We start from the raw sequence: 144,179 nt of genomic DNA on the forward strand, positions 1-144,179 counted from the left end.
TCAAACTTCATAAGTAAGATATTATTTTGAAGATTTTTTTCACCGCTTTTGGAAAAAATAAATACAGAATTACAATTGTTTTTTTTTTTTGCAAAAAAAAAAAAAAAAACAACAAAAAAATCTGTTTTTCATTACGCATTGTTTCAATCCATTGCATCCCGAGATGCAGACCCATTGCTTCAGTTGTGTAGAGCGTCGCGCTACTAATGCAAATATAGTGAGTTCAGATCCCGAAAGTCCGAAAAATGTTGTTTTAACGACTTATTTTCTCCAGAATTCTGATCTGGGGGCTAGTTATTACTAGTGATGTTCCGGATATCCGTATCCGTATCGGAGGGAAAATAAAGATCCGTATCCGTTACTTTTTTGACGGATCTTAAACGGATCATTCTATTCTAAAATTTTTTAAATATTTGAATTAAAAACACTTCCAATTCCGTTTAAATTAGGTTTTATTCCTATTTAAAATATAAGGTATCATTTCAGAAGCCAATTTGTACTCCCCCCCCCCCCCGGTTGCAAAAAGGAAGGGGAAATAAGTTTTAAAAGTGTGTATCAGTGTGTCTTTTTGTGGCATCGTAGCTCCTAAACAGATGATTACCGGAGATATTAATTAAAAACCGACATAACGTTTTTCAATAATGGTAGTAAAAATTTACCCGTACGTTAAAAATGTTGGCCCTAATTGAAAGAACGAAGTTTTCTGCGTTTGATATTTATTTGAAACTTCCAACTTATATATACAGTAGGAGCTATAATCATGTTGAATAAATTTTAAATGCAATCCTTAGCCTTTATGCGCGTGATTGGTAGCGATTTCATAGTCGGAAGATAAGGAGAAAAAGCTCATTGATTTAAAATTTTTACCTGCTGTCAGTTCATATTTGTTAACAAATGTGTGTTCTGACTCGCGAAAATCATCTTAATATGAGGTCGGCTCTCTGGGACATGTTTTGTTTTTTTAATTTTTAATTTAATATTAGTTTTCGTTATTGATTTGGGGTTTCTATTATTCTTCATTTTTGTTTCTCTCGGCATGCTTCAAAAAAAAGTGAGATTAAATTCTCTATTTACTGTTTGTAAAGGTGTTCCCGGCTCTATATTTTGTCGGTCGGAGTAAGTTCGGTGGAATGGGTCAGCGCTGCATTTATGCAGAAATAAAATGCGAGAAATTATTTCTAGCCTGTCCAGTAGCAGCTTTCTCTTGCTCCTGTATCCTACATCTACCGAGTAAGCTAGAAATAATTTTTTCACACTCCATCTAAGCTTTAATGCAGCGCTGGCCCATTCCTTCCAACTCTCCCTCAATTTTAACGGAGATTTCTTTAAAGAGTAAATGATCGTCTTGATTATATTTTTGCCGCAGTTGACATTTTTTGAAGAAATTGCCATTATTCTGACGGGAATACCTTTCGTAACAAATTTTACACTTGGATAGTTGAATTGGCTAAAAAAATTTTTTTTTTTGAGATCCGTATCCGTATTCGTGGATCTTGACACTAATGATCCGGATCCGTATCCGGATCCGCAGATCTACATTTTTAACGATCCGGCACATCACTAGTTATTACCAATTTACAGTTTTTATTTTCAAGATGTTTCGCGTTACTCGATAGATGGCAGCACAAGTAATCAGAAGAATTTTGAGGTCATCTGCAGAGCAGTAACTTGTTTTTCAGTTTTCTCCGCACTGCTTGTTTTTCAATATAAGCTTATTCTCAGCTGTTTTTAAAGGATAATAATAATAATAAAGAAAGTTTCATTTCTATTGAAAAAAATAATTTCTTTCTTCTTTAATCTTTATTTATCCTTCGTGCTAAAATTCTTATTTATTGTGCACGGTCCTCCCCAACCCATCACCCTCCCCCTCCCACAAGAAAGAGAACCCCCGAAAAAAGAAAACTAAAAAAAAAGATCGCCAAAATATTTGAATAGGTAAAAAGTTCGTGACGCAAACTAATCCAGGAACCCACTTCACTCTCCCCATGGACATCCCCCCCCCCCTTATACTACGCACTCAAAAGGTGTTGCTGGCACGTAAAACGAATTTAAGTAAACTATTCGAACTATTATTAAGAACTTATTATTAAGAATGTACTATTAAGTATAACGAAGTAAACTATATAGTGATTGAGAAATGGTGTCGGAATAATTTGTAAAATGAAAGAGAGAAATTGGAAAAGAGAAACTTTTACACTCTGTAAAATAATAATACGAGCGCAGGAAAACTACTTGTAACCTTAAAAATGTCAGCACACGAGACAAGCTTGTGAGTAAGAGCATGAAAAGCCTATAAAACCTGCCTAGTAAGCAAAATCTAAAGCATTAATCATCTGCGATGGTGATTTTTTTTTATTTGTCGTTAAAATAAATATTTTTCTCTCGAACTAACGACAATATCATTTGTTCTTGCTTATTTAGGTGTTAAAAATTGTTTTTAATGCATATTTATTTTAAAACACACATACTATTAATATGCACACGTATTTTATTAGGTAACTGTTATCTATTTTCGTCCTAAATATTCTTTAATTATTTTACTTAGCATATAAACTAAATTACTAGAAAAGCAGAAACGACCAACACCCAGCCATTGGAAAAAGAACGCCAAGCGTGCAAAACATACTAATTTCTTTGTGTGCCAAAAAAGTCTCCGGGAAACGAGATGACAGATTAGGTCAATGTAAACTCCTAACTCAGCGTGCCATAATATGTATTATCGTCAGGACCGATCCTAGGGTGTCGGCCGCCCGTGTGCAAAGACCTAATGTGCCGCCCCTCAAGAGTAATTTGCATATTTTGACTAATGTTTAACGTCTGTATAAATCTTTCTTTAAATTTCTATGTCAAGTTCGAATTTTTAAAAAGGGGGGGGGGGACAGAAGAATGATCGTATAAAAAGGAAGAAATTTTTTATAAAAGGGTGTCCCAAAATTAACGCAAGATTTGAATTTGCCACCATTTTTTCCATAAATTGTTGGCAGCCATAAAAAAAGAACAATTTGACAATTGAGAGTTTAGGGTTAGTAAAAATGGGGTGTTATTGTACCATACAGCTAGAGAGAGCGAAACATTTCAATTACTGCATAAGGCATTTCCTGGCCGCGTACTCTCACATTTCGGTGATCAGAATTGGCACCCTAGATCGTGAGATTTAACATTTTTAAATTTCTTCTTATGGGGTTATTTGAATTCAAAGGTCTATGTCAACAAGCCCACAACCACCCGTGCATTACCGTGTTGCGATACCGAGCGCCAATAACAGTAACTGCTTGACCAACCTCAACTTTCATTATTTTTGAAACAATTGTTCAATAATGAAAGCGCGTTATTGTATCGTATAACGCTCCATTTTTGATTACTCTAAACTCTGAGCTGTCAAATTGTTCTTTTTTCATTGTTGCCAAACATTTATTGCAAAAATGGCGGCAAATTCTAATCTTGCATTAATTTTGGGACACCCTTTAGTAAGAAACTCCTTAGGTGCAATTCATATCTTTGAAGAAATTAATAGATACCAAAATTTACTAGTCGTAAAAACGCATTTTATGGTCTTTCTTCGGTGACATCAGAGAAGGGACGGAGGAAGGGGAAGCGTGGTGGGGAGGTGTCAGGAGTTCAGGGGAGGAGGCTTGCTCCAAGAAAATTATCGAAATTGGCGTATGAAAAATATTTTTAGTTAATCTTTAGTTGGTTTGGTTGCAAGGACAAAAGAGTCAAGTATGTTCAAGGTGCATGGAGAAATTTTCGATATTGACGTCAAATATCGCAATTTTAGGAACTTTTTCGAGACTTGAGGTGAGTAATGTTGCAGTTCTTTCCTAAAATTCTTTCAAAATTGAAATCAATTTGAAGCTATTTTTTTAAGACCGTAGCTTAGGAAGGATCGGCGTTTTCCCCGTAAAATCTCCGAAACTGAAATTTTAAACCCGCAATTTTGGGTTACCTTTGTTGACGTTGCAAGTGGGAGGGAGATTCAATCGTCTCCCATCGAAAGATTTCGAGATATAAGTTTAAAACGCAAATTTAGGCCGTCTTTGGTGACGGTAGGGGATCTGGCGGCTATCCTCCGGTAATTTCTTGGCATTTTTTTTTTCAAAAACCCGTTTTTGGCTAGGTTTGAAAAAAATAAGGGAAACGTGAAAATATTCCGAACCAAAATATTTTTCGAACTGAAATCCATTATAGGCTATTTTTGGAAAAGAAGGGTTTTGGGGCTCTTAAGCGGATATTTCTAAAATCGCAATTTTATATTATCTTTCGTGACGTTAACAAAACTGGGAAGCTTCTACGAATCTTTCGGATATTTTTCAACATTAATATCTGAAAAATATATCTATAGACTTTTGTCCACCTCACCTCGACGACTGATGGATATGCCCTAGTACCGTAAAAAGTTACATAAGCCTGGCAGTTCTCCTCCGGAATTCTTCAGAAATATAAATCCCAAAATCGTATTTTAAGCATTGTTTTATAAGAGCGGGTGGGGGTTCAGTGTGCCCTCACGAACTGTGTTTTTGAAACTGAAGTCAATTTTCAGGCTAGTTTAGGCAAGAAGCTGTGGCTCCACGGAACCGTCTAAAAACGAAATTTTCAGGTATAGTGTATTGCGTTGGAGAAAAGGGAGATCCGGGGTCTTTCCTCAAAAGTTCTTGAAACTGATGTTTGAAAAACGCAATTTTAGTTTGTTTTTCAATACGTTAAGTGAGAGGGGGTGGAATTAGGGGCTTCTCTAAAGACGCTAATTGAGACTGTCTTTGGTAGTAATGTTTGCGAATGGATTTCGTAACTCAAAAACCGTTGATAAAAAAGCGTAGGACTTTTGTGCTTAGCACGGCAGTATAGAGCCTGTCCTCCTACCTGATCTGAAACCGGGCAGTTCATTCAAGATTTTAATCAGAAAAATTGTCGTAAAGGGGAAAAGTACAACATTTTAGTTCGTCATTCATATATGTTACTCTCAAGGGAGTCGCAATTTTCCATTTTATCTCCACGCATCCACGATTGTTAAACACAGAGTTAGTTACATAGTTTGTTGTTTGAAATGCTTGCGAGAGTATCTAATCAGTATAGCTTTTTTTTTAAATAAATAAAATATGTCTTCATTGTTTAGGTCCTATAAAAGCTTGGGGAGGGGGGTAAACATTTAGTGGTCGCCCTCGGTGCTCCTTCTAGACGGCACCATTTCAATGCTTCAGAAGGGGGCCTTTCCCCTCCCCTGTATCCATGCCTGATTACCGGTTCTGTTACAAAACTTTGCAACCAAATGAAGCATGTGTGTTAAGAGCAGATATTAATGGACAATAAACCACCAACCACAATGTTCCTTGACATTCTATTTTTCTTAAACTATGCAATGCTGTCGGGAAATCGACACATACTTTGACAATTGAACATTTAAAAATCAGCATATTTATTCTACTTATTATAAGTTATCTTGTGAAAAATTCTTGAGGAATTTTGTTTGATTATAAGAACTATATGATGCGGCCTGCGGCCGCCCTTTGCTTTGGTCGCCCTTGTGCGGCGCACACTCTGCACACCTGCTAGGATCGGCCCTGATTATCGTATTTCTTCAAGAATAACATCAGGTGTTTCGATAAATTTCTCTCTCCAAAAGAAGCATTAATGCTTAGCTATTTCGAATTATTAGCCTGCGATATGATCGAAATACAATGTTAAGCTTTCAAAAAATTTAAAATACTTATAAATACAGTCGACTCCCAACAGCTCGAAGGCTTATAACTCGAATATTCTGTTATCTCGAAGTTTTTGTTCGGTCCCGGAAATAATTTAGTGTTTTCAGTACAATTAGTTTGTCCCTATATCTCGAATTTACTTCTTTTAAGTCGAAGTTTTTATGAGTTTCTTTTCCATTTTATGCATATAAAAATGCAGCGAAAATAAGAAAAAAAAGTTTTTTCCTTTATCGAAAATCGATCGCATTTGCTTTGCTCATCAGCTTGTGTGAGGGGGGGAAAATTCATTTACAATAGTGATCAAATGCACACAATGTAGCAAAATTAGGTGAAGAAGTAGCCGATTTGAGCACAATTGTAGTGCTCTAGTGGCTGTCGACCTAAAATTTTATTGGCGAATCTTTTAGATTTGGATTTAGGTTTTGGGTAGCTCAAATAATCTGCTTTCAGGACAAAAAAACATTTAAAAGCAATACGAACTGAAAACATCAAGAAATTAAGCCTATGACATACAAACTCAATGATGTTTTAAGACGCGATAAAAAATGTAAGCTGTCAAAAATCACTTCCTTTTTAGAAGTATCTTAATAAAGTTTATTCCCTATGAGGACATTTTTACGTAGTTTTAAAAATTAATTTATTTGTTTTACTACCGCCAAAAATGAAGGTTATATAGCCTTAAAAACATAAAGCATCATTTTCTGCATTTTTGTACTCTACAGGCTAGTGGCGACGATTGGGGCTTATAAGTGGGGGGGGGGGGGCAAAAAAAAGGACAAACTAAAAATCGTGAGACTTTTCGCGGCAGCCAAAAAGAAAAAAAAAGAAACGAGCGTCCATCACATGACTTCTTTTACGCCAATTTAATGATAATAGCGCCTTTGAGTAAGCAAGGGAAACACTACATATTTTCATCCCTAGTTTCTTGCAAACCGAAGCAAAAAAATAAAAAAAAACGTTTTACACATATTTATTTCCCCATTATTGGCAATTTTAATGTGATTCAGTGGTTAACTCTTTAAATATCAGATTTAAAAACCAGATACAAAAATTAAAAAAAAAAAAAAAAAAAAAATCGCCCAAAATTTTCGCCAAGTTGGCGACAAAACTTGGCGGCCAAAAGCTTGGCAATACATCGCCAAGTGTTTGATAAATTATAACACCCTCGTGAGTTAGCATTGAAATTAACAATGATTTCCCCCCAAAAAGGTGTAAAAGGACCCCCTTAGGAACATCCAAAAGCAACCAGAAGGGAAAAGGTGCACAACTATAAACCTACTGGGAGTCTACGTACCAAATATCAACTTTCTAGGACATACCGTTTTTGAGTTATGCGAGATACACACGTACATACACACATACGCACATACATACGTACATACGGACGTCACGAGAAAACTCGTTGTAATTACCTCGGAAAATGGGTATTTCGGGTGTCTGCACGTTCCTAGGCAAATATCAACGTGTGGTCAAGTCGAAAAAAAACTCAACATTCATTCGGGGGTAAGCAAAATGGAAATTAAGGCCGATTTTTGAGTGAAAATTTTTTCGCGATATACAATACTTCCTTTTTTTAAAGTAAGTAAAAAAGAGAAAAAGAGAGAGAGAAAAAATGCCAAAACTTTGTTAGGGCTGGTTTTGAGAGCAGATAAGTAGAATTTGATGTAAAATCCAACAACTTAACTCACGCTTTTCTTGAGATTTTGATGACTTATGTACACAATAACTTAGCCCGAAGAAACACTTAGACATGAATTAGACTTATATTATTTACTCCAAAGTTATTTTGTGATGTCACCAAACAATTGGTAAATAATTTCATTTAACGAGTATGGCTTGTTTAAGTAAAACAATTGATTTACTAATATCTAACCAATGAAGACACAAACTAGAAGTTTGCTATTTAAGCTAAAAAATGTTTCGTAAACAGGTATACGAAGTAAAACAAATAATTATGTTCTGAAATTTTTGACAGTTTTGTTGTTTAATATTTTCTAGTTTTGGTACCTGAATTGAAAAAATAAAATTAGTTAACTATAAAAAAGTGGGGAGTTCCCCCCCCCCCCCCCCCCCCGGCCTCCACCCCGAATCGCCGCCACCTGCTCCACAGTAAATTTTTTGAAGCTCTTGAAGTTGGTAGCCACGCTTGACGCAAATACCAAATGAAATGTTCAGTCAAAGATATAATTAAATGAATCGAAAATTGAATTCAATTGCTCCATATTAATTTGGTTACTTTTCAGTTAAACATTTTAATTCGTTTCTTTGTAACAATAACTTGAAAACACGAAAATTCTAACTCTTTTTTGCATTTATTAGTGTCAGTGACTCAGTGGATTGGAATAGGATTAAAAACAAATCAATCATTTTACTAACTTCTTGAATTTGTCATCGCAAGAATGATCTCGGTTTATGTTTCCTAAAAGAAATAGCATTAATTCAAGTGTATATAAATATTATTTGTTTGTCTATATCTATAAAAAGGTCATTCGCATTTACAGGTAATTTTTTCTTGAAGAAAAATAATAGTTTCACTGCTTTAATATTTACGTGATAAATAATAATGTATGAAGATAGTTATGCATGAAGTCTCCACATTTAATGCAAATAAGAATAGAAGTGTAATTGTATCACAAAATTTATTGAATGCCCATAGTAAATAAAACATGAAAGCAATTTGCACCCGCAACAAAACTTATCCATAACAAACACAAACAATGAATCAACTGCATCAGTTGAAAGATCGTTGAAAGATAGTCGAACTCGTTTATAACCAGATCTAAATTAAACGAGAACTCGGATTTAGCGAGGGAATCATAAGTACTTGTAATACACCACCAGCTCAGGTCATTCCCAACCAAAGACTGCAGTTTCGTGCTTATTAGCACTCATCAGCCCGGCATAGGAATTGACTGAGCTGGAGGTGCAAAAACCTCTTGACTTTCAACGAAGGTCAAGTGGAAGCAGTTGGCACTCGGAATTGCGATACATAAAAAAAAAGTATTTTTGTATTAGATGAAAAATACATTTTATATCGTTTACAAATATTTTTCTTTTGTAAATACCTCTTTTTCTCATTCTATTTTTATTGCTTCGCCTAAGTAACAAATGTTTTCAATAAGTTACCGCCCTATAGCAAGGACTTAGGCAGAAATACATGAAATACACCGCCAGCTTAATCATTTCAGCCGACTGCAGTTTCGTGCTATTAGCACTCATCAGCCCGGCATAGAAAGTGACTGATCTGGAGGTTGAAAACCTCTTAAGGAAGCCAAGAGTGCCAATCGAACTGGTAGCTAATATAGAATTAGCACTGACCAGACGCGTGACCGAAGTAATGGTTCAGGTACCAGTTTGATTGGTACTCTTGGCTTCTTTAAGAGGTTTTCCACCTCCAGCTCAGTCACTTCCTATGCCGGGCTGATGAGTGCTAATAAGCACGAAACTGCAGTCCTCGGCTGGAATGACTGAGCTGGCGGTGTATTTTATGTATTTCTGCCTTAGCCGTGGCTAAAAGGCGGTAACTTACTAAAAATAAGTACTTGGTTGGTGCAATGTTAAGATTATGGGATCATAATTCGCTTTCAACGAGAAAACTCCGCTTAAAGTGAGCCATACTTAATATTTCATAAAATTTGCATTGACTTAAAGTTCAGTTTATCCTTTCTTGGAAAAATTCCTATAACTTTCCGAAGTGAATCGAAAGATAGGGTTGAGCCATCACTACTCCTTAGAAGACGTGTTGAGGGCTCTTTTTTTTTTTTTTTTTCACTTCCTTTTACAAAAAAGGAAGTATTGTATTCGCGAAAATTTTTTTCACTAAAAATAGACCTTAATTTCCATTTTACTCACCCCCGAATGAATGTTGAGTTTTTTTCGACTCGATCACACGTGGATAAGTGCCTAAGAACGTATAGATACACGAAATATCCATTTTAACGATTCCCGAGTTAATTACAACAAGTTTTCTCGTGACGTCTGTATGTACGTATGTGCGTATGTATGTCGCATAACTCAAGAACGGTATGTTCTAGAAAGTTGAAATTTGGTACGTAGACTCCTAGTGGGGTCTAGTTGTGCACCTCCTTTTTTGGTTGCATTCGGGTGTTTCTAAAGGGGTCTTTTGCCCTTTTTTGGGGGGAAATCATTGTTAATTTCGATGTAAACACAAGTGGTGTTATCATTTGGCGGACACTTGGCGATATATCGCCAGTATTTCAGTCGCCAAGTTTTGTCGCCAGCTTGGCGACAAATTTGGCGGTTTTTTTTTTTTTTTTGAGCAATCACGATTGCTTATTGTCCTCACTTGACCGTCTTTGATGTCCGGTTCCTTTTTCAGCTTGGATCAGGGGTCTCTGCCGCATCACCGCCCGCCGGCCTCTGCAGGCGCGGCTCCTCCGGTCCTGAGCTATTCGCGTCTCCTAGTCGAAGGCGTCCATGTCCTACACTCACGCACGCTCACACACTCACGTCTTCACACACATACACTCACACACGCCTACGCGCATACACACAGGTCTACGCAACTATGCACATGTAACCGCCCAGGAGGAGGGGCAGGCTTGGGAGGACAGGAGCCGCTTCTAGAAACAATAACTTCAATGAGTAGGGGTCCTGTCGCAGTTCGGGATTGCGAAAAATATAATTCGAATTCAAAATTTAAGAACTGAATTTTTTTTTTTTTTTTTTTTTTTAAAATCTGGTTTCAATTTGGCCACTGTTGCTGATATTTAGAGAGTAAACTATTGAATCACATTAAAAATGACAATAATGGGGAAATTACATTAAATTGGAGCAAAAGGAAGTCATGTGATGCACAAATCAGCTCGTTTTAATTTGTGGAGTAGAGAAGCGTTTGTAACATAGGGTAACGGCACCAGTTACAGGCATATACTTAAGACATCGCTCTCAGGTTAACTCATTTCTCTGAGCTTTTCAATGTATTTAGACTTTTGAAACTATTTTTTTTTCTCATGCAACTACACCTCATCTAACGTTTGGCTGCTTCTGAATCCTTTGAACTAGTTAATTCTGTTTTTATTTGCTCAATTTCGAAAAAAGATGCTACCTCCAAATGCTACCTCCCAGATGCTAAAAATCCGGTGGAGATCAGACACCGATCTGATGATACTCAGCAACAGAAGAAGGGATAAAGGATGAGTATCAGAGACAAAATCCCCCATTTCTCTTCAAAATGTACAAATGATCTTAATTTTTAGAACTAAAGCCTTAATAAATTCAAATGAACATGAAACACCAGCTGACCTCGTGGTAGCTGTTACCTTACGCCACTGGCTTGTAAGTACCAACTGGCTCATAAAATTCAATCTGATAACACTAGACGCTAGATGGTTGCACCGTATTCATGGATCACAGCAACATCAGTTTTACCCGCCTTAAAGGCTTATAATTTAAATCCAAACTTATGGCTGTCTGTTACTGGACCCTTGTCTGTTGCTGGTGACCTTACCCTATTTGTTGACTAAACATTATCACTTCCGAGGAAAATGCAACTCTAATTCAAACTGACGCAGATGAAAACGAGCTGATGTGTGTGCATCACATGACTTCCTTTTACTCCAATTTAAAGGTAATAGTGCCTCGGAGTGAGCAAAAAAAAAAAAAAAAAACACTTTAAATACTTTCATTCCAAGTCTGTTGCGAACCGAAGCAAAGAAAACATTTTATACACATATATTTTCCTAATATTGGCAGTTTTAATGTGGTTCAATGGTTAACTCTCTAAATATGGCCAAATTGAAACCAGATTAAAAAAAAAAAAAATAAATAAATAAAATAAAACCGCAAATTCGTCGCCAAGTTGGCGACAAAACTGGGCGATTAAAAGCTTGGCGACATATTGCCAAGTGTTTGCCAAATTATAGCACCGATTCAGTTTACATTGAAATTAACATTGATTTTACCCCAAAAAAGTGTAAAAGACCTCCTTTGGAATATCCGAATGCAACCAAAAGAGAAGGTGCACAACTAGACCCTACTTGGAGTCTATGTGCCAAATTTCAACTTTCTAGGACATACCGTTCTTGAGTTATGCGACATACATACACACATAACACATACGCACATACATACGTACATACAGACGTCACGAGAAAACTCGTTGTAATTAACTCCTGGAGCGTCAAAATAGATATTTCGGGTGTCTGTACGTTCCTAGGCACATATCCACGTGTGGTCGGGTTGAAAAAAAAACTCAACATTCATTTGGGGGTGAGAAAATTGGAAATTAAGGCCGATTTTTGGGAGAAAATATTTTCGCGAATACAATACTTCCTTTTTTGTAAAAGGAAGTAAAAATATGAAAGTGACAACGATAACAACGAATTTGAAGAATTTCAAGCTGAACCACACTTAACACAGTCAATGGTTTTCGATATACAGAAAAGCTTCAAAATATTTTCGACGCCAGGGGTGCCAATGACGACGTATTTTTCGAGGCATGAGTATTTTTTGAGAAACACAGCTCAGGAAAGATACAATAGAACAGTTCAAAGAAAATTAACCAACTTCTTAGTTTTTGCGCAGAATAATAAGTACAACTAAGCAAGTGTGTTTAAATTTCATGATATTTACCACCAACCCGTTCTTTACGAGCACTCGGTTATAACGAACAAATATCGTGGTCCCTTCGCGCTCATTATAAGCGAATTCGACTACATGAACATTTGCTTTTTAATTTCAAGTCATTCAGGTGTGGAAAAACGGACATAACTAACGTTCTACAAAGCAGCGATGATCAACCTGCGACACACGGGCTGCCGACTTCATGCGGCCCGCCAAATTTTTTTCGATCCGGTCGATATAACGGAACATTATTAGCTTGAAATTGCTTGATATCAAAAGGCTTTTAAAGATTTCTTTGATATTATTGGGGGGGGGGGGGGGGGGGGGGGAGTCATATGCTGGAACTGCAATGCGCCCACCAGATTGAGAAATTCGTTTACATTAACATTACACGCTCACTCACAAATTCAAATGTTTTATTGATTTATTTCTTTATTTTTTGACCACATTTTTGTTCACGTGTTAAATTTTTCTTTTTTCATTTTTTAACCTTCATCACCCGAAGAAGGGCAATGCCATTTGCTGGATTGAAAGAGTGAGAGAGGAAAAAATGTGTGGTCTGGTCAATAACTCACGCGCTCTGAATAATACTGGCACAAGACAATCGAGTAGATTTATGCGTGATACAGTTCAAACTGCAATTTAGAGAAAATATAAAATAATGAATATGTAAGCTCAAAAAATGTCGTTTTTGTTAACGAATGGATCAATAGAAAATATTTTGGAAAATTCCTTTTTGAGATATTTATAGTAATTTACTGCGTTGGAATAACGATCAACCATTGGAAACATTTCTTTTGATAGCTTATTTCCTAGACTATGTTTCAACTACTTCTACATGCAATTCAGGGTTAAGAAAAGAACTGAAGTTATAGTAAGAGAAACAAAAGCCTACATAAAAGGTAGATAAATAGATAAGTTAAACACAAAAGAAAAAACATACACAACAAATGAAGGACTACTCTCAAAACACTTCTGCGTTTCAATTCTTAAAACGGGATAGATTCCATATTAAAACGTACATACATGGTTAATAACATTCAAAAGCTTGTTTTTCTAGCTAAGACTTTTTTTCTTATTGGACAGTTACTTGCATTATTAATATTTCAATAGTTCCAATATGTATGTCAGGACTTAATGTCTAACGGAAGAAGAGCAGGAGATATGTACTGCCGTGATTAAATTTTCAGGTGGTTTGATACACAGTTTGCAGAAATTTGTGCACCGAACTACAAAAGTTCGCAAAGAAAGCTGCAGATTTGAAGCAATAACAGCTGCAATTCGTCTAACCAACAGTAGTTGCGTCTCTCAGCAAACCATAACTAAATTTTTTTTATGGGTTGCAGACCGTTTACACAGACAATATGGTAGATAGAAAAAAAACCTTTTTTTTTTTTAATTTTTGAGTCGCTATAGCGCGGAAAAGTTGCAATTGGTAAAAAAACTATCGTTTATTTGTGATTTTTTTAAAAAAAATTCTTCAGAGTTTTTTTTTTTTTTTTTTGATGCTGTAAAAAGGCGAAGTTGGAATTGGAAAAGACCTTAACAAATTTGAAGTCGGATAGTATCTTTTGATGACGAAAAAAAGCCGGAAAATTTATAAAAAAAAAAAAAAAAAAAATGGAGAACTTCAAAGTACATGCTAAGTGATTTTTTTTAAAAAAAACTTTTCCTCAATGTTTCTTTTCTTTCTTTTTTTTTAATACTATAAGACAAAAAAAAGTTACAACGGGTACTGCAATATAAGAAAAATAATAAATTTCCTGGTTTACAGATGACCTTTAGATTGCCATCACCCATTAAAGCAAACGAAAGTAATATTTTTTTTTATATTTTTCGTGAATTTAGCACACTAGTATTAACTTTCAATGAATAGCTACGATGTCAGTAAAACAATTGTTCTGGATAGGCCGTAATTGATGCATGGGCCGACTAGATCCCGGCCAAAGAACCTCCGATGTTAGCCCCCTCCCCCCGTCACATTGAGTTCTTTTTTCTAAAAATATTGATCGGACTATTCTTTTAAATTCTTATTTTAAGTCTTTTGATCATTTTCAAACAATATTTCATTATAAGGGTACATAAAGAAAAATAATCTTTTATTTTCAAATTAAATGGCACTTTCTTCTTCATTTACTTTTATTTTCATTTACTTTCATTTTCATTTACTTTCCTTTCATTACTTTCCTTTTTATTTTGCAACAGTTTTTTTGTGATATGAAAACGGAAGTTATTTAACTGTCACAGAAATACCTAGACCTCACCACAGCTTGATCTGGTTCTGGGAACTAATTTAGCAGAGTGTATATAACTCAGCTTTTGCTTTTTTTTTTTTGCCAAATTTTTATTTTCGAGTTGCTATAGGGCAGAAAAATTGTGCTGGGTAAATTACAAAATTAATAAAAATAATTATTAAAACGAAATAATATTTTCAGATCTCGTAACGAGCGCATGTCAGAAAAAAAATGGAATACTAAAAAAAAAAAAAACGAGCTGATGTGTGCATCACATGACTTCCTTCTACTCCAATTTAATGTCATTTCAACATTATTGGCATTTTTAATGTGATTCAATAGTTTACTCTCTAAATATCACCAACAGTGGCCAAATTGAAACCAGATTTTAAAAAAAAAATCGCCAAATTTGTCGCCAAATTGGGACAAAACTTGACGACCAAAATAGTGACGATATATCGCCAAGTGTCCACCAAATTATAACACCACTTGAGTTTAAATCGAAATTAACAATGAATTCCCTCCGAAAAGGTGCAAAAGACCCCTTTAGAAACACCCGAATGCAACCAAAAAGGGAGGTGCACAACTAGACCCCACTAGGATTCTACGTACCACATTTCAACTTTCTAGGACATACCGTTCTTGAGTTATGTGACTTACATACGCACATCCGCATATACGCACATTCATACATACGTACATACAGACGTCACGAGAAAACTCGTTGTAATTAACTCGGGAATCGTCAAAATGGATATTTTGCGTGTCTATACGTTCTTAGGCACTTATTCACGTGTGGTCGAGTGGAAAAAAAAAAACTCAATATTCATTCGGGAGTGAGTAAAATGGAAATTAAGGTCGATTTTTGAGTGAAATTTCTTTCGCGAATACAATACTTCCTTTTTTGTAAAAGGAAGTAAAAAAAGAACAACTTCAACTTTTTTGTCCCCCCAAAGTTTTGCTGTGCTTTTATTTATTTATTTATTGTTTTAAAGCTATACGGCAAATGCGCTGCAAAAAGAACGTTACAAAAATAATAATTTAGAGGGTTTAATCAGAGGGCAATATTGACAAGGAATCTTACATTCGCACTAAAGTTTTCATTTCTTACAAACAAGAACCGTTTTCAGACAACTTATAAAAATTTTGAAAGTCAAACAAGTTGTGAATCATCAGTTGCTTACTAAACAAGTTCTTCTCCAGAATTATAGGCATATTAACGCCACTGTGGATCTTTAGCAATTGGCAAAATTTGTTTTAAATTCACGAAAAATAAAAAAAATGCATTTTTTTTAAATTAATTTTTATGGATTTGGGGCATCGAAAGGCGATTGGTAAGCAAGAAAAATAACTAATTTTTTTACATAGTAGTTCCCGTTATAACTCTTGTCCTATAGCATTAAAAAAACATTTAAGTAAAAAAAAAAAGATTGGCTTTCCATTTTTTCTAAATTTTTGGCTAGTTTTGCAAGATATTTTCCGATTTATATATATATATATATATATATATATATATATATATATATATATATATATATATATATTTATATATATATATATATATATATATATATATATATATATATATATATATATATATATATATATATATATATATATATATATATATATATATATATATATATATATATATATATATATATATATATATATATATATATATATTTTTTTTTTTTTTTTTTTTTGCTTTTCCCTAAAGTACAACCGTCTTCAAATTTAAAGGAGTATATGAACATTTTGTATTTTTTTTTCTCCATTACATTTCAGTAGATCTCAAAACCGGCCCTCCAGACTGACGCCTAGGGCCTTTTCTCACCCCCCCCCCCACACACAATATTTGGCTCTGCTCACGGATTCCGCATCTTATCCGAGATGGAATCGAATAATCCATCTTGCAGAGACCATTAAGGAGGCCCAGACGACTGCAGTGAAAGTGCCTCGCCAGGTGAAGGTGGGATGGGGGAGGGGGAAGCACTCTTCCCAGTGCCCACCCCAGCTTCGGTTCGATGAAGAGCTCGACGAGAAATTCGTTCCCTCGGGCAGACTGCCGCCCTTTAAGCCTGACGTCCTTCACAAACTCTAGGCGATGGACAGGAGCCCAATCAATGTTTGGTTCTGTGCCCAAATGAATTTTTGTTCTTTCTTTGGTGCAGTGTGATTTCATTCTGAGGAAGAAAAATGAGCTGGGATACCTGATGTGAATGTATTTTAGAATCTATCCAAATTAAGGAAATTCTGCGTACATGATAAATAATCAGCAAACTACTGTACTTAAAGATGCACTGTGCTTGCGAAGTAAAATATACCACTCAATTTATGTCATGACCACTGATTATGGCAGTGCATAAACTGTAGCATGTTATCGAGATAATTTATTCATATCATATTTTCAAAAAGTATAGGCAACTATAACATTTAATGCGCATTTATCGATCTTCATTTTTGTTTACACATACTTAAGCACACCCAGTTATTTAGTTAAAGGTGAAAATTTTTATTTTATTCTACGTCTAGTGTGAATTTAATTCAATTCTTCTTCTTCTTTTTTTTTTTTTTTTTGGAGGAGGTAGAATTTTTGTTTTTTTCTAATTGTAATGCGTATTTAAATTACGTTGGGTTTTCTCCGGGAAGAGGAGCTTTTAGTTACAGTTTTTGCTGTTATAATAGGACCTTTTTATTGCTGTACGAAATACGCTTGAAGATTTGGTTAAACTAGTATACGTATTTTAGTTTAAAAAATTAATATTTTTGCTTTGAAGAGAAAGGGGGCAGAGAGATTTTATTAACTCTAGAACTTCTTTTAAGCTCTTAACACGGGCACCGCAGTGCAGATACAGATAGCTCTTCATAAAAGGGAAAAACAAAATAAAACGAGCTGATGTGGGCATCACATGACTTCCTTTTATTCCAACTTAATGTCGGTTTTTGAGTGAAATTTTTTTCGCGAATACAATACTTCCTTTTTTGTAAAAAGAAGTAAAAATGTAACCTATTTATTAGTTGTGAGCAAATAGCATTTTAGTATGATATTTTATCATAGAACGCTAAAAAGTCATAAAAATGCTATTCAACAACAGTTCAAACGGCTTATCCTTTTCAAAATTAAATGAGACGTCAAATTGGAGAGAGTAAGTTTGTTTTACATTATCCTTGCAATTTCTATGAAGAAAAAAATAATTGCATTCTCTTTTTCAAAATTACATCTTTTAGATATTAATGGACATCTGAAATTTAAAATTTACAATGTTATACTTCAAATTCAAAATCTTTACTAATAATAAAGCTGAAAGTCTGGATCTGTGGATCTCTGTTGGGAAGTCCGTTACGCGCATAGCGCCAAGACCGTTCGGCCGATTTTCATGAAATTTGGCACAAAATTAATTCGTAGCATACTAAAGAGCACCTCTAAGCGATTTTTCGAAAATTCGATTTTGTTCTTTTTCTATGATTTTATTTGTACCACCATTGGTCTATTTAATTTCTCTGCACAGATCAAGTCATCGTAACATGGGCGAGTAATCGTGGACGAGCAAATTATCATAACATGGGCGAGAAAATTAACATAGCATATTGGCGAGAAATTCCTCATCCATTATTTGTAAATATACAGGCTAACGAAACCAAATGACCTTTTAATTTTCTACTATGGGCAAAACCATGCGGGTACCGCTAGGAAATAAATAAATTAATAATGAATAGTGTTGTTGAAGTGTTCAAAGGGGTTTTAAAATTGAACTAAGTATTTCATTAATTAATCGAAAAGAGCTTGGGTTTTATTGAAATGCTATAAGGGTTTTTTGAATGCTTTTCTTCTTCCAAAAAACATGGTACATATAGGGTGAGGCAAAAACAAATTCAGGAGCAGCACAAATGTCATTATTTGAAATATTTTTGATCAGTAGAATTGGTCATTGGTTTTCCGATACTGAATTATTCGGGGTTCGGGGATGAAATCCTCAAGAAATTTTAAAGGATAAATTAAGAAAATAAGCACGATTTCTTTTCCGCGAAAATAGTACCTTCGTAAGAAAACCTAATTTACAGTAAGTCTTTCGACTCTTTCAACTCCTACTAGCCCAGTCAATGAAGGTAAAAAAATAGGCTTTGTCGCAACTAATTTAGGGAAAGCTGAATTTTTGCAGGATGTTAGCAAATAAAGTATACACTAAAAAAATACAAAGTCCCGACCCCCACCCCTCTTGCTTTCTCCCCCACCCCCCTCCGAAACATTGCAAGAGCAGTACTATGATTATACGTTTTTCGTGTCGCAACTAATTAGGGGAAAGCTAAATTTTGGCAGGATGTTAATACATAAAGTATACACTAAAAAGCCACAAAGTGCCGACCCCCCCTCTTGCTTTCCCCCCGCCCCCTCCGAAACATTGCAATAGCAGTACTATGATTATACGCTTTTTGTGTCGCAACTAATTAGGGGAAAGCTGAATTTTGGCAGAACGTTAGTAAATAAAGAAAACACTAAAAAAACACAAAGTCCCGACCCCCTACCCCTCTTGCTCCCCCCCCCACCCACTCCGAAACACTTAGACTATCAAGAGCAGCACTATGACTACTCGCTTTTCTTTTCACAACTAATTAAAAGAAAGCTAAATTTTCGCACGATGTTAATACATAAAGTGTTCACTAAAACCTAGACAGTCCCGACCCCAACCCCTCTTGCTATTCCCCCCATCTCCTTCCGAAACATTGCACACTGATCAGTTCAGTACTATGATTATACGCGTACAGCTTGAAAATTAATGATGTTATCGAGGTGTTCCTTTTTTTATTTCACTTCTAACAATATTATAAACCAGTGGTGCCCAACCTAAGACCCTGGTGCCGTATCCGGCCCGCGAAGCTGATCCGTGTTGCCCGTTGTTTTGTGAAATGTTACAACTCGAAGAGCACGATTAATGACAATGTTACAAATTGTTAGCCAAATATTTAGAAATTGGTTTCTGAAAACATTGTTGGGGACCACTGTTATACACAAATTATGAAACATACACGTTTTATGTAGATAGCTCAGTTTCACCATTTTACCAACTTAATCATATGCAGAAATCTCACAACAAAAAACCAAAAAGTAACTTCAACAAATTAATAGCTTTTTATCATTACGTCTTGGAAAGAAATGTTTGAACAAAATTTATAGATAATAATATGATAATAGTCATTTTCTTGAAATGGATCAACAATGTAATGACGTTCACTTAAAGTTTTTACTACCATAATGGAATTATTTGTTACAAAAGTTTATAATTCGTTTGTGTCGGCGATAGTCTACAAAATACTGTTCATGCTTGGCTAACTATTTAAGCTTTAAATAAATCAGGAATAGTATATTTGAACTGATTATTTTCTCGCAGCGGATATTATTAACGTTTAATATTACTTTTGGTTTTTATTTTTAAGTCTTATATAAGGGGCCATCTTCTAATATTTCGTTGGTTTGGTCTGAAATATTGTTGCAGTGCATTCCACTACAGTGTCCGCACATAGACGAGTAATCGAACCTAGGTTTACGACAGATACAGTTTGAAACACATAATCTTTTCAATTGCAAGATACTAATTGGAGAAGTTCACTTGAAGCAGAGGTAATCTTCATGAACTTAGGAATCAGTCTGTTGCATGAAGTATAATGCCAACCCAACTCTTCTGGGAGAAGTTTAAAACCTAACCAAGTTTGAATCTGGTGTTGACCCTAAAACCTCTGGTGGAAGCCTTAAAAAGATGTTGACGAGTGACGTTGAAGTTGGTGGAAGTTTTGCTAAATCAAAAGGGGACTTAAGGGACATTTTTGTGATTACTTGCTTTTCACAAACCTTTATTCAAACTTGGTTAGATTTTAAACTTCCAGCAGAAGAATGGGTTTGGAAATATATTTCAAGCAACAGACTGATTCCTAAGAACATGACAATAACCTCTCTGCTCCAAGTGAAATTTTCCTGCTAATATCTAGCAACTGTAAAACATTGTGTTACAAACTGTAGCTGTCGTAAAACTGGGTTCGATTGTACGTCTATGTGTGGACACTGTAGTGGAATGCATTGTAACAATATTTCAGACGAAGCCAACAAACTTAAATGAACCCTTATAAAAGAAAAATTGTAGTTATAATAACTTGATGCCTTTTTTTTTGTTGAATACAACCTGTTTTTTAGAAACCAGTTGCTACATAGTCCTCGAGTTGTAACATTTCGCAAAACAACGGTTCACACTGATCAGTTTCATGGGTCGGATGTGACCCGTGGGACGTAGGTTGGGCACCACTGGTTTATAATATTGTAAGAAGTGAAATAAAAAAAAGGAATACTTCGGTATCATCATTAGTTTTCGAGCTGTAAGCGTATAATCATAATACTGCTATTGCAATGCTTCGGACGGGGCGGGGGGGGGGCAATACGGGTAGGCACTTTGTTTTTTAAGTGTATACTTAGTATACCAACATTTTGCAAAAAAAAAAATCAGCTTTCCCCTATTTAGTTGGGACACGAAAAGCGTATAATCATAGTACTGCTCTTGCAATGTTTCGGAGGGGGGTGGGGGAGAAAGCAAGAGGGGTGGGGGTCGGGACTTTGTATTTTTTTAATGTATACTTTATGTACTAACAACCTGCAAAAATTTAGCTTTCCCTAAATTAGTTGCGACACGAAACCTTTATTGACTGGGCTATACAGGAAATTTCTTTCTTATTTTCCCCTCCGTGTTGTACTTTTCTCTTTCTTAGTCTCTCTCTTTTTCTTTATAATAAGCTGCTTGTTTCAGATTTTAAAATCGTGCTATGTTGAACATTACCTGAATAAATTATGTCTGAATAAAAATAAAGTTTCGCTTCGCACTGGATGCGCCTATTGATTAACTTATGAGGTTATATTACGATAAGTGAGCACCTTTTTAGCGATTAACTCTATTGATACAAATTAGTTTTTTTCCTTTGACAGTCCAGTATTAATTGTTCTGAAGTTTTTGGGCTGTTTTAAGCTTTAAAAGGGCTTTAAAGCAATAGAAAACTTGTATTTTCTGTATAAAAAACTTTATTATTTTATTTCAAAGCAACAAAAAACACCCTTCTAATTTTTTCTACATAGCAAGAGAATGATTTAAATATGCTACAGTAAAAATTTGATGCAGATCATAGTTGGTACTCCGAAGATGTGACTTATTTAATCTCCCAATTGAAAAAAGCATAAAAACTGATTTTAGATACGGAGTGGCAACTCCCAACTATTTACAGCATATTTTCTGTTATTTACACTGAAAGAGAAAAGTATTAGCTTGAAATTGATATTGAATTCAGCTTAATTGGTTGAAAAATAAAGAACTAGAGAGATTTTTCTAAATTCATGCCACTACGGTGACTCAGAAAAATGATCAAAAATCGAATTTTTGAAAAAATTCTCCAAAGCGTAGTTTTTATTCAATTGAACTAAAAAAAAAATAATTTGGGCTTATCTCAGAGATAACTTTTTGCAAAAAAATAATGGACAAAATCGGTGACATGACGGCACATATCATTAGGCGAGTTGACGTGAAATGACTCTAGTCTTAATTTTTCACAAATAATTCTTTCGCTGTTCATTTCAGACCGAATAATCTTTATTACTAATAATAAAGCTGAAGGTCTCTCTGTCTGGATGTCCAGAGGATGTCTGGATGTCTGGATCTCTGTGACGCGCATAGCCCCTAGACCATTCGGCCGATTTTCATGAAATTTGGCACAAAGTTAGTTTGTAGCATGGGAGTGTGCACCTCAAAGCGATTTTTCGAAAATTCGATGTGGTTCCTTTTCTATTCCAATTTTAAGAACAAAATTATCATAAGATGGACGAGTAAATTACGAAATTATCATAACGTGGAACCGTAACATGGGTACAAGCCAATTGGCGAGGAAATTCACCATACATTATTTGCAAATATACAGGCGGACCAAAAGACCTTTTAATTTTTCTATTACGGACAAAACCGTGCGGGTACCACTAGTTTCAAATAAAGTAAGAAATTAATGATCCCTGACGTTTTTACATCTTGCCGTATTTAAAAGTTATCAATTTTTACGCTCGCGAATTTTTCTTTCTTCGGTAAAGGGTTCATTTTTGCTTTTTTCGACCTTTTACAATTCCAAATTCTTAGAAAAGTAATCGTGTCAGGTAACAGAAAATTTGTAACTAATAAACCAAAGAATGTATGAGCTCTCCTCTTTGCTTTTATTTATTTGTATATTTCTTGTATTTGTATTACATTTAAAAATTTGTAAAACAATTATTTTTGTTGTATGCCTGTATCTTTATATTAAAAAATATTTTCGAGTGAATTTTTTTTCCTCTGTTTTTGTAGAGTGCCAATATCTTTTAATTTGTTATTAATATTAGCAATTGCGAATAGGTTTTTTACTTTTTACACTTTTTCTAAAAATGGTTTCCATAAGTGCTAAGGAGGCTACCATTTTTTTGTGATTTTGGTAAACAGTGGCTAGTTCAAAATTCTTTGTCTAGAAGATTACTATCGGAGGATTATACTCTTTTTTTTAAAATATTTTGAACCAGAGAAAGTTACAACCTCACTTTAAGATGACTTTGATTTAAAAGAAGAAATAGGATTTAAACTTTAAAAAACTATTATTTATGAATGAATTTTTAAAGATATTTTTTGAAAGCAATTTTTGCATATAAAATTTATTCCGCCTTCTTTATTTGATCAAAAGCAATTTATTTTCGAATCTCTGTAAGGAGAAGGAGAGTTAGTTTTACATAACTTATCTCTTTAATTTACTGTTCCTTCGTCCCATACCATTACCATCAACAAGACTGGCTGAAGTCAAAAACCCTTATTTAAAAACGCAGTGAGGAATTCCGCAAAAAAAACAATTCCAACAGCGCTTGATTCCTGAAACCCATCAGACAACCACGAAAAATCACGCAACTGGGAATAAAATTGCGGTTGGAAGGAGGGAGGGGATATTTTTTGGCAAAAGTCTGCTCTGGAGGGAGGGGACTGGGGCTAGAAATGGCGTCGATATGTCTATGTTGGCCACAAATGCCGGGGCGTTGGACGAACTGTGCTGCCCTCTGTCGAACCCGCCGTTATACGGATTCTCGTTTTCTACTGCAGCAGCTTTAACTACTTGGTCCATAGGTAACCATAAGAGTTAGCGTTCGTTACTACTAGAAGAAAAAAAGAGATGTGCGATTGTAAGTACTGGTTAAATTTGTTCAATATTCATTTTTTGCGACACGTTGGTTTGTTGTTAAAACGTGTTGATATCTTAAATTTTGGTCGTGGAGTTTGCTCTAAATTTATCGATTTTTCGGAGGGTGTATAAATTTTTACAGCAGCTTGTTTAGGCGTGGTCATGCAAAAATATTGAATTGTTTTTCCGTATTTTTTTGTGCGCATTGCAAATCTTTAATTGTCTTTAGCTGTAAGAATGTATTGTTTTGATACGTGTTCCTAAAAATGCGCTTTATTCGCAACTGTACTAGACTTTATGATATTTATGCAAAATAAAAAGCAATATTATGTTTTTTTTTGACGCATGATTTGAGTTAAATTCAGTAAACATAACTGTTATATGTTTCGAATAAAGTAAAACTACTAAAAACGCTCATGACATATTTTTGACATGTGTTTTCCGTTAAACAGATAACTACTAAAAATGTAACAGTTGCGGAATATTTCACTTAATGTACTTTTTTATGCGCATATTTTATTTGCATAGTGATTTTACAGTGATAGAGATATGAATTTAAAAAAAAGTTTTAAATTAATGTTTTCATACTAAATATTAGTCATTTTACTTTCTTCTGAAGTGTATGTTAGTTTCACAAGTTGTTACACCAGTATGCTCATTTCGTTTGTTATTGTTTTCAATTATTGTTATTGTTTTCATTTTATTTGTATTTGTATTCAAAATGTATTGCTAAAACAGATAGTATTTTAGAGTAAACTCTGCAAGTTCTGTTTAGAAAATTGCTTTATATAATTATTTCGAGAATTCAACGTAAAAATTTGAATTTACTAATTGACATTTTTCTAAAAGTATTTCAAACGAATAAATGTTTTTAATATCGTGTTAGATTTATAGAGAAAAAAAGTTTTATTTTTCAAGCATGTGAATAATTTTTTTTATTTGTGTGAAAAATTAAGCGCAAATTAATCTTTCAGTTTAAATAAAAATACCTATTTAATGCAAATTTTATGATCCGCATATGGTATTAAATTAAAAGAGTTCAATGAGTAGCTAGGTTTTTAAAATTAACAAGCCGTGATGCATGCAAAAATGTTTACCTCGACATATTAGGAAAATTTAAAACTTCTTGTCTAATGTTTTCTGAAATAAATTTTCTCATTTAAAATGTTTTGTGCATGAAATAGTTACTTGAGAATCATATTTTTACTAAGAATTATTTTTCAAAAATTTGATTTTCTTTTCTTGGTAAAATTGCTTTCCCTCCTCTAAAATCGAAAATAATTTCTGTGTCGTGCAAAGGAAGCTTAATGCTATTCCTCATAATCTGAAAATAAAATCACAGAATTTCGAACTTCTTTCGGATCCCCTCTTTCTCCTGAAACCCATTGGTTGCGAATGCGCTCGACTTTCTTTTTTTTGTTTATTTGAACCTTAAAAAAATTTAATCTTAAGTAGAAATGTTTCATTCATTGCCTTTTGTGTTTAAGGAAAAGGAAGTTAAAAATTAAAAAATATTTCTAGTGGTTATTGATTATTTCTTGTAATTTTTGCCTTAAATATGCATAGGATATAGTCTGATTTTCACTATAGTGCTGTCACTGGGTGATCAATACTGCCGGGGGATGGTAAATAGCAGTATCTTTAGAAATGATTTTCTGAGATATTTGAAGAAACGCGCTTTGGATGCCTGAGTAACAATAGGGAAAGGTTGGGATTTGGCGGTTTTTTTTTCATGCTTTACTTTCACTCGCAACCAAACGAGTAAGCTTCTTTATCTTTACTAATAATAAAGCTGAAAGTCTCTCTGTCTCGATGTCTGTAGGATGTTTGGATGTCTGGATTTCTGTGACGCGCATAGCGCCTGGACCGTTCGACCGATTTTCATGAAATTTGGCACAAAGTTAGTTTGTAGCATGGGGGTGTGCACCTCGAAGCGATTTTTCGAAAATTCGATGTGGTTCTTTTTCTGTTCCAATTTTAAGAACAAAACTATCATAAGATGGACGAGTAAATTACGAAATTATCACAACGTGGAACCGTAAGATGGGCACAAGCCAATTGGCGAGATACGAAATTATCATAACGTGGAACCGTAACATGGGTACAAGCCAATTGGCGAGAAAATTCACTATACATTATTTGTAAATATACAGCCGAACCAAAAGACCTTTTAATTTTTCTATTACGGGCAAAGCCGTACGGGTACCACTAGTGAACAATAAAGTTAAAGTAGAGTAGATGACAAAAAAAAAAAAAAAAGAAGAAGAAGAAGAAGAAAGCAAGAAACATTTGCAGATACTGCGTTTTGCCTACCCACGCGGCAGAGCGATGCTTAAAAGGTTTGTGTTTGTGATAATTTCTGACTTAAGCAATTATCATTCATTTTGTATTAGTAAATTTCCTAAAAACAGCAAATTGTGTTAACTGCAGCCTGCGTAGGAGGTAAAAGCAGCGATAGTAAAAGTCTCTTAAAAAGGGCTATTTTTTAGTGATTTTTATAAATGTTTAATAAATAAATTTCATGTATTCTGCACACTTTATTTAAATCTTTGTTAAGTAGAAATTTCTCTGAACTCTTCTCTGTTTTAGAGTAAGAGATTGTTCTAATAATTAATAGCCCTTAATCCTTCTCTAGTTCTACTGTTAGTCTATGGTCTCAAGTATCGTCGTTTCGACAGTTGGTACCGACTCCATGTTATTAATAGCTAAATAAAATCGAATGAAAAGTATCTATATGGTATCCAATGAGAAAAGTATTGACTCAAGCTTTCATTAGTTTGTTAGTTAAAATAAAGATTATTAACAATTACAAATACTGATAAAAATAACTAATTATTTTCAATAAGTTATTGTTTTGACAACTAGCCTAGAAATTTCTGAAGCGTAAGAGCTACTGCGAAAGAAAAAAAAAAAAAAAAAACTTTAAAAGCAAAAAAAAAAAAGGATTTTTTGGAAATTTCATGAAAGAAAACCATTTTTCAGAAAATGAAAGAGTTAGACAGCATGAACTCATTTTGATTAATAAAAGGCTATCGTAAAGTAAAAAAATAAGTAATTTATATGCTGCAGCGTTTTTGCAAAAGTTATTAACTGAGACTGAATTTAGCATTATTTCAATTAATTCAGTTGTCTTTTAATCTTTTAAAACTCGATTCCAAATTGACGAATAGATGTTCATAACCAAAAATACTTAACACTCTTAAATGCAACCTAAATTTGAAAAACTGTTATCAAATAATATCCTGTTGCAACTGCTCTGCTCTGGAGACTGGTCAACCGTGCCTTATGAGTCATTTTTTAAAAGAATAAAAAACCTTTTCAGGGAAAACTACAATAAGATTCTAGTTAAAGCAGGTAAAAAAAGAAAGATACGCTTCTTTGAGTTTTCCAGTTACGGTTTTCAGATGCGAGATTTGGTCGAACCAGTCGGTGAATCATTTGATGACATCACATTAGAGGTCATGTGATTCACTTGGAGGAAAACTTAATGGGTAAACGGTAGCAAACAAATATTTTCTTCAACGGTTTGCTTCAATCTCCTCATTGTCACGGGAACGCCTTCCACGTGCTTGTTTTTTTTTTTTTTTTTTTTTCTTACTATTTTTTACTTCCTTAAAAGGAAGTATTGTATTCACAAAAAAATTTACCCTCAAAAATCGGCCTTAATTTACATTTTTCTCACCCCCGAATGAATGTTAAGTTTTTTTTTTCGACCCGACCACACGTGGATATATATGCCTAGGAACCTACAGACACCCGAAAAATATCCATTTTGACGACCCTCGAGTTAATTATAACGAATTTTCTCGTGACGTCCGTATGTACGTATGTATGTGCGTATGTGTGTATGTATCTCGCATAACTCAAAAACGGTATGTCCTAGAAAGTTGAAAATTGGTACGTAGACTCCTAGTGGGGCCTAGTTGTGCACCTTCCCTTTTGGTTGCATTCGGATGTTCCTAAGGGGGTCTTTTGCTCCTTTTTTGGGGGAAATCATTGTTAATTTCGATGCAAACTCAAACAGTAATATAATTTGTTGGACACTTGGCGATATATTGCCAGTTTTTTGGTCGCCAAGTTTTGTCGCAAATTTTGCGACAAATTTGGCGATGTTTTTTTATTTTATTTTTTTTTTAATTTTAAATTTGGTTTCAATTTGGCCCCTGTTGGTGCTATTTAGAGAGTAAACAATTGAATCACATTAAAATTACCAAAAATGGGGAAATGACATTAAATTGGAGTAAAAGGAAGTCATGTGATGCACACATCAGCTCGTTTTTTAAGTGGTGTTCATTCAAATGGGAAAAACTTTATATTAGATCGCTGTCTCCTCAGGCTTGGCAAAAATGTTGACTGTCAGGATTTTCATCTGGCACATTGTTTCTCTGATTTGTTTATTATTTTTATGCTCGCGTTCGCATTGCAGTTTGTATTCTGGCTTTCCTATCGGAAAAGTTGTTTACCAAAACAGGAGAATAACCAGGCCCGTATCTGCGTACCCGCAAACCCTGCAGTGCGGGGGAGGGGGAGGGGCATGTCGTTAAGAAGCCCAACAGCCCAATAAATGGAAAAACTAGGACTAAGACTTATTAACGTTGCAAATAAGACTTTTTAACGTTGCTGGCCTCTGGGGAAAAGCCCAACAGATTTTGTTGTAGGAAGATCCGAAATTTAAAGATCCGAGCTTGAGAATGACTGTTTGGATCAGGAACCTCAAAAATAGTGTGGTTTACGTTGAACAGCATAAGTTGCTTCTGCACATTTTTAGCGGAACACATAAAAAGTAAAGAAAAGAAAAGAAAAGAAAAGGAAAGAAACACAGTAAAATAAAATCTTTAAGAACGTTTTGAAGTTTTCTTTCAGTCCCTTTTGAGGCTTTAATACACATTGCCGCTGTGTTATAATAAATTATACAGTTAGAGGAAGTGGATCCATCAAGGGGGAGAATATTTTAAAACATCCATTTTTTCCCTTTTGAAAAAGATAATTAGTTTTTTTAGAGACACAGATAAAGCTAAACGGCAATATTTTTTTTTTTTTTAAGAATCGAAAACCAAGTTAAATGTTTAAAAACTATGTTTGTGCCGATTGCATATGTTGAGTAAGAGCAAGCGTTGGTGAACCTTTCTCTAACATCTTTATTAACTAACAATTAACTAAACTTAATTTTAGTATAGAATTGTAGCAGAACATCTGTACATTAACAGATGTATATATATAAAAGTAAGAATTATGTTTATTATTATTTGTTTTCAGAGATGGTGTAATTTGGGGGTCTGGTGAGGTTTAATTAAACGTTGCATGTTACAATTATAAATTTTAAAAATAAATGTTATTTTACGCTTTTATGCCCATAATTTGTGGTTATCTGGCTACGTTTGGTGTTTCTTCTGCTAATTTTCATTAAAAATTATCTTAGTTTTTGAAGCACCACTTTCCTGGTGTGTTTCCTGCTTAGCATCATCTGACAAGATAGTATATTGGTTTGACGGGAAATTGACGATATATCGCCTTGTTGCCCTCATGGCAACTTATTATGATACTGAATAATATAAACAAAATATTAACAAATCAGAGAAGTCACTAAATGTTCCCAAAATTAAGGATGTTTGACAATTTTAGCAATTTTCTCGGCATACTAATTGAACCCAATTTCGAAAATCGGTGACATTATTCCTTGAATTGAGTAATACGTTTTTTACATGCATCTGCACCTTAATATAAAACCAAGATCTATTTATTTGACTTTATTCTTATTTTAAAGACAATATTTACGTATTTTGTCCGAACATATATTACTTTTTGTACTACCCCTATTTTACCCTACCATGGGGTGAAGTCGGGGTATCAAAACATGCTTTTTTAAATGTTTTTCTAAATGTAATCAATCCAACCAAATTTAATGTTTTTGCTTTGTGTGTAATCAATGAGAATCTACTATGAACTGAATACATAAATTGTTTCATTAACACTGGTCTTCTCAATAAAAAGCTGGATTTTAACCTCATTTCCCCTATACAACTGTGTTTAATACTAATGCGCTTTTCAAGAGACCAAAATCTCCCACTTGGACTTACTGAACTAAATTACTGCCCTTTTTAGAGACACTAAATTAAGTAGAACCAGGTACTGTCTCTGAGGACTGTCTGTCGTAATTTTATAAACGTTCAAAAATAGTTGTCAAAGATGTGACAACCATTTTATATCGTTTATGAAATGCTTAAACTTTGCGTGTGCTACCTGGGTAACTACTTTATCGCCCTGACTGATGTATTAAAGCGCAGTATAATAAGGTGTCGTCCTTTTAAAATGATACTAATTGCATTATTGCTCTCTTTGAAATCTTTACTAATAATAAAGCAGAAAGTCTCTCTATCGGGATCTCTGTCTGTCAGGATCTCTGTGACGCGCATATCGGCTAGACCGTTCGGCCGATTTTCATGAAATTTGGCACAAAGTTAGTTTGTAGCATGGAGGTGTACACCTCGAAGCGATTTTTCGAAAATTCGATTTTGTTCTTTTTCTATTTCAATTTTAAGAACAATTTCCGGCGCAAAATTATCATAAGATGGACGAGTAAATTACGAAAGTATCATGACGTGGAATGGGAGAGAGAATGAACGTAGCCAATTGGCGAGAAATTCATCATCCATTATTTGTAAATATACAGGCTTTTTTTTTTCTTTTTTTGATTAATCATTTTCTCTAACATTTTCAATTTCAGCTCCGCTTTTCTTCAAAGGAAAAAAAAACATTGCTGTTGCTCTGATTTTGTAACTTTCTTCATTATAACCCCGTTCTCAAAATAAAACAGCACGTGTCTGATTTTATTAAATAAACTTCATTACCTCTCTCTCAAAGATTGATAAACACAGGTCAACAAAAAAATTTCTTTCATTGCTGCTCAGAGTTCCAGAACTGATTTTAACTATATTTGGGGCTCTGAGTCTAAACATGAGAGTTCAGTTTTTCTCTATCAGCTTCACTTTTTTCAATCAGTACTCCTGTTATAAACACATATGCAGTTTTAACTACATTTTGTGCCCTTCTAAACCAACTACAGGATTTTATGTCTGTCACGTTTACTAACAACGCTTCAGTGAATTAAGGTCAATTGTTGAGTTCTTACCTTACATAATGTTCGCTTCATGCGACGTGTGATGAGTCAGATCTTTGTATATAATATCTGCAAGGCCCAATTAAGGTCTCGGTTGATGATCCTAGGTCAGACATTTTTTCGGGGCCCTCTGTAGTCAGATCATACAAACACAGGGTATTTGAGGAATCCGTCCACTACCAGTTCAAAATATTTGCTGGAGTACAGATCATCCCACACCATAAATGCACACAAGGAAATGTAAATAAATAAATGAAAACATTAATTTTCTTTCCTTCTCTTAAATAATAGACTAGAGAAATTTTAGACATTTAGTTGCCGAAGACTGCGTTCCAGTTGGCCCTGCTTGGTAATCAGGCTCTGATACTTGTATGATATAATAGCAATGAAAATAACACGCTTTGTATTTTGTTTGATTTGGGGTTTTAACTTAAACTCGTGTCAAGTATATATTTCACAAAAAAGTTATATCTGAGAAATTTGAGCTCTTATAGGCAAAAACTTGTGTCATATTTGAATTCAGAGCACCAATAATACACGAAATAAGTTTCAAACATTCAGGCACTAAAATAACCGTTGCCCTGTGTAATTGATAGTCTTAAAGTTTAGTAACAAATTAGTGTTATGCTCAGTAAAATATTGGCGATCTTCTTTACTAATAATAAAGCTCAAAGTCTCTCTGTCTGGATGTCTGTAGGATGTTTGTGACGCGCATAGACCGTTCGGCCAATTTTCATAAAATTTGGCACAGAGTTAGTTTGTAGCATGGGGGTGCGCACCTCGAAGCGATTTTTCGAAAATTCGATTTTGTTCTGTTTCTATTTCAATTTTAAGAAAGTTTACCGGAGCAAAATTACCATAAGATGGACAAGTAAACTACGAAATTATCATGACGTGGAATGGGAGAGCGAATGAACATAGCCAATTGGCGAGAAATTCGTCATCCATTATTTGTAAATATACAGGCGAACCGAATGACCTTTTAATTTTCAACTACGGTCAAAGCCGTGCGGTACCACTAGTTTCAAATAATTTTGCGTTATATTTGCCTTTAGAATGTCAAAATTAAATCATTGCTAGTTTTAAAAAGCCCTTTTCCTTCGTTGTGGCTTATTTGTTTCTGGTTTTCTCTTTCACTTGACCTTATATTGCGACCTTTGCTCTATAAATCAAATTGCTCTCATTAAAAATGAAATGAGTCTGATCAACGTTCTCCTCCTCATCACTTTTCAGAATAGATAAATTAATTTCGTGTGATTAACTTGGAGGTCACTGACTAGATTAACAAAGAAAGTGATTTCAATTAATCTTGTTTATTTATTGTTATTTTTTAACTACTCAATCTAACTTAAGGAAAGTGAAACAACTTGAAATTGTAAGTGTCCTAATTCAAAAAAAGCTTTCTGGTGTGATATTTCTTGAAAATTAACACCACTGATTCAGATTGTGTGGACTATTTTGACATTTTAACGAAAGAAAATCACGTTTCTTCAAACTTATTTATTGCACTATTTTTATATGTGCAGCTGTCAGTTAATCGTGTATTAGCTTTACCTGGATCAAATCTGCAAAAGATAAGGTTTCAACTAACTCCTATCTTACAAAGAAACCACACCTGAAACTTAGTGTTACAAAAAAAAAAAAAAATCAAGCAAGCAGCAGTTAAAAGAGTTGTGTGTAATGACAAAACACGGAACGAGAAAGAAAATTGCAAACCAAGAATAGTTGTTATCATTACTGCATCATACAAAGTTTTCGTCTGTTTTCCAAGAAACGAATTTTTGACTATTTGTCTGTAAATTTTCAACATTCGTTCTCAAATGAAGATGATCGATTGTTTTGGAAAGTTCGAGAACATATTCTTTTATTCGCAATATTGAACATAACAACGGGCACATTGATCAGCATTGCGGTCCTCTTTTGGCCAGCGGGTCATATATTGGGCACCGCAAACTTATGGTAACGTGTGTACAGACTCTTCATTTCAAATTTTTCCAGGAGGGACAAAGGGCATGTGCTTGATGCATAGTATTATACCCTCCCCCCCCCCCAAAAAAAAGAAACAACAAGCATAATCACGTCCACGTATATGGAAATACATTGATTTTTCAAAGTCGGAGGGGGGGGGGTAATTGTCCTCTCCTCCAGACCCCCTCTAAATGACGGACCTGTGTGTGTAGTAGTTTCGAAAATATGATTTTTTCAAATCGGGTCCACCATTTCTTATCACCCTATATGAATGAAATTTTTTTGTGCTTATGAAACTCTGAGCTGCTAAAATGGCTCTGCTTAAAACACTACAATTCATACGTATACAATGTAGTTTCAATTCCTTTATTGATCATGGAATACAATGCAGATAAATATAACGCATTGGAGCAAAGTCCTATTTATTGGCAGCTATACAAACTAGCAAAGAATACCAGTAGCCATGACACTAACTTAATAAACAGCACCCTACGAAAACAAAAGATTCGCCCATCTGTACACAAAATACGAAACTGTACCGAGAGGAGAGCAAACAATGTTCAGACGACTATTTGCCATTCCCGGTTATTGACCGTCTGCCTGCAATGGCGAAGGGTTGTCATGACAACGTAGAGGAATGAAAGGAGAGGTGACTTTAGGAGAAACAAAGGAATATCTTCCCGCAACCGAGACCGTTTCTCCTGACAAGGCTGAAAACCTTTTCTGTTGAGCCAGTGAATTATGCCATAAGGGCTGGGAATGTTTATCTGAGGATGCGAAGGGGGGGGGATGGGATCTTTATTGTGTCGAAACTTTGGGAGAGACTTGTTGGAGAGAGTTACCCCAAGACGTTCGGAATTTTGTTCCATCCTGTTTTTCTTTTTCTGAATGATGCATCTATGAAGCAAAATATGTACACTAGAACCTTGTTTGTCCAGTCCCCGTTTATCAGGACCCCTTTGGTTAATTCAGATCAAATTTGAAGAGATTAAACTTGTAGGGTTTTTAAAAAGTTGTAGGAGTTGTAGTAGGAGAAAGTTGTAGGAGAGACTTGTTGGAGAGGATTTTCCTAAAGCGTTCAAAATTTTGTTTCATCCTATTTTTACTTCCTTTTACAAAAAAAGGAAGTATTGTATTCGCGAAAAAATTTTCACTCAAAATTCGGCCTTAATTTCCATTTTGCTCACCCCCGAATTAATGTTGAGTTTTTTTTTCGACTCGACCACACGCGGATAAGTGCCTAAGAACGTATAAACACTCGAAATATCCATTTTGACACTCCCCGAGTTAATTACAAAGACTTTTCTCGTGACGTCCGTATGTACGTATGTATGTGCGTATGTGCGGATGTGCGCTTATGTACATCGCATAAATCAAGAACGGTATGTCCTAGAAAGTTGAAATTTGGTACGTAGACTCCTAGTGGGGTCTAGTTGTGCACCTCCCCTTTTGGTTGCATTCGGGTGTTTTTAAAGGGGTCTTTCGTCCCTTTTTGTGGGGAAATCATTGTTAATTTCGATGCATACTCAAGTGGTGTTATAATTTGGCGGATACTTGGTGATATACAGCCAGTTTTTTGGTCGCCAAGTTTTGTCGCCAACGATAAATTGGCGAAAATTTTGGCGATTTTTTTTTTAAAATCTTGTTTTAATTTGGCCACTGGTGGTGATATTTAGAGAATAAACTATTGAATCACATTAATATTGCCAATAATGGGAAAATGACATTAAAATTGGAGTAAAAGGAAGTCATGTGATGCACACAATCAGCTCGTTCTTTTTTCAAATGATGCATCTATGAAGTAAAATATGTACTGTAGAACCTCATTTGTCCGCCGCCGTTTATCGGGATCTCCGGTTAATTCGGATACAATTTGTAGAGATAGAATTTGTAGGGTTTTTAAACAGTTGTAGGAGTTGTAGTAGGAGAAAGTTGTAGGAGAGACTTGTTGGAGAGGGTTTTCCTAAAGCGTTCGAAATTTTGTTTCATCCTATTTTCCTTTTTTCAAATGATGCATCTATGAAGCAAAATATGAACAGTAGAACCTCATTTGTCCGCCACCGTTTACCGGGATCTCCGGTTAATTCGGATCAAATTTGTAGAGATAGAATTTGTAGGGTTTTTAAACAGTTGTAGGAGTTGTAGTAGGAGAAAGTTGTAGGAGAGACTTGTTGGAGAGGGTTTTCCTAAAGCGTTCGAAATTTTGTTTCATCCTATTTTCCTTTTTTCAAATGATGCATCTATGAAGCAAAATATGAACAGTAGAACCTCATTTGTCCGCCACCGTTTACCGGGATCTCCGGTTAATTCGGATCAAATTTGTAGAGATAGAATTTGTAGGGTTTTTAAACAGTTGTATGAGTTGTAGTAGGAGAAAGTTGTAGGACAGACTTGTTGGAGAGGGTTTTCCTAAAGCGTTCGAAATTTTGTTTCATCCTATTTTTCTTTTTTCAAATGATGCATCTATGAAGCAAAATATGAACAGTAGAACCTCATTTGTCCGCCGCCGTTTACCGGGATCTCCGGTTAATTCGGATCAAATTTGTAGAGATAGAATTTGTAGGGTTTTTAAACAGTTGTAGGAGTTGTAGTAGGAGAAAGTTGTAGGAAAGACTTGTTGGAGAGGGTTTTCCTAAAGCGTTCGAAATTTTGTTTCATCCTATTTTTCTTTTTTCAAATGATGCATCTATGAAGCAAAATATGAACAGTAGAACCTCATTTGTCCGCCACCGTTTACCGGGATCTCCGGTTAATTCGGATCAAATTTGTAGAGATAGAATTTGTAGGGTTTTTAAACAGTTGTAGGAGTTGTAGTAGGAGAAAGTTGTAGGAGAGACTTGTTGGAGAGGGTTTTCCTAAAGCGTTCGAAATTTTGTTTCATCCTATTTTTCTTTTTTCAAATGATGCATCTATGAAGCAAAATATGAACAGTAGAACCTCATTTGTCCGCCACAGTTTACCGGGATCTCCGGTTAATTCGGATCAAATTTGTAGAGATAGAATTTGTAGGGTTTTTAAACAGTTGTAGGAGTTGTAGTAGGAGAAAGTTGTAGGAGAGACTTGTTGGAGAGGGTTTTCCTAAAGCGTTCGAAATTTTGTTTCATCCTATTTTTCTTTTTTCAAATGATGCATCTATGAAGCAAAATATGAACAGTAGAACCTCATTTGTCCGCCGCCGTTTACCGGGATCTCCGGTTAATTCGGATCAAATTTGTAGAGATAGAATTTGTAGGGTTTTTAAACAGTTGTAGGAGTTGTAGTAGGAGAAAGTTGTAGGAGAGACTTGTTGGAGAGGGTTTTCCTAAAGCGTTCGAAATTTTGTTTCATCCTATTTTTCTTTTTTCAAATGATGCATCTATGAAGCAAAATATAAACAGTAGAACCTCATTTGTCCGCCGCCGTTTACCGCGATCTCCAGTTAATTCGGTTGAAATTTGTAGAGATAGAATTTGTAGGGTTTTTAAACAGTTGTAGGAGTTGTAGTAGGAGAAAGTTGTAGGAGTTGTAGTAGGAGAAAGTTGTAGGAGAGACTTGTTGGAATGAGTGTTCCTAAAACGTTTGAAATTTTGTTCCATCTTGTTTTTCTTTTTCTGAATGATGCATCTATGAAGCAAAATATGTACAATAGAACAATGTCTGTCCAGTCCCCGTTTATCAGGACCTTTGGTTAATTCAGATCAAATTCATAAAGATTAAATTTGTATGTTTTTTTTTAAAAGTTGTAGGAGCTGTAGTAGGAGAAAGTTGTAGGGGAGACTTGTTGGAGAGAGTTTTCCTAAAGCGTTCGAAATTTTGTTTCATCCTATTTTTCGTTTTTCAAATAATGCATCTATGAAGCAAAATATGTACAGTAGAACCTCATTTGTCCGCCGCCGTTTATAGGGAGCTCCGGTTAATTCGGATTAAATTCGTAAAGATAGAATTTGTTGGGTTTTTAAACAGTTGTAGGAGTTGTAGTAGGAGAAATTAGTAGGAGAGACTTGTTGGAGAGAGTGTTCCTAAAACGTTCGAAAATTTTGTTATATCCTATTTTTCTTTTTTCGAATAATGTATCTCTGATGAGAAATATGTACAGTAGAACCTCGTTTGTCTGGCGGACGTTTATCGGTATCTCCGGTTAATTCGGATCAAATTTGTAGAGTTTAAAAAGATGCAAGTGTGACAGTTTGTAGCAGCTGTTGTAGGAATAGTTGTAGGAGAGATTTTCTAAAAACGTTCGAAATCATATTTTATCCTATTTTTCTTAACTCTAATAATGCATCATCGAAGGAAAATATGTACAGTAGAACCTCTTTTCTTTGGCCATCGTTTATCGGGATCTCCGGTTAATTCAGATCAAATTTGTAGAGTTTTTAAAAAGTTGTAAGAGTTGTAGTCATAGGAGAAAGTTGTACGAGAGACTTGTTGGGGAGAGTTTTCCCAAAGTGTTCAAAATTTTGATTCATGCTATTTTTCTTTTTTCGAATTATGCATTTCTGAAGCAAAATAAGTACAGCAGAGCCCCTTTTCTCCGGCCGCCGTTTATCGGGATCTCCGATTAATTCGGATCAAATTTGTAGAGTTTTTAAAAAGTTGCACGAGACAGTTGTAGGAGCTGTTGTAGGAAAAAGCTGTAGGAGAGACTTGTTGGAGAGAGTTTTCCTAAAAAGGCTCGAAATTGTGTTTCATCCTATTTTTCTTCATTCAAATAATGCATCTATTAAGCAAAATATGTACAACAGAACCTCTTTTCTCCGGCCACCGTTTATTGATATCTCCAGTTAATTCGGATCAAATTTGTAGAGTTTTTAAAAAGTTGCATATTCACATAATAAAAAATTCAAATTGTGATATTTGAACCATAATACCCCAAACATTCCTTTTTTATTATCCTAGAAGTTAGAAGTTATTTTATTCAAATTTATCCTGTAAGATATGCCTGCCATTTAAATTTTCAAACTTCAGCTCAGTTTTCTTTTTTTTTTTTTCAAATAATCATGGGAAAGAATTCAATGATAAACATAATACTAGTTCGATTAGTATGTGAAATAGAATATTTCTCTAAAAACAATATATTTCTTTCACGAAAAAGAATATATTTCTTTTTCGTGTAAAGATTTGGGTTAAAAATTTAACATTGAATATTGTGAAAACCCAATTTTGAACTTAGTTTAGGAAATACATTTCAAATGAGAACGTTTTGAATGTCAGAAAATTAAGAGAGCGAAAACTTATCGAAAAGGTTAAACAATTTTTTTTTTAACATTTCCAAAGCTACCAAAATTTTTTTGTATTTATTATTTCTTTTTGGGAGTAAGAAATCAGCGGTTAGATGAGCACTTAAATTCGACAAAGTGAATGACATCGTTGGCTAACGTGATATTCGTCATTGGACGAGCACTTGAATTTGACAATTTGAATGACATCTTTGGTATCGTGATATTTCATCATCCGATAAACAATTGAGACAGTGAGAAGCAAAGGGATGTAAGTGGACATTTTCAAGTTTTGAGTAAAATGCGTTTAAAGATAACATCCTAGGTAGGCTTTCATTGAATTTTTTTTCTAAATCATGCTGCATTGCAGCAACTACCAGGGCTACTAGTACCATCTCCTGCCCCAACACAGAGGAAAGTTTCACCTACCATGTGTACTGGTTATCTCCAAATTTTTAATTTTGCCACATACATCCCTTTGCTTCTCTGTGCCTCAATTGAATCTGAATAAATCATCTCGGCTTTAATAATATCATTAACCTTTTTTGAGGATATATGCACAATTAGCTGCAAGAAAACTTGCATTTTTCTTTGCTGTTAGAACAGGAGAAATCTGACGATTTATAACCGTACAAATTGCTGAGGAATTTTAGCGTCAAAACACCGTAAAATAACTGTTATCGCATATTTGCCAACCGAAATACGTTTGCATAAAAATATTTCGCGATTTTTAGATTGCAGTCGCATTCCAAACTTAATAAACACTCGCCGCCAATAAAATATGAGCACATCTCATTACGTCTTATCGGGTACCAGGCAGCGTTTTGAAAAGCACATTTAGTGAGACGACAAATGCTGGGATTGGACGATCTTTATCCCCAGGGCAATCAATTTCTACGAGTGCCTTAGGCGCAGAAAATCATTAATAACCTAGCAACTGATAGCTGCTATCGATTTCTTGACTTTTGACCCCCTGGGGAGCAGAGGTGGCAAACGATGAAGATGAAGACGACACGGAGAATCGATAAGTCTCAAGGAGAGCCAAGGAGAAGGGGGAATTAATTTCCCCGGAGGATTGGGATGAATGGCTCCGTTTCCTAAGCCTATCGGTAACTTTTAAGATATTTAAAACAACCGTGGAAAATAAATGTTGATAGAGTTGTTTCAAATCTCTCTCTTTGTAAACATCACTGAAAATTTTGGAGCCGTTAGTGTAGAATCTGTACATTAAAACTTGACGTTAAATTTGATGCTCTTGGAATTGATTGTAGTCACTTTGTTCAAGGTTATTGTTTCTTTTTAGAATCTTTAAATAAGGAGCATTTTAAGAATCTTTTGAGAATCAAGGGCGATTGATAAATGTATTCAAAGTAAAACAGTCAGACCAACGTAAATAAGTTGGATTTTTGTTATTTTATTGGAAATATATCAGAAAGATCTGATTTTATAAGTAACGATGAAAAAATGCAGCTTAGAACTGATATTTTAATTATTTCTAATTCCGAAATGTTTTTGTATGATAGTTGACATAATAATCATATTAATGAAAGTTTACGTGAAAAAAATATCTTGTTTTAAAAGACTTATTCTAGAGTCAAATGAACAGATGATCTCATTAAAAATCTTATCTCTTCACTATAACCGTATTAAATATTTTCTATGATGGATTTGAAATAACCTGATAGCTACTGAAACTTTAAATAAGTGAATCAGAGATTTTAAATAATATAATAAGAGAAAAATTAAATAACGAAATCCGAAAGCCATTTATTTCGGAAATAAAAATTTAACCGTCTAACAGTGAGAATTGAAAACCATGTGATTATAATATTACCGATTTTATTTTATTAGAAACAGTATCTAACGCCACTTGACTGTGGCACAAGTTTTCCGTTAGCAAATATTTTTGTCACATGTTCTTCTGTTGAGAAAAATAGTAAGCATTTAAGTTTTAAATTATGCGTAGTCTCAGCTTCGTATTCATTTCCTTAAATCAAATCTTGGGAAGGCGATACTATGCTACAGGAATAGAAATGAACTATAGTGACAGCTCATATACAGTGGCTCCCAAAAGTGTTCGTACACCTTGAAATTTTGAAGTAAAACCAAAATAACGCAAAACTGAATTCGAATATGAAGTCCAATTTTTTTTCACATCATTCCTATGTTATTCTGAATGAAACCCAGTAGTTTTTTCAAAATATTGCCACATTTTATTTTTGAAATTTGTCAAAAAACGAAGAGACAGAGAAAAGATACACCACAAAAGTCATCGTACACTGAAATATTTTCGAATAAATTCATAATTAACATTATCATATGTGGTTTTTTTATTATTTTTGCATTGTAATGATACTATAAAGTCATTTGCCTTTCATTTTTTGTGTATTTATTCCCTAATATTCTGCTTATTATTTTAAAATGGCAGGTATGCGTAGAAAACAACAAACACGATTCGAAATTTGATTTTTTCCCCTCACAGTAGCCGTAAATTGGTTTGAAATGTCTCTAAATTGGTTAATTTATACCGTTTTATAGTGAAATGCTTGATAAAATGCTTTAAAGACAAGAATCGGATCGAAAACAAGGTAAGACAAGGTCAACTGGCAAAGTTAACAAAGCGTGATCGGAGGTTTACAGCTAAAAAAAACATGAAAAATACACATTTCAGAACTGAAAAAGTTTCTGCAGAATTGAATGAAACATTTTACGTTTAATTTTTGCCTAAAATTATTCGCCAAGGTTTCTGATTAGCTGGATTACATGGGACCTCTTCCCGCAGAAATTTTCTTGTTCGTGCGAAAAACAGTAAGCTTGCGCTTTCCGTCGTAAAATCAATGATAAATAAGCTCAAAACGTTTTGGAACAACGTCTTACTTATAGATGAAAATAAATTCAACATTTTGGGTTAAATTGTTGTATAATTGTAAATGGAAGAAAAAAAAAAGAGTAATTGAATCTTAAGAACTTAGTTGGATCAGTTAATCAGGACGGTGAAGGTGTTCTTGTGTGAGGGTACATCTCAGCATCAGGAGTTGGAAATTTGGAATTTTTTGGTGAAATAATGAATTATGCTGTTCATTTAAATATTTTAAAAAACAATTTTTAATTATTAGCCCAAAATTTGGTAATCGGAAACAACTTTGTTTTTTATCAAGATAACGATAAGAAGCACACGTTCGCGTTTGTTGCCTCAAAATTTGTCCTTAAGCTTAGAAATATGTCCTCAGTCGCCAGATTTAAACTTAATAGAACATATTTGGAGACATCTGGTGGCTAGATTTTGAAAATACACCATTGAAACGAAAAGCGAATTAGAAACAGTAAGACTAGTAGTGCGACTGAACACTCACTCAGAAATTGCACAAAAAAAGAAAGAAAAAACAATGAAATCTATTCCCAGATGCTTAAAAGCAGTTGTTGCTACTGCATGGTATTCTACTAAATAATAACTTAGTAAAAAGTTAAATTATTTACTAATTTTTTGACATTTTTTTCAAAGTGTACGAAGACTTTTATGAGATAAAATTTCCGGCACTTTTTGGTTTTTGATTTTTAAAAAACTAAGTTTTAATGTTTTATTAAAAATTTTCATGTAGTTTTGTTAAAAATAGATCATAGATCTTATAATAAAATACCTATTCCGAAATATTAATTCTAACCAATGGATAGAGGCCTATTTCATTGAAAGTCGTAGGTGTACGAACACTTTTGGGAGCCACTGTAGTTCATCTTACTACTATTATATATGTGGAAGTTTGTCTGTATGAATGTTTGTTACTCTTTCACGCAAAAACTACTGAATGGATTTTGATGAAACTTTACAATAATATAGATTATGCATCAGAATAACACATAGGGTAGTTTTCACCCCGTTATGGTGGGCAAATACCCCCTAGGGGGGCTTTAAAACCCAATTTTCGTATAAATTCTCTAATATGAGAATGAAAAAATACTTGCACATATTAACATTATATGTCCATCGAAAGCTTTGATTTTTCTGTTGAAGATGGCACCGGTTCTAAATTTCTAAGTAGAATAAAAAACGAGTTATGACCTTTTTAGTTCCATGTCCGAAGGCTTTCCTCAACACAATATAGTATTTAAGGTATCATCTCAACTCCCTGCCGATAGCGACAATTGTTGTATTGTTGACTATTTTTGCTTTTCGTCCGACTGTTTAAGGCTTTTCTCAAGCTAAATTTTAAAGTAAGATTTTTTGCACAAGATATGCAAATAATACATGGATTTAGCTGATTATTTTCCAGTTTTACGCAACTTTGTGGCAATTAATGTTTTTTTTTTTAAATTTATATGAAATGAGAAGTTTTTTGTACTATTGTCCTCATTTAAATGGGAACTTAAAAAAAAAAAAACTGTTGTGCTTATTCTGATTTTAATGGTATTTTTACTTTGAACTTTTTTGGTATTTTAATCAGGACTGTTTACGCTGTTAAGAAACAGTCGATTTCCTTCACGTGGGGGATTTTAAAGGTTTGGTGTTCTCACTCTAAAGGAACATCATTAGAATCTGGATATGTAGTGACTATTGACCCTATTTTGGGACGATTTCTCCGGTAAGAAGCTATACAATAATTTAGATAGCAGGTGTAGCGCTGGACACCATTTGATGGAGATGGGGATTATAAGGGAAATGGTTGACTTTATTTAAGAATTGTTGACCTCACTCAAATTGGAATTTTTGAGAATTACCCCAGCTAACTTCTTTACAACTCCTGAACGTTTTCCTGATTTATGTTGTGTGATTTTTTGAGTATCTTTCCAGTTTCGCCGACATTTATTTACCCCCCCCCTAATTTTCAGTTTTCATCATATTTTTTGATATATTAAAGGGGGGAGGCCATTTTAAATGTCGGTGAAACTGGGGAGAAACCATTTTTAGTAACTATTTGACCTCTCCCTGTGTTGACCATTAACTTGAATAGATTGAAGAAAACTACATCAACGTGAGCGAAGCCGCGGGTAAAAGCTAGTCAAAAATAATAATTTACAAGGGTAATGAACGAAATTTTGTTGCTTACGAAATCACAAACGTATGCTTGATTCCTTAAGTAAAAGATTTTGCTCATTAGGGGAGAGTGTTGTACCTTGGGACACTTTTCATATTTTAATTTTTAACGTCAGTTATTTGAACAAAATTTAAGCTCTAAAGGTCACATTTTAATACTCCAACATATTTCTATGGAACATAGTTTTTAAAATTCAGACAGTTTGAAAATAAAATATTGCCAGCCATTTTATTTTCAAATGAAAATATTTATTTTTTTTTGAAAATAAAATATTGCCAGCCATTTTATTTTCAAATGAAAATATTTATTTTTTTTTCTTTTGAAAGTAAAAGTTCCAAGCTGTCCCAAGGTACAACATCATATTCTACCTTGGGACACATCCTGTTGTGCTATGGGAAAGTCTTCATGATTCAGGTTCAAGTATATGGCTATTTGCCATATACTTGCTGTTTGCCATAATCATCAATTTTACTCATTTGATACTGATTTTTACTATGGCACCATTTAGTGGTGAAGGTTACTATTAGAGATAACAAAAACATGGCTGCTAAAAGTAGATTCTTAGAAATTAACAGTGTCCCTAGGTACAAACGTCCCAAGGTCCAACACTCTCCCCTACCTTTTGAAATTATTCATTTTTAATGAAATACTAGAAAATCGGCCATCAAGGCATGACGGGTGAAAATTGCTTCTACATTTGAACGAAACAATTGACTGTTTGATGGTATTTTGATAGTTGAAATTTTAACCCTAACTCCAGTGGATTAACCCTAAACTCCAGTAGAAAGCGTTAATTGTGAACCACTTTTTCGTTTCTTCATTCTCATAAAACTAGTCCTACCAGTAAAACAGTTAAGTGACCGGACGCAGTTTAGCCTCGTCAAAATGAAGCATTTCCCTGCATATCAAACATTGCCAAAAAATATCATCATATTATAAGTAACTTTCTGAATTCTTGGTGCTTCAACAATGAAATAATGCCGTCACGCATACTATGGCGCGAGTTTTGTTGTTGGTAACGTCAGAGCATTACTCGATCCGTGATTTTGGCTACTATATAAATAAGGATATGAGCTGTCACGTGCGGGACAAAGTGACGGTGATTTAAGGAAATATTCGAAAAAGTAAAACATATTGCAATTTTGAGCGAAACAAGGCAGAAGTCTCGTTGGACAGTTGTAAGTAGGTGTGTATTTGTTTGTTCTTTCCACAGCCATTGGCAGATTCTACAGCGCCCTTTATAGTTTATTTAGTTTGCAGATTGCATTTCTAAGATTTTTCAAGGCTGAAGCGATACGCTTGTATTAAAAAGGAAAAAAGTGATTTTGGTTGAAGATTAGCGGCTGAAGGAATGCAATCTACAAATTTTAAATAAGCAAACTTCTGCTTGTGAAGCTGTAAAACATTATTATTCAAACGATTTTTTTTTTGAGCAATCACGATTGCTTATTGTTCTCATTTGACTGTTTTGATGTCCTATCATTTTATCTCAGCGCCACCCTCCGCAGCGTCACCGTCGACCGGGTCCTCACGATGCTGCTCCTCTAGCGAAAGCCGTCTCCAGGTTGCGTCCATGTCCTACACACACGCGCATACATACACAACTACACACGCACGCACACACACATACACATGCACACACATACACCTACACACATACACACACGCATACATACAGACACCTACACATACACACACAAAAACATACACACATACGTACACACAACTACTCACACATTCATGCATACATACAGACACCTACCCGTACACACACACAAACAACTACCCACACATTCATGCCTGCACACAGACACAAACACATGCCTACACACACATACCCCCCACTCACACATTCATACACACTTATGCCAGCACACAGACACAAACACACATGCCTACACACACACATACACATACCCTCTACACACAAACACACATACCCCCCACACACAAACACACACGCCTACATACACACTCGTGATTGCGAAAAACATAATTTGAATTCAAGATTTCAAAATGCAAATTAATTTTTTTTTTAAGCACACAATATTTCTTATTGTTCTCACTACGCGTTCCGATCTTTTTTCCTAATAGACACTGATAGTTTGCTACAGCCCAGTAATGCATCATGAAAAATATCGTCTGAGAGTTGAAAGTAATTTTATATATTACGAAAAATTAAATAAAATTATTCTATTGGCATTTTTCTTTATTTATTTTTGTAGATGGTAAATATTTTCTTACCTAATTGATTATTATCTTTTAATATTACAATTGTACACATTTTCATTGCATATATAATTTATATTTTGATATTTTTACATGTATTATGATTTAAATGTTTCAATATTACGATTTATCAGGACTTTTTTTCTATTAATTAGTATCAGTAATCAATCTAAAAAGATATTTTGAAATTTATACAACATTTTCAGAAATACGAAACAACCAACTATCAAACGTTAAGACCAGGAAAGAAAAAGAAGAGTATCAAAAAACTAAAAAACAATGTTTCAAAACCTGTCTGCAATCTTTGATTAAAAAAATTAATATTTTTTGTTACAAATTCAATTTTTTTTATTCCTTTCTTTCTTTGTTTTTCCTTTTCTTTTTTCTTTCTTTTTTGGGTGTGTCCATAAAATAAGAATTGAAGATACACTTCTTTTATTAATTTTCAGTATTTCATTGATCCCTTATTTGCTCATTTTAATAAACTTTTTTTTATTGATTTTCAGTATTTTATTGATTCCTTATTTGCTCATTTAAATCTTTATCACTCCTGTATTACAATTACTGAAGCAAAGCTGCAACTGCATACTACTATAAGCAATGAAAGGATGCATCCAATAAAATCAATCAAATGATCTCATGCCTAACGACAGCGAATCTATTTCTGGGTCTTATAAAAACTAGTAGTGTTCTTTTACTATTCCGTAACTATATTTCACCTTGAAAAGAATGATCATTTTGCTCCTGTGACTAATAATCGTAGATCTCTGTCTGTTTTGATTAACAACACTTGATTTAACCCAGTTTCCATGATTGACGTATATCACGACAGATTATTGTATTCCCCTGATTGTCTCATAGCTTATTCCATTGATTGAAGCAGTTGACTTTCAGGATTTTGTTTCACTTCACTTGAAATTTAAGGATAAACGTTTATTTTAACACACTTTCTTTAAAATTCTTTTCGCTTGTTATTAACTAAAAACTAAAATTGGTGCTGGTCATGTAACAACCCACAGTTTAGTAATATTATTGTTAAAAATATCGGATGCTCTAACTGAAAGTAATTTTATGACATAAAGAAAAAAAAAAATACTCTATTTCTACATTTTTTATTTATTGTCTGTCATAACTTCGCTTATTTTATTTCTTAACTCGCTGTTCCAGGATTGGCAAAGTTTTGGACACTACGGTAAAAACCCTGGTTTTTACCATCCTGTCCAAAACCCTTGTGTCCAAAACTGTCCGAAATATTCCAAAACTATATTTTTAGAAAAATTGTATTCTGTGAGAAAACATCAAAAACAGAATAAAATGTATCAAAGTAATGTTTTATATTGAACATTTATTCAACGGAGAACATTCAACTTATTTATGCAGCTGATTGTAATCTAGTCACATAGAAGTTGAATTCTTGATTAAAATTTCAATTTGTATGCATTAGTTTATTATTATTATTATTATTATTTTTTGATAATGGTAACCAAATTTCCCTATGTTTATGCATGTGTGCAAATGAAAGCAGGGTTGGCAAGGTTTTTACCATTCTGTTCAAAACCGTTGTGTCCGAAAGTGTTCAAAACTATTTTTTGAGAAACTATATTTTGTAGAAAACAATCAAAAACAGAACAAAATGTGTAAATTTTTTTTTGACTATTTAATATTTATTCAATGTGAACATTCAAGTATAAATATATATGTAACTTATTTATGCAGCGGATTTTAATCCAGTTACGTAGAAATTAAATTCTTCATTAAAAATTTCATTTTGTATGCAGAAGTGTTCAAAATATAGTGCAATGATTGACTTAAATCCAATAAATTACAATTGTTTGTAGTTACAGAATGTACTATATTAAAAATAAAAACTAAACTAGTATGTTGTGGCCATCACGAAACTTTCTTCTATATTTTTCTTTTTTTTTTTTTTTCTGATCCCTCCCCATGCTTGACGAGGAAGCAATATTCCCAACAAAAACAAAATGACACTTGCAAAAACTTGACGACTATCAAAATGTCTGAATTATTGCAAAAGCAAAGCAAAGAACGAAAATTGAAAGTTATTTTAAAAGCCTTGCTTGAATGAATTACAAATATTTTATTTGTTAACAAACATAAGATGGCAACAGTTCAAAATTTTAAATCATTGAGATAATAATTATTTCCTATCATTTCCATACAATTAAAATCACGAGAAATACGCAGACGACAATCTATTACGATTTATCTTTCTTATTGTTGCATTAATAAAAATATTTTTATTCGCAAAAAAAAAAAAAAAAAAAAAAAAATCAACACCTCTTGGAGCGATCGGCGTCAAAATAGAACCAAAGCCTGTTTACATATGGATTCACATATATTCCAAATTTCAACCAGAACGTAGTATTACTTCTTGAGATAGGGCACTCAAAATGGAAAAAAAGAACGGGTGATTGCGCTACCCCCCTTTTAGCTGTTGACACAAAAATAAAATCAGTTCTTATACCCACTAAGGGCTACTTGCCGATAAATTTTTCTTTCATTCCGTTCATTATTTCTTGAGATACAGCAGTCACAATTGACGACAAAAAACGTTCTACAGCTCAACCCCCGTTTGAGTTATTGACACCAAAATTGAATCAGCACCTGTTCCTGTTAATACCAACATATGGACCAAATTTTGTTTGATTCCGCCAGTTACTTCCTGAGGAATAGCAAGCACGCGTAACTCGAAAAACGTCCCATTGCTCCACCCCCCTTGGAGGAATTCGCGCCAAAAACTAATGGGCACAAGTTCACATAGGGGCACATATGTGTACTAAATTTCGTTCGATTTCATGCGGTAGTTTTTGTTGTAGAGCGGCCACAAAAAACTGGTCACACACAGACGTGACACACATACATACACACACACACACACACACACACACACATACATACATACACACACACACACAGACAGACAGACATTTTCCAAAAATGGTCGAAATGGACTCAGCACACCTCAAAACGTTCGAATCCGTCAAAATTCGAAATTCGAAAATTTGCACGAATCCAATACTTTCTTCTATATATTAGATATAGAAGAAAGTAAAAAAGAATAGCACAAGTTTTATAATATAAGTGTTTAATCATAAATTTCTTTTTCTGTAATCTATGATTTAAAAAACAATTTTCGTTCAAACATCATGTAAAACTTATTTTCAAAAAACCATTTAAAAAATAAAGCTTGTTTTTTGAACCTAAATGTTGCACATTTAATAACATTCCTTCGAGTTATAAATGAAATTGAAATTAGGTGCATTGGTAGTGTTATGAATTTCCTTTCATAACTCTACCAACTGTTACATGAGGAAGTTTTATGTAATAGTTATTGGCAATTTTGTTAATTAAAATATTTTTTGAATGAACATTTTGGAGAAAAATATTATCAAATACTCATTAATTAAACCTCATTAATATCTATATTTATGCATTACGAATATTGCAGTAAATATGAATTGATTAGATTACACTCCTATAGCTTTAGCACAGTTTTGGACAGTTTAAGACTGTTTCGGACAGTTTTAGACAGTCTTGGACGGTAAAAACCACCTGTCCTGTCCCAAACCAGTTTTGGACAGTCCAAAACCCAAACCTGAGCAGTTCAACAGCTTGAATACTCCCCTTTGCAGTGATTTAAGAAATTAGACAAAGAGGTAAAACATTTATATTCTGCGCGGATATTTTACTCTTTCAGCAGTCAGAGACTGCAGTGCCTCCTGTAGTTTATATGAATTGCTAACTATGTATTAACAACTTTAGTTGTTTAAATAAACTGTAGAAGGCGCTACAGTCTCTGACTAATGTTTTTTTTCGGTACAAGTGCGATGTTGGTAAAGCCTCTTTGAGCAACCATTAGCCAGAGACTACACAGCCTCCTGTAGTTCATTTTAAATTGTGAACTACTTTTTGTATTAACAACTTTTGTAATTCATATAAACTATAGGAGTCGCTGCAGCCTCTGGCTAACGAGTTTTGTTTAAAATTAAGGCATAAGTGCGATGTCAGTAAAGCCTCTTTGAGCAGCCATTAGCCAGAGACTGCAGCGCCTCCTACAGTTAATTTGAATTGCGAATTCTGTATTAACATTCGTAATTCAAATGTACTGTAGGAGTTTGGAGGTGCTACAGTCTCTCGCTATTGGTGGTTGAAGGAGGTAAACCAAAAGCGACCGACTTACTTAGGATATGATTTTGTCTAATGAGATATATGCTTCGTCTACGTGAAATTGAAATGTTTTGTCTCTTTGGCTAATTTCTTAAGTTGAAAAGGTGGCGTATTAAAGCTCTGGAATGCGAATGTAGTTTTGTCTTTTATGGTTGTAAAACGGGGAGAGGAAAAATTAATGAAGTTTAAGAAAGAAAAAAAAAATCCATGTTTGTAAATGGAAAACGTCTTCTCCATATTCATTGGAATTGAAGTATGATCACCATTTCCTAAATATATGTTTGAGTATCTCTTTCCACTACTACAAGTATTGGACGAAATTTCATGTTTGAAAATTCAAGTCAATAGGTATGAAAACGGCAAGGAGCCATAACTCTGACTCATTAGAAGCAAGCAAATAAACAGCTATTAGGAATACTAATAACCATTGTCAAAAGAGTGGTTAAGCGTCAGCCGCTTTCGCTCGAAGGCGCCAGTTCAAACCTGGCTCCAGTTGGTGGATTTTCAAGGTGCAAAAAATTAACAGCTTCCATGCCGTACGAATATGTGGCATGTAAAAGATCCCTTGATTATTCTTATGTCATGAAGTACTCTCTGCAAAATAAAATTCCTGGTGCAGTTCCGCATTCAAGAGATCCCAGGTGTTTTCATCTGTTGGGGAAACTGGGTACAGAATTGTCGTGCTTATGGGCTATCGTCCGATAGAGGTTCTACTTGAAAGAATGGATGCCGTTCTTTTCACTAGGTCTGAAAATGGTAAAATACCAATGCGTAGCGCAATTATAAGAAGAAGAAAAAAAAACATATCAATAATCAACAGGTAGGTAACAATTCGTAACTAGCAATGTTTATGTCAACATCTTTTGCATTTCAGCAATCATATGGGGGAAAATAAGTTTAATGTATCAGTCTGCAAAGTTATCCAGGTAGAATGAAATCATGTCGTGGACATTCGGTTTAATTTCCCACCCTAGCTAGAGATGGATATAATATGAGGTAGTAATTATGGAAGGGAAGACAGCGTAAGGGGTTTTCCGCAAATGATGTCACACTTTGAGGGGAGAGGGTTGTTCATGAAATTGGTGAGTTTGTGACAAGGGGGAGGGAGGGGAATGCAAGAATTGTGACATCACGCATTTTAATGAGAATGTGCTCATGATAAACAACGTGACAAGTGATGAGGGAAGAGAAGGGACTGGCCCGGCTCCTGGGTTAGGCGACCTAGGCGGCCACCTAGGGCGGCAAATTTTAGGGGCAGCAAATTTCGAAGTAGAACTTTTTTTTTTAAGTATCAATATATGTTTCAGCTTCATAAGTTTCACTGCTTTATTGCTAAAAACGAAAATATTTTAGAGTGTGTACATGTGCTTGGATAGGCAAAACATAGTTCAGAATTTGACAAGAATTCAATTTAATTTTAGATGTGGCAAATTGCGTGATTTAAAAGTATTTTGAAAATATTAATATCTATTTCAGTGTCATAAGATGCACTACTTTAGTGTTAAAAAAGGTAATTTAAAGTGTGTACCATAGTGTTTGGATATGCAAAACCCAGTCTTGAATTGAACGAGAAGCTCACTTTAATTTTAAGCACTTTACTTTTATTTTTATTTTATTAATGTAGTATTGTTTTATATTATTATTATTATTATTATTATTATTATTATCGAAGGGGGGCGGCACATGTCATTATCGTCATGGGCGGCATAAATGCTAGAGCCGGCCCCTGGGAGGGAGTTAAGTGAAGTATGACATCACACATGTTTAGTGAGAATATACTCATGATAAATAGCGTTACTTGTGACAATGGAAGTGGAAGTGGTTAAAGTGAAGTGTGACACTTTGTGACAAAGGATAGGAGGGGGGGGGGGGGGGTAAAAATATTGAAAAAAAAGTGTAACATCGCTTATGATCAACTCCTAAAAAGAAATTTGTCGGTGTACTTACTTTAGTTTTCTTTTCCAGCCGCTGAAACCGTTCGCGCCACGGAGACCGCTAAAGGGGGTATTAAGTACGAGCTGGTTCTGTCGGAGCCATCTGTGAATGATCCCCCGAAGAAAGATCAGATCACCTCACCACCGAAAACCATGTCTGTGGAAGAGATTGAGCAGAAGCTCAAAGCCGCCGAGGAAAGAAGGCTTGTAAGTACCCAAAGCTATCATAAGCTCCTTCAATTTGATTTAATGGCTCATAAAAGTATAGAGGGTGTGGTTGTCCAAAAAACCTGACATCTTCTAACCACAACTTTTTTAAAAAAAAATTATTTACAATATTTTTTTCTTTTTATGTAGTATGTGTGTGTGTGTGTGTGTGTGTTTTTGAGCAATCACGATTGCTTATTGTTCTTATTTGACTGTTTTGAATTCCTATCATTTTATTTTCCCGCCAGCACCCTCTGCAGCATCACCGTCGACCGGCTCCTCACGATGCTGCTCCTATAGCGAAAACCGTCTCCAGGTCTCCAGGTTGCGTCCATATCCTACACACACACACACACGCATACACACACACGCCTACACACATACACACTCATGCCTGCGCACAGACACAAACACACACTCCAACACACACACATACACACACTCATGCCTGCACACAGACACAAACACATATGCCTACATACTCACACACACACGAACGCCTACACACACCCGCGCGTTCACACACAGCACTGCATACACAACACGCACACACATGCATACATACATACACACACACACGCACCCTCACACATGCGCCTACACAAACACACACGCGCATTCATACACACACACACACTCGTGATTGCGAAAAACATAATTTGAATTCAAGATGCCAAAAATTCAAATTAATATAATTTTTTTTTTTTTTTTGAGGAGCTAAATAGAGAGAGAGAAAACAGGGTGAGTCGTAAAGACGCACGGTAGAAATGAAACTTAAATACTGCAGGGAAACAATTTAATCCTTCATCAATAACTTTTGAATAGCATATATTGTATCCATCATCCATTTATTTCTATAAAAATATATGTACATTTGTTTCACGGAGTCATATTCTTCGTTCTTAAGAGAAATTATCGTTTTCGTACACATAGAGGAAAAGATGTAAATACGGGCATAGGTGTAAATATGGGCACCCCTCCCCAGTGGCTAAGGGAGATACGGAAGACTGGAGAACCATTTATTGATATAAGATAGAAGAGTGCAGTTGGAAACATTCTACTCAGTAGTGTGAATGCAGCGTGAGTTTCTGTGCAAATTGGTTTTTTTTTGGACTGCTAATTTCATGTTCTTACATTGAGTTAAAAACAATTTCACGGTGCTATCTAGAAAGCGGAGATCTTAAGCTACTTTCAGAAGCACACCTTTAGTCACGCACGCTTTTACGTTTCGTGTGATAGTGGCCATTTGTCTTAGGTGTAGTTGGTGTAAATAAGGGCCCCCATTTAAAGAGTGCCAATAACTACATCATCTCTTTTTTTTAAACAACAAAGTGTCTGTTAAGGTGTTCTATATCAAAACTCCTATGTCTGTTATGATGAAGTAGCCTATTTTGCTTCTTGATTGTGATTTCTCATTAACTCTATGTTAATGAACAAAGAAGAAGCACCATAACCAAGATGTAAAACATGCTACCTCATTATAGCAAACATAAGAAGAAAGCGACGTTTAGCCCCAAGATGGCGGACGTGTCGCTACTTTATGAAAGATGGCTTCCCTTCCAAAAAGCAACATCAAAATCCCTCTTCTCCACATTCCACTTACGCTCTCAGCTCATCTGAGTGCAAGCAAGATGTAGTTAAACTTTTATTTATGTTTTTCATGTTCTGTACTGTGCTTATTGCTTTTCATAGGTTTAAATACGGAATCATGTGTCTGTAATGTTTTAATTCAATTTATATTATATGTGTAGGTAAGAAATGATTTGCCATTCGTACAAATCGCCGTTTGAACTGATTTCTAAACCAATTGTGTACGAATATGGAGGTTTCACTTTGCAGTGTTTTCAAATGTTTGCACTCGTGTGAATAATTCTAATAATTATTTTTTTCATTTATAGAAGTGTTATAACAGTTCTTGCACCATGTAACCTACCATGTAACCATGTAACCTACATAAATGTAGGTTACATCCTTGTTGCAGTATTGAGTGCATCGTTATACCACAATACTGTTGTTATAACTTTTCCCATTAATTGGCTCTTGTTCTTCATATTTTAGATGTTGGAAGCTGAGAGACTGAACCAAATAAACGAAAAGAAAAACAAACTTCAAGAAGCCAGCCAGAAGCGTCAAGAATTTAACAACAATTTTATCCAATCCACGAAGGAATCTCTGGAGCAAAAGATGGAGACTTTTGAAAATAACAGGGAAGCCAAACTTAAGGCTTTGCAAGAAAAGCTTAAGGAACATGTAAGAAAACCTACGTCTTCTTCTTTCAAATCACTCGCGCAGATTCAATGGGTTTAAAAAATTTTATTCGCGTTTCCAAAATTTTAAAAGTATTTTTTTCTGAAAGAGCATGCTTAAAAACATAGGATCTGACCATTTTTTAAATAATTTGTTTAAGTTTAATATTTTTAAAAAATTACTTAAATCGGTGCGCTTTCATTGTTTATGTTTCTGCCGATGACATCACAAATGATGAAATGCCATTCAGTGTTGCCAGCCATTCACAGAGCAAAATATTTAATTCGCATCTTTACTCTCGTGCATTGGCAACGATAGGGTTGATAAGCAAGCGTTGAGCGCAATTTTAATTCGCTGCTTGATTATCATAACGTAGAAACGTAGTAGAAAGATGCGCCAAAGTGCATCATTTGTGACGTCATCAAGACCACGCCTTGTTTGAAAAATCGGACATTTAAAAAAATTAATTGAAAAATAACTGTTGGGAAAATGAAAGTATTTTCTGGGTCCATGTTTTTTTTTTTTTGCTCATTCTATCAATTTCAGTGACTAAAAGTAGTACTTTTGACTGAAGGAAACCACCCGATTATACTGTCATATGTATTGATTTTTTTTTGGTTTAAATGTGGATTTAAGAACGAATGCATTATTTATAAAGCTTTAAAAATGTACATATTTTTTGGAAGCTTGATCTTAAGTCCTCCATTACGCTAGGGTGTAGCTACAATTTGGTTCCAAATACGAGTCATTCGTGTGAAATCAATACAAATTAAACTTAATTTCAATAACTCTCACCAATTAACCACAATTTTTTATTGGTTCTTTACTTGTTTGTGTAGAATTAAGTATCAATGGTTTGAACATAAGTTATTTGATATGGATTTAAAAATATTTTGATTCCTCATGGAGTTACATATTTTTATGGAGTAACGTATTTTTATTCATATTTCTAAGCGTCAACCAACAAATTAAATTTAAAACTACCGTTCTATTCCCAAAGAAAAAGATACAGTAACACAGAACAAACACAAAATGAAATAATGATTCTAAAACTGTTATTCTGTTTTCAATTTGAAGACAAAAGACTTTTTTTCTTTCCATCATTAATAGAAATGTAACATAGTGAACATTCAGTAACCCAAATTAACTATCAGAAATAAAGAATAAGACGCACCTTGTTTGTTGACCGTAAAATTTAATGTGGCTAACTAGGAACATAAGATGTACTTCTTAGTCTTCTTAAAAATATTACCAGGTTTAATGTAATAACTTCTTATTTATTTTATTTTCAGAATAGTTTTATGGACAATATAAACTATAAAAAATGTTTTTATGTGAAATTTAATATTCAACTTTTACTTTGTCTTGTTGCTGCATTTCATCAATTTTAAACCATTTTTTAAAACTAGGAGACCTAATATTCTTCTTCTTCCTATAAAGCAAAACATTTTAGAGTCTTTGCTGAAAAATGTGTACACTCAAACCTGTTTTTGTGCGGTAGATAAGGACCGCATAAAAAAAATTCATAAAAAATAGCTCAAAATTACACTATTAAGCACTCGTTTTAAAGATAGGTAAGTCAATTAAGTCCCAAGTTGTGTGACATTTTCAAAGACCGCACAAAAAAAAAAAAAAAAAAAAAAAAGACCGCACAAAAACAGGTCTGAGTGTAGTTTCTTGATTTTTGATTATACACATCAGCTAAAATACTAATATCAATAATCAATTATGTTTACTTCGATGCAAGAATTAAAGTTAAGAACAAAGATCAAAAGTAACGGAGAATGGTTGTACGATTTTTACGAGAATGACCTATACCCATCATACAGGGTCACAATAAATAACTTGAACACACATAATACATTATAATTTTAAGGCCAATGAAAATATTACGACCCAACTTCAAAGTACAGAGCTAGCCAAATTATTAGACTAATGAGTTTTTGTTTTGTTTTTTGTACACTATTTGTACTAAAAAACTATTTATTTTACTGTTAAAGTGCAGTACATACTGTACTCTGATTATTTACGTTATTTTATCATAATTTAATGTTTGCAGGTGGCAGCACTGTCTGCTTTGTTTATGTTCTTTGTTTATCTACCTACAAGGAACAAAACCTCAATCAGCTTAAACAGTTCACTAGTTCTTTTTATTACCGTGTCCTGTTATATTTAAAGTTAGTTTTAGGTCATTAGTGGGTATATGTATGTGAGTATATATCATTGAGTATAAACATTTTTTTTACATCCTTTTTTAAAAAAAGTTAAGAAATGGTGTAAACCTTGTGAAAAGTATGCCAAAAAGACTTAAAATGCTCATCAGGAACAAGGGAATGCATACTAAATATTAGATAATTATTTCACTGTTCGTTAATGTGTCTATAGTTATGTAATCAATAAAGAATTTGCTTTTAAAACAGTCTTAGTCCAATAATTTGGCCAGCACTGTAATATGAATGCATTATTTCATCTACTGTATTTACAAATTTTCTTTCCTTTAGCCTAAATACAGAGGTTTAAATGTGTCACAAAATTTTCGGCTATTTGCCGCAACTGACTTGATAATATTTTATCCCATTCCTTGCATAAGGATTTCTTTAGGAATGCCAAAGTTTTATGCGGCTCGGTTCAGCACACATCCTTGCTTCTAAGACCTTGCATTGTTGAACGGCATCAAGGACTCCAATCTAATGGTTTGGGGTGAGATTTGTCCCAGTGGGAAAATATCACTTGTTTTTGTTGAACAAGGGATTAAGTAAATTAACGTCCAATAGGGGGCAGGGCTATAGCAGGAATACATGAAATACACCGCCAGCTCAGTCATTTCCAGCCGAGGACTGCAATTTCGTGCTTATTAGTACTCATCAGCCCGGCATAGAAAAGTGACTGAACTGGAGATGGAAACCCTTTTAAGGAAGCCAAGAGTGCCAAACAGACTGGTAGCTAATATAGAATTAGCGCAGACTAGACGAGTGACCAAAGTTTTCCATCTCCAGCTCAGTCACTTTCCTATACCGGGCTGATGAGTGCTAATAAGCACAAAATTGCAGTTCTTTGTTGGAAATGACTGAGCTGGATGGTGTATGTCATGTAAGGGATTAAGATTTATCAAGAAACATATCACAAACGCATTTTGTGAAGACGTTGTGTTACCTTGGTCGCAAAAGTTTTTTGGAAACAAAATATGGACCTTCCAACAGGATTCCTCACACTTGCACACAGAGTAAAGGCACTCAAGATTGGTGCAAAACACATATCCTTGACTTCATTGGAGCTCAAGAATTGACCCTCTATTCTCCAGATTTGAACCTAGCTTATTCTGTTTACTTAATTTGAAGCTCTAGACATTTCGCTCATGTGCTGTTTACAATATTATGTATTAAGTTTCCTCAGAAATTAAGTTCGAATTAGAAAGAAAATAAATAAGCAACACCTTGACTACAAGAAATACACCGCCAGCTCAGTCATTTCCAACCGAGGACTGCAGTTTCGTGCTGATTAGCACTCATCAGCCCGGCATAGGAAAGTGACTGAGCTGGAGATGGAAAAAACCCCAGTTTGTTTGGCACTCTTGGCTTCCTTAGAGGTTTTTCCATCTCCAACTCAGTCACTTTCCTATGCCGGGCTAATGAGTGCTAATCAACACGAAGCTGCAGTTCTCGGCTGGAAATGCCTGAGCTGGCGGTGTATTTATTGTATTTCTGCCTTAGCCCTGGCTAATGGGCGGTAACTTACTGAACACCTTGACTCTCTAAATCTTGCTCAGTGATGTTTTGACTGTGCACTAGCCGCTCTTGTGGTTAGCTGATGTACCCACTGAAATGAGAAAAAAAAAAAACCTGTTATCTGTAACTGTTAACTTGTACAATATCCCTGTTCTTGTTTTATACATAAACTAGCCACCTTCAGCTGCTAGACCTTTCACCTTTTAGCACAATTCGCTTTTTAGGCCAATCAGCATCCTAGGTCAAGAACGTCGTCTGCTCAAATTCTCTATTAGAGTGAAAATTTTAACATGTTTCAACATTGTTGCATCGTCAGATACATTGTGTGAGTCACAATGTATATTTATTTCATTGCTAGAGAATCGTAACCAGGGGCGTAGCCAAGGGGTGGGTCCACAGAGTATGGACCCAGACATTAGTCAGAAAATTTTTAAATGAAAATGTTCATGATTTCATACGTAGATTTCCTATTCTTACACATAAGAAAACTCAAATTTGAGTGCTTTCAAGCTTCATTGGATCCTCTCCGAAATGAAATTCTGGCTACGCTAATGGTCTTAACATTTAGAATACAGTCAAAACGAGTTTCGGTATTTGCAACAATACATTAACGCAACAATCAATTTCGTCTCAATGGGGTGGTTTCCTTCAGTCAAAAGTACTAGTTTTAGTCACTGAAATTGATAGAATGAACAAAAAAAAAAAACATAGACCCAGAAAATACTTTCATTTTCCTAACAGTTATTTTTTAATAAATATTTCAAAATGTCTGATTTTGAAAACAAGGCGTGGTCTTTATGACGTCACAAATGATGCAATTTCGCGCATCTTTCTACCACGTTTCCACGTTATGATAATCAAGAAGCGAATTAAATATTACGCTCTACGCTTGCTATCAACCATATCGTTGCCAATACACGTGAGTAAAGATGTGAATTAAATATTTTGCTCTGTCAACACAGCTCGGCAACACAGAATGGCATTTCATCATTTGTGATGGTCACACGACAGAAGCGTAAATAATGAAAGCGCACAGATTTAAGTATTTTTTTTAAATATTAAATTTTAACAAATTATTTAAAAAATGGTCAAATCCTATGTTTTTAAGCATGCTCTTTCAGAATAAAATACTTTTAAAATTTTGGAAACGACCCCATTGGACAAAAAGTGCTAAAATCACATAAAATATAAAGTAACTTATTCAATGATTAATGAATCAAAACACGTGAACAACGTCAGCAAAACTATTTGTGCACTAAATTTTATGTATCTATAGGCCTTATCATTTTCCGTTGAAGAGCGCTTCACACACACACACATACACAAACATCTTATTTCATTATATGTTTAGAAGTTAACCTATAGTTTAGGCAAACCGAACGTGGTTGCGACTGTTGATTCGGATCTGGGTAGCTTTAACAATGCTGCCCATTTAGGTTTGCCCCATTTGTAGATGCAAAGGAATGTAAGTGTCAAAATTCAAAATTTGGAGTTAACAAGTAGTAGGCGAAGCTCTCATCTGCTTTTATTCAAGAGATGGTAACAACAGCCCTTAACAGATGCTGATACTCAACATGATTCAAAAAACTTTTCAATGTCAACCTACCTACAGTTGGGGCTAAGGCCACTATATAAGGGGAGCTGACTTATCCAACATTTTGGTTCCAAAATTGCAGTGGCACAAAATTAGTTTTTGTAAAAAAAGCCTCGTTGCAGAAAACTGGTGCCCACGCTTCAGTTAATTGCCTGATTGATGTTTGATTATTTTATTCTGTAAATGAAAAAGATTTAATTAATACTAGTTAAAAACAAATTAGGTGAGAAAATGACGTTCATTACAGTAAAAATTTTCCGATACCTTTTTGTTGGATTTTGTGAACGAAGTTAACTTTTTAGATTTACCTTAAGTGACATTTTACTCAACTTAACATGAATTGTTTTACGACATAGCAGCCAGAAAATATTATAACGTATTTATAAATACTAGAAACATGGTTGGATCCAGCGCTGTCTTGGAACCAAAATGTCGGATAGGTCGGCCTGTCCTTTTATAGGGGTTCTAGTTGGGGCAAACCTAACGTTGCCTCGTCGCAATGCTGTGATTAGGATCTGCGTAGCCTTCACAATGTTGCCAGGTTAGGTTTGACCCAACTTTGAACTTAGCATTTGCTTTTCTTGACACTTTAATATGTGAGAAGCAAAGGGATGTAAGTGGACATTTTCAAGTTTGGAGTAAAACGCGTTTAAAGAGAACATCTTAGGTTGGCTTTCACTGAATTTGTTTTCTAAATCATACTGTACAGCAGCAACTACCAGGATTACTAGTACCATCTCTTGCCCCAAGACAGAGGAGAGGTTCACCTACCATGTGTACTGATTATCTCCAAATTTTTAATTTTGCCACTTACATCCCTTTGCTTCTCACTGCCTCATATGTTCACATACATCCTTTTACTTTTCAATGCCTCAAATGTTTTGATAATTTTAATGTTACTTTTGAAATATTATGTTCTACTTTTCGTTTTGAAATAGGAACGACATATCGAAGAAGTAAGACAAAGCAAGAACCTGAACCCACCTGAAGCGAACGAGGAGTGTCCAGTGGCATCATCTGGGTAGACCAACCACCCCACCCAGACAAAAGTCGCCAAGCACTGTTTTCCGCCAAACTCCTTTCTGTCGCTTCATATCAATGAATAGTTGATCTCAATACGAACTACAGCCAACATTATTTTTTTCTTTTTGGTTGAAAGCAATAGTAGGACCAAACTGAGATCATGCTTCCGCCAAAACAGTGTCTTCGCTACCTGTATTGTTGGTTCCATGCTTGAATTCAAGTCGAGAATGTAATTTATCCGACATTATCACCGTTTTTGTAAGCCGTTGTTCTTTTTGTAGCTCTATTTGCACGCTTTTTAAAAGATTTAAAAAGCCTGATGGGTATTTATATTTAGTGAGATCATATACTTTAGAGATTATTTTAGGTAAACTATCTATTTTAAAGTTGTTATTTCGTTGAGAAAAGTGCTCTTAATGAAGGGAAATGAACCGCACCGTATACTAAATGAAAAGTCGTTTTCTTACGATTTGAAGGTTCAGGATCAAGATTTTGTATTGTGATCGTACGTGATATTGACACCGTAAGATTATTAGGTGATTAGGAAAATTACTATTGGATATATTTATTTCAGTGCTTTTTATTGCATGCATGAAATGTAAGAATAACTGCTGATAGGAAAAAAAAGTATTAAACTTCGTACCAGAAATTTGCGTGATAGCGCTTGGAGTCTTTTTATGAAAACGTTAGGCAAAATGTAATTGATACTCGACTAGAATGTAATAATAGGTAACAGGTTTTAAGCACAAACACTCCTGCCATAGTGATTTTATGTCAAAAAATTCTTAAAATGTCCATTTAAATATTTTATGTAACTACCAGCTTACTGCAATCAAAGCAATAGTACAAATGCATTGCAGAAATGAGAAAATTTCTTGAGTAAATTCAATTTGAAAATATTTGCTAAGCATATTCTTCTAAAAATTTACCTAATCCCTGAAAAAAACTTACTCCATTTTGCTGGTAATTACATTGACAGTTATTCTATTGAATGCTATAAAAACACTTCTGGTCAATGTATATGATGTCAGTAATTCTTAGTTCTATGATTAATTAATGAACGGGAATAAATTATTCTTTCAAAAAACAAACATCACACTAGAAAACAACTCTTTTAAATTTCTTCTTGCCACATTGGATTTAACTAAAGAACACATAAATAATATAAGGTTTTATCAAAAGCTTAACAAAGGTCATTAAAAACGTTTTCATTAGATAGCGTGGTTTGTTTTCTGCATAAATAATGTTTACGTTAGCTATAACCTCAAAAGTTTAAATAATGAGCATTAAAAATTGGCATCCACAGGTATGGACTGGACATGAAGGTTCCATACCTGGTCATACAAACTTCAGCATTTTTTAAGTTTATTGATTGTTAAAAATATTGAGTAATTAATAGATATGAAGAACACTGGGGTAATGGACATGTAATAGCCATTTCGTTACATGCACGGATGAACTAGTTAGAATGAAAACTGGTTTACAAATGAAATTTTTAATAAATGGGTGTTGGAATCATTGAGCTGAAACTGATTATTTAAAATGGAGTGATTTGAGACTGAAAAACAATTGTTCCAGACACCATCAGAAACAGATTATCACAGACTGCTTATTTTAGATTACTACTAGCTAAAAAAAACATAATATTGTGAAATTAATGTTACTAAAGTGTGATATTTACATTGTTAATATTACGTCAGATTTGGAAAACATATATTTTGTTACATTACTTCAATTAATACTGCTGTATTCAACTGCATTAGCAGCTGTTTAACTTAAGGCTACTAAGACACAAAAATACACATGTACGCACGTATATGTAATAATCTATTCGATAATCTCTAATATGATGCAAAAATAATCCTGTCGGAGTAAAAGTTCAACTTTAACTTAAAATCAACGAAAGATAAATAACACGTATTTATGTTGTAATTCTTTTTTTATTTTCACTTTGAAATGAAGAGTTTAGAGGATAAATTTTATTGAACGGAAACAATTCATTAGCAATTATATATTTTTGATAATGAATAAAGGCTATACGACTGCTGCAATAATCGCAACTTTCCATGCTGGACAGCTTGGAATGGAAAAGATGGCGAGTTCGGGTTTTTAAAAGTATACTATTGGTCTGTAACCTTTATAATTCTGCTCAATAAGTGCCCATTCCTTCATTTCTTATTGAGTATTCTTTCGTGTTTTCTTGTTTGTCAGCTATATAAATACTGTAATTGTCCTTGTTTGGTTTTGTAGAAGTGTTTTGGCTGGAACTACGGTTTGTATAGCTCAATGAGGAACAAAACAGTATGATGTTGTAGCGTGCCACTTAATGTTGTACCCCACCTAAATAAGTGTTACTTTTATACTTAAATACACTTAAAAATATCGAAACCCTACGGTGTTTTTTTATGTATAATTATTAGTTAAAAACTAACACTTGCACCATTTTTTCTTATGAGACTGATGATAAAGTACGTTGCAAACGATTACAATCTAAAAATAAAAATTTTGTTTTTGGGAAAAATAAATTGCTGACGCTCAGTCATACTTTTTTTAACATTTACTAAATTCAAACAGTCAACATAAATGAACTTTCTAACTTTAATTTTTTGGGGATCTCAAATGTTGCAGGTTTCCTAGAATACTGTTTTTTGAAAAATCAAATGGAAGCTACTAAAGATAAATGCATTATCAAAACGCTTCTGACTTTTATTTACAGGTTTTAAATTGAATCTTGAGCTAAATCGTTTTCACCAAAAAACTATTTTACATTAACAAATTTGCTTTTAACAAATAATAATTAGTATTTGTTAAAAGTAAATTTGCTATGTAATTTAGATAAAGGAATGACTTTAACCATCGTTCACTATAAAAATTAAACTTTTGTTTTGTCAAAACTACAAAGTTTTGTTTTAAATCAAAGTGGTAAATACTTAAATACACTTCATTCAAGTACTTAAATATTGGTGAACGATCCTTTGAACTACCTGTTTGATCGCTTTGTAACTTTATTATTTCATTTTATTACATTTATGTTATTGTTATTCGTTACTTCATTAGAAATGTCCTTTATTTTCCCAAGAAAATAATATGAAAAGGAACCTGCAACAAAACAGTTACTGCCTGATATCTTTGTATCAAAATTAGCAAGCTCTATATGGATATTTCTTATGTGTCTTGCTTTTGTGCTGCAATTATTTCCCGACATCAATACATGAAAGCTCTCTGTGGCTAAATATGATAATAATTTTTAGATGATGTAATCTTGAATAAACCATATTCACTTGAATTGTTTCCTTTATTTTTAGAGTCATCAGTCATTCATTAAGAGAGTGGTAAAAAAATCAATAAACATATACAGGGTGGTTATAATTAAAGTTACCCTGTTTAGACCCCTCTAGTGACCGTTCTACACATCGGATTTCGATGAAACTTGGAATATATATTATATAGACCATGGGGAGCAAGATTATACAATAAAAAAATAAATAAATAAATAATTTGTATTTTGACCTCTTGAATTCAAATTATGCTTTTCGCAATCACGAGTGTGTGTATGTAGGCGTGTATGTTTGTGTGTGGGGGTACGTGTTTATGTGTAGGGGTTATGTGTATGTGTGTGTAGGCATGTGTGTTTGTGTCTGTGTGCTGGCATAAGTGTGTGGCTAGTTGTGTGTATCAATGTGTGTGTGGGGGGGGGAGTATATGTATGTGCGTGTAGGCATATGTGATTGTGTCTGTGTGCAGACATGAATGTGTGAGTAGTTGTGTGTATGTGTGTGCATGTTTTTGTGTGTGTATGTGTGGGTGTCTGTATGTATGCGTGTGTGTATGTGTTTGTGAATGTGTGTAGGCGTATGTGTGTGTGCGTGTTTGTGTGTGTGTGCGTGATTGTGTGTGTGTGTAGTTGTGTATATATGCGCGTGTGTGTAGGACATGGATGCAACCTGGAGACGGCTTTCGCTATAGGAGCAGCATCGTGAGGAGCCCGTCGACGGTGATGATGTGGAGGGTGGCGGTGGGAAAAATCAAAAGACGCCAAAAACAGTCAAATGATAACAATAAGCAATCGTGATTGCTCAAAAATAGTTCAAAAATCTACCACCAGGGTAGAAAAGGACCTATGTATCAAATAAAACGGAGACTGTGTCACAAAATCGATTTTATTTACAGGATTGGGTCAATGTGCATTCAATCTGCGTCAATCACGTGCTCAAAACGTGCTATAGCGTGAGCCATAGTTGCACGAAGGGTTGCCCAATCAATAGCATGAACGTGGCTCCTTGCTATCCTTTAATTCAGGCACCGTCCGTATGCTTCCACCATAGATCCGATCTTTTTGAAGGATTGCCTTGACATGGGCCCTTTCCGTATGCCTTTCAACCTTCGATATTCACGCAGTGCGGCAGTAAGATTACTATCCTTCTGAGAGAAGACCTTGATCAGTAAGGCTCGCTCTTTCTTTTCCAAAGTCATCGTGATGTAGATGAGTGAACTTCTGCCTTTTTATAGCTCTTTTTTTTTTTTTTGTCGTGTCCATGGACAATTAAATGGCTCCGTGTGTCTTCAAGACCGCGTCCGCTAGCTGCAACGCATCTGTGTTGTAGAGAACCTCTCGAAGTTCTGAAGCCAGTGGCACCATACCCAGCTGCAGAACATGTGGGATAAGGGTCGGGCACTCAAAAATGTGATCCGGAGTCAGTTGGGCATCGGTGCAGTTCTTGCAGGGAATAAAAGTTCTCGTTTTGTCGGGAAGAATTTTCATCCCTTTATAGTGGTTTGTTCTTAATCTTGCAATTGTAGATGTTAGGATTCTGGGGCAATCAAAGTCGGTGATGAGGGGCTTCTTAAAGGTATGTGGCAGAAGTCTATGTTTTGCGACAGCATTTGAGTCTGCAAGCGTGATGGTAGTGCAAGGTTTGCCAATGTTTCTGCCTTCTTTTGCTAGGGAATCCGCACACTCATTCCCTTCAATATTCACGTGTGCCGGTATCCATTGCAGCATGCAGGATTTTCCATTGCCGTGCAAGTCTTCGAGTAGGGCATTTATGGCAGAGGTGATGTTGGTTGCTCCGTTTTTGATTGCTTCTAAGGCCGCTTTTGAGTCAGAGAAGATTGCCAATCCATCAGTTGGGACTGAGATCTCTTGATTGGTCATGTAAAAAGTGAGTGCCTCCTTAATCGCAAGAAGCTCGCTGGTGAAGTTAGAAGCAATTATGCCTGTGTTGATTTTATGTGTATATTTATCTCCATTTGGAAGGAGGAAGAGAATGCCAGCACCTCCTTTGTTGAGGGATATGTCAGATGAGCCGTCCGTATAGACAGTCACAAAGTTACCCTGGGAGAACTTTTCAATCGTCTCAAGGCCTTTTTGTCTGAGTGTTTGTGGGTCTTCTTTTTTCGAGCATGGTAGTAGGAGGTTCAAATTAATCTTTGTTTCCTTTGGTGGCTTTCTGGGAAATAGAGGATCTTGCAAAAAGTTCAAGGTGGAATGCTCTAACTTTATTTGGCTCCTGATGTCTCCATCAAGTTGGAGCGTTGATGAACTTTTAAGCCTTTTCCTGTCTTTCCATTCGTTGAACACTCTGGTGGAGATATGGTCTTTATTGTAGCAATGTAGTTTGTTGGTGAACTTAATGGTGGCAAGATTGCGCCTACACTCCAGAGGAGGCAGACCACATTCCTGTTCAGCTTTTTCGTTATTAGTGGAAGAGACTGCGCTAATAATAATTTTTGATGCTCGGTGTTGTATTGAATCTAATTTAAGTTTGGAAGTGGCGGATGCCGGACACCAGATCGGGGCAGCATATTCAAGTTCTGATCTAATGATAGAGCAATAAACACTTTTTAGGGTTTTAGGTCTTGATCCCCATGTAGTTCCGCAGAGTTTTTTAAGTATGTTTAATTTTCCAAGCGCTTTGTTAGAAGTTTGTTCAATGTGCTTTGAAAAGCGAAGCTCAGGGTCTAGGGTTACACCGAGATAGGTAGGGAAGAAAACCCTTTCGATGTTGGAGTCTTCAATTTTAATATTTGCATTAAAAGTGCCCCTATGTCGTCTGTCAGTAGAGAAAATGCAAAAGTTTGTCTTATCAGCATTTATGGTCAACTTGAGCTCTTTTGCCCATGCGGCAATGCCCCTCAGAGATTTGTTCATCAGATTAGCTCATTTAATTTGCATAATGCATCGGTGGTTGTTGCCGGATGTTTTACGTGTGTAGAGCGCCCCTATCGTCGATTTTTGAACTATTTTTTTCATTGTATAATCCTGCTCCCCATGGTCTATATAATCTATATTCCAAGTTTCATCGAAATCCGATGTGTAGAACGGTCACTAGAGGGGTCTAAACAGGATAACTTCAATTACAACCACCCTGTACTTCTGTGGGAAGGTGAAGTGCAATAACTGCAACTTTTCCATTTTTCAATTTCTTTTGCATTTTTGTCATTTATTTCACTTTGATTTTATTGTACAAGCTTGCTTATTTGGTTTCCACCGAAAACAAAGCGCGAGAAAATGGTCAAATTCCAATATTTCCCTATTGCTAGTAAGGAATCTAAAACGCGTTTCTTTCAAATAACTCAAAAACTCATATCTGCAAATCCTGCGCTTTAACTCTCCACTGCAGTATAACATCACCATCTCCTAGAACAAACTTTTTGCTGCAAAAGGATTAAAGTACTGTAGGTATTTTAAGCATACGTATCAAATGCATTAAAGATATTAATAATCAGTTACTATATGCAATATACTGACAGCCCGGTTACCGGTATATTATATGTAGTTCTGCTTTAGTACAGGTTTAGAGGCGGTAACTTACTGCTCAAGCAGTGACTATTTCTTTTACCTAAAAAAATAGTAACATTGATGTAGTTCTGCTTCAGTACAGGCTTAGGGGCGGTAACTTACTGCTCAATCAGTGACTGCAGTTCTTTTACCTTAAAAAACAGTAACATTCATGTAGTTCTGCTTTAGTACAGGCTTAGGGGCGGTAACTTACTGCTCAATCAGTGACTGTATTTCTTTTACCTAAAAAAATAGTAACATTCATTTTTTCAACAGTCAAAAGTGATTGAAATCATACTAGTTTTTCTCTCATGAAAGCTATAAAGTTGTGTAACTTTAACTTCGAAAAATTTCCTTAGTGGATGTAGTAATACTTTATTGACAAGATTGTAGTGCAAAAAACACATACCCCGATTCACTGCATTTTATTAGTCCTCATATTTGAAAATATATATTTCTCTCACGTGACATAGTTTTAATAGGGTAAAGTAACCCTTTTAGTCCCTGTGTCCAATTTCGCCCCCCCCCCCCCTAAGTTTCTCTGATCTAACACTAGATGTCGCCATCGATGGTTATTTTTGTTGCAGTCAAGAACACTGTTTATTGTGGAAGTTTCATGAGTCTGGTTCTATGCGTTGCTGTTTAGGAGCACGTATTCTGACACACTACACACTGTATTACACACTTTTGGACATCAGCTAAAGAGTCCTTGAATCTAGCTCTATATCCATTGAATCTGTTTTACAAATTTATTAAACGTATGTTTTACTTTCCTACCAATTATATTTTAGCGCTAGTTTCAAAAGCAACACATAACAGACCATTCCACACAAAAAAAAAATAATAATAATAAAAATAAATAAATAAAATAAAAATGAAAAATAAAAATTAATAAATAAAATTGAACTTTGACATCTTGAATTCAAATTATGTTTTTCGCAATCACGAGTGTGTGTGTATGTATGCGTGCGTATTTGTGTGTGTGTGGGGGGTATGTTTGTTTATATGTGGGGGTATGTGTGTGTGGATAGTTGTGTGTATGTGTAGGTGTGTGTGTGCGCATGTGTGTATGTGCGTATGTGTGTGTGTGCGTATGTGTGTGTGTGCGTATGTGTGTGTGTAGGTGTGTGTATGCATGCGTGTGTGTGTAGGATATGAACGCAACCTGGAGACGGTTTTCGCTAGAGAGGGAGACGGGGGGAAAATAAAATTATAGGACATAAAAACAGTCAAGTGAGAACAATAAGCAATCGTGATTTCCCCCCCCCCCAAAAAAAAAAAAAATCAGACATTTAGTCTCACACGTAACAGCTCTATGTTTCGTGTCAAATATAATGTTGACTTCATGGACAAATGAAATTTTGCCTATTTCACGTTTTAAAGTTAAATATAGATCTGTCATCTGCGTGACAAAATGTCTGCTTTTCTTGGAATGACTTTCATGACAAAATAATCTGCATCTTTTCTTTGAAAGTGAAATGTTAATTTTTTTACGAGAAATTTGAATTCTTCAATTGCAACAGAGACAGTTTTATTAATTGAACTATCTAGAAGTACTACGAATATTAGACATGATAAAGCGCTGATTAAATTGTAACAACGATGTTTGTAGAGAGTGATGCACAAAGCTTTTTCACTGTCATATTAAAAACGTTGTAAGAAGATTCTTAGAGAGTAAAATAGAGGCAGTTGGCGACAATATAGGCGTTTGGCAACATGTTTGACCTCTAGCTTGGCGAAAAAAAGTTTTCTCCTTGTTTGCTCCTCATTTACCATTTTAATAGATTTTTTTTTATTTTTTAATGAGTTGATATATTTAATTGCTGTGTTGTTTCACACTCTAATGGCTTAGTTTATGTAGTTGCCTGATGTTTTTGCTCTTGAATTGAATTTTTAATCTTATTCAACAATCATTTAATGATTTGGTGGGTTATTTTACATTTTAGTGATTTCTTAATGGCTCAATGTTTGTATTTGGCCGATAAGTTTACTTTTCAGTACATTTTTTAAATCTTATTAAATAGCTTGCTTTACTATTATGTCTACAATATCTACCCTCCTCAAAGCACGAAATCATTTGTGCAAAGCCCCTAAGCTCGTTAAAATGACAAAATAATACAGGGTGCAGCAAAAAAATTCAGACAAGCAATTTTTCATGTAGCTTTATTGAAAATATATAAATTATTGAAACACAACAAATAAAAATAAGAGTAGATCTTCAGAAATAAATAAATTTAACTTTCTTCAAAGAGGGCGCCTTTTGTAGCGAGGCAGAGGCGAAATCGCTTCTTGAAAATTTCAGCCGTGGACCACAAGTCTTTTGCCTTCAATGTATCCTATTCACGCCGAAGAAACTGTTTTAGAGAGTCCAAACTCTCGTGCGGTTAAGGGCAGACCCAACAGTCTAAAATAGACCATACACTGCGATCCACGGAAGCGGTTCCCAACCATTTTAGTTGTGCGGCCCACTATTTTTGTAAAAAACACTATTGCGGCCCACTAACTACTATATATTACTTGCACAGCCTTAATTGACTTTCTGGGAGGGGGGAGGCATCAGCTGCTCATAACTGTCCTTAAGTGTAAATAATTAAACGTACTAGGACTGAAAGTGTGTTAAAAACACACTGGAGAGCTCTGGAGATGTTAATCTCCTTCTTCCCCGATTCTGCACCACTGATAATAGATATGATGTACAAGAAGAATATTCAAAATAACTTTTAAGAAAGAAAAAAACTTTTTTGCATTCACTTAGCTGGTATAGCTGTAAGAAAACTCAAAAACAAGTCATCAAAGTTAAATCTCCGTGGGATTTTTGATGCTGTTTTTCCTGTACGAGGGAGTTGATATCTGGATCGAAAGTGGATAGTTTTAGTCTCAAATAACTATCACAACATTTAATGTATTTCTATGTAATTTCTTTTAAAGACTGCAATTGAGTTGGTATCTTGCAGAAACGCCCCTCAAGTGTCTCAATTCAATGCTTAGTCTTGTCAGTTCAACAAAAGAGAAGCATTTTTAACTTGAAGCTTGATGCTAATACTAGTTTCTTTGGCAATTTTCTTCAACGAAGTTTCCGATTCGTTAGTGAGGGTACATCTTTTTTTTTTTTTTTTTTTTTTTTTTTTACGTGACGGTACATCTAACAAGTGAATTTTCGCAAAAAACTGAAATTAAGACCCTAAGATTTTTTGGTTCAGATTTTCGACCAGTGTCCACGCTGTTCGCGGCCCATGGGTTGGTAACCGTTGATCCACGGGGTTAAGGTGTAGCGAGTACAGTGTCTACTCTATAGATGATATCATGTCAGGAAAATGCTCCACACAACTCTTGTCTTTTTTGGGCCATGTGAGCTGGCGCGGAGTTCTCGTTGAAACCACCCAGGTGCTTATTGGCCCACGGAAATACATCAGCTTCTAAAATGTCCCGTTGGTCAAATCTTCTTACAACTGTGGCACTCCGAATATAAAATAGCAAGGTAAAATAAAACAATTTATTAAAACATTCTCAGTTCTAAAACACCAGTAAAAAGGTTAAGATTAAAGCTTGTAAAATCTAAACATGACCTACACCTTCACAAGTACATAGCAGTCTATAGCGATCACATCTCGGAATGCACTGACTCATAATCATTTTCTTCCCATGTTTTTACTCCTTTTACAAAAAAGGAAGTATTGTATTCGCGAAAAAATATTCACTCAAAAATCGACCTTAGTTTCCATTTCACTCACCCCCGAATAAATATTGAGTTTTTTTCAACTCGATCACACGTGGATAAGTGCATAAGAACGTACGGACACACGAAATATCCATAATGACGATTCCCGAGTTAATTACAACGAATTTTCCCGTGAGGTCTGTATGTATGTATGTGCGTATGTGCGTATGTGCGTATGTATATCGCAAAACTCAAAAATAGTAAGTCCTAGAAAGTTTAAATTTGGTAAGTAGACTCCTAGTGGGGTCTAGTTGTGCACCTCTTCTTTTGGTTGCAATCGAGTGTTTCTAAAGGGATCTTTTGCTCCTTTTTGGGGGAAAATCATTGTTAATTTCGATGTAAACTCAAGTGGTGTTATAATTTGGCGAACACTTGGCGATGTATCGCCAGTTTTGGTCGCCAAGTTTTGTCGCCAACTTGGCGACAAATTTGAAGATTTTTTTTTTAAAAATCTGTTTCAATTTGCCCACTGTTGGTGATATTTAGAGTAAACTATTGAATCACATTAAATTGCTAGTAATGGGGAAATGATATTAAATTGGAGTAAAAGGAAGTCATGTGATGCACACATCAGCTCGTTTAAACTTGGGTTTGCCTTCGTCGCCAACTAGCGGTAGAATGGTAGCAGTTCGCTGGACTTACCTTCTCCTCGCAGCGTCCGGCGGTGGGTCGGTGCACAACGTTCTGAATATGAAAAGTGAAAAACTATTATGCTTCGCTCTCAATAAACAGCGTTGCTACATATTAATCAGCACATTACCATGTCTAATATTCGTAGTACTTCTGAATATTCCAGTTAATAAAATTGTCTCTTGCAATCGAACAGTTCAAATTTCTCGTTAAAAAACTAACATTCCACTTTCAATGAAAAGATGCGGAACATTTTGTCATGAGGGCCGTTCCAAGAAAAAGCAGACGTTTGGTCCCGCACGTTACAGATCTATATTTATCTTTAAAACGTGAAGTAAGCAAAATTTCATTTTCCCATGAAGTCACACGCGTTTGTGTGGTTTCTTAGGGAAAAAATCTTTGTTACATTTTTGATTCATTTTAAAGCTATCAGCCACAAAACCCAGAGATTTTTTGCCGCTTGCGCAAACTACTACAGACTAAGACCAACATCAAAATTTGGCGATGTTCAACATTTGCTAAGGTGCTAGGAGTGTCTACAGACCAAATCCTATCATTTCTAGGATTTGTGCGCTGGATTAACGGCAAAGAGCTGCTCATTAGTGAAAGGAATCTTTCTCAGCGCTGACTTGCAGCCCGTCTCAAACGTTTTGACATCATTCGAGCCTCCCGAATTAATTTAACAGCTCTGTTTTTACCATAAACCTCCCTGATCGGACACATATTTCCGTTTCAAGATCGACCTACCTCATGCAATCCCGAAAATTTCTTTGATCCCGCTTTTTGATGACCTTACGATTAACGTTCGCGTTCACTGTACGTTTTTGTACACTTTCTTGAAGTTGACTGTCATTTCCAAGCTTCTTGAAACGACAGATTGCTTCAGACACTACTTGTCGAGGCACATTAAGCAAACAATATATTCGCAACTCCAATAAACTATAGAGGGCGCTGCAGTCAATGTCTAATGGCAGATGAAAAAGGTAAAACAAACAAATGCCGTAACTTATAACTTGCCTTGAAGCTTAGTGAATGGCAATAATTTTTCATCGTGTTTGTGGGAAGCTTTCTTTTCGATTCTTCTGAAATTACATTGCACCATAAACTGTCTAAAGCCTATAATTTACCCCAAAGAAAACACGTGGAATGGAATGTTTTACCTTTTTCGTATTGTTAACCACCGCAAGGTAGCGTATTCGAGCTCTGGAGTTACGAATCGTTCTCCTAGCTAAAACAAGTTTAAAATAACTGATCTTTTGCTTGACATAGTGAAAAAGTCAAAAACAATACATAAACTAGGAGATACATTATAAGTTATTTTCCAATTAAAGTGAGAAACAAAAAGAAAAAACACTTCGTCCGAGTTTTTTTTTTTTTTTTACCGCACCCTGTATATGGTATTGTTAAATAAGTAGTTTCCATGTAAATTTCACCTAACATACAGACGAGTACTACAGCTGACACTGTTGTAAAATGTCAGAAAGTCTTTCTGCTAAATTTGCGTTCAATAATTAAATTCATAGTTTAATTTGCTTTCGTTAACCATTTTTTGAATTACTATTTTTTAAGAAGCAAATTAGCAATATAGCCAAGTGTTGCCACAAAAGAAATTACTACAGTAATAAAATAAAACTTTTACACAATCAGTGCTGCAGACGATAAATATAATATATTCACTTCCAAAAGTTAAGCACGAATCGGTGAAATAAATCGCCCACTCTATCTCTGCAGCAAATTGCAATTTCTCCATCTTTTAGGTTTGGGGGCTCGCCGTAGTGAATTTTTGGGACCCCATGGCACCCACATGGGAAAGGTTAGGGGGTACAACAGCAATGGGGAAAAGGGAAAATGAGATAAAACTACTTTTTAAACACATGATACACAAAACTTCAAGGGGGGCACGCAGCAAAAACCTGGATTGTTCAACATGTGGGGAGGGAACGCATAGAGGACCTCTTAGTCCTTTACTCTTTAAATAAGAGTTTGAGGAACAGGTCCTTTCCAGAGCCACAATGTTGCCATTTCAGATTGGCATACGGAAATGAAAATTTTTCTTTCTGTGCCCAACTTTTGGCAATGACCATCAAGGGCAACTGTGCACCCACATCTGCTCGATATCGACAAGAATTTAAAAAGACTTTATTAAATATTCACTAATCCAAACTAAATTATGCAAATAGCGAGTTCAGCTAATACTCTAAAACGGCAAAAGTGGCTAACCGCCTTCTAACGTCTTCTCTTATTTCCCCACGCTCCCAAATCCCCATTCAAAATACTTTCCGAAATTGCCCGCTTTCTCCAAGCGAGCCCGTTCGAAAGCAAAAATCGACTCGTGCCAGATGAAAGTAAGTCGTTCGCATGCAGAACTTTCCTCTCAGTGATAAACATAAAGGCTCCCGAAGCGACATTTTTACGACCTTCCGAAGCACCCCCGCGAGCTTGCCAAAGTACTAGTCATTATGCGGTTATGATGGATAGCTTCTTTTTTGTTTGAATTCGTGGAATATAGATGGAAGTTTTTTTTTTCCACCGCAAGTGGAAGGGTTTTCAGTTTAATTGAAGAGGCTCTCCAGACGTTAGAATGAAACATTTATTCTGTATCTTCTTTTAATTATCGACGTTTAATCGTTGAAGTTCACGGAATGTTATCGAGTTTATATAACTCACAACATCACCTTTCTCTCCTCCCCTCAAGAAAAAAAAAAGAGAACAAATCTAATTTATTTTGAAATTTGAAATTGTACTTCCTTTCATACACTAAGAGGAAATTTGAAACAAAAGTTAGAAATATTAGAATTGAAATGACGTCATAAATTTGCAATCATTTTTATACCAGTGAAGCCAGTGATATTACACTGGTTTCAAAAATGAGATGCAGAATCCAGAGTCATCTTAGCAATATTGCTGATCTTTGAGGTGGTTCACATAGCTCATGTTAAGCCATTGCAGAAATTTCTACCAGGAAAATACTGAACAGCTCGTTACAGCATCTAGAGACTACAGTTTCGCTTCTGTCTGGAATCGTGAATCTGGCACACATAGCTAGAGTTTAACTAGAACACTCGCTAGGTTTGTGTTTTGGCTGTATACATGAAAGCGGTAGAGACAACCAGTGGCTCTTAACTTTCCTACTTCTCATCTGAAATAGGGAAAATCGAATTCAAAAACATACATTTTCTACTTTTTTTTTTCAAAAATAAATAAATAAATAAAATAAAATAAAATGTATAAAAAAAAATATATTTATTTGAATTTTTGGCATCTTGAATTCAAATTATGTTTTCCGCAATCACGAGCGTGTGTGTGTATGAATGCGCGCGTGTGTTTGTGTAGGCGCATGTGTGTGGGTGCGCGTGTGTGTGTATGTATGCATGTGTGTGCGTGTTGTGTATGCAGTGCTGCGTGTGTAGGCGTTCGTGTGTGTGTGTGAATGTAGGCATATATGTTTGTGTCTGTGTGCAGGCATGAGTGTGTGTATGTGTGTGTGTGTGTAGGAGTGTGTGTTTGTGTCTGTGCGGAGGCATGAGTGTGTGTATGTGTGTGTATGCGTGTGTGCGTAGGATATGGACGCAACCTGGAGACGGTTTTCGCAAGAGGAGCAGCATCGTGAGGCCGGTCGACGCGGCCTGGCAGAGGGAGGTGGTGGGAAAATAAAATGATAGGAATTCAAAACAGTCAAATGAGAACAATAAGCAATAGTGATTGCTCAATAAATAAATAAGTAAAAAATGAAAAAATAAATAAAATAACTCTAACATCCAGCCCTTGGCACGAGTTTGAATTTTGACATCTTCAACTCAAATTATATTTTTCGCATTCACAAATTGCGATAGAAACTCCCTCGTTGTTTCTTTCGCTTCTACAAATAGCTCCTTCGAAATTCGTGATTACGGACAACATAATTTGAATTTGTCAAAATTCAAATTAATGCATTCAGTGCGGATCCTTAGGGGTAGATGTTGTGTGCTGGATGTTGTATGTTGGATGCTATGTGATGCTGGATGCTGTTTTTGTCTAAAGAAGATTGTGCAAAGTAGAGAGAGTTAGGTATGAATAAAGATGCGAATTAAATATTTTGCTCTGCGAATGGCAACACAGATGGCATTTCATCATTTGTGATGTCATCGGCAAGAAATGTAAACAATGAAAGCACATTGATTTAAGTAATTTTTTGAAAATATTGAACTTAAACAAATTATTTAAAAAATGGTTAGATCTTATGTTTTTAAGCATGTTCTTTCAAAATTCTTTTGAAATTTTGGATACGATCCCATTGATACACCAAGTGACTTACAGTGCGAAGCAGATAACACCGTATTTCCTCTATTTCGGTGTTTTCTAGCTCGTATGGTAGGCAGCAAAGCAGTCTACCAATCCATCGGTCTCGAGATCGAACCAGCTACTCGCAAATTGCGTTCCTTAACGCTTGTTTATTCAACCGTAAAATTTTTCCAGTAAAATAGGATTTTACAGTAAAAGTTAATTGCAACATGGATGGCAGTAACTTTTACTGTAAAATTTCAGGATTTTTTAAAACAGTGTGCGCATCTATTTTTTCAGTTATTGAAAATACACCAAATATTTAACAGGAAGGGAAATTATGTAATGTATACATCAATTGTTTTGTTCATAACTACCAAAGTAGCATCACCTCATTTTAATAGCCTATTGTTACAGAAACCAGTAGAATATTCAAATAAAATCGAATTTTATAGATCATATAGATTTCACGCAGGGCCCGACTAACTAAAAGTGAGACTCAAGGCTCCCAATAATTTGGAGGTTCCCTAAAACTTATTATTTTAAAAAAGTGCGTATTTTTTAAATATTTGTAATGCTATGCATAATTCTTTAAGTAATTTGGGGCCCTTTAGGAAGAGGGGGCCCCAGGCCCAGGCCTAGTAGGCCTGTGCGGTAATCAGGCCCTGATTTCACGAGTTATGCGGTGGTTTCAACCCTCCCCAAAACGAAAGTCTGGTTACAGTCCTGGGTTTAATGTGTTATGTGCTAAATGTGAGTACACAGAGTGCCGGGGATGAAAGAGACAGTTATGTTTGCGATTCCTGCAAATATTTTTTTCTGAACTATCGGTGCTATCAATCACATAGTGCGTTGTTTTATACTGTATAAAAGCATTTTCTTTATTTTTTGTGAATTTTTTTACTTCCTTTTTCAAAAAAGGAAGTATTGTATTCGTGAAAAATTTTTCACTCAAAATTCGACCTTAATTTCCATTTTGCTCACCCCCGAATTAATGATGTGTTTTTTTTTTTTTTTTTTTTTTTTTTTTTTTTTCAACCCGACCACACGCGGATAAGTGAATAAGAACGTATAAACACCCGAAATTTCCATTTTGACATTCCCCGAGTAAAGAACAACGACTTTTCTCGTGACGTCCGTATGTACGTATGTACGTATGTATGTATGTGTGTATGTGCGTATGTGCGGATGTGCGGATGTGCGTATGTGCGGATGTGCGTATGTGCGGATGTGCGGATGTGCGGATGTGCGTATGTGCGTATGTGCGGATGTGCGGATGTGCGGATGTGCGTATGTGCGGATGTGCGAATGTGCGGAGGTGCTTATGTATGTCGCATAACTCAACAACGGTATGTCCTAGAAAGTTGAAATTTGGTACATAGACTCCTAGTGGGGTCCAGTTGTGCACCTTCCTTCTTGGTTGCATGCGGGAGTTTCTAAAGGGGTCTTTTGCCCTTTTTTTGGGGTGAAATCATTGTTAATTTCGATGTATACTCAAGTGGTGTTATAATTTGGCGAACACTTAGCGATATATTGTCAGTCTTTCAGTAGCTAAGTTGGCGACAAATTTGGCGATTTTTTTTTTAAAATCTGGTTTTAATTGGGCCACTGGTGGTGATATTTAGAGAGTAAACTATTGAATCACATTAAAATTGCCAATAATGGGAAAATGACATTAAAATCGGAGTAAAAGGAAGTCATGTGATGCACACATCAGCTCGTTTTAAACAGTTTTTCTATTTCAACTGCATTTTCTCTAGCGTTTTTCTTTTTGATTTTTTTTTAAATCTTCCCTTTAGATTAAAAAAAATGATATTAAGTATCGTTTTGGTTTCAATCATTTCGTAAAGTTGTTATAGTTGTCAATGAAAGTCACAAATTTGAAATTTTTAAAAAAGAATTTAGCTTTCAGTCAAAAAACAGAAGACGGTGTCAATATTCACTCATATTTCTCTGTATATAATATGACATTTAAAATATCAAAATAGAATGGTAAGAGTAATAATAAGGTGAGGGTAATAATAAGGTAAAGAAATAAGGGAGAGGGCGTTTCAACAATCCCTTTTCGAGCTGTCTCTCAAATGAACTATCCGTTGTCACATCCATTTAATAGCAGAACACATAATGTTTTCTGACTAATTTGTACACCATCAAGGAAAAACAAAAACAAAAAAAGAACGTTCCTGGAAAGTAACGGACAGTTGGTGAGACTAATTTCTACCAGTAACATATATGGAAACGAGCTGATGTGTGCATCACATGACTTCCTTTTACTCCAATTTAATGTCATTTTCTCATTACTGACAATTTTAATGTGATTCAATAGTTTACTCTCTAAATATCACCAACAGTGGCCAAATTAAAATCAAATTAAAAAAAAAATCGCAAAATTTGTCGCCAAGTTGGCGACAAAACTTGGCGACCAAGAGACTGGCGATACATTACCAAGTGTCCTCCAAATTATAACACCACGTGAGTTTACATCGAAATTAACAATGATTTCCCCCCAAAAAAGGGGAAAAAGACCCCTTCAGAAACACCCGAATGCAACCAAAAGGAGAGGTGTATCACTAGACCTCACTAGGAGTCTACGTACCAAATTGCAGCTTTCTAGGACATACCGATCTTGAGTTACGCGACATACATACGCACATCCGCACATACGCACATACATACATACGTACATACAGACGTCACGAGAAAACTCGTTGTAATTAACTCGGAAATCGTCAGAATGGATATTTCGCGTGTCTATACGTTCTTAGGCACTTATCCACGTGTGGTCGAGTCGAAAAAAAAAAAAAAAAAAACTCAACATTCATTCGGGGGTGAGTAAAATGGAAATGAAGGTCGATTTTTGAGTGAACATTTTTTCGCGAATACAATACCTTTTTTGCAAAAGGAAGTAAAGACAGGAAGCTTTCTCGCTAAGATTCAGATACATTCGTCAAATTAACTTGGAATAATTCTGAAGAATTCGGAAACTTTCCCAATAAAAGCAGGTCATGTTTCCGGAATAAATCAGGAACAATCCAAGAAATATATGTTTAAAAGTAATAGATAGTCACCTTCCAAATAACAGGAAAGATCCTAAAGAAAATATGGGCGAAGCTGAGGCAGAATTGCAATTAAACACCGAATTTATTTAACAGCAGTTTTGCACAGCTTTTATAGCCAGAGATGGAAATTCGCCCTCATTTTGTGCTCATTCTGTCTAGGAGCTCCATTACAAAACTGTAGCTGAATCACGTAATAAAGAAGACGAGTATATCTTCACACTGATAGCTAAAAATAATTTTCCAAACTGAGAGAAGCCGGAATTGATGCAAGCTGTAGAAATTCAGGTAACTTTTTGCAAAAATAATTGTTTTTTTTCACAGAAACTGTTAGAAACCTGTGAAATACCGGAACGTTACCTGGAAATAATCTGTGACGTTTCGGAATTTCCTTACAGTGTACTCATCTCTGATTAGTCTTTCACAGGAAACTGGAAAAACCCGTGAAAAACTGGAAAGTTACCTGGAAATAATCAGCGACGTTTCAGAATTTCCTTACAGTGTACTCATTTCTGATTAGTTTTTCATAGAAAACCGGAGGAAACCCGTGAAATACCGGTACGTTACCTGGAAATAATCTGTGACGTTTTGGAATTCTCTTACAGTGTACTCATCTCTGATTAGTCTTTCACAGGAAACTGGAAAAAACTCGTGAACTACTAAAAAGTTACCTGGAAATAATCAGCGACGTTTCAGAATTTCCTTACAGTGTACTCATTTCTGATTAGTTTTTCATAGAAAACTGGAGGAAACCCGTGAAATACCGGTACGTTACCTGGAAATAATCTGTAACGTTTTGGAATTTTCTTACAGTGTACTCATCTCTGATTAGTCTTTCACAGGAAATTGGAAAAAAACTCGTGAACTACTAAAAAGTTACCTGGAAATATTCAGCGACGTTTCAGAATTTCCTTACAGTGTACTCATTTCTGATTAGTTTTTCATAGAAAACTGGAGGAAACCCGTGAAATACCGGTACGTTACCTGGAAATAATCTGTGACGTTTTGGAATTTTCTTACAGTGTACTCATCTCTGATTAGTCTTTCACAGGAAACTGGAAAAAACTCGTGAACTACTAAAAAGTTACCTGGAAATAATCAGCGACGTTTCAGAACTTCCTTACAGTGTACTCATTTCTGATTAGTTTTTCATAGAAAACTGGAGGAAACCCGTGAAATACCGGTACGTTACCTGGAAATAATCTGTGACGTTTTGGAATTTTCTTACAGTGTACTCATCTCTGATTAGTCTTTCACAGGAAACTGAAAAAAACTCGTGAACTACTAAAAAGTTACCTGGAAATAATCAGCGACGTTTCAGAATTTCCTTACAGTGTACTCATCTCTGATTAGTCTTTCACAGGAAACTGGAAAAACCCGTGAAAAACTGGAAAGTTACCTGGAAATAATCAGCGACGTTTCAGAATTTCCTTACAGTGTACTCATTTCTGATTAGTTTTTCATAGAAAACCGGAGGAAACCCGTGAAATACCGGTACGTTACCTGGAAATAATCTGTGACGTTTTGGAATTCTCTTACAGTGTACTCATCTCTGATTAGTCTTTCACAGGAAACTGGAAAAAACTCGTGAACTACTAAAAAGTTACCTGGAAATAATCAGCGACGTTTCAGAATTTCCTTACAGTGTACTCATCTCTGATTAGTCTTTCACAGGAAACTGGAAAAACCCGTGAAATACTGGAAAGTTACCTGGAAGTAATCTGCAACGTTTCGGAATTTCCTTAAAGTGTACTCATTTCTGATTAGTTACAATCTAAGAACTAAATTAATACCTCACTGAGGAAAAATAAATGGCAATCAACAACATTATCACGCCCAAAATTAGCAGTTTACTGCAGACACGTGTTTCGGGGATACGGGGAACCCCTTTTTCAATGCAAAATAGTGAGCTTTTGGATCTAGTTCTTATCTAGTGCCTTTGGAATTTCTTTTTTACTTCCTTTTAGAAAAAAGGAAGTATTGTATTCGCGAAAAAAATTTCACTCAAAAATCGGTCTTAATTTCTATTTTGCTCACCCCTGAATGAATGTTGAGTTTTTTTTCCTACCCGACCACACGCGAATAAATGCCTAAGAACGTATAGACCCTCGAAATATCCATTTTGACAATCCCCGAGTTAATTACAACAAATTTTCTCGTGACGTCCGTATGTTCGTATGTATGTATGTATGTATGTGCGTATGTATGTCGCATAACTCGAGAACGGTATGTCCTAGAAAGTTGAAATTTGGTTCGTAGACTCCTAGTGGGGTCTAGTTGTGCACCTTCCCTCTTGGTTGCAATCGGGTGTTTCTAAAGTGAGCTTTTGCCCCTTTTGGGGGGAAATCATTGTTAATTTCGATGCAAACTCAAGTGGTGTTATAATTTGGCGGACACTTGGCGATATATTGTCAGTCTTTTGGTCGCTAAGTTGGCGACAAATTTGGCAATTTTTTATAAAAATCTGTTTTAATTTGGTCATTTTAGAGAGTAAACTATTGAATCACATTAAAATTGCCAGTAATGTGAAAATGACATTAAATCGGAGTAAAAGGAAGTCATGTGATGCACACATCAGCTCGTTCTTTCATGCTTCGTCGAGTATAAATGTAATTTAAGCGACTTGTACATTTCTATCATAATTATTTGATGTGGGCAATAAAAATATCACACAACTAAAGCAATGTTCCCATCTCCAAACCTCATTTTATATTCTGAAAATCCAACGAACAGATTTAACTTTTGACAAAGAAACACAGAGGGAAGTTCTAGATGTTCAACAGCATAAAAATGACATTCTTAAATATTTGCTTATTACTTGACTTGCGTGCTGTTTAAACAAAATTTAATTAACCGTCCAAGATTTTTTAAAAAATGCTCTTGTAGTTTAGTTATGGATGAAAACTTGTCCCCTTAATGTTTTGAGCAAACATTTGCTCATGTCGGATAAATGTGGAAGTAGTTCTTTGTGGCTGGCTGCTGTTGGACTTTAATGAAGCCCAAAGGGCGATGGAATTTGTTCTACTTTTATCGTCGGTTCCAATAATTTGCATAATGTCAGTAAATAGAACAATAAAAGAAAGTTTTCAATTCGCTCTGAACTGAAATAAATCCTTCAAATTTTTATTTGCTTTTTCAGATGTAGTTTGTTAAGAATGAAAGTATTTAAGGGATTTTTGAACGACAAAACGTATTAGTATCGCATTATCATTTATTAGAAAAAAAAGAGTTTAAGCAAATAGTTCCGGATAGAAAAAAAAACTAATTAAAAAATGTACTGTATAAATGCATTTACTTATTCCCAAAATATTTTAGTATATAAGGGTTTAATTGAGAACCGTAAATTTCTATACTATTCCCAAAATGTATTAGTTTGTAAGGATTTAAATGAAAATATGATACATTAAAAATAAATACATTTAATAAGATCCATAACTGAATACTAGGGTTCGTCTTATAATGCGCTTTTTGAAAAAAATTTGAATTTCTTATGGGGCACCCCTTTAAGTGCTTCCTTTTGATGACAAAACACCCACTTAAAAGTTTCATAGAATTTGAACAAAATTTAGAGGTTGCTACCAGCAATTAAAATTACGTTCATTGTGAAAAAATAGAGTAAAAATATATTTCAATTTTCTATTGCAATATTTGAAATCAACATGAATTTGGGTTGGTTAAGGTAGAAACATAACCCAAATACTTATTTCCTATGCATACAAAAAAATAATAAGCATTTCATGATTCTATGCTGTGTGATAATATCAAACTAAAATCATGCAAAAGTTACACTACGCCATTCTTACATTTGGTTTACTATTGGTTTACAATTTCAGTCTTTTACCATTCACCAATATTGTAATTTTTCCCCCTTTGTTTCCAGTAATGTGAAATATGCAAGACTTTTTCTAATTGCTACTCATCATCCAAACTTTTTGATAATATCTCTTCAAAAGAACTTGATAAAAAGACCTTTATGGTGAAAAATCTGAATGTTAGTAATGAAATCTTCTATTTTTTTTCCTTTGGTTTTAGTTCTGCTGTTCAGTGTTTTATTGGAGGAGTTGTTCTTTTAGGTTTCTTTAAGAAAAAGAACAATTTGGAATTTGTCTCTTCAGAAATGACTCGGAGATGTCAAATAAAATTACTTGAAGGCAACAGTTTCCTTCTTGTAAGTAAAAATGCTTTTCAACAAAAAAAGATCAAATCTAGACATTCTTTCTTTCAAAATTTCTTCTTTTCACGCAAGTTCTGTTGCCTTTTTAAACAGAGATTTATTTGTTACCAATTTCGCCTTGTCCTCCTAGTTAGTTTTCTTTCAGTTAGAAGTAATTTCTCGTCTGGAAGTGAAATCTCGCGTAGAGTATCATCAGCAAGAGCAAGGTCAAGCAAATAATCTAACGATGGATTCCAATAATTTTGTCTTAATTATTGAAATAGAACTCTTTTAATTTTCTATTTGAGTTCTTAACTGACAACTTGTGTTTCTTTGAGTTGCTGACCAACAGTTAGTTAAGAGGTTGAGAGTTGATTGTAGCTACAGTTAATTAACATGATTTAATAAAATGTGAAATAATTTCAAAGTCAGTAACAATCTAATTTATTACTAATTAAAATTAATAACAGAAAGATAACATAAATAAATATTATAATAATCGATGAAAAAAAAATAGATTTCAAATTTTGCAGCAACGGTAGCACCCTCTAAATTTTGTTCAATTTTTATTTTCATGATATGTGAATTTTTTTTTCATCCAAAGAAACAAAATGAGAGCGTGCCTCATGAAAAAATAACATCTTCAAAAATAAGACTCACCCTACTGAATACATGTAGGCTTGTTGGGCAAATTTTTTGGATAAGCTGCTAGCGTCGCCAATGTTATGAAAATATTTCCTTAAGAACAGAATTTCGCCCTGTAAAGAGATATGTGTTTCATGTCAGTGACTTTTCTGCAGCCGACATAGACGCAGAAAAAGACGCAGTAAAATTAGCCGAAAACGTCACATACACACACATTGAAATCTCACCCAATCACATTGAAATCTTGGTCAAAAGGATGAAATTGAAAACATGATTGACAGTATGAAATTTCACCAGTGAGTACATCCCTACTGTTCCAGGGGAGGGGGGAGGGGTGCAAAGCAAAAAAAAATCACTTGCCAATCCAGTGAACCAACTGTAGAGTTTAATGACAATTTTTCAGAATTTTCCTCTGTTGGTCCAATTTAAGGAGTGCGTGATCTATTACGGAGACAAATATCCTTGAATGAAAAATGATCAAATAAGCTTTGTGCCACAATATGATTACAGTGAAACATCAACGTAAATAAAGCACAAATTCTCAGGAAAACGAGCTGATGTGTGCATCACATGACTTCCTTTTACCCCAATTTAATGTCATTTCCCCATTACTGGCAGTTTTAATGTGATTCAATAGTTTACTCTCTAAATATCACCAGCAGTGGCCAAATTGAAATCAGATTTTAAAATAAAAATAAAAAAAATCGCCAAATTTGCCGCCAAGTTGGCGACAAAACTTGCCCACCAAAAGATTGGCGATATATATCGCCAAGTGTCCGCCAAATTATAACTCCACTTGAGTTTACATCGAAATTAACAATGATTTCCCCCCAAAAAGGGGCAAAAGACCCCTTTAGAAGCATCCGAATGCAACCAAAAGGGGAGGTGCACAACTAGACCTCACTAGGAGTCTACATACCAAATTTCAACTTTCTAGTACATAGTACCGTTCTTGAGTTATGCGACATACATACGCACATACACATATACGCACATCCGCACATACGCGTATACGCACATACATACATACATACGTACATACAGACGTCACGAGAAAACTCGTTGTAATTAACTCGGGAATCGTCAAAATGGATATTCCGCGTATCTATACGTTCTTAGGCACTTATCTACGGGTGGTCGAATCGAAAAAAAAAAACTCATCATTCATTCGAGGGTAAGTAAAATGGAAATTAAGGTCGATTTTTGAGTGAACACTTTTTTGTGAATACAATATTTCCTTTTTTTGTAAAAGGAAGTAAAAACTGCATATGGGTCATTCCATGTCAAGTGTGTGATCCCAAAATTTGAGAATTGTTTTCCCTCACATTTTGGTATTTCTTTGAAATTTGGCTCATCGATTGTACCCTTCGAGGTTATCAAAAGTTTAAATTTTTAGATTTTTATCTCTTTTATTTTTTTTTTATTTATAAGAGTTTGAACTTTAGAAAACCCTCTTTTTTTCATGGATGACTGAACATAAAATGCATCATAACTCAACACCACATATAGATAGAAAGATTTGGTAAAAAGCATTTAAAAGTGCATTAGTTGACTTATTTTCTAAACTAGTCATGTTTAGAAAATAAGTCTAAACATGACTTATTTTCTAAAAATTTTCATTTAAAAAAATACATTTAAATTTAAAATTTTAGTTTCTCGGAAAACGTTGAAAGGGGCGTTTATAGGCTATAAATTGCCTATAAATAGTCCTATATGTTCTGTTTTCTTGAGATTTTTGTGCTATATTTACGTTGGTGACTTTACCAACTATCCTTATTTTGGAATTTCTCAGCTTTGTTAAAAATACTTTATTAAAAATTATTTTCATATTTAGAGAAAATAGGGTTACTTGGAGAGACCCTAATTAAAATTGGCTTATTAGTTAAACTAAATTTAGCCTATGGCGCTCTATTTGTAAGTTTTGCTCAGCTTCACATTTCACACATTGCGACGCAGGTCTATCGTATTTAGGTGTCCAATATACGCGGTTTTTCCCAGTATGTATCCAGAACTCCTCCTCCGAAAAAAAAGATAGAAAAAAACCAGAAATCTTCCCAATTATTTAATTTATAATTATATTTTGGTCGTGTGTAATTAGAGTTGCCGAAAAACTTCCGTTCGTTCCATTAATTAGAATCTTTTAGAAACTCATTATTTCTTCGAATAACGAGTGAGGTATTTTATCATAATGAAGATAAATCCAGCAGGACACTAGAGATGCTTTCATTAGCAAATTTTGCAGGAAAAGTCCTTAATTGATGAAAGAAAGATAGTTAAATTCTTAGCAGTTGTTAATTAATCAAGACTGTAAGAATGTTTTTGATGTTACTTTGTTTTATGTTATCATTTGATTTTCGTCGTGTAAATTAAAAGCCCTTAATTGAGGTGACCTTTTTACGCTTCAGTACATTTATTTCTAATTTAAAACGAAACAGTACTTTTCTTTTACTTATTACTTCTTACTTTAACTACTGTTAGTTCTATATATTTTAGGTCTACCGGAAAGTCCAATCCGTTTTGGAAGAGAAAGGACATTTTTTTTCTACAAATATCTATAAAAATCATTTTTCAATTATTCATTTATTTTTTAGCAATGAGCTATTATAACCATTCTTCGTTTGGAACAAAAAGAGCATTCCATAAAAAAATTTAATATTACAGAGCATGTTATAGACTTGCGTTCAATACAGGTGACGTCATGCGCAGAAGGGTTCAATTTTGAATACGATATCTGCGCACTAGTTAAATTATTTTTGTTATTAAATAATGAGTTGACGTACGAGAAAATAGTTTTTAGTGAAACGTCTCAGTACCCTCAAACATGAAAAAAAAAAAAAAAAAAAAAAAAAAACTGAAATGTTTACAACTTTCAGTTGACATCTTTTCTGATCGCTATTTTTTTTTCATTGAATTATACAACATAACTCGATAAATGTACCTATAGTAATGCTTGTTTATGTGTGAAAAAAAAAGTTCATCAATGGCTCTCTTTTAGGAATTTTTTGTTTCAAATCTTCACATGTAATAATAAAAACTATTGGGGATGGAACTCTTTTTTTAAAATCAGATTTGAAATAGATGCAAACAAATGATTAATGAAAACAATTTTTTAAGGGTATTAAATGTCTCAAAATTACCATATTGAGTATAGCAGGATTAAAATTGGGAGAAAAGTTGTACATAGCAATCAGCTTACGAAAATTCATGCGTGTTGAACTTCTTCTTTAGTGGTTTTTTTTTTTAAAATTTATTAAATTATCTATTTTAAGTGCTCGAGTCTAATAGAAATTGGAAAATATATGATGCAGTGAGAAGCAAAGGGATGTAAGTGGCAAAATTAAAAAATTGGAGATAACCATTACACATGGTAGGTGAACCCCTCCTCTGTCTTGCGCCAAGAGATGGTACTAGTAGCCCTGGTAGTTGCTGCTATACAGCATGATTTAAAAAAAAAAATTCAATGAAAGCCTACCTAGGATGTTATCTTTAAACTCGTTTTACTCAAAACTTGAAAATGTCCACTAACACCCCTTTGCTTCTCACTGCCTCATAGCATCTTCTCTTTGACGAATTTAATGTTATAGTTCTCTGGATTAATTTTTAAGCTGGGAGTGATTAAAAGCAGAAAAATTCCGATTAAGATAACTCACAAAAATTATAGATAGAGTATCAACGATTGACCAAATAATAGAATAAAATTTCCAAGGCAGGAAATCGTGCTTAAACCTTCATAATATTCATAGGGCATCTTTCTTTGATCTTTAAGAAACTAAGATAAAGGATATATATATATCACCTATAGTGGATGTACATCAAAAGCGGATAACGCCTTCGAAAAATAGAGATAAGACTTTTTCCTTCGCTAAGTGGCCCTCTAAAAATATTAGAGGTGGAAATTTTTAAGGAGGGCCCCTAGCTAATTGCAATAGTCCCATTATCTTTTATGTTTAGAAGACATTATCCGTTTCTGGGTGTAGCATCGAATAAAGACGCACTTACTCTACGTTCATCCCCATTTGTTTGCCAGTGTGTAATCATCCGACTGTAGTGTCAAATATTGCTATCATTTTGAAGCAAACAAAACGACTATGAGACTTTTTCTGTTGCTGAAAAACAACTGAAAATAAATATAGGGTAACGGACCAGTAACAGACAAGGGTCCAGTAACAAACAGTCATACGTTTGGATTTAAATAATAAGAATTTTAGGCGGATAAAATTGATGTTGCTATCGTCCATGAATACGGTGCAACCATCAAGTGTTATCAGAGTGAATTTTGTGAGTCAGTTGGTTATTTTCAAGGAAGTGGTGGAAGGTTATGCACAGCTACCACGAGGTCAGCAGGTTGCTTCATGTTCATTTAAATTTAATAAGTGTTTAGATCGAAAAATAAAGAACTTTTGTACATTTTGAAGAAAAAAGAGAGATTTTGTACATTACACGTACTTTCATCAGCCTATTTGTTACTGGGTATCATCAGATTTTTCGGTGTTTGTTACTGGGGGTTGCACTTTTCTTCGAAATGGAGCAAATAAAAGTAGAATTAACTCATTCAGAGGATCTAGAAGCAGTCAAAGGTTAGATGAGATGTAGTTGCATGAGAGAAAAATAGTTTAAAAAAGTCTAAATACATTAAAATGCTCAGAAAATTGAGTTAACTTTAGAGCGATGTCTTAAGCATGTCTGTAACTGGTGCCGTTACGCTACCCTATTGGCTACGCTGCAAAAATGCAAAAAATCCCATGTATTTTACCCAGCGAAAATTGCTAGCGCCATGCCTGCTAGGAACTTCTGCTCTAAATTTTTTGAGCAAATGTTTCCTATAGTGCTGTGAATATTGCTGCGCACTGATGTAAATTTCACTAGAGGCTGTTCCTAACAGTGTTACGAATGTTACAACGAAGGATGTGTCTGTCAGTCATGAACGAACAGGTCTAAAAGATTGACTCCTTAAAATGAACGGTGCACTATGATATCCTAAAAAAATGAACGGTCGTTCTTTCACTGTAAAAACGATTCAGAACTGTTCCTGGAAAATAATAGGCAGCTGATGTGTCCAATTTCAGCCGGTAACATATCTCGCAAAAACCAGGAATGTTTTCCGCTAAAACTCAGTAACCTTCTTGAAATTATCCTGAGAAATCCAGAAATCTTCCCGTTTGTCTCTAGAACTTTAAAGTAATCTTAGGTGGGAATGATACAACAGCTCCATAAGCAGTATTGCAATCATGGCAAAGCTAAGTCAGAATTGCAAGTAATGATTGCATTACTTGCAAAGCTAAGTAGTCCAAAGACCTATTTGCTCCCTTTGGGAACTTAAACAGTCTGGACAAACCGTAATTGAACTGAAGTCGATACACCTTATAATTACTCTCGGTGAATCTTTAAACCGGGAGCTATAAATATTTTTCACAACAGTGAGAAGTTTCCACTCGTGCAACTAGTAGTCATTCAGAAATCTTTTTGACAGTGATACTTGATGTTTCCTGGAAGTAGATAAAAACCATTGAAATCCCGAAACGTTACGCGGAAATACTCAGCAACGTTTCTGAATTTTTACAGTGTTCAAATGATGACATTTATTTTATAGTTCTCTGTCTATCTCTCTTATTTAAGTTTCTTAATTGATTTTTTTTAGATGTCTTTTGGTATAGGCTTCATTTTAGACAAATTTAAAATACTTTTTTGCTTTCTTTCCATTTGGGAGTACACTTTACTTTGAAGTAAAATATTTATTTCCAACTAATGCACTATTTCATGTAAGTTCATGCCTTAGCATTATTGTTATTTTCTTTAAAACTTTTTTAGCACTGAAAATGTTTTATTGGACGGTATTAGGTGATTGTTTTTTTAAGAAATTTTCTGGAATCACATCAACTTAATCAATTTTTTATAAAATAAAATTTAACTAACTCTTTTGTATCGTGTTAGAATCAAACCAAATTTTTGAAATGGAAAACACTTGTCATGTCTTACCTAGTTGCCACACCGTCACCAAAAATTTTTTAATAAAATGACCTATAACTGTTTTACACATCTAAACCTAAATAAAATACTTTTTGGCTAAATTTTTATTGTTATATTTTCTTACTGTTAGGCACTTTTACTTGCTTTTCCTTAAAATAATATTACTAATACAATAAAGCATTTTTAATGTACGTGAATAACTCTCGCAAAGAGGTTATCTGTAACTTTTTTATATGAAAAAAACGTTCAAAAGAACGAGTTCAACATACAAGTTAAAACGAGATGATGTGAGCATCACATGACTTCCTTTTACGCCAATTTAATGATAAAAGTGCCATGGAGTAAACAAAGAAACTCTTTAAATATTTTTACCCCAAATTTGTTTCGAACTGAAGCAAAAAAACGTTTTATACAGATTAATTTTTCCGATGTTGGACATTTTAATGTGATTCAATGGTTAACTCTCTAAATATCGCCAATAGTGGCCAAAATTAAACCAGATTTTAAAAAAATCTCCAAATTTGCCGCTAATTTGGCGAAATAACGACGACCAAAAGCTTGGTGATATATCGCCAAGTGTTTGCCAAATTACAACACCACTTGAGTTTGCATTGAAATTGACAATGATTTCCCCCCAAAAAGGTGTAAAAAAAACCCCTTTTTGAACATCCGAATGCAACCAAAAGGGGAGGTGCACAACCAGATCCCCTTAGTAGTTTACGTACCAAATTTCAACTTTCTAAGACATACCGTTTTTGAGTTATGCGAGATACATACGCATATACAAACATACGCAAAACACACATACGCACATACGCAAATACGCACATACGCACATACACACATACGCGCATACATACGTTTATACGGACGTCACGAAAAATGTCGTTGTAATTAATTCGGGGATCGTCAAAATGGATATTTCGGGTGTCCATACGTTCTTAGGCATATATGTATATATCCATGTGTGGTCGGGTTGGAAAAAAAAAACTCAATATTTTCATTCGGGGGCGTTTTTGGAAATTAAGGCCGATTTTGGGGTGAAATGTTTTTAACGAATACAATACTTCCTTTACTTCGTAAAAGGAAGTTAAAAAACGATCCTTTGATGAACAGATCATTAAAAATAACCATATTGTCCACCTCCAATCATCGAGAAATCATAAAATCAATTAACAATCGATCTGAGAGATTAACATTTTATTGAATAGATTGAACTTACTAAACTGCAGAAGTGAGTTTTTTTACAGCTTTATCTTTGAGATCCTTTTAAATTTTTGAATAAATATCAGAAGAGATCAAGTCATAGGTTTTGTTTACACTACATTACACTCCAGGTTCCACCGTACCTACTAATGCGCGTGGATTAACCGGTTGAAAGGAGCTCTACTTTTTTTATCCAGACCAGGAAACGAGCAACTACTGGTTCAGCACCCCCAGGGGTATTGATTTAAAATGGGTATTTGGAGGACTTTGTAACCCCGCGAATATTTAACGCACCCTAGTTACCAATAGCGATCACAAAGGATCTTCGACTGGCTGGCATCGAACCCGGAAGCATCCAGTTGCGAGTTCAATGCATTACAAATCGAGCCATTATGGCCCTAGTTTTTACCTACGTAAGATGATATCTTCAGAAGGGCAATTTGATAACCCTTTATGTGTTTTAAAAATAACCAGATCAAAGTTAGAGATAAAATTGCTAACGCAAGGGCTGCCTGAACACAGAGGCAGATTTATCATGTCGCTGAATGTCGCGATTGCAAAAGATTCTCCAGTAACATAGGGGCCCCGAGGGAAATTCAAACTACAAATGATAAATGTATAGTTCTGACATAGACAGATGGACACTTAAAAAATGCTGTCGGCCGAGCTCCCCAACCTTTAAATCAACACTGTAAAAAAGATGTGTGACCTTACTCCGTAAAAGTGGTGGCAGCTTAACTGCTTCCATAGCAATGGAGTAACTTCTTTATCTTTACTAATAATAAAGCTGAAAGTCTCTCTGTCTGTCAGGATCTCTGTAACGGGCATAGCGCCTAGAGCGTTCGGCCGATTTTCATGAAATTTGGCACAAAGTTAGTTTGTAGCATGGGGGTGTGCACCTCGTAGCGATTGTTTGAAAATTCGATGTGGTTCCTTTTCTATTCCAATTTTAAGAACAAAATTATCATAAGATGGACGAGTAAATTACAAAATTATCATAACGTGGAACCGCAACGTGGGCACAAGCCAATTGGCGAGAAAATTCACCATACATTATTTGTAAATATACAGGCGAACCAAAAGACCTTTTAAATTTCTATTACGGGCAAAGCCGTGCGGGTAGCACTAGTAACTGATAAAGCTGGTGTAGCGCTCATACGTTACACCAGTTTTATCAGTTAAGTTACTCCATTGCTATCGAGGAAGCTAGCCGTCGGAATAAGGTTATACAAAGTGCAAAATGTTGCTACCGTATTTACGGAGTAAAGTAACACACTTTTTTTTTTTTTTAAAACTGTGTACCACTGCCTGAATGAGCAAAAACTAGTTTCGAATTTGTCGAAATGAAACGTTGTTCATGTATATTCATTTATTGTTATGATTCATTTCTTTATGAACTCATTTTCTTCGTTTCCGAATTAAATATATATGTTTCGGCACTACAAAGAACCTATTGTTCGACTCACCGATACAAAATATTCTGTCAAAAATGGCTAATGGGGTATCTGTATTGGAAAATGTTCTTGTCAGTCACAAGGTTTCGTGTGCACTGTGCACATATTGATTTTGAAAAATTATTAGCTTACTGTACTTGACTAGTCACTATACATACAACTACTTTAACCAGGGCTAACTTTAATGCATAATTTATGTTCCAATTCATCAAAGATAAGGGTGAAAAACGTTTCACTGAAACTCCCGCACCCCCCCCCCCCCCCCAATGGAAGCCCTAGAAAACCAATAAATCACCGGAAACAGATTGATTTTTAAATATTTTCCAGATATACGAGTCGGAAATAATTAAGAAAAATAACACAAATATATATTTTCAAACTAAATGGCAAAACCTTTTCCTTTCCAGACCCAACAATAGATTGGACTTGGCTTTTTCCCCATTAATTCGTAATTTTTTTTTCTTTCTTTTCAGCCTTTATCAAAACCATCCTCGTTTTCTGCCGTTCATTAAAATCAGACTCTAGCGCCCGACGCATAAATTAAAAGAAGTAACAGAAACAATAATAATAGTAAAAAAATAGCATATAGAATAGCTACCTTGCAAACGCGGGAACTGGAATGGGGTGGCGGGGAGGGTTCTATCAACCAATTACCGTACCCGGGCGTGCTTAGCGACAAGAGAGTTCTATCGTGATTTCGAAGGCGGCGTGTACAGGAACGATCTATAGCGTTGCCATGGCTACAGAGGCTCGAGAGCAGCCCGGAGGGAGGATGGAGATCGATAGGATGGTTGTTTGAGATTCCGATGCTTCGGCTGCTTTTGGAGGTGGATGTTTTGGAGAGGGAAGTTAAAATGGCGGACGGACGTGAAATCGGGATGCGATTTCGGACTCCATCTTTACCTACCGATGCTGCGGGAAGTTTAAGGGTCAAGTGATGTTTTTATGTTTTGGGAAGTCTGCCAAAAACGTGAAAAAACTTTTTGCTGATAGTTTAACCCCTTTTTCTTTGCTGGTTTTAAAATGAAAATCTCTCAGCTATGTTTCGCAGCAAACTGTTTATTCGTTCTAAAAAGCTATTGCATTTTTGAGTCAAAAACAAACAGGGTTTTTATTCTAATGTTTTCTAATAGAGAGAAATCTTTTTAGAGAATCTATTAATTTATTTAGTTTTATTTTAAATTGGTTCTTTTATTGCGATTTGAAATTTTTTTTCTTCAACCTCGAAGTTTCTGTTTGCATCAAAAATTCACGTTTGCAGTGAAAAACGTTGCGTTTAAGAGTCTCACCATTGGTTGCAAGTATCTAATTGCTGAAACAAAAAACTAGTCTTTGAGGAAATATGGAAATATATGAAGCGTCAATTATATATTTAAGACCAAAAGCATCTTGAAAGATGTGTTAAAAATGAGCATAATGGATTATTTTGCACCACAAAATTTACTTTGAGTTAATATTCGCTTATTAAATGAAAAATACTGAACTATGATAGCTCAGGATAAGCTTGAAGTCATTCGCTGTTTTTTGGATGTATTAAAATAAAATTATCAGCTCTTTTACGGTCGAAAATGGCAAGTAAAAGCGATTGTTACATTTTAGATTAATTTAGAATAGCTGTGCGAACTGTCATACCTTGCTAAATATGTATCGTAACTAAAAAATTCCTTCCTTTAATAAAAAAGTATGAGTTTTTTTTTTTTTGAACAATCACACTGCTTATTGTTTTCTCTTGACGGTTTTGATGTCCTATGATTTTATTTCTCCCCCGCCTCCCTCTGCAGCACCATCGTCGACCGGCCCCTCCCGTTGCTGCTCCTCTAGCAAAAACCGTCTCCAGGTTGCATCCAATCCTACACACACACGCATACATACACACACCTACGCACACAAAAACACATACACACACATCTACACACACACCTACACACACAAACACACATACACACACAAACACACATACACACACAAACACACATACACACACACCTACACACACAAAAACACTTATCCACACAGACACAAACACACACCCCTACACACATAAACACACACGCACACACCCACCCACCCACCCACCCACACACACACACACACACACACACACACACACACTCGCGATTGTGAAAAACATAATTTGAATTCAAGTTGTCAAAATTCAAAATAATTTTTATTATTAATTTATTTTTGGCTGAAACGTACTCAGTGTTTCAGCTAGAGAAAAATTCTTCGTTACATCTGTATTCCAAAAGTTTCTTGCAATTCCCGCAGCGTAAAGGGCAAAAAAATTCTTTAGTGCCAAAGGCGTGTAATAAAATTTCATTAGACGCCCCCCCCCTTTTTTTTTAAAGTGGTGAACGATTTTTTTAATGTCAAAGTTAATAATCCAAAATACATTATCTGATGTAAGTAAAATATGGATGCCTCCATTACCAAATCGATTAACTCCACTTAAAAAAAAATCCTCATTTCTGCTTGCTCTATCAATGCTTAGCATGTGAATTTATATTTAAAGTTTTGGTTCAGTACATTTTTGACCATTTGTTGGCCGAAAATGTAACACGAGGACCTATTTACTACTATGAATAACAACATCTTCTTCATAACTTTCTCCACTTTTTGTTTTATGGAGTTAGTCTATTTGACAAGTGAGGCATCCATATATTAAACGAATTAGTTCAAGGACTGCATCTTGATGTTGGCGGAAAAAACGTTACCCATTATTTAGTTTCTTTAAGTCATAAATTTATATTCTGAGGAAATAACTGGTAGATTTTTTTTTTTTTTAAATCGCAATTTCTTTTTCTATTTAATCGTCCTCTAGCTTGGAGCGACCGCTAATTTTACCCTTTACCATCACAAATTTTTATTTAAAAAAGGAAAAAAGCGTAAAATATTATTTATATGGTTTAAAACTTACAATAAAAAGTCAATTTTAAGGCGGTAGCGCGTATTTTAATAAATCACAATCCTTTATCGTTCATGTAAAATTGACACTTCTGGATATGTTCCTTTTCTGCAATTTGGTACTTGTACTAGATATTTAAACATTTAATGTGAAATCTTTCGCCATGTTTTACCGCTGCTACTACATTTCATTATTATTGCTTTTCATGAGTATTTTTGAAAGTATAGTACAATCTTCAAAGCAGAATTGATCAATGTCAACCTTTGTTTTTCTCTAGCGATAGTTTTATCTTGCGCAAAGCTTTAAGTTTCCTCTATATACTACAGATCAAACATATTATCCATATTTAATCTTATGTTTTTATACATACAGTGTAGAATTAGAATGAAGCAGAGCAGTCGCAAGTTTTTCTTTGTTTTTGCTTAGACTTTCAAAATGCAGACTATTTGTTGATTGCTGTTATTTCAATTCAATCTCAGTTCATTTTCAAACTGCATTAGCCTTTGGTAATTTAGCATGCCACTACTGATTCTAATTATTTCATTTACGTCTAATTCATCCAATAGTTGGGCAAACCTAACCTGGCAACTAAGTGATGTTGAGATCAGGCTCTACATAACCCTCATAATGCAGCAAAGTTCGGTTTGCCCCAACTATCGTAAATTTTAAAAAGGATGGTTAACGCCACACTTTTGTCTCCTAATCAGGTAGAAAGTTTCATGAAATTTTGTCAGTAAAAATTTCCGTTTTAGCACTATAAGTGAACTCTTTAGTTTTTCTCACGATATTCATTTAATCTTGGTGTGATCTTTGTGTCATCAGTGATAAAATCTCCTATGTTTAAGATGCACAAAAACATTCTTTTTCTTTTAAAATCTGATTTGTTGTGTCAATAATTAAAGAAACATTGATCAAGATTTTGGGGATGCAGAATAATCTATTCAAAATTGTTTATATAGAGAAGAGGTCAGATACTTCCATATCGAGAATCTAGCCCAGGTTACTTAACTTAAAGCATCGGTTTCAACCACTGGACCCCAAGGAACTGTTATGTAAATTATTTGCAGTTTCAAGCAAACTAAAAAAAAAAAAAAACAGCCAATATTTTACCACCAAATGTTTCAAAACATTGACACAAATTGTAAAAATACCTTACCATTTAGCAGGAAACCATTTTTATTCGTCTTAGAATTAACGGAAGTAGGCATTTCAAGAGCACAAAACTAAAAAAAAAAAAGTCCTACAGTTGCGAATTCCGAAAAAAAAAAATGATTTTTGTTTTTTCTGATTGGCGCATTTACAAGTTTGAATTATATTTAATAGCTTCTTCGGTAAGTATTTACCACCAAATGTCCCAAATCTATGGTACAAATTGTAAAAATGCCTTACTATTTAAGTAGTAGGAAAACATTATTTGTCATAAAAATGACAGAAGTAGGCATTTCAAGCGCACTAAACTAAAACAAAAAAAAAAAAAAAAAAAACAATCCTACATTTGCAAATTCCGAAAAAAGAAATCAAATTTTGCTTCATCAAATTGGTGCATTTACAAGTTTGAATTAGATTGAATAGCATCTTTAATGAGTATTTACCATCAAATGTCCCAAATCATTGGTACAAATTGTAAAAATGCCTTACTATTTAACTAGTAGTCAACTTTATTTGTCATAGTATTACAGAGGTAGGCATTTCAAACGCACTAAACTAAAAAAAAAAGTCCTGCAGTTGCGAATTCCGAAAAAAAAAGTAAATAAATAAATAAAAATGATTTTTGTTTCTTCTGATTGGTGTATTTACAAGTTTGAATTAGATTTAATAGCATCTTCAGTGAGTATTTACCACCAAATGCCCCAAATCTATGGCACAAATTGTAAAAATGCCTTACTATTTAAGTAGTAGTAAAAAATTATTTGTCATAAAATAACCAGAAGTAGGCATTTCAAGCGCACTAAACTTTTTTTAAAAAAAGTCCTGCAGTTGCGAATTCCGAAAAAAAAATCGATTTTTGTTTCATCAGATTGGTGCATTTACAAGTTTGAATTAAATTTAATACCATCTTCAGTGAATATTTTCTTGGTTATTGGCAACTACAGAGTTTCATTTCAATTTGATCTTATAGTAGTTTAGAAGACTTAATTGGGGATGTTTCAAATGGTAATGTGATGCATTTAATGGTTAACTTTCTTATGAATATTTGAAAGTGTCAAGAATGTCATTCTTCCATTTTCCCCCTCAAAAATCCTACTCCTAAAGTTCACGAACTGATTACGATGAAAAAAATCAATACTTCAAAAATCATCATTAAATGACCGAAAATTGTTCAGAATCCTATAAGAAAAAACCCCTGTAAAAATGCATAATCCTTTTTAATAGTTTTCCACATCATAAAGCTCGCTGATAGAAATAATATTCAAAAAACACCTTTTTCTTTTTGTTCATTTTCGTGCGAAGAAGCTATTAACTTTAAAAAACGTTTCTGAACACATAAATATCCAAAAATTAAATTATAAACATTCGCAATAACCTTTGCTTTTTCCCTACGTTATATTCTAATCTACTGATGAAAGGGAAGTAAACGCCACTTTAAAACTTTACGCTTTGAGTTATTGCTAGGCAATATAGCAGTGGAACTTCTTAAAGATATAATATTCATAAATAGTGCCAGAGCTTTGAAATTTGGAACATAATAAAAAAGTAGCGTCTAGCGTGCACGATAACTTGACACTAAATGTCATTTTTAATGACTCCACGAGCCTGAAAACATAACTTAAGGCTTCTACTTTTCTTAAGGTACTCGTAAAGAAGTTAATATCTCCACATAAATAGGGTCTTAAAATTGAGCTGGCTAGACAGAATATTCTCATAACTTGTGATGAAGCAATTATTCTTAAAAAACGCTAATATGATAATCACAATATCTTTAGAATAAATTGATACCTTGTTTGTGCCGTACTTTCGGCGATAAAAGAAAAGGCTGCAAGAACGTAGTGCATTTCCTTTTATTGTCTTCGACCTTTACTCCAATTAAATGAGAAAACTAATTGGGTTACAGCACAAATTGCAAAAATATTGTATCTGTATGTTTCAGGATTGCTAAGAACCATATTATCACTTTTTAACATGGTTCTTAGCAATCACACCTTTTAAAAGTATTGCATAAACACATGTATGCAAAGGCAATATTTTTGCAAATTAATGTTATAAACAACATCGATTTTCCCGTCAATTGCTGCAATGCAAAGTTAAATGATTGCTTCTTCATTCTAATTCTTACACAGTTTGTTTTCAGAAAACAATGGACATTTAAAAAACTTCACTCTCTTGAGCGAAAATTTAAATGTATGTTTTATGTAACAAAAACGAAATTAATTCCCACAGAAAGTCCCCAAGTCTGTCCAAAAATGCACTATAAGTTGTAATAAATAAATAAATAAATAAATAAATAAATACTGTTACAAATTCTGTAAATAGTAATTATTTTTGTGATTAATTTGTTGTAATCAGGCTAAAATTGGCGTTTATTCCATTATTTTTTATCTAAAATTTTCTTAATGTAACTTGTAAAAAGTTTCTTGTTATGAATATACAACCCCCTGACATTCGAATGAAGTACAATGGTCCTTTCATCTCTAAGTAATAAGATTTGTGAATGGAATAATAAAAAAATTTTGAAAAAAAATAGAACCGACTTCAAAATTGCTCTAAAAAGTGAAAAATAATTTTATTCTTTAAACACCATCGATAATGCTTTTTAACATAATTTTTGAAGTTGGCGCAAAAACAAAACGTAAAATCCAGTGTAACCATGCTTCGTTCATATTTTTTTCAGAAAAGCATCCAAAGTTACGAACGAAACATTTATATCGTTATTCAAATATGTTGTCATCAATGCATAATTTATGTGATAGTGAAGAAACTGGGCCTGGTTAAATTTAAAGTTGTAGTTGAGTTATGACTGTGAATGATTTTATCTATCGTTTTTGCACCAACTTCAAAAATTATGTTTAAAAGCATTATCGATGGTGTTTAAAGAATAAAATTATTTTTCACTTTTTAGAGCAATTTTGAAGTCGGTTCTATTTTTTTTCAAAATTTTTTTATTTCATTCTTTTTAGTGTAAATGTAGATATTTCAGTAAAAGTAAGAAGTTACCTAGTAAGAAGTTCGGCTCTATATCACTGTATTGCTTTAGAAAAGCCTTTATTCAAAATTATCATTACAATTACTATTAATGTTATATGGCACCAAACTTTTATAACAATGAGTTTCATATTGTTGCGTAGATGAAGATAGCGATTACAATGTGAAAGCCAAATGAAGCGAATACTCGTTAGTCTCAACTCGAGATCTTTATTCAGAGCCACGAATGAACGTTACATCTCCTTATATACAACTTGAGAAAGTGCTGGAACTTTCCAGACTTGGAAAGATACCGAAATTAATAGAACATTCGAGAAAATACGGGAAACAGTAGAAACGAAATTTTAGTAAAATTCGCTTTGTCCTAGTCGGGATTTAAACCCGGGTCTCTCGTGTGGGAGGCGAGAATTCTGCCACTGAGCCACCGTTATCCACGGATGAAAGGTGCGAACTTCGCTACAATATCATTTTAATCATTTAATAGGGAAATTGCATAAAATGCACTGTTTTTTGCCCATAACTTTTTTCTAAAGAACAAATATGGTCAAACAAAGTAATAGGACCTAAGTTGAGCCATCCCCTATCCATTAAAAAAAGAATCATCAAAATCGGTTCTCTAGGTGAGACGCTATGAGTGGACAAACAAAAAAAAAAAAAAAAAAAAGGTTTGAACTGATAACCGCCTCCTTTTTGAAGTCGGTTAAAAACAAAACATCCAGAAAGAAATAGAATTTTGTCGAACTTTCCAGCGCAGTATAAAACGCTGTGCGTCCTGTGAATGAGAGAAAGAGAGAGAGTTAATTTGTTTTCTAACTGTGGAGTCTCGTTTTCAACCGTTCCGCTGGAAGTGCGCTGTGTTTTTGCGTATTTTTGATGTTAATACGTGAGTAACCGTTTAGTTTACGGTGTCAATTTATATTTGCTTAATTGCTATGGTTAATTTAGCAGTTGTTAACGATATTTCTTGTACATAGTTGTAAAAAAATCTCCTGTGTTTTTCTAAAGAACTGTGTCGTCATTTAAAGAAAGTTTGAAGTTGCACTGAGCTCTTAACAATTTGGCACCCAACGTGGGGCTTCTTCAGGACTTTTTTGAAATAATCAGTGTGACCTTGGATATATCGCCTTGAAGACTACCTGGGCTTTGACATTTTATGGTGATTACTCGCGCAATGGAGGAACAGATGAACAAATTATTGGAAACAATAAACTCTGCGAAAAGTGGTTTGAATCCAAGTTTTACGGCAAATCAAGAACAATTGAAAAATGATTTGGCTGCAAATCAAGAACAATAAAAAAGTGACACTACAGCAAATCAAGATCAATTCAAGAGTGAATTAAAGAATGATTTGACTGGACTAAAGAATGATATGACAACGCACCAAGATAGATGAAATTGAAAATGACCTGACTTCAATGAAGACGCTTATGGAGAATCAATTTGCAGCCATGGAGAGTCACGTTAATTCCATTGAAGGAAAATATGACGAAAAATTTGAAACAGTAGAAAATCGTATCGCAATAGTTGAAAATCATGTGAATAAGAAAATTAAAAACCTGGAAAGGGTATTGGCGGTGCTGATCTGGAAGCGGTGCTGATGATTTTGTACCTTCAGCTACACGACTTTCAATTAAGCTCCCCACATTTGACGACAAATCCTCGTGGAAAGTGTACAAGACCCAATTCCTAATAGTTTCCGAAGCAAATGGATGGAACTCGGTCACAAAGGACTGCCATCTTGCAGCATCCCTAGAGGTGACACAGCGGACATTCTCTGACTCTTCCGGACAGCCAGCGCCTAGATTTCGCCGCCCTCACATCTGCGTTGGAGCTTTGCTTCGGTGAGAAGTGCCAGAAATTTTTCTGTCGACTCCAGTTGAAATCCCGTTTCCAGAAAACAGGAGAATCGCTGCAAGAGCTAACGGCGGACGTCGAGAGATTGTCTCATCTGGCTTTTCGCGACTGTCCTGCAGATGTTCGAGACAACACGGCACTTGACTACTGCATCGACGGGATTCGAGATCCAGAAATCCAGAAGGCTCTACGGATAGCGGATGTCAAAAACCTGAATTCTGCTGTTGTGTATGCGATGAAATTGGAGGCCGCCCAGCAAGCAACCCGCAAGGATCGCCATTGAATCCGCGGCCCGAAAACTGATGAGCTTGATCCGGTGTCGTCACTGTTTGCTGAACTTGAGAAGTAAAACAAAGAAATTGCGGGAACCCTCAAAAGGATTACGGCTAGAAGGACCAAAATCGACGACCACTTAAGTGCTGGAAATGTGGCGGCGAGGGTCACTTACGAAGAAACTGCGAAGCTCGCCAAGAAACCAGATGGAAGTGCTGGAAATGTGGCGGCGAGGGTCACTTACGAAGAAACTGCGAAGCTCGCCAAGAAACCAGATGGAAGAGCACCTTTCCCTCTCAGGTCCAGAAAAACTAAGCCATGGGAATCTCGCGGGGCGGAGGTCGCAAAATTGGAATGAGCCCCATCTTAAAGTTTTCCAGATTTCATCGACGAGTAGCGGCAATTATGGACTGTTCGTTTACGCATATGTAAACGGGTTTCCCAGTGAGCTGATTATTGACACTAGAGCCAATGCTACCATCATTAGAACAGATTTGACTCGTCCATTTGGACTCAATATTCTATGGACGCCGCCCTGCATTACCCTTCAAACAGTGAGAGGTGACAAGATCGAGATTGAAGGTAAAGTGAACTTAGAAATTGTGTTTGGAAATGCCACTTACCATCATACGGCATTCGTTGCTGATATCACGGACCCCTTCATTCTCGGATTGGACTTTTTAAAGAAATATGAATTCACCCACGACTTCAAGACTAATGAGCTGCACTCGAAGAGAGAAGACATAGCCGTTTTCCACGCAGAAAATGATGTAAAATCCCCTCATCAAATAATAGCCCAAACAGATTTATCGATTCCCTTAAGATCATAATTAATAATACCTGGCTCTATCAGAGGGAACAATAGCTTTAGATTTGGTCTCATCGAATACCCTAATCTAAGAAATAGCCCAAAAGAAATACTTGTGGCATCTACGCTTGTGGACCTGTCTAAGTATGTAATTCCAGTGAGAGTCGCGAACGTAAGTGAAATGCCAAGGAATATTCGGAAAGGTGAAGTGTTGGCAACTTGTACTCCAGTAAACTGCATCATTAGACAAATCAATTCCCCCGAGACGGTGTCTTCTGAGTCCTTGACGTCGAAGTTAATTGGGAGTGTACCATTATCGAAAGATGAAAGAACTGCTGCGGAACAGTTAGTGGATGACTTCAAGCATCTGTTTTCATACACATCTGAAGATGTTGGCCTCACGAACTTGACACAGCATAGGATCGACACTGGAGATCATCCCCCTATTAAGCAACATCCAAGACGACTAAGAAAGAAGAGGCTGAGAACCCTTCTGAGAGACATGTAGGAGAATGATGTCATCGAGCACTCATCAAGTCCTTGTGCGTCTCCCATCGTCTTGGTTCGTTAGAAAGGTGGCTCCCCCAGATTTTGTGTCGATTACCGGCGACTGTATGACATCACCAAAAAAGACAGTTACCCTCTTCCACGGATAGACGACACCTTGGACACTCTTTACGGACACAAGTGGTTTTCGACCCTGGACTTACAGAGCGGATACTGGCAGGTAAAGAAATACTAAGATGACCGTGAGAAGACAGCGTTTACAGCTGGACAAGGCTTATGGTAGTTTAAAATGATGCCCTTTGGCCTCTGCAACGAACCAGCTACGTTCGAGCGTCTTATGGAGACAGTGTTAAGAGGATTCTCCTACGAATCCTGGCTGGTCTACTTAAACGATATCATCATCGTGGAAAGCAGTTTTGAAGAACATCTGGCTAATCTTAGGTAAGTGCTGCAAAAGCTTAAAGATGCCAGTCTGAAGTTAAGCCCGTCCAAATGCAATTTCTTCCGCCGAGAAGTGAACTACCTTGGTCACATCCTCTCTTCTGAGGGTGAAAAAACTGATCCAGAAAAGGTATCTGAGGTCAAGAGTTGGAGTCGTCCCGAAAACGTCCATCAGCTGCGAAGTTTCCTGGGTCTTTGCACGTACTACAGGAAGTTTCTGAAAGGTTTTTCCAACATTGCACGACTTTTGCATAAGCTGATGGAGAGCAAGCAAAAGTTTGAATGGTTCAAAGAATGCGAAAATGCATTTCTACGATTGAAGGCGGCTTTAACATCAACGCCTATTCTCTCATATCCCCAGCCTGGAAAATCCTTCATCCTCGATACTGATGCGAGTCACGAGGGCATTGGAGCTGTTTTACCTCAACTAATAGACGGCAACGAGCATGTAATCGCTTAATGGAGCAATTGCATATCAAAGCCAGAGCGAAATTACTGCGTCACCAGAAAGGAGTTGCTGGCAGTAGTTAAAGCTGTACAATACTTCCGTCATTTCCTCTGCAGCCGAAAATTTCTGCTTTGGACAGATCATGCCTCGTTAACTTGGCTTTTGAACTTCAAAAATCCGGAAGACCAGATAGCCAGGTTAATACAGCGGCTCCAGAAATATGACATGGAGATCAAGCATCGAAAGGGATTATCTCATGGTAATGCAGACGCTTTATAAAGGAGACCCTGTCCTGAGATCTGCCACTATTGTTCCCGAATCGAGAAACAGTATGGAACGACTAGCCTTACTGCCTATCAGATGACAGTGATTTCAACATCATCAGAACCTGATCCATGGAGTGACGACCAAGTTCGCAAAGATCAACTTGAAGACCCACACATGAAACCAATTTTGAAGTTATATTCAGTTAAGTTACTTCTTCGATCAAGGATTTCAGATGTTGTGAAGGAAATACATAGTACTGCGACTAGAGGACATTTTGGTGTGCTGAAAACCCTCAATAAAGTTCGAGATCACTTCTTCTGGATCTCCAGGTCCGGTTGGAAGACGTTCATAACTTCGCACGGGAGCGAATCAACATCGCGGCGGAGAAGAAGAAACCCGATGCGACACAAGATCCACTGGACATGGATTCCATCAAGGTGACAAGATTTGGGTATGGAATCCCATCCGACGGGAAGGTCTTTCACCCAAATTGCAGTCGCATTGGGATGGATTGTTCAAAGTCCTTAACCGACTGAATGACGTCGTAGTGAGAATTCAAAAATCACCTAACGTAAAACCTAGCGTTGTACATTATGATCGGTTAGCCCCATACAATGGTCATAGCTCATGAGTATTTACGTAAAAAAACATGGTTTATAACATAAAAGTTGTAGATAATTTTTGCTTTTGATGTTTAGTAATATTTCTTGCTGTTACTGTGTTTTCTGTGTCTGATTGGTCATTATTTAATGTGTGTATTTTTAAACTTGTGATATAAGTTTAGCATCCTTTCTGGGGATTGTACTGCCCGGGACGTGCAGTCCTTAGAAAGGGGGCAATGTTAGAAATTCCTTAAGTAGTAATTATTTAGGTGGTTAATTTGCTGTAATCTGGCTAAATTTGGCGTTTATTCCATTATTGTTCATCTAAAATTATCTTAGAAATGTAACCTGTAAATAGTTTCTTGTTATGAATATACAACCCCCTTACATTTGAATGAAGTATATTGTCCCTCCGTTTCTGAACGATAAGATTTGTGAATGGAATAAAAACAAAACATTCAGAAAGAAATAGAATTCGTTCGAACTTTCCAAAGCGGTATAAAACGCCTCGCGTCCTGTGAATGAGAGAGAGAGTTAGTTTGCTTTCTAACAGTGGAGTCTCGTTTTCAGCCGTTCCGCTGTAAGTGCGCTGTGTTTTTGCGTATTTTGATGTAAATACGTGTGTAACCGTTTAGTTTATTGATATGTTGTTACTGATATGTGTTAATGTACTGATATGTGTTAATTGATATTTTCTTAGTTGCTATGGTTAATTTAGCAGTTGTTAACGATATTTCTTGTACATAGTTGTAAATAAATTTCCTGTGTTTTCTCAAGAACTCTTAAAAATAAAGATAAACTGTGAAAGTTTTTTTTTTCTCTTACAAATGTACGATGTGTTCGCTTTTCGTAACGCGACACACATCTATAGCATACATTTTGGAGTGTCTCACTGTCAATTTTTCGTAATGCTACACATATGCTACCTTTCAGTTCTTGAAATGTTGTAGGCAATAGGAGTGTATTGAGCACTTTCTTTGATAAAGCCTCATTAAACATATCACATGGGGTTAAGTGTGGGGCTATGGCTGGCCAAGGCGTAAAGGTTAAATCATCATCACCTGCACGGCCAATTCAGCGTTGCGAAACGCCAGTGGCGCAGCGAAGTGGGGGGGGGTTTGGGGGTAAAAATGCCTCCCTGAGGTCTTAGTTGACATTGTTGCCAATCCTAATACAGTAGTCAGTACACGTGTAAAGACTAAGAAAAATCGCTTGTCAAAATATCCCTTCCGGAAGGAATTTCTGGCTACGCTAGTGCGGATCATGCATATTTAAGTAGTTACTAAAGTTGAAAAAAACTTGGACAGTTTATCATTATTTTTATGTATCATTTATTGTGGTAAGTGTAATAGTTTATGAAATATAAATTTTTAAAACCGGGATATTATTTTATTGCAACCCTGCATGCTGATTTGTTTTACAGCTAAGATTGCAATACATGTTTAAGTTAGGAAAAAATTAACAAATCATACAAAATCCGAACAAGAAAAAAGTAAGCTTACTCCTTAAAACATAAATAAGATCATGCTTCGCATTACTCAATGACATCAACTTCAGTACGATAAGTTTGTGAAGAATATTTTTTGCAATCGTCCATGAAGAATAAATAAGCTCGTGCCTGGATTATTCGAAGTATAAAAAGAATAACAGCGAAGAGAAGTATTAAATCGGTAAGCAACATTCAGTACAAGTTCTGTCACGCAAATAGCTACTTAAGTACATTATACTATCCTGTTTTCCAGTAGGTTGTTGTTCTAGGAGGAGAAGCATTGCATTATCTTCCTTCGAATTTTTCATAAGACGAGAGACTGTTCCAGAAGCATATCTGCAAAGTTCGTCCCCTTGGAGATTCCTAATTATAAGGATGATGATAGAGCGCTGCGTCTTTTAACAGTTTTTCCTTTTCTAATTCTGTTTGCCTCCTCCTGATTTTAATTTGTTCCGTTAGCGCAACAATTGTTTCGCATCCAGGAATGTTGAACGTGTTTAATTTGTCTGAGGAAGAATTTCTGGGGCGAACTTCTCAAGGAGGAAAAAGAAAGTCACGGAGAAGATTTGAGCTTAAATTCTTCGGTCTTTATTGGATTTAACGAAGGGTATTGTTTCTCGCTTGGAAATTATGTTAGATGAGTTGAAAAGGTGAGCCTTTGAGAAACAAAATTAGATGCAGAATGGAAGTGGTGAAACATAAAATGCATGTTTAAAGTACCCTCTTTGTAATTTAAAGCGGAGAAAATTTGAAAATGGATATTTTTAATTTCTTTCTCGAATATGGTGAGAGGGGATCGAGTTCCAGTTTGTAGGGAGGATGGCTTTTGTGGCATAATAGAATAGGGATTTTTTTTTTTTTTTAAATTTTAACCGTTTAACCGCCGAACTATTGACGGATGATCAAATTTGAGTAATTTTTTGAAATTATGTCTATTTATGTCTAGTAAATACAGAAATAAAATAAAATTTCCAGAAAAAATTTTTTTACTATGATTTTCAGTGTGTTCCATTTTTGGAACATTGGCGTTTTGCATGAAGTTTTTTTTTTTTTCAGAGAATTTTTTTAAACTAAGAGGTTTTGAATGCGGTTTTTATCTTAGCATACTTTATTGCGGAAAAAATAATATTAGAAATTGCATTTGTGTACATATCCAATACAGAAAATCCAATACAGAAATATCTAATGCCCATCATATGAAAGGAAGCGTTGCTGGTGAAGTCGTTTGTCGCAATGGAAACATTTCTTAGCCGTATTTTTTTGCACACCGCGCAACGTCCTTGGGATGCAGATACAATATAATGTCCGTCAGACATTCTTGACCGTTTATGTAAATGACAACGAGGCCCTGGAGGACTTTCCACTCGTACTTTTCTTCTTAGGAGGTGAGTTGTTATTTCTCTTCGGAACTCTAAATGCTTCATCTTGACTTCGTGTAAATCACAATGAAGTAACCAACTAGCTACAACTGAAATATTCAGCGCATTACTAAAAAGATTCCACCACCATTTTTTACTCCTCAAATGAGGTCTGTAGCTCCCTAAAAGTTTATCCAAGACGTCCACACCCCCCATTTCTTCATTGTATCTCTTGATAAGATGAGGTTGTGGCACATCTGTCTTGCATTTCTGCGCATTTGAGTAACATTTTACAGATGCAAGTGGCTCATGTGTATAACAATTAGATGCTACTGTAACCACTGCATTATCTTTCCAGCTGCACATGTACACTGATCCATCAGATCGATAGTCAAAATTTCCGCGATCTTCTTTAGAAAGGGCTTTTTTGGATTTCCGTGGACAATGGCCAGTTCGGTTTTCACGAATTGTTCCTGTTGCTCGTACACTTTTTTTTTGATAGCTGAGAAATTAAGCCATATGATGTAAAAAAGTTATCAAAGTATACTTCATGCTTAGACGTGTCAGTCAAAACTGATAATAGATCATTTACAACTCTGGATCCTAATTGCACATCAGGGGATCCTTCTTTTTTGCCTGAATAAATCTCCATGGAATATGGGTATCCACTTGAAGAGCACAGCATCCAAATTTTGAAGCCGAATCTTATTGGTTTTCATCTAATAAACATTTTACATGACTGCCGACCGTAGTAGGGAACCATAGATTCATCTATGCTTAATTTTTCATGAAATAGACTACACCAAATTGTTGAGGGTTTTTACACAATTCTTCGTAAATAAGGAAAACTTTTCTTAGTTTGTCATTTTGTTTTAATTCATGGTTGTCCATCAAATGAAAGTTGTTTTTTATTTTTCGAAAACGATTTTGAGGCATAATTGTTAGTACAATTGGCACAGATGTATCTTCTGCACTGCTCCAATACACATCTTCAGAAGGAACAGAATGGTACCCACTCAATAGCAACAAACCAAAAAATTGTAGGATTTCATCTCTGTCAACATCTATTCTTCCTCAGTGATATTGCCTAGTTCATCAGGGGGTAATTGGCATATATCTACATCTGACAAATCCGAATCTGACAATGTCTCTAAATAATCCACAGCTTGTTCTACAGTGAGAAATCTTGTAGACATTTTTTAACATTTATGAACAGTCGGTATACGTCAAACAGAATTTCCTTTCGCCCGAAAACAAAGCTAGCGAATTATTGAACTGCATTTAAAATATGAAGAATAAAACTCTCACTAATATTATTTTTTATTATTACGTGACAATGCAGCTGTCCGAGCAGGTGTGGATTCGGAGCCATATAGTCCGTCAAACAGAAGACTGTTATTATTTTCTTTGCTAACGAAACGTCATATCCTTTCAAAATATAAACTTACTTGGTTTTGCCAACATCTACATCAGAGTACATTCAAAATGAGAAAAAAAAAAAAAAAGAAACACATATTACGAAAAATGAAATTTCCCCTTGGAAGTCGAACGGTTTACTTCTTGGAAATTTGACTCCCTAAAAGCGCCAATGTTCCAAAATTGGAACATACTATTTTGAAGGGGTACACCTTTCGGAAATATCATTGTACATTTCTACAAGCATTTTAAAATCATATATTGAAGTATTTTTCACAACTATAATAAATATCATCACATTTTCTGGAAAAACCAATTTTTGGTAAATTTTATAAGAAAAAGTTGCAAAAAGCTAAAAAAACACTCATCTTTGAAAAATCGCAATAAATAATTGAAAACATATAAACAATCAAGCAGGAAATCAAAAAATACTTTGAAATAAGACTAAACTGTGTTAAAAAAAGCTTGTTTACTTTAACGTTATTTCTTGGGAAAATTTTCACTTAAATATGATGTTCCATTTTTGGAACATTGGCGGGTAAACGGTTAACGAGCGCAATTATCGATTTTCAAAAACTAAAAATCTACTCAAAATACTTTTTGTTTCTGAAATTTATTTACATTTAAGTATACTCTCTTTGTGAAAGTTACCAAAAATGACTGCCGTTGTAATGATTCATTGCTTTAAAATTGTGAAAAATGTATTTTTAAAGAGCCTTGTTTACAGTTTGAAACAGAACCATTTTAAAAATGGTTTCTTTTAGTTTTCGAATATGAATAGTTTATACTTATGATGCAAAGACAACTTTTTGGAAAATAATTCGTAACCACTGAGATAAAACTGCTATAATGAGAAAAAATTGCCTAGAGAATTAGTTTTTAAAATCCTTTTCGACTTCATTCTTAAAATTTAGACGCATTAAAAGCATATCTATACCCTAGTACCTCAAACATACGGCATTTGCTCGGTTGCCGTCATTTGCGATCTTATCATGTAAAAATAAAGGGTTGTCCGTAAAGGGATGTCATGCATTGGAAGGGGGGAGGAGTTCGTGACATTAGGACAGTTTGTGACAAGAGGGAGGGTTGCAAAGAATAGGACATCATACATTTTGGTTGAAAAAAATCTCTTTAAAACGATGTTTGTAAAATAGTGTCATGTGTGACAAGTGACAAGGAGAGGAAGCACGGTGAAGAGTGACACATTGTGACAAGGAGAGGAATCATGGTGAAGAATGACACATTGTGACAATGGGAGGAGACGGGGGGGGGGGGGGCAAATTCTTTGAAAAAAAATGTGATGTTATTTATGGACAGCCTTAAAGCAAATATTAGCTTTATTATTATTAGCTTTCATTATAATGGCTCTGTCGTTGGTTAGTAGGATAAAATAAAGAAAATATGAATATATATATATATATATATATATATATATATATATATATATATATACTGTCTGACCACGGATTGTATGGAAAGGCAAACATCCGGTTTACACTCGGAAATAGACGGATCTATTAGTTTCTAGGGATGCCAGCTTTTGCAGGAGTATGTTAGCCTCTAAATTAAGCAGAGTCCCATTCAAATGAGCAGAACACACGAATCAAATTTTTACCTTTCCTCCTCATTCAGATAGACTCGTCTTACCTGGACGCTAGTCAATTCCATACAATCCGTGGTTGGACTGTATATATCCTCTCCAATTTCAAATTTCGAAGCCTGATCACCTAATTTTTAAACCAACTTCATATAAACAAAAAATATACAAATTCATTTGTTGTTTCTTTATGTAGAGTGAGAACTACACAAAGAAGACATTTAGATAATATCTATCCTTTCAGATTCTTATTTATCGAACGATCTTGAAACCGCAAAGGAAATCAACTTTCCGAAAACTCCGAATCGTATCTAGACGCACACAAAGATAAATGTCAAAGCAAGAAAAGTCAGCTACGATTAAGGGATAAAATTGAAAGTGTAGCGGCTCGGAAACAACGATATTATATTTAAGAAGGAAGCGTTTTAAGTCTAAATAATGTCTTTTAATATAATATTTACAGATGGGGATTTTGATTTATAAATGAAGCGCATAGTATCAAAACCAGCTGCATCCGTTTATTAAAGCTTTACAGGTGAGACAAAAAGAAAAAAAAAGTTACCAGCTCCAGAAACAATCAAAACGTATCCGCTGCAGGCATCTTTTCCACAAAATGAAATCAAAGTACCCTTTTCTTATGAATAAAATAAGAGAAAAAAACTATTAATTTGAATTCTGAAATTTTGAATACAAATTATGTTTTTCGCAATCACGAGTTGCGACACTACCCTACATTGAGAAAAATGAAGTTTTCAAAAATGAGTACATTCATGCTTTCAACTTTTATTGAAACCTTTTGTTTCAAATTTGAGTACCCATGTTTTCAAATAGTGTGCTGAATTATTTCATACTCAAAAATGAGTACATAATACTCAGTTTTAAAATTAGTACACATTAAAAAATGAGCACAAATACCTCAAATATGAGCACACATGTTGATTTGAGTATTGGATGAGTATTCGAATGTTTCAAATTTGAATACCACGTAGTCGGAGCCATTTTGACTGGAGATATGTTTAAATTTGAGTACTTTTTCGTCATTTTTGAAATTGTTGTTATTGGAGTATACTCATTGGAGTTATTGTTTCTAGAAACGGCTCCTGTCCCCTCAAACCTGCCCCTCCTCCAGGGCGTTTACGTGTGTATATTAGTGTGTAAGGCGTGTGTGCGTACATGTGTATGCTTGTGTGTGTATGTAGACCTGCGTGTATGCACGTAGGCGTATGTGTGAGTTTGTATGTGTGAGAGTGTGCATGAGTATGAGCGTGCGTGTTTGCAGGACATGGACACCACCGACCAGGAGCAGCTGATTCCGGAGGACAGTACTCAGGACCAGAGGCCGGTGGTGCTGCAGAGGCCCCTGGTCCAAGCTGAAAAAGAAACCAAACGCCAAGGAAGGGCGGTGAAGTGAGAACAATAGGCAATCGTGATTGTTTAAAAAACAAAATTAATTTGAATTTTGACTTCTTGGATTCAAATTATGTTTTTCGCAATCACGAGTGTGTGTGTGTGTGTGTATGTAGGCGTGTGTGTGGGGGTATGTGTGTTTGTGTGTAGGGTGGTGTGTGTATGTGTGTGTAGGCATATGTGTTTGCGTCTGTGTGCAGGTGTGAGTGTGTGGGTAGTTATGTTTATGAGTATTTGTGTGGGGGGGGGGGGGGGAATGTGTATGTGTGTGTAGGCATATGTGTTTGTGTCTGTGTGCAGGCATGAGTGTGTGGGTTGTTACGTGTAGGTGTGTGTGTATGTGTTTGTGTGTGTTTGTATGTGAGTGTATGTGTTTGTATGTATGTGTTTGTGTATGTGTGTGTAGATGTATGTATGTGTGTGTACGTGCGTGTATGTATGCGTGTAAATGTAGGATATTGACGCAATCTGGAGACGGTTTTCTCTAGAGGAGCAGCATCGTGAGGAGCCGGTCGACGGTGATGCTGCAGAGGATGCTGGCAGGAAAATAAAATGATAGGACGTCAAAACAGTCAAATGAAAGCAATAAGCAATCGTTATTGCTCAAAAAACAGTCTGCACTTTGCACACTTCGCTTTTCTAAAGGAATTAACTTTCCTTTGAATCACCTTTGGTTTATGACTTCATCCTTGTTTTTTAAAAAAAAAAAAAAAATAGTAAGGATAACAAGGGCAACAAAAAATATTTTTCTCTTTGTTGCCCAGAGTTTATGAGCTGATTTTAGCTGTATTTGGGGCGCTGAATAAGAACAGGAAATTAGTTTTCTTCCAACAGCTCTCCATCTTTTAAATCAGTACTGCTGTTATGCTCCATTTTGTGATCTTCTAAAGCAACTACAGGTTTCTGAAACAAGGATTGCTTCTACCATGTTTACCTAACTGTCAGTTTGCGATCCATTTACTTCAAGGAAAATTTACTATACGAAGTAAAAACTTGGCAAATTTAGTAATAACGCTTCAACGAGTTAGGTCAATTTGTAAGTTCTTGACTTGCTTGCTCGCTTCATATGATGTGTAACGAGCAGTATGCAGTATTTGCAGGAATCGATTAAGATATTGGGGGACCCTGCCCCAAACATGTTTTCGGGGCAATCTGTAGCCAAACTATACAAACATAAACATTCAGGGCGAGCCAGGACTGGTGATTTCAGGGGTATTGAGGTGCTCATCCAAGCATTCGAAATATTTGTTAGGGTGTATGGCATCTCACACTTTAAGTACACATAAGAAATGGAAAATAAGTCAAGGAAAAAACCATAATTTATCACAAGTCAGATGTACATTACACAACTTTAAAAATCAAAAGATTAACACATATGTTTTATAAAAAAAATTTTCCTTTTAAAGTTACAGATCATTTAATAATTCGCCTAATGTATCAATAAGAACACTTATACAAATTGGGCAAATAGGCTTCAGGAAAATCCTTATGTTTTTCATTTTGGAACTTTTTTCTCCAGGTTTATTGCGTTTAGGAATACAATTTCTTTAAAAAAAATCATTTCAATTAAAAGCCGCTTATGAAAAGAAAGGTTATAAAGTCTTTTCCAATCTTGATGTATTTCTTATTTTTGGCAGTACAAATTCAAACAATGAAAATATTTTTAAACACATTTTAATAATAAAGACTTTGTTATGGAAAGTAATATTTATTCATTCTTCTACCATTTATATAGGATATTTTTTTCATTATATTGGGATCACAAAAGAGTTTTTTGAAAGGTGAAAAATTGGCATTAAATCCTCATATAAATAATAGCCGATGATTGAATAACCTGCGTGCTTCAACAATGAAACTCGCGCCACGGCATGATAATTTGATAATATGTTTTGGTAATGTTTAACATGGAGGGAAAGGCTTTATTTTGACAAGGCTGAACTCGATCCGGTAACTTAACTGTTTTACTGGTAAGGCTGTCACTTCAGGGGAATGAAGAAACGAAAAAATGGTCAACAATGAACGCTACCAACTGGAGTTTTGGGTTCATCCACTGGAGTTGGAGTTAAAATTTCAAGTATCAAAATATCACCAAACAGGCAATGGTGTCGTTCAAATGTAGAAGCAATTTTCACCCGTCATACCCTGACGGGCGACATTTTAGTTTCGTTAATAATAATAATAATAATAATAATAAGGAAGAATTTGAAAAAAAAGTATGGTTTGTATACAAATTATTTTGAGACTTAATGATAATGCAAATCGCTGTTATTTAAACTGCTCATTTGAAATGCGTACTTAAGTCGTCAAAATCTGACTAATGCTAACAAAGTTTAAAATGAACTTTGCAGTGAAGAATTGTTTTAATTTTTACTTTCTTCCATATCTAATATATATAAGAAAATATTGGATTCGTGCAAATTTTCGAATTTTAAATTTTGACGGATTCGAACGTTTTGAGGTGTGCTGAGTCCATTTCGACTATTTTTGGAAAATGTCTGTCTGTCTGTTTGTGTGTGTGTGTGTGTCACGTCTGTGTGTGACCAGTTTTTTGTGACCGCTCTACAGCAAAAACTACCGCATGAAATCGAACGAAATTTGGTACACATATGTGCCCCTATGTGAACATGTGCTAATTGGTTTTTGGCGCGAATTCCACCAAGGGGGGAGCAATGGGACGTTTTTTGAGTTACGCGTGATTGCTATTCCTCAGGAAATAACAGACGGAATCAAACAAAATTTGGTTCATATGTTGCCAGTAACAGGAACAGGTGCTGATTCAATTTTGGTGTCAATAACTCAAACGGGGGTTGAGGTATAGAACGTTTTCTGTCGTCAATTGTGACTGCTGTATCTCAAGAAATAATGAACGGAATGAAAGAAAAATTTATCGGCAAGTAGCCCTTAGTAGGTATAAAAGCTGATTTTATTTTGGTGTCAACAGCTAAAAAGGGGTAGCGCAATCGCCCGTTCTTTTTTTCCATTGTGAGTGCCCTATCTCAAGAAGTAATGCTACGTTCTGGTTGAGAAATTTGGAATATATGTGAATCCATACGTAAACAGGCTTTGGTTCAATTTTGACACCAATCGCTCCAAGGGCTGCGTTCGGAAACGATCCACCGGTTACACCGCGTGGTTAGTCCGGTGTGGTTATGACGTATTTGGAATTTCTCTAGGAATTCCGGTAGAACAGCTGTGTTTCCGAACGCTCGTGGTTAAACCACGGTAGTTCCAGTTCAGCAGCAAACGACACTCTAATCAACGCGTAACTTTCATAGTAGGCAAGTCACGTGCGTTACGATCAAAACATGAAACACGACCGGATTGGCCAACACAGACTTTGTGACGTTTGTGATCTCGCTAACCGCTTCCAGACAGCGGTGCCACAGGTTGCTACCAAGTCGACCGCCAGAAAACAACCGCAGTGTTTCCGAACGCGGTTAAGTGACGTCACCGGTTCCACCGCAAGCGTTTCCGAACGCTTGCGGTTGCACCGAGGCGACCGATCCGCGTTTCCGAATGCACCCTAGGTGTTGGTTTTTTTTTCTTTTTTGCGAATAAAAATAGGTTTTTTTTAATGCTACAATAAGAAAGAAAAATCGTAATAGATTGTCGTCTGCATATTTCTCGTGATTTTAATTGTATGGAAATGATCGGAAATATTATCTCAATGATTTAAAATTTTTAACTGTTGCCATCTTTTGTTTGTTAACAAATAAAATATTTGTAATTAATTCAAGCAAGGCTTTTAAAGTAACTTTCATTTTTTGCTCTTTGCTTTGCTTTTGCAATTCGCAACTCCAACGAACTATAGGGGCACTGAAGTCACTGTCTAATGGCGGACTTAAAAACTAAAACAAACGCACATGGTAACGAAAAAAATGCTAAAAGTGTTGTGATTTTTGTTCGTACGTATGATTTTTTCGCTTTATTCTTTTTAAATTAATTTTCAAAGTCTTGTGGATATTCTGGCCCACGTAGAAAGAAATGAGAATTCAAGAAGCATTACTAAACGTCAAAGATTAATGCAAACTACGTAGTTCGTAGTTCTAAGCAGCTTTTTCCACGATGTTGAATTCGATATTTATCAATTCTTGATAAAACTAAATAATAATTGTGGCCTGACAAGAATAACAATTAATGCTAGAAAATTCAGTATGACATTACAAATTGTTATCGAAAGAAGATGATACTTTTTTGCCTTGCTTGGCTAGCGCTTATTTTTTTTCCATTTGTAGCTGAGTTATTTCTCTCGAATTCCCGAATCGGTTCATTTAAAAAATTTCTGTTTCGATTTCTCTAATTTCTGAGTTACGATTTAATTGTGTCATGTTATGCAAATCATCAACAAAATTCTCACGGATATATGGTGGTAGTTTTTTTTTCAGTTGTTTGACCATTATTTCTTTTTACTTATCGAATTCTGTAATCTTACTACCATTTTATTCCACTCATGATAAAAATTAAAAATGGTTTAACTAAAAACGCGAAATCTCGCCAAGGCTACTTTGCTCGCACTATACCAAAACTACAACCCTAAACAAATTTGGCGAAACCTTTCAGCTGAGAATAAAAGGAATAAAGTAAATTCTTTCTCGGTTATTCATTTTGTTCTACGATAATATATTCAAGAAAATATTTTGCATACTGTCCATTCCAACTAAATGCTGCTGTAAAATATGGTAAGTTTAATTAATTTAAGATTAAAAAAAACCCCATATTCTTACAAATTCATACAAAACAATAAAAATTTTTACCTTGTATAACGTTATCCAAGTTTGTTAATCCAGAATTTTCGCTTTCACCAATTATTAAGGAAATAATGAAAACTAACATTATTTTGAGAAGTTCGAGAATACTACTAAGGGACGAATTAATTTCTGTAGCTGAAAGCAAACTAAGACACATCGATTGCGTTAATAAATACTCAGAACAAACTGCCTGTGTTTATGTCAACAGACACACGTGGAACGCAACGTGGCAATGTTTTAGTTTCATTTGCAGTTTTGTAAATCACCGCAAGGTAGCGTATTCGAGCGCTGGAGTTCCGAATAATTCAGACATTGGATATGGTCGTCAAGTTTTTGCATGTGTAATTATGATTTTGTTGGGAATATTGCTTCCTCGTCAAGCATGGGGAGGGATCAGAAAAAAAAGAAAAAAATAGAAGAAAGTTTCGTGATGGCCACAACATACTAGTTTCTTCTTGAAATCGAAGTTGAACAATTCTGAAATCAAATTATGTTTTTCGCAATCACGAGTTTCGACAGGACACTACTTATTGGTTACTACCCTACTCACTTGTTTCTAGAAATGGCTCCTGTCCCTCCTCTTGGGCAGTTACGTGTGTACAGTTGTGCGTGGATAGGCTTGTGTGCGTGCGTAGGCCTTTGTGTATGTGTGTGAAGGTGCGTGTGTGTATGTGTGTGAGCGTGCCTGTGTGTAGGAGGTGGACGCCACCGACCAGGAGAAGCTGCCACCGTGAGGAGTCGCGCCTGCAGAGGACAGTGGGGTTGAAAAAAGAACCAAACATCAAAGACGGTCAAGTGAGAACAATTAGCAATCGTGATTGCTCAAAAAAAAAAAAAAAAAATTAATTTGAATTCTGAAATTTTGAATTCAAATTATGTTTTTCGCAATCACGAACTGAGACAGGACCCTACTCATTGGAGTTATTGTTTCTAGAAACAGCTCCCCCCCCCCCCTTCAAGCCTGCCTCTCCTCCTGGGCGGTTACGTGTGCATAGTTGTGTGTGTAAGAGTGTAGGCTTGTGTGTGTGCGCAGACCTGTGTGTATGCACGTAGGCGTGTGTGTATGTGTGTGAGTGTGTGAGCGTGTGTGTGTGTAGGACATGGACGCCTCCGACCAGGAGAAGCGGATAGCTCAGGACCGGAGCAGCCGCGCAGCGCCGCCTGCAGAGGACGGTGGACGGTGGTGCTGCAGAGGCTTCTGGTCCAAGCTGAAAAAGGCACGAAACATCAAAAACGGTCAAATGAGAACAATAAGCAATCGTGATTGCTCAAAAAAAAAAAAAAAAAACACAAGAGTACTTGCCACAATATATATTAAAATTATACAGCAATATGACTTTGATTGAATAAATAACTTTTCGCCATTAATTGATCATTTAACAGTTTCTTTTAAGGAAAAGAAAAAAATGTTTTGCTGAACAATATACAAGTTAATTCTAATTTCTGAAACAAACAAGATGGCCGTCGTGTCCCCAAGAATAAAAAAATGAAAGAAAATAGAAGTAAACCCCTGACTGCTTTCCGACTGATAAGTAACTTCGATTGCAAAAGTCACGCGAACATCTACTTAGGGCTCAAAGAGAGGACCCAGTTCCAAGTCGGATCCTTGTTCGCCGCAAAGAAAATCGCATTAGGCATAGAAATTATGGAGCCATTTTTTTTTTTGGACGGTGAGCTGCTGCTAAATTTACAAGCACCGGAAAAATCCGTTGCCTTGGTGACAAGATTTCTAATTAACGAGAGAGAGAGAAAGGGAGATAGAGCTGAACTTATCTGGATGTTTCTCTTCTTTTGTTTTCTTCCGATTTTAATTTGCTCCGCTCAAGCGGCACTTGTTTCACATGCAGGAGTGAAAATTTGTTTAATTTACTGTGGAAGGAATTTAGAGAGAAAAATGTGAATGGAGTAAAGAAAACAAGAAAATCTATTTCCTTGGGTTCTTGTGGAAGGTCTGGTAATGTTTGTCCATGCTTGAGTTGCAGATTTTTTTTCTTAACCTATTATTGAAAACTAGTGGTACCCGTACGGCTTTGCCCGTAATAGAAAAATTAAAAGGTCTTTTGGTTCGCCTGTATATTTACAAATAATGTATGGTGAATTTTCTCGCCAATTGGCTTGTGCCCGTGTTACGGTTCCGCGTTATGATAATTTCGCAATTTACTCGTCCATCTTATGATATTTTTGTTCTTAAAATTGGAATTAAAAAAAACTACATCGAATTTTCGAAAAATCGCTTCGAGGTGCACAACCCCATACTGCGAACTAACTTTGCAAAATTTCATGAAAATCGGCCGAACGGTCTAGGCGCTATGCGCGTCACAGACATCCAGACATCCTCCGGACAAACTTTCAGCTTTATTATTAGTAAAGAAGATACAACAGAACTCCAGATAATATGTAGGGTCAGCAGGAATAAAAGGAAACAGAATTTCAATGTTTCATTTTTATATGCTTTCCATTCGTTTGGATGTAAACATATTTGAAATTTTGCTCATTATTTCCAAGACTACACTTCATAATTCATACATACAAGCAATTTTAAATCGACCGAGAGCTGTAGCTTTCCGAGCTTGAAACGACACGTTTCGGGGATAACATAACAATGATGACCGAATACACAGAGGTAAAGTTTATAGAGTAGTACAATACAGTAGGGGTATACATTATGATTCGGTTAACAAACCAAACATAATCAAACTGCTTGTTGTAGCCGTGATTTTGTAATAACTGTGGTCGTATTAAGAGAATTTAACTAAACTTGAACTCGGTTAATACGAAATAGAAAAAATGTACGAACTTGTTCGTATTAGTTGTTATTCGTAACAACCTTGAATGAGTGATACTGTGAAAAAATGAAGAAATGCTTTTAAAAATATTACTACTAATACACACATTGTAATCTAACTAGTCGTACATTCAGAAAAAAAGCACTTATTTCTTATAAACGATTTCTTTTTTTTTTTTTTTTGTGAAATATTCAAAATGGAAGATACAATCGGCAATCGCTGAATAGATTGTTATCCACAATGAAGATGAATTCTTATCTCCGTGTAAATTGAAATGTCCACAGGTAAACAATTGGACGGGCTTTATATTCTATGCAAAATATTTATTTTTTTTTCTTCTCGATATACAACGGGATTTCTACTACCTAAGAAAATGATGTATAGTTTCTTAAAAAGAAAATTACAGTATTTAATCACGAACATTTAAAAAAACAGAAATCAGAAATTTTTGTTCGTATTAGCCGAGACTTTCAATTTAATTTACGCGTTATACGTGACATTTTTAATTTAATTAGATAGCAAACTAAACTTAATGAACAAAATGTTCGTTTTAGCGGTGATTTCGTATCAAACGTGATCGTATTAGACGAGTTCAACTGTATATATTGAAGTTAACAGTGAGCTACGCACTTGAAAGGTTTTACAACAAGCGTTGAATGATACAAGGGGAAAACAACGTCAGTCAAAAAAGTTAATTTTGAGAGGAACGTTTTTGAATGTTTTCTAATTCGTGAAGGTCTCACCTAGTACCGCCTATTTTTAAACAAATATTTCAGCTTCCTGCGAGGTTTTTGTAAGAGATAATGGAATAAGTTCAACAACCACTAGATGGCATAATTATTCTGTTTCCTTAAAAAAACTGACTGACGGAGTTTTTCCCCCTGTAACCTTCAGTTGTATGTATTTGTTTCCATTTTAAATTTCATTTCTGAAACTCACTAATTAAACTCTGCTATATTTGAATGATGAACCGAGATTTTATTCAACATACCAGCTCTCTGAAATATTTTTAAGTCGACTAATGTTTCGCACATTTATTGTTGGAAGTAAGAATAACTCTTTTTTTGACTAACTCTCTTTGACTTTCTAATAATTTCATGCGTAATCTTTACTAATAATAAAGCTGAAAGTCTCTCTGTCTGGATGTCTGGATGTCTATGACGCGCATAGCGCCAAGACCGTTTGGCCGATTTTCATGAAATTTGGCACAAAGTTAGTTTGTAGCATGGGGGTGTGCACCTCGAAGCCATTTTTCGAAAATTCGATTTTGTTCTTTTTCTATTTCAATTTTAAGAACATTTTCCAGAGCAAAATTATCATAAAATGGACGAGTTAATTACGAAATTATCATGACGTGGAATGGGAGAGCGAATGGACGTAGTCAATTGACGAGAAATTCATCATCCATTATTTGTAAATATACAGGCGAACCAAATGACCTTTTAATTTTCTACTACGGGCAAAGCCGTGAGGGTACCACTAGTTTCTAATAAAACAAACTTGTTCCACAAAAATTTAAATTAGTTTTTGGAGCCATCGTCAACACATACACTCAAATAATGACTTTTAGTTGAAACTGTTTACGATCAGCGTAATTATCGCCATTTCTCTCCCATCAAGTCCTCCGAATATTCTCCGTTTCCTGAAAATAAATAAAAAAACGAATTACCATCGAAAAGACGCGCTGTCTGCCTCCAACTATTTCCGTATTGTTACTAGCCGCAACAAACTGTGAATTTGGCAATAGTCCAATATCTCTGTGCTTAGTGGAGAGTAATAGCAAACGCCCTAATTGAAACTGGAATTTGATTTCAATGTCGCCCAAGTTTTTATCAAAAGCAGTTTTTTTATTTTTTCATTTAATTTCTCGGATGATGTTTGTAAGAAGGTTATAACCTGCCATTAACATTAATAGAACTAGTAGTTTTAATTATAAACAAATTTGTTGAAAAGAAGGAAAGAAAGAAGAAAACCCGATTTTAAACCAAAGCCGCTCGCAGAAGGTATATAAATATCATACAGGGGTGCCCACGGGGGGGGGGGATTATGCCGCAAGTTGCACCATCAAAATTGGGGGGAGGGAATTTTTTTTAATTTTTTTACTTTATTTATTTAAATTTATTACTGATTTATTATTAAGGAAAATTATTTACTTTATTTTGTTTCATTTATATATTTAGTGTGTGTGTGTGTGTGTGAATGTCATTAGCGTAGCACAGAAATTTTCCAATAAAATAAGAATAACAATTAAAAATAAATAAATGAATAAATACAGTTGACTCTCTGTTTAACGATGCTCTATTTAACGACGTCTTTTCACCGTTCCAGATGATCCACTGTAGTGTTAAAAGTATTCTATTTAAGGACGGTTTCTACTTAAGGACGATTTTTTGTGGTCCCTTGAACGTCGTTAAACAGAGAGCCAATTGTATTTTTTTTATAACTCAACTTTAGATATTTAAAAGATATGTTTGACCCTGGCCCCACTTAATTGTTATAGTCCGTGACAGTTACTGAAACTCATGGCAAAAAAGAGGGCGCTACAGGGAACCTCTGTTTCCATTACGTTGCCATTGATTGGTGGATCCAGGGGTTCCTATAAGCGCCTCCTGCGGTCAAAATGGGAGTTGTCTAATCAAAAATATACAAACTTCTAAAGTTGACATTGATTAATGGATGCATGAGCGGATCATAGATGCATCAGTTTAATAAAAAAAAGTCAGAAATTGTCAAGGCCCGTTAAGCGTCAGCGCCATCTAGTGGGGCCATGGTTTGACATAATTTGCAGTCTTAGGTAATTAAGAGAATCAGGACCAGTTGCTAGAAATTCCATGTTGATATACGGGAAGGTAGTCTCGTTTATTTTTAGACGAAACTTCTGCTTTTGAAAATGTATTTTTTTTTTTAATCCACTAACTATTTAACACAATAAAATACTAAAAATATCTTTGTCGGGAAAACTAAATGAAAATATTCTAATCTTAAATCGTACAAATTATGGAGAATGCAGAGAAAAACTTTGCCAATTTGCAGCAAATTTGTGCGATTTAACGTTCTTTTTTCAAAATGTTTTTTAAAAACTTTTCTTTTATTCAGTACGATATTCAGATGACTTGGAATTTTTTTTCAAAGTTGTAAATAGTAATTGCTTTGAGCCATTGAAAAAATTTATTTCAGCTTAAGCAAGTAAAAAGTGATTTAAACTTCATCACACTTAATAATACATGAATTTGTAAAGACAACTGATTGACTGATGTTCAATGACCAATTTTATATTTTTAAATGATTAATTTTCTTTCACAGAATATGTTTTAATAATCTGTAAAAAAAAAATGAACTGTTGTTGCTGTTTTTTTTTGTTCCAAAGGTAGTATATATTGAAGAGATAATAAGAATAATGTAGAGGTAAATAGTCTTCAAATTCTCTCGAAAGTCTTGATTATCGCCTCCCCTAAAGATGGTACGTTAGAAGTGTTCAGCGTCTCTCTCAAAATTTCTCTAATTGGATGCCTCTAATGAACTGATATGTTAAAATTTTTAACTTGAAGAACTAGTAAAAAATGTTCACGATGTAACATAAATATAAGATATCTTTAAAGATATGCTCTTAGTAAAATACATTTCAACAAAAGCCACCAGTAACTTACAGAGTAAGAAGATAGTTAAATTAAGATAAGAGCAAATTAAAGTTCTTCTAAGTTTTAAATATTAGCATTAATTTTTATTTTATTTACTCCACTCTTGCTCAAAAAAAAAATATCCAAAAAAAAAAAAAAAAAAAGTCTTCTTAAGGGTCGTCCGAAATCACGCTAAAAGTTTCAGCAAACTAATTTAGGAGTTTCACGTCACAACTTTATATCGACTTAGCGGTAATTAGACTCTGATTACCATGGTAATAATGATAACTACACTAGCAAAGTTTTTGTAAACGGAACCGTAAGTGTTACGCTCCGCTTTTCTTTTTTTTTTCCTGAGATTAGTCGTAAATTAGAATTATTTCCAATAATAGACTGTTGGCCTAACCATATGAAGCTCTTTTTTTTCCGTGGATCATATTTTATTTATTTAACCTCTGTTAATGTATACGATTACTGCTATAGACATTTTACTTGCAGTATGTGAGTGTCTAGAAATATACTTAGAGATAAATTATTTTAGTTACTTCTTGAATTTTTTAAAAATTTGCATATCAGTTTACACTAAAGTTTTTATGAAGAATTTGTCTATTACAGCATTTAATAATTTTTAAGGATAGCATTAGGATAGGACTATAATGAAAGCTTAATTGAAAAAAGTTGCCATTTAATGCTCTAATCAGTACTCCATCAATGGGATTGTTTCCATCAGTCAAAAGTACTACTTTTAGCAACTGAAGTTGATAGAATGAACAAAAAAAAAAAAAAAAAAAAAAAAAAAAAACGTGGAGCGAGGAAGAACTTTTTTTTTTTCAAAACGTTTAACTTTTAATTATTTTTTCAAATGTCCGATTTTTCAAATAAGGCGTGGTCTTTATGACGTCACAAGTGATGAACTTTGGTGCGATGCTCCACTGGCGCCCTGAATGCTTACGCTTGCTGTCTCCCGCGTTTCCTGATTACGATAATTTAGAAGCGAATTGAATACTGCACTCTACGCTTGGTATCAACCATATCGTTGCCAGTACTTGGAAGTAGAAAAGCAAATTAAATATTGCGCTCTGAGCTAATGGAATCGGTGAATGACATTTTATCGCTTGTGATGTCATGTGCAGAAGCGTAAAAAAGAAAATTAAATCTGTGCACCGATTAAAATGGTTTTTTTTAAACAATACACTATGTCAAATTACTTTAAAAATGGTCAAATGCTATGTTTTTAAGCATGCTTTTTTTAGAAAAAAATACTCTTAAAATTTTGGAAGCGACTCCATTGAAAACTGATAAGTCATATCCGTCTATCCAGATGATGTACATCAGCTGGTATAATCGTGAGCATATTTTCCCCCCACATAATTTAAAAACGTACCATTATTTAGTTCCTCAATATCCACTTACATTAGTGAGTGCAAAAAAAATTATCATCATGATCAATTTTTATTGCTTCTTCGAAATTGCTGTTCAATATCGTATTATTATGCTTGATTTAATATTATGTTTTTTTTTCAGTCCTTGACAATAACACAGTGCAAACACCCCGATGAAAGGTCATTATGACCCTCCAAAAATCTTCTTATTCAGCAAATTTTGTCTGGCGGTTCGGCAAATTTTTTTACAAAATAGCCATGTTGCAAATTTTACTTCCTTTTACAAAAAGGGAAGTATTGTAATCGCGAAAAAATTTTCACTCAAAAATCGGCCTTAAATTTCTATTTTGCTCACCCCCGAATGAATGTTGAGTTTTTTTTCCGACTCGACCAAACGTGGATATATGCCTAGGAACGTATAGTCCCCCGAAATATCCATTTTGACGATCCCCGAGTTAATTACAAGTTTTCTCGTAACGTCTGTATGTACGTATGTATGTGCGTATGTGTGTATGTATCTCACATAACTCAAAAACGGTACGTCCTAGAAAGTTGAAACCTGGTACGTAGACTTCTAGTGGGGTCTAGTTGCGCACCTTCCCTTTTGGTTGCATTCGGATGTTCCTAAAGGGGTCTTTTGCCCCTTTTTGGGGGGAAATCATTGTTAATTTCGATGTAAACTCAAGTGGTGTTATAATTTGGCGAACATTAGGCGATATATCGACAGGTTGGTCGCCAATTTGGCGATTTTTTTTTCTTTTTTTAAAAATTTGGTTTCGATTTGGCCACTGTTGGTGATATTTAGAGAGTAAACTATTGAATCACAATAAAATTGCTAATAATGGGAAAATGACATTAAATTGGAGTAAAAGGAAGTCATGTAATGCACATATCAGCTCGTTAATATCTGAATATCCCTCTTCACTAGATGTACTTACGTGTGCCTACACGTATTTTATCATTCGGCAAAATTTGGAGTTCCAGCCGGCAAATGGAGAGTTTTTGCCCTCCCAAGAATTTCATTTCGGAGCGTCTTGACTAAAGGGAATAACAATGCGTATCCTCTTGTATTTTACCCAGCGGGTCAGGGATGCCTATAACATGAGACCTATTGCCACACTTTGGCTATCTTCCTCGACCTATCGAAAGCTTTTGAAAAGGTCTGGAAAAACAAACGACTTGTTAAATGCTTCACTGATTTTGATATCAAGGGTCATGCCCTCACTTGGATTTCTTGAATAATGGAAAGCAGTAACCCTTCTCCGTTCATCCCTTCATCCGTTCTCCCATCATCAATCTTAAGAGTCTCCGAGGTTCGTTCCATGTTTATTGATAAAATAAAATCAACTTGAAGGATTCCACCTGAGCCCAAACTGCCTTAGCTAGAATAAGGTCTGGTCATATTAGATGTCTGGTCTTCGACGGTTCCAACAAGGTTTTTTCTACTTGCCCATGCTCGGCTATTGCCTCTCCCTCTCCTATTATTTACTGTATCGGTGTTTCTGTGGGGCAACTGTCGGATGAGAGAGCGATTATCTTTGATCTTTTAGTGCGACATGAACTCTTGGACTTGGTCTAGGGGTCTAGACCAAGGGGATCAGCAACAACAACATCCTCTTTCATATGAATAGGGGAGGGCGGCGGCCCAAAGAGGGTAGGCAGTTGTATTCCTCCGCATGGTGGGGAAGCGACGATGCATATGTATGTCGCGTTTACCCGTATACCCTCGAGTTTCAATCAGTCTCAGCGAAGCAGCGGTGATGAGCCACGACGTAACCAGACTTAACATACAAAAAATGATACATTTCATTAAAAAAAAAAAAACTGAAGGCATGTAACTTGTGAATGGTCGAAGATCAGTATATATATATATATATATATATATATATATATATATATATATATATATATATATATATATATATATATATATTATCGTCAATAATATTCTATTATTCTGACACCATCCCCTATAAACTACGATGGTCATTCCGTATTTTTTTAAATTATTGCCTTAAGGCTATAATTATTGAAATAAAAACGTAATTTCGGGCGAAGTGAGTAGGGCAAAGCGAGTATTCCCGCTTTCTATATGTTTTGTTGGCAATTGTATAGAGATAGATTTTTCAATTTAAATAGGATAAGTATAACTTTAAAAAGTTATTTTTGTGATGGCAATTAGCTATTCTATTGATTTAATTAGTTATTTCTTTATTCTTTAAAAAACAAATAGACTTAGATTTTTAATTAAAACTCGGTAAGTATTACTTCATTTATCCTTTTTTTTATAATGGCAGTTAGCTAGTCGATTAATCATTTATTACTTCCTATTTGATTGACAAATGTACCAAATCGCAATTAGTTAAGCTTTCTCGCTTTACCCAAACTGATTACCAGCTTTAGGCTCCTTGGTAGGGCAAAGCGGGTTTTTCGAGTGTTTGTAATGTTTGATAATAAATAAATATTGGGTTCGAAATATTGCAAGAATCAATTTTTAATTTGAAGTTCAAGATCCCTGCTAGGAAATAAAATCAGAATTGTTACGATAAAAAGCCAAAAACTAGAATTTTCGATCGTTCTTCGTTAACCTACCCGCTTTGGTCCACCCTCCCCTTCCCTAGCAAATGAAAAAGAGCATTATAGAACAGATAGGCGGTTTTCGCTCTTTTTGGAGTCGATGTCACATGGAATATCATGAACAACTCAAAAGGACTCCCATGATATAGTGCCTTGAGAGTTGATCGCTTGTTGTTGTTGTACAGTGTGTTTTATGATTTTCAAGAGTTTCTGCTAGCAAAATTTTCAAACAGATGATTATTCTTGTACGCATATGACTTGAATTAGCTTGTGCCCATGTTACGGTTCCACGTTATAATAATTTCGTAACTTACTCGTTCATCTTATGATAATTTTGTTCTTAAAATTGGAATAGAAAAAGAACCACATCGAATTTTCGAAAAATCGCTTCGAGGTGCACATCCCCATGCTACGAACTAACTTCGTGCCAAATTTCATGAAAATTGGCCGAACGGTCTAGGCGCTATGCGCGTCACAGAGATCCAGACATCCTACAGACATCCAGAAAGAGAGACTTTCAGCTTTATTATTAGTAAAGAACTAAGCATTGCGTTATCACCGACGTAACTCTGCTTTTTCAAGAGTCTCGAAGTAGTTTTCTCAGATACGTCTAAGTTAGTAAATTTTGCCCTGCTCATGCATTATTATCTCTTCTTCCAGGTGATCCGCTATTTTTGATGTGGGGAGAAGAGGTAATTTCGTATGAGTAGGGCAATATTACTGACTTAGACGCATCTGAGGCAACTACATCGAGACTCTTGATAGAGAGTTACGTCGGTGATGACGCAATGCTTAGTGATATGGAATACTAAGCATTGCGTAATACACTACCCCCAAGACAATAATAAATATCAATGGTCAAATAGAGAGGCATTAAACTTCCATCTAGATCTTTCATAACAAACATCAAAAATAGCGGATCATCTAGGAGAAGAGGACAAGCAGAAAAAAAACTGAAGGTCTAAAATAATAAAAGAAAAAAGTTCAAAGTTTTTCAATGGTTTAAATGAGCTATTCCGCTCGTTATTTCCTGAGATATAGCAGGCACGCATAACGGAGAAAATGTTCGATTGCTCCAACGCCTAATAGAAGGAAATGGCGCCAAAAATTGATGGGCACGAATTCATATGGGAGCACATATGTGTGCCTAACTTCGTTTGATTTCATGTAGTCGTTTTAACCCCTTCAGTCTGAATTATGAAATGTTGGACCAAAAATGTTGATATTTGGTACACAGTGTACTATGGTAAAGGGTATCTTTTAGACAAAATTTTGAGTTTGTAGGAGAAAAATTAAAAGATTATGGCACCTCCAATATTCCGGACTTATATTTTTGAAATCCATATTTCATATACAAAAATGATAAAATACCGAACAAACTTCATTATAAAATGTTCTACAAACAATTATAAAACATAATATAAGCGTTTGAAACAATTAATTAAAGGTTATATATTTTTTAAAAAAACCGGGAAAAAAACCTTGTTTTACAGATGAAAATCCCTGGTTGGAAAAATGAGCCACTCTCTATCTCTCAATCCTTATATGTCAGTGTTGTCAATCCCGAAACGAAAAATTATTTTACAGATTATAGTAAGTAGAATGTAAAGAGTCAACTACAAAGAAAATCAACTAATTAAATCAATTATTAAATGATAAGCAGCTGTTTACAGTGTATGTCCGGTATACCGGACACCAGGTCTGAAGGGGCTAATTGCTAAAGCGTTAAAAACGGTCACACACACGCACATACACACGCAGACAAACATTTTCTAAAAATGATTAAAAAAAATGACTCAACACACTTCAAAACGTACAATTTCATCAAAATTCAAAAATTTTCAACGAATCAAATATTTTTATTAGATATTGAAGAAAGTAAAAATTGGGATTTTTTTTATTTTCAATGCAAAACTTGTAAAATCAAATTCAATAAATTCATAAACAATTTCCAAAATTTCATATTTAGTTCAAAAAACAGGAGTCGTCACATTCGACGGACTGGTAACTCGTTGTTTTCTGTTTTCATTTGGATCACTCATCTTAGTTGTTTTTGAGTAATAGCTCATTACAGTTAGTTTAGGTATGTAAGCCGTGTTATTCCGGGACTTCTATCCAAAAAACAGTTAAAGCTTTTACAGAATCATAAATGGTATTAATTGATGCCTTGCTCCCATCTATTTGCTTTCAGATGGACGTAATTCCCTGTAAAAAAAGTTTTGCTGAAAAGAAAATAAATAAATAGTACGAATCAGATACGTGAAACAGTTTTATTACCAAAAAATACAACTGATTTCGTTGTAATTCAAGAAGTTTTAAAAATTACATTACTTTTGAAACCGTCAATGTTGGAGCTTCAAGACGGAAGTTTCGAATAGTATCCCGCAGAATCTTTTTGATTTCACTTTTTCAGACAGTATTCTGTTTGAATCCGAAGAGTATTGCATACCAGAGAATTAACTTGTTTTTTGATTTATTAAAGTATCAAAAATGATTTTAAAATGATCGGGCAGAAGGATACGACAGATACACAGTTCAAATAAAGAATTGTTGAAAGAAGGACTAAGTTCACTACCCAACACTATTACGTTGACCGAAGAAGTTAATTAGATAATCCCACACATCTAAACTGTCCATATTTGCTGTTCTTTATCTGCACCACAGGCAGCGACCCCTGTTTTAAAAATGTAACCTCAAAATTTTATGTTCAACACATTTCCTTACAAACAAATTGGAGCACTATAAAAATAAATATTACTTCTCACCTGATAAACAACAAATTCAAATTTTGATCTGAACTTATTTTTTGAACCAAGTGTTTATGTTTGGGTTTTAACTAATCACATTTTATTTATTTTATTTCAATAAGCTATGATATCTCCCCACCCTCTACCACAGAACTGCAATTTGAGAGAAAGAGGGAGTACTCCAACCCCCCGAGTTTATATATATTTTTTTTATTTCTTTTCAAAGCGGAAAAAATCATAAATATCATAGCTTATTCCTTACTCCAAAATCTTTTTCTGCAGCATTTGCTGCGCAGCTGTTTTTATTTTCTTTATTATTTTATTTTTACTTCTTTTTTTCAAAAGAAGAATGACTGCAAGTGTTATAAAGTATAGATAAAACAAAACAGCTTTACATTAAGCACATGTTTTGGTTAACTGCACATCCCCTCCACCCCCCCCCCCCTTCTCCAGAAGAAAAGCAGCAGCAGCGTAGGTTTTTCTTTCTTTTTGAGAGAAAATTTCTTAGGGTCTACGGAGTTTATTTTATGATAAAATATAGGCATATGATCATGAAAAGATTCATTTTTAGGTTGAATTTTATTTTTCTGCACAAAAGTCAAGGAATTTTAGGACAAAACTCAAAATTTTTGGAATTTTAGGACAACATTTGAAATTTTAGGAATTTTGGGATTTTTAGGACAATTTCTACCTTTTCATTGGCTCTATGCAAAGAGGATTATTGAATTAGAATAAAAATTCGAAATAAAATTTAGAATTAGAGACGTTTAGTCTATGCAACTTGCGCTGTGAGAAAGCAAATTTTAATCAGAAGGTAGAACTTTTAAGAAGAGGAAAATTTGAAACAGGTAGCACAAAATGAACTGTACAAAATACGGGAAAATAATAATCAATTAATAAATTGTATAGGGTCTGGTGTGGTAAAGTGGTCATAAAATCGTAGGTTTTCAACTTAGGTGGATAATAAATACAATAAATTCTTTAAACACTTCAACTTTTTGTGTTGTTATTTTACATTGCATTATTAAAGAACACGAAACATTGAATTTCAAGGAAACAAATATTGATTTATGTAGTTTTATAACACTTTCATTTCCCTATGTATTTATAATTGCTTTACCCCATGGGGTGGGGGAAAGTGGTCATAGCATGGGGTAAAGAGATCATAGTTGAAAAAAGATACAAAACCGTTAAATAACCCTAATATTTGTATATTTTGGATATATTTATAGTTACAAGTATATGCGGGTATACACGAGTACATAAGGGTTTGGGGTCAAAATGTCGCCACCGAAATGTCGCGGGACAAAATGTCGCGACCGAAATGTCGCCGGTCCAAAATGTCGCTTGTCCAAAATGTCGCCAGGCCAAAATGTCGCCGATCCAAAATGTCGCCGGCCCAAAATGTCGCCGGGCCGAAATGTCGCCGGGCCAAAATGTCGCCGGGCCAAAATGTCGCCGGGCCGAAATGTCGCCGGTCCAAAATATCGCCGGGCCAAAATGTCGCCGGGCCAAAATGTCGCCGGGCCAAAATGTCGCCTGTCCAAAATGTCGCCGGGCCAAAATGTCGCGTGTCCAAAATGTCGCCTGTCCAAAATGTCGTAGAACCAAAATTCGCTCATTCAGTTGGTAAGAAAAATGCAAATGTACAAAAATGCTGTTTAACACCAAATTTGCAGAATAAATGATTACTGCCTTTAATGAATGTCTTCGTTAAAAATGGGACTGAACTAACTGAGTTTCTTGATGAATTCTAAAATGATTATTCCGTTTTGATTCGCAACTCTCGGCTGTTTTTCAGCAAACAAATAGAATACAAGCGTTACGTTATCTTATTTCTTGTGACTCGCTATCTACCAACTGTAAAACGTTCTGACGGCGTTCAGTTTTGACGTTCGATAAATTATTTTAAACTTTTCTTCAAGAATAGTGTGCGTTTGTATGTGACCGATTTTTTGGGGCCATTCTACGTTAAAACCTGTAGTAAGAATTCGAACGATACCCGCAAGTACCCATATATCATTTAGGGCTGCGTGGTTTTTTTGCGTCAATTCGTTCAAGATAGTGGAGTAACTGAACGTTTTCATCGATACGCGTGACTGTCATTGCTCAAAAAATGATGAACGGAATCAAATAAAATGTTAGGAAGCAGCAGGGGGACATATTTTGGTGCCAATAACACCAGATGGTGGAGCAATCGAATGTTTTTTTTTCCTTTCTTTTTTATTATCTGTGACTGATATATCTCAAAAAGTAATACAGTAGACCCTCGTTTTCAGCAGGTTTATTTTACGCGCTTTCGATTATACGCGGTTGAAGATTTGACTCCTTTATTTTATTCACGCAGATGAGTTTCGGTTTTACGCTGATGCAGCAATGCAAACAGGTAACATTTTCCTCTCTTTCAAAACCCAAGCTCCTATAGATTGCAGATTACTCGTAACTAACTGCATTTTGGTTGCTAATAATCAGGGCCGGCAAATGGGGTTGTCAAGAGGGGGCAGTTGCACCCCCAAAATTTTCACTGAGAATAAGAAAAATGGGTAAATTCAATTTAGATAAACTAAAAAATCATTTGCCTGCATTTTCAGAACAGAAAAAACTGATGGAGAATAATGGTTTGACTTAACTAAAGAAGTAATCTCTTGGATTATCATATGGATTAAATATTTCAAAATTGTGTAATCTATGTTATGATGGTGCATCTTGTATGAGATGCCCGTACAGTGTTGAGACTACGCAATTTTTACACGCAAGCTCCATGCATTTTACATAAATTTAATGTTCATATTATAACTTAATGTTTAGCTAGTAAGTGCTCATTAATTCCCTGTACTAGAAACACATTTTAGCAACTCGATATATTATATGCTTTCATAGAAACTTTTTGTAAAAATATGCTATTTTTGAAAAATTTCTCACATCAAAAGATACTTTGATATCAACAAATATATCTTGAGGCTCTTTACTTGACTATCTCTGAGTAATACAAATGGTATTCAAGAGTTAAACCTATAAAGGCTCCTGGAAGAATTACTGGAAAGCGACTTTCTCTAATGATAGAAAATCTAATGTTATTTTAATATGTATGACTGTTTGAATTTTTGTTTATTTTATTTCCCGTGGAGCGTGTTTTGAATAATGCTACACTCTATCATAAAAATTTCAATCTCAATTATTGATTGACAATTGAAACTCTTAGTAATTTTCGCACTAACGCATACATGAACCAAGTGTGGAACTTTGTGAAAGAACTTTCTATAACAGTTTTTGCTGTATGCCAATGTAGAAGAGGTGACAAAACCCACGTGAAGTTGTAATCAAAATATTAAATTAATACTTTGAATAAAATAATCAATTCAGTTTCTCCAGAAATTGAGGCAGGATTTGATGAGATACATTTCTTTCTGGTATTAAGTTCAATATTATGTAGGTTGGTTATAGAAATCAAAAAAGAAAATATTACACTAATACACTAGCGCAGCCAGAAATTCTTTCTGGAGGGGGATTTTTGATCAAAAATACCTTCTGGGGGGAATTTTTTGGTGAAAATTACCTTTTGAAGGGGATTTTTTTGATCAAAACACTTTCATATGCATAAACTACTGCATCAGAATTTGCGTTTATATTAAAACCAATCGCGCTGGGAAGTGTTTTCATCTCCCCCCCCCTCGCTGCGCCACTGCACTTATAGGAAACATTTATAGAATCAGGGAAGAGAAATTGTTTTGTGAAGTACGACTGTACTTATAATGACGCAAAATAAATACTAGCCCAATATAAAAAGCTTTATTGGCTATTTTAAAGAGAGAAAAATGAAGGAAGTGTGTTTTTTAACATAAGTTTCTTGCTTTTATAGTTTTTTGTCTGTTTCAATCTGATTAGCTATTTTAAAGATGACTTTTGTGTCTCAGGAGGTTAGAAAATTACTTTCGAAGCGCAATGTGGCGAGCAAGACCTTCATCTTTAGCTATACTGGAAATAAAGCAAAACAAATGGATATTGATTAAATATAGTTACAAAATTTTCCGTTCTTCCCGACCCCAAAAATAGCAGACTAAAACTTTACAAAAAAATAAAAACTAGTACTGTTATATTTTGTGAGGTAACTTGTTAAAAAATAAATTTTAAGCTTTGGTCGCAAAAATTTTAATTGTTCTTAGCAAACCGAAATATTCTTAGCATTAAAACCATTTTATTATTCCTTCCTGTTAACCAATATTTATTTTATACCGTACTGAGGAAATTCTTTTTCAAGAAACTGGACCCCCCAAACGAAATGCTTAAATGCCGCCCCTGCTAATAATCGAACTTGGGACCTTGGAGACATTTTATGCGATTGGTTCCAGAGCTTTTTCCATTAGAAGTAAAGTGATTAAACTCACACAGTTCAGAACTCACTGGAAGAAGAGTTTTTAGGAGTGACAAAGGAGGTCAAAACCAACGAGGATACCGACTCCGGTGACACACAACCAAAAACGCTCACATTGAAAATTTTGAACCATTCGTAGACAATAGAAATAATCTTTTTTTCTGATTTGTTAGTAAAGGAAGATTTTATCAAGGAAATGACGCAAGTGGTCATGGATGCGTTAATGCTCAGCAAAGAATTAGAGGAAAAATTCTTAATGACTACCAAAAGACTATCATAGCCAGCTCTTCTTCATAAACAGAACACGAAATTAGTTTGTTTTCTTTATGCATATTATGCATAAAAATCGATATAAGTACACATTAAACTTTTCATACAATTAGTCATCACTAGAATGAAGTATTTTTTTATCTACGGAACCTAATCCCTATTTTGAACCCATTCCCTATTTTTGATATTAGGTCTCAATTTACGCGGTTTCGATTTACGCAGCAATTCCGTGGAACATAACACCCGCGTAAAACGAATGTCTACTGTACAAGGGTTAAGACAAAATTTGGTCTACAGTTATATCTTAAAGGGCGAGTTGCTCATTTATTTTTGGCTTCAGTCATCCCAAAAGGATGGATCACCGAATATTTTTTATCGTTTTATGTGACTACTATATCTCAAGAAGTAATGCGAGGATTCATACAAAAATGTAGTATGCAAGTGAAATTAAACGAAAACAAGCCTTATTTTCGTTCTAAGTTGAGTTTCGTAATCGTTTACGTGAGTCAGTGTAATTAAATAAACAATGAAAAATATACTGAATTTAAATATGAGAGGTTGAGCAAGATATCAATAAAATCTAAATTAGCCGTGTATTCCTCTCATTTTTGTAGCACTTTAACTAGCGTGGGTGTTAAATAAAAACTGAGTTTGCATTCTTATACAATTTGCAAAGCAAAAATTCAATAATTAAAACAGCAATTTTTTCTGAGAGGGAAAAACTTATTTGTTTATTATTATTATTATCAGTATTCTTTTCTTTCTGAATTACCAAGCTATATTGAGTTAGAACTATTACTTTTTGAAACTCATTTTAAAAATAAGTCTAGGTCAAAATTGATCTGAATAATCTCGTTGATATCAGTTATTTCACCCTACATTATGAATTTTTTTCTTTTCTACTTAAAATTGGAAAATGTGATTCAGCTGACAAGCGCTACTTCGCAAGCATGAAAGTATCCTCTTGAAAACCTCTAATAAAATAGCTGTTCTGAAATTGTCCCCCTTGATGTTCTATCGAATATGTAAATTTCATGAATGTTGAGAATTGAAAATATTTGTCATCGCGTAGAGTCGTTTTTCAAAAATCTGGATGAAAGACACCTGTTTTAGCAGTTACGGGTTTCATTGATTTCAAAAGATTTGACGGTGAACATTTCGACGTAATTTCAGAATTTTACTCATAAGACAGAGTTTCCACGGCAATAATCTGTCATCTCTGTTAAACATTTGTTTTGCTGTCCCAAAATCCCGGTCGCAAAGGACACACAAATGTCCTCTCAGAGGAAGGTCTCGAGCAGTCTTGTTAAACTTCTTCAGTTTCATTTCCAGAAAAAGTCTCAGAACAGTTTTGATCTTACTTTAACCAACGTATATCTCACTGAAAACGTACAGTTCTTTTTTTTTCTTTTTTTTTACAGTTCTTAGGGTGATGTTAAAAAATCTATGAGAAAATTAAATTTCATTAAGATACCTTTCTACTTTATTTCCACCCTGGCCCGTGATTTCGAATTTTTCCAGTGAAAGGGGAGAGGGAGGATAAAGGGCATATACCCAATGCAAATTTCATAGGATTGCTATAAAAAGCGCTTCCACTTGTATACATATAAAAAAAATCCTAAGTCGGGGGCCATTCCGCCTGATCCCCTAAATTACTGACTTGTCGCTAAGGTAATAATATGCTAGAGGGAAGGAGTTATTTGTTTTTACTTCATTACGCCAAAAAATACAAACCTCCTATTCTCTTGCCATATTCACAACGCGCCTCACTATTCTTTCATTCGCCTTTAGAACAGTTTAGTTTTACTTCCATACCAATTTTTTGTCTGAATCCTTGCGTTACATCTTGATCCTTTGCGTTACATCTTGAGTATTATTATTAATCAGATTAAACGAGAAAGAGAAATCCGTTGCAGCAGCCTTTCGCATGTTTACGTTCGTAATAGTATACAGAAAAACGTATGTTTTTCTGAAAACTATTAATTTTCTGGAATTAACCTGATGTTTACGAATTAAGACAGGAGAAAACGTTTGGAATTTTTGAAGGAACTTACTTTGAAAGGCAATTAATATTCGTTCGCAACTTTTATGCTGAAAAGCATCGACGTACATTTAAATTTTTCGTACCAATTGAACTAGCGAATTTTGGGCCGGCGACATTGTGGACTGGCGACATTTTGGACCGGCGACATTTTGGACCGGCGACATTTTGGGCTGGCGACATTTTGGGCCGGCGACATTTTGGACCGGCGATATTTTGGACTGGCGACATTTTGGGCCGGCGACATTTTGGACCGGCGATATTTTGGACTGGCGACATTTTGGGCCGGCGACATTGTGGACTGGCGACATTTTGGACCGGCGACATTTTGGACTGGCGACATTTTGGACCGGCGACATTTTGGACCGGCGACATTTTGGACTGGCGACATTTTGGGCCGGCGACATTTTGGACCGGCGATATTTTGGACTGGCGACATTTTGGGCCGGCGACATTGTGGACTGGCGACATTTTGGACTGGCGACATTTTGGACCGGCGACATTTTGGGACGGCGACATTTTGGACCGGCGACATTTTGGGACGGCGACATTTTGGACCGCGACATTTTGGCCGCGACATTTTGGGCGTATACCGTACATAAGCATGTATACGTGATTACCTACAGGAGTGTATACGTGTCTACACGAGTATATACGTGTCACGTGTATATACAAGTATATACGCCTATAAACGAACATCATATGCATGCATGAACATGTATGTCGAGTATATACTTGCATACTTGAGTATATACGTGTACAGTCGACGAATATACGCATGTTTAAGTGTACATACATACATATACGGGTATACACGAGTTAATTCCTGGATACATCCAGTGCATGTTTGGTACGTGACTTACTCATGTATATATATATATATATATATATGGAAGCACGAGTTCATACGTACGTTTACGTGTAAATACGATTATATACCTGTAGAGACGTATATACGTACATTAACATATAGTATACACGAGTGTATCCACTAATATACATGTGTGCTTACAGAGTGAATCCAAGCTTTTGGGCAAAAATCTAAGTGGTGCGAGAAGGAAGGATAAAAAGCAAAAAATCATAAGGAACTTATGGTCGCTGACGCGCTGCATGCACACTAAGCCAGAAAGTGATGGATGCAAAACAGGTCTCTAATTTGTTACACAAAGATAATTTTACCCAACATTTTAGTTTTTTAGAAATATTTAGAGCAGTTGTTAAAAGTTACGGCCTGTGACAGCTCCAATACACGCATAGAAACTTGCAGCTACTGATGAAACTTTTTCAAAAGTCTAACTCAAAAGTCTCGTTATTAAAACAGAGAGTTCTTTGTAACTGCAACGCATGTACAACAGCTGCAGGCCGCAAATTTCATCAATCGCTTTAAAACTTTTTTAAGACCTAAAATGTTGTGTTTTTGGGTAATAAATTTGTGACCTGTTTTGCATTCATAAGTTTCTGGTTTTTGCGTGCATGTAGCGCGCCAGCGTTGTGCTTGTGACCATATATTTCTTATGATTCTTGCTTCTTATCCCTCCCCTTTAACACCATTTAATAATTTATCCAAGAGTTTAAACTCACCCTGTACATGTATATCATATGCTTGTATTTAAGTGTCTACTCGAGTACGTACGCGTATATACGTGTCTACCTGAGTATATAAGTGTTTGTATATATGTACGAGTATAAGCGGGTATATGCGTGTATAGTCGAATATATATCTGTATAGATAAAACAATAGTTGCAGATACTCATATACGTGTTTATTAGTGCATTTGTGTGAATAAGTGTATACATACGTACCTACACGAGTATATGCGTATACATACGCATATACTGGTATATTTAATCATATTTACTGCAAACACAATACATATTAAATGAAATTAATATTTAATTTATATATGCTTTATACTTAAAGATTAAATGACTTTAAAAGAACAATATTCGTTAAGCCTAATATTATGAACAATTTACCCCATCTTACTTAAATTGTTCTGAAAAATTATCCAAAATAGATTCAGCTAACTGCTAATGAGTAAGCTTTCTTGAAACATGTAGGAAGCTTCCTGCGCAGTTAATCTGTTCATAATTCGAACAAATAAAATTTCCCAAGGAAGTTAAAAAGAGGTGTTTACATTTTAAAAATTTTCATATTCACACAAAATATTTTTTTATACCAAATAAAATTTTGCCAGTTGCAAAATTTTGTATTCATAATGTACTTTCTAGCTACCCTACCTTAAATTAAAATTTTCACATTCATTCGAATACTTACATAGCCATTTATTTGACGTGTGACCACTTTACCTCACTGACCACTTTCCTCCACCAGACCCTAGTAAAAATGAAGAGTTTATATCGCAGTAACATTAATGACGACTAAGAAATAATCTTTGCACTCAAATAAGAACGATTACCTTGATGTTGAACTTTCAATAAAGATTCCTTATTCTAATGTATTTAATATGTTCAATTAAAATGACGAAATTCAGTCGTCACTGAATGAGAGACTGAGAATACGAAAGGAAAAAGCTCAAAAATGCTCTTTAATTCTGGAACACTCTGTCTTGTGCAGGACGTGTAATAAAACAGAAGGGACCCATTAGAATCGAAAGGACTCTTTTATTCCAGATCTTCTTCAATCTCAATCAACTCATCTTGAAGTGGAAACCTTAAACTTACTGATATTGCTGTTGGACGGATGTATAAAAAAAAGATGTATCCAAGATTTCAAGGCCTTCAAATCTTGTGTTCATATCTCTCTTGATGTTTTTTAATGATACAACATACTCGTATATGAGAAAACACTGAAAGAAAAGAGAGTTCACATCATCAAGAAGTTCTTCTGCCCTTATATAGAAGTTTGGTAAAACCTCATTTGGAGTATGCTGTTCAGTTTTGGTCTCCTTATCTTAAGAAAGATATTAATGTATTGGAAAGGGTTCAAAGGCGGGCTGCAAGGCTAATAAATGAACTTTCTCATTTAGGATATGATTCCAGGCTTAGAATGTTAAAAATATACAGTCTTGAGCAAAGAAGAGATCGAGGGGACATGATTCAGTTGTTTAAATTTATTAAAATGAAAGATGTTACGGGGCTGAAGTTTAGCCCTGAAAACAGCACAAGGGGTCATTGTTTTAAGCTATTTAAATCTCAGGCTAACATGGATATTAGGAAAAATTATTATTATAGCAGGGGAGTGGAACCTTGGAACAGTTTACCGGAAGAGGTGGTAATGAGCAAGGGAGTAGATAGTTTTAAGAGGGCGATTGATCTTCACTGGGGATTGTAAATTGACTACACTGTAAAAAAAAATCCGTAAAATTTACAGAAAAAAACTGTCAGCCAGGACGCCAGTTTTCTTCCGTTTATTTTACAGAAATCTTCCGTATTTTTATTATTTATTCAAGCTGATTTATTATTTTATGAAGATTAAAAAATGATACTATACTTTCATAAATACATTTCAATATTTACTATACTACTACGAAATACATGTATACAAAGGAAAATTTCCGAATATGCCTCTGTAACAAATGACAAAAAAAAACATAATAATAAAATATTGATTAGGATGCAATGAAATGGAAGTTGCAAACGATTTAAGACTTACTCGCTTTAAATAAATATAAGATCAAAAACTCGAGCACGAGAACCAAAATCCAAACACGCGCTCGAAATTTCGAAGATTCGAAGAAAAACAAAGTATAACCGGTTACAGATTCAAAAAAACAGAGAAATCCTGTATTTTATTACGAACAGTTTTTTTCTGTAAAAAATACGGATAACTTCTTCAAAATTTACAGTTTTTTTTACAGTGTAGGACCAGTCTAGCTGGGCCTAGAGCCTGTTGCTGGTCGTCACTTTTGTATTTGTATTTGTATTATCCGCAGCCAGATTCTTCAAATATTGAAAACAGTGCTGTTTTTTTAATTATTATTCAATATCACTATAGATGATACATTTGCATACATGCAATGCACTAATAAACAAAAAATCGCATTTTTTGAACTTACGTCCTTCTAGCTCTGAGGTACAGAATTTTCAACTATGAAAAGTTAGGGGACCGTGTTGCCTGTCTTGCGGGGAGCAACTGTCCCCTTATCTTAAATTACCTCTCGTACGAGCCGCCTATGAATGTGAAGTTTTACTTCCATTAGTTTGGTTCCATGGGGTTTTGTCCGTTTCAAATGTTAAAGTTCATTTTACAAAAATTTGGTCTGTTTTGTATTTTAACTGCAACACCTTCATCTATCCCTGAAGAGGGTATAGAAGAAATGCTGGTTAGAAGGTATATAATATATGAGTTTCATAATGAAATATTGTAGCATTCAAAAGTAACTCTACTACTGCAAGATAAAGATACACTGCAGAGAAGATAAATTTCCAGATGAAAAGTAAGATAATGTTTTACAATTGACATACGAATTTGAAATTTGATAAAAGTTCAAAGTAAAATAGGTGCGTCAACTGTTATATGAGAAATAACAGAAAAGGCAGGTATAGCATCATGATAAAAGATGCATTCAGTGAAGATAGGTTCCCCCACCAGGTTTTAAATTTCCATCACAAGTCTCCGAGTCACAACTGCATGATGAAGAATCATCGAAGACAAGCAGAATTTGAAGCTACATCATGAAGAACCACAGCTGGGAGTAGATATTCACGACTACATAATCAATACCTGTTGTAGAGGTGAAATAAAACAGAAAAACATTTTAGCCGAAATAGTTAAAAGTTCAAAACGTAAAACGAGGACATGACCTGTTACTGATGATAAAAGATGTTTGTGTTTGGCACGTGTTTTGAGCAATTTTGTTAGCATTTTAATTGTTAAGAACTTATGACAATGGAAATTTCCCTAAAACTTGATTCAAATTTGAAAAGAAAATATACATTGTTGTGAGAATTGAAAGTGTATGAAAAGTAAAAGAAAAATAAAGCAACTTAGGCACAATTTGTTGCAAGAAACCATGACAGGTGATCTATGAGTTCACTTCTACGGCATTGAAAAAGTTGCTCCTTGTAATGCCGAAACACGTGTATGCAGTCTCCTGCGAAATTTAGCGCCTTTAAGTTATTTTATTTTTCTTTCTCCTTTATATTGTTGGGAATTGAACTATTATTTCAAAAACCAGTCTAACAACAACTATAAAATTTCGAAAAAGCACTTTTTACCTTCGCATTAAAATTTTTCTATAAAGATTAGAATGTTTGAAACTAAAAGGAATACATATACTTGTTTTAATAAACAATGCTCTAATCATCATTGAATATGGTGATGTAAGTGTTTTCTTAAAATTAGCAATTTTGTTGCGTAACTGGTTTTTGAAACAAACGATTCAATTATTAATAAGATAATTGTGTGTTTATGTGTTTATGACACGACTCTTGGAGAGATGTTAAGGCCTGGAGGCAGGAATATATGCTAAAGCTACGTATACATAGTTATAAACACGGCACAGTTATAGAATAAAGATCCATGACAGAAAAGACAGGATCACAGCAGCAAGGTTGAAGTTCAAGAAAAAAAGAAAGTGCATTGCATCACATTACTGTCCGCCCACGGTTGCTAACGAATTTGATATCATCCAATAAATGCGAGTCTATTTGAATAAAGGGGAGAAAGAAAAAAATGATGGACGCGTTTCATTCATTTCAATGCTAAATTTAGAGGCTTACCTACATCTAACAAATTTGGCATACCTGTAAACTAATAGATGCATCCATTTCCGCCTGTAAACCGGATGTTCGCCTTTCCATACCGTTGGTGGTCAGACATTAACTAATCAAATAGGAGAAGGTGGGTTTGGACAGCGCCATGATAAAGGACCTTAAGACAGCTGCGTGGAACCAGGCTCACACATTCAGACAGGACGAAAGCTGCATTACAAAGTCTATCTCTTGGCATTCACCGCGTGCCTTATGAAATAAGATAAAAACATAGAGGCCCAACAGTGAACACGGAGAGTCAGACAACTTACGGAAGAGCTGCGGACAAGAAATCAAGAAAACATAATTCTCGACACAAATAGGCTAAACTAAATTGCACAAAAAATAAAAACACATATAAAATATTTTACATAAGAGAAATAATGTATTTTCATTGCTGTACAAAAGGAAACAACAAACAAACTGTACAAAAGGAAACAACAAACATTGAAAGCAAATATTAAAGCATTATACATCGTAATAGTAATGCACAAAACAACACTTGCAGTTGTTAAAGTATCCTAGGCAGTTATGCCAATTAATAAGAGCTGTGAAGGAGCATTTGTTAGTACTAACAAATGATACAAACGTACCCCGTAAGGTAGTAAAAAGCGTAAAAAGATGCGAGAGCCTTACTTTCAAATAGTGCTCCGAGAAAAATACTTCTTGCTTTCTGTAAGAGAGAGAGAGAAAAAAAAACAGAGACTATATAATCGAATTTGTTCCTGTAAGTAAGCCTAATTAGTATTTTTGCTTTATTGTGAAATTTATTAGCTAGTGCAGTACTTAAATTTAACGTGCTAATTAACACATAGTACATTTGAGGCAGTGAGAAGCAAAGGGATGTAAGTGCCAAAATTAAAAATTTGGAGATAACCAGTACAAAAAGTAGGGGAATCTCTCCTTTATCCAGGGGCAAGAGATAGAATACAAGTAACCCTGGTAGGTGCTTGCTGCTGTACAGCAGGATTATTTTTTAAAAAAATCAATGAAAACCTATCTAGAACGTTATCTTTAAGCGCATTTTATTCAAAACTTGAAAATGTCCACTTACATCCCTTTGCTTCTCACTGCTTTATTTGTAACATGAAACTTGTGTATCTAAATGCTCCTTTTATTATAATGTAAACAATCAGATTAATTAAGTTTTTGCGTTTTATATTGATCATTACCAAACATATAGATTTTCAACGCATTGAAATATAACATAGTGCAATTTAAAAATAAATGTCAGCAATCACAGTTGAATCATTTCACTGAAACTAGCAGAGCTTAACCTAAAAATAAAATGCAATAAAATGATATCCATCTAGTTTTTGAATTCCCACTACTTTCTCACACACACTCTCTCTCTCTATATATATATACTAACAGTACCCGCACGGCATTGCTCGTGCTAAGAATTTAAAGGAAATCCGTTGAATAAAAAAAATCCTACCCCCCCCCCTTTCTGATGTGAAAACATCATTTGTCTTCAACTAAAATGCGTACACACCTTTCCAAAAAACCTATCAAAGTCTCTTTGGAACTTAAAACTATTCGCCAAAACCCATAAAAGGATATCCGCCTGCAGCGACCAGCTGGTTCGCCTCTCTATGCAAGCAGCCTCAAAGGGTACGGGAGTGTACTCTCAATGCCAATTTGTCGGAAAATAACAAAAAGCATGTCCACTTTCATGGGAATGATTTATTTTTTCAAACTCGAGGGGGGGGGGCATTGATCACCTGTTGAAGTTCTGTAAATATGGGCCTATCTATCTCTTACTGATCAGCTACCTATATCAGCCTCTATTTATCTATCGATCTATGCATATCTATCTCTGATGGTAATTAACAATCTTTTCCATGTATGTAAAACAAAGATCATGCAAAAAACCGCGCGCTTTATATATTTAAATAAAACAGCACCCCCCCCCCTAAAAAAAACTCCCTGGATCGTAGTGTCCAAAAGATTAAAAAAACTCACTGCTTTTATTGAATCAAATGCACACAAATATATAACGTTAAATAACAACAGTAAAGCGTCGGGGAGGGGGGGGGGATAAATGAATAAAATTCTTAATGGGAATAAAAAAGAAGCAAAGGCAAACGTTGCAGTTGCATCACGTGGGCATGACGTCATTTCCATAACGTAATGACCATCCTAAATTGAGGATTGACAAAACTTCGGCTATGCTTGGAAGTTGCGCCGTGCTCCCGCATTAAAAAAATTGTATTAAAATAACTATTGCGCATTTTTGAAAACTTTTTTTTTTTGAAGAAGGTGAAATGGCTTTACTATTACATAGTTAAACTTCAGAAAAGAGGCCTTTATACTTTTTGCAGGATGAGTTTAGAAAAAATTAAACCTAGAAA

The 144,179-nt window shown here is 35.0% G+C and overlaps 1 protein-coding gene across 1 annotated transcript; it reads left to right on the forward strand.

Moving 5' to 3' along the window:
* The first annotated feature begins 23,655 nt into the window (after window positions 1–23,655).
* On the forward strand, window positions 23,656–63,474 carry LOC129222283 (stathmin-1-A-like). Its single transcript, XM_054856769.1, has 4 exons — window positions 23,656–23,732; window positions 51,424–51,599; window positions 53,658–53,849; window positions 60,104–63,474. The coding sequence occupies exons 1-4, from the start codon at window positions 23,723–23,725 to the stop codon at window positions 60,188–60,190; spliced, it is 465 nt and encodes a 154-aa protein (XP_054712744.1). The 5' UTR covers window positions 23,656–23,722; the 3' UTR covers window positions 60,191–63,474.
* Window positions 63,475–144,179: the final 80,705 nt, after the last annotated feature.

The sequence above is a fragment of the Uloborus diversus genome, chromosome 5 (assembly GCF_026930045.1).
Source record: "Uloborus diversus isolate 005 chromosome 5, Udiv.v.3.1, whole genome shotgun sequence".
NCBI lineage: Eukaryota > Metazoa > Arthropoda > Arachnida > Araneae > Uloboridae > Uloborus > Uloborus diversus.

Coding starts and splice junctions, on each gene's coding strand:
- LOC129222283 (XM_054856769.1), top strand. Junction 51,600..53,657: donor CCGCCGAGGAAAGAAGGCTT/GTAAGTACCCAA, acceptor TTCATATTTTAG/ATGTTGGAAGCTGAGAGACT. Junction 53,850..60,103: donor AAGAAAAGCTTAAGGAACAT/GTAAGAAAACCT, acceptor GTTTTGAAATAG/GAACGACATATCGAAGAAGT.